The following is a 144,179-nucleotide window of genomic DNA, read 5'->3' on the forward strand; positions in this document are numbered from 1 at the left end:
TTGCATTTTGTTCTTACTTGGAGGCTGGTACCTGAAAATGTGCAGCTGTCATCCCAGAGTCAGGAGTGAGACAGGATTTTGAACATTGGAGTTGATTTCATGGGTGCTAGAAACGGCACGTTATGTCACAAAAGCATACACACAGCGTAAAATAAAGAGTAAAAACTTACAACACTGCTCATTTGAATACTGGTGGGTTTGCATGCATCATTCATTGTAGATGCTTTGACTTTTTACATGGTTTTTATTGCACAAATTATGCCAGTAAATATTAAAAATAAAACTTTGAAAAAAAAAATCATTGCGAGTAAAAATGTTAAACATGGAGACACAGCTAAAGAGTGAACAAGGGTGATATTCACATATAGTGAAGTGGAAGGGGCAACATACACACAGTGAGGGGGAGGAGAGGAGACTCATGTTCACAAGCAGCCTTACATTTTGCCATTGCTGCTTCTGCCTTCTGGGATTGTATGTCGGGGTTCAAAATTGCAAGATACATTGGATAGCTCAAAAATGGTGGGCTCCCACGTGGTGGTGTTCTTGCTGCCCCTTGCTGGGCAGTTGGAGCTATAGCAGGAATATCTGCTGGTGTTCTCAGTACTCTATACTCCAGGAGCTGCAGAGTATAGCTGGGTCTTGGCTGAACGTACTGCATTGTCTGCTGGCATATTAGCAGCATGTTCCGCCTGTTCATTGCCTCCAGGAGATGCTTCTGCATGTCTCTGTCTTCCTCTAAAGTGCCTTTGGTCATGCAATGCTGTCTTGGGCCAGTTCAGTGTTGTCTCTAGATAGCAGCCTTTCTTCTCTCAGATATCCAAAATACTCTCCTGTTCTCAGTAGTTTTTCCTTGATTCTGTGAGGAGGGCTCCAATTATCTCTTCTTTGGACCTCTGATTCTTCCACCTCAGGTTGGCCTGCTGCTCAGCCGTTGATAAAGATCCTGTCCTTGGGGTCTCACCACTGCAGGTATCGTGGCTAGGGAAGTAGAGGGGAAAAAAACAAAGCAGTTATTGCTTGTACTGATTCCACAGAAGAAATTGCAGAAATTTTTGTTATCCTCTTTTTCTGAGTACCATTCAATGTAATTCATCGCAGCTGTTAGGAGACCTCAGAGATGGTAAATGGTGGTGCACAGGGGCTATATTGGGATGCTGGGATTTATATTCCCAGTTTGGGGGGTTGCAGTTTATGCTATGCCTTGAAGGATATGGGTGGAGGATGTTCCTAGTTTGGGGCGGGGGAGAGGAAGATTGTAAAGCAATCTCCTCTAGGCTGCCCTGATCCTCGATGATATTATACCAAGAGAGGTGACTAGGAGGCAGAGAAGGTGCTTTTTCAAAAAGGCAAAGTGCAGACCAATCAGATATGCTGTGATAGTATTTACTAAGATGGTCCCCTCCCCGTCAAAAGTGCTGCAGGAGTGGAAGGGAGTCACAAGCTATGCCTGGGCAAAGATTATGCTACCATGCTGCTAAACATCTGTTCTAAAATTGAGCAATTTCTCACTTGTAGATTCTGCTTCATCACCCCTGCAGAAATTGTAGAGAAAAACAGATCAGGTTCTGCACTGATTGTCTGAAACTTTAATGGATTCCAGTCTGGTTCTATGAAATATGTAAGGCTGTGAATCATACTGCACCTTTGTTTGCTTGATTGCAACAATGATGAACATCAGCCAATTGCCTTAACTGTATTACTATACTATCCCTAACATAGTCTTTTCATGAATGAATCCCTATTTGAAATGCTGTTACAGGTACATACACTTCATCTGGGACCACTGGCCATATCATCGGTATAGGCAAGCAATGCCCATGCATGTAAACTGTGAAAACTAACCAACTCCCCCACTTCCCCCTTGTAACAACTGTTTCAATAAACTTTTGAATTTCACACAACTACATAGTTTCATTATTTTAATCTGCTGTGCAAGGGGAAGGGAGAAGCAGAGGTTGTAGCTGCACCATGAGGCCAACATTTTGAGTAGGCAAATGGTGTTGCCAGGGGGGTGGGGTGGGGAACATGGATATGCATCTTCAGTGGCATGGGTTTGTAGACAGTCAATGTTAGGGCATCAGTACAAGATAGAAGCCGATTACCTGGCCCAGCCACCATTTTGAAAATGTTCTTGAGGGAGCATAATTGGGGGAGAGAAGGAGGGAGTTGAAGAGGCTGCTTGCTCACATCCTCTCAAAACACTAATGGTCATTGGGCACCTGGATCTGAAGTTAGCACAGCTGTATAGTCTAATAAATTGTAAAGATAGAAACATACTTACATGCCAAGGTACCTTCAAAAGCATCCTCCTCCAGTCCCCTGGGCTGGATTTAGAGCTAGGAAGGCAGATGGCCACCCTCAGGGTCCCAAGTTCTTAAGAGATCTGGCTGTACAGGGAGATCTCTCCACTGTCTTCCTCCTCCTCTGAAGAGCCATGGTCAACCTCAGTGGCAAGGAATTTGGGACCTTTAATGGCGTGTCACTAAAAAATCCTGTCCAGGTCCTCCTCAAGGAGGCCACATGGGCACAACCAGACTTGTTTCTGGAATCCCTTCTGGCCAGCATCCCAGCTGTGACCTTTTTCAGTCATCAGCTTAGGGATGTTCTCAAAAAATTTCTTTTGCAGTGGTTGGTCGCAAGGACTATCTGCATTGTCACTTCTCCCCAGATGGTGAGGGGATCAAAGATCTCATCACAGCTCCGAATAGCTGCACAAGGCATAAAATCATATAAAAGTAGGACTGGGACCTTGGGAGGTCATCTAGTCCATCCCCCTGAGCTGAGACAGGACCAAGTAAATCTAGCCATCCCAGACAACTATTTGTCCAACCTTTTCTTAACCTCCAGTGGTAACCTATTCCAGCATGTTGTAAGGCTAATGGAGTAGTATCACTGGAATGACAATTTTCAGAGTAGCAGCCGTGTTAGTTTGTATCACAAAAAGAACAGGAGTACTTGTGGCACCTTAGAGACTAACAAATTTATTTGGGCATAAGCTTTCATGGGCTACAGCCCACTTCATATCTATCTATCTATCTTCTTACTATATGTTCCATTCTATGCATCCGATGAAGTGGGCTGTAGCCCACGAAAGCTTATGCTCTAATAAATTTGTTCGTCTCTAAGGTGCCACAAGTACTCCTGTTCTTTTTTGTAATGACAATATGTTCAAACCCAGGAGCAAATGGGCTGATCATAGCCCTGTGCCATTTTTGAATGGGGGAAGAGGACAGCTGGTCACCTTAACCCCAGAGCAGCATGGATAGAGTCCAGGTATGGAGACAAGTTGGTCACAGATATCCACAAAGCAGCATGGGATAGCAGTTGGAGGACTGACAAAGCAATGCATAAAAGCATTATGTGCACACAAACAGTAGTCCACACTAACTCAATTCACAGTGAACTTACTCCACTTTGAAATTGGATTAAATAATTCACAGCAAATAAGGAGTTAATGTAATTCAAGGGTTTGCTTCATCTGTATGTTGGCACTTTCAATGCACACTAGCTCAAGTTAGAACTAAACCAAACCACCCCATGTAGATAAATGCTTGAAGTGTAGTGTTTACCAGTAAAAGCACTTTAAATTTGAATACAATAAATTACTATACTACTTTGCATTTACATGGCACTTTTCATTAATAGCTGTCAAAATGCTTTACAAAAGGTAAGTACCATTGTTTTCCATTTTTACAGATGGAGACAGATGGAGAGAGGCTGAGTAGCTAACATAAGGTCACACAGTCAGCATCAGAGTTGGGAATAGAACCTAGGTCTTAACTTCCACCCTTGTGATCACGCCGTTAGGCTACAATTCATAACTGTTGCCTGAAGGCTATTATTTCCTGTCATGAGATCAGAAAGCTGTTTTCCGCCCAGGTCTACTTAAGAATGGAATCTATTTTTGCTTACATCTGAAATGCAGAGAGCAAAGCTACCTACAATACTACACAAAACTAAAACTGAAATGGCAAGGGAATTGCATCATGATGCCACATACTTAAGTATGCATATGAATGACTGATGACATCTCCCAATGAAGTTGTTGAATTAGGATCTAAAACTGAAGCTGATAAAGTAGAATCTTGTCAGGAAATTAAAGGAAGTAGAAGATCCATAGCCTAGATGCAATGTCTTTCTGTAGCCCTCATTGGGCAGAGAGAGCAAGAGGAAAGAACAAACTTCTGTGCAGTGTCTTGTCATGTTTTGGCAAATCTTATAAAAAAATCTTCATATTTACATATCTGATCATTTGACATCCTTTGGGGATGCTGTACCTGTCGTTTGATATTTTGCTAACTAGATTTAAATGTACAAAGCAATGTGACCTGTGTAATATTAATGAATTATCTCAGTTATTAAAATGAATTATGGATGTTAAACTAATGGATCTTATCATTCACAAGGAGGGTAATTGTTATGAAAGTGTGTTTCAATCCTGAAAGATAATCAATGGGCAAGGATCAACATATTTTGTATGTGGAGCTGGATTATCATTTTGCTTCTGCAGAAAGTTAAACCGCTAAGGGAAGGAATAAGGCCCAATCAGGGAACGTTGGCAGTGCAGATGCAGGCATGGATTCTACAGAAAGGGATCAACAGTAAAATTATATGGCAGGAAGAGCATAAGCTGCTGCTTGCAAAAATGGTGACAAAAAGCAGACAGCAGTAAATGACCAGGAAGGAATGTGTCAATCAGTACTGTGAGAAGTACAGCACAGATGGGTTAACAAATGCACATGCTTGTCAGAATCTGAGATGTGTCAAGAGAGTGTGTTTAAAACAACTGTAAAGGCAAGCTTAGGAGTAGTACAAGCACAATATGTCTGATGTGATGTAATGTTCTCTCTTCTCTTCAGCTAGGACCCTGAACAATGTACACATGAGTGTGAGATTGACAGTGTGTTCATTGTTAAATATGATCAATCACTGATGAAACACATTAAGGAAAACCTATGACAATTAAGAGTGACAATGACTGATGGCAACGCCAAGAGATACAAAGCTTTGTCCCTGATTTTGTATTCAGGAATTAAATGGGACGATCAAGGTCAGAGCAAATACAGAGCGAGACACAAATAAAAAACACATTACATTCTATGAATGAGAAGGACAATTTAGCTATAAAATGATGCATATCTGTATTCATGCAAAGTACTTGTTTCAAAGAGAAATAATTGTCTGAAGGAGTGTAGGGTTAAGAACATGAGCAGAACAACATGCTTTGTGTCTTCCTGTTCTGTAGGTGGTACTAATGTAAAGTTAGTGAATGAACATCAGGGAAAATTAAGTTTGGCTGAAAACCCTATGCAGTTAAACAGTTTTCTTTTCTGCACTCTTCCCCTTTGGGCTTGACTTGTTCCTCAAAGCATTCTAAACAGTTTTTTACTGTGAATTATTCCAATAACTGTAAAAGCTAGGCTTGTTGGACAGAAGACAGTAAATGCTATTATCTGAGGAGACTCAAAGCCAACCTTTTCCAGGATGCAGATGTCTGTGATATGATTACAATGATTAGTATATTTTCTCGATAGTCCCAATTCCACAGACAGATGTTTATTTATATTACAGAGGTAATTATCCCTTTTTGGGTTCAAGAGCGATACTGGACCTCCTCTAAATCTAATAAGGGTTATTGTATTCCTTCAAAGAGACAAAAGACAGTAAGAGTGAAACTGAATTCTGAATGTTTGTAAAATATTGTAAACAAGGTCTTCGTGTCTCTGAGCAAATATTTTTAGCCAATAATTTAAATTTTCAAGCCTGTGTTACATCACACATTATTAGGGCCCTATCAAATTCACATTGCATTTCGGTCAATTTCATGGTCATAGGATTTTAAAAATTGTAAATGTCTGATTTCAGCTATTTAAATATGAAAATTCAGGTGTTGTAATTTTAGGAGTCCTGGCCCAAAAAGGAGTTGTGGGAAGGGTCACAAGGTTACTGTAAGGGAGGTTGTGGTACTGCTACCCTTACTTCTGCGCTGCTGCCTTCAGAGCTGGGCAGCCAGGGAGCACTGGCTGCTAGCCGGGAGCCCAGCTCAAAGCAGAGCTGCTGCCAGCACCAGTGCAGAAGTAAGGATGGCATAGTGTGGTATTATCACCCTTACTTCACCTCTGCTGCCTTCAGAGCTGGTCTCCCCCCATGAAATCTGTATAGTATAGGATAAAAGCACCCAAAAGACAAGATTTCATGGGGGTGGGGGGAAGCGGGAGACCAGATTTCACAGTCAGAGATGTGTTTTTCATGGCTGTGCATTTGGTAGGGCCTTCAACATTATACATGCAATTTCATTTTTATAATAAAATGAAATTTTTTTTTAAATTTTAATCAGGCCTATTAGTGCTTTTCTGAGCTCTCTCTCGCTCTGCTATTCCAGCCATTTTAGTTTTCTTTGTATATGTTAATATATTCATAGCTGGTGCTTGACTGACGCAACATTTAAAATAAAGGACTGATCGTGTATATTATAAAAAACATACAAAACCATATGGTTTTGATGTTACATTCAACAGACTTGAATATAAAATTATTGATCTTAAATGTACACAGTCACACTGTAGCAAGGCAAACACTCACTGCCGCAGTGCCTCCTGCTGGTCGTCTTGGAAATTAGCTCTCCAGCATACAAAGCGCCTCCTCCTGGTCGGTATCTCTCCTCCTGCTGGCCTTATGTCCCTTCTGGACCTGGTGCCCTTTACCTTGTGGTGTTGCCCCCAGCAGTAACCCACAATCTGGGTCTCTCCTCCCTCGGGAACCCCCAACCCTCTATCCCCACGTTGCCTCAGTGGCTACTGCCAGTCATCTCTAGCCCCCACTCACTGGGGCAGACTGCAGTCTGTAAACTCCTCATCACTGGCAAGGGGAGTTTGGACCTGCTGCCTTTCCCTGCAGCCCAGTATCTCTCTTTAGGCTTTGCACAAGGCTTGCAGCCTGGGGAGTTGCCAGGCTGGAGCTCCCCAGCTCCTCTTGCCTTTCCCCAGCACTTCCCTACCTCTGGTACCCTGCTTCCAGGCAGCTAGGAGCTTCTCTTGCCACTGCTAGAGAGACTGACTTAGCTCCTGGCTCACAGCCCTTTGACTGGGCCAGCAGTGGCTGCTTCCCCAATCAGCCTAGCCTTTTCTCTCAGCAGCAGGGTAATTGCCCCACTATACACACATACAATAAGATACAGTCAAAATTGTGAAACTTGGGAGCCAAAAGTTATGTACACAATAAGTGGCTCGATTTTCCGAGGGCTTAACACCCACAACTCCAACTCTCTTCAGCTGGCACAGGGAGTCCTCAGCACCTCTGAAAACATCAAAGACCCAATGAGGCACCCAAGTTTAATACTGACTTCCATGTGCCTATATATGCATATATTTAATTACCAGCACGTACATTTATACAATCCTTGGGGCCTAATCCTGCAGCCTGTGTAAGGAATTCAGAACCAGGCACATGAGTTAGCACTTCAAGGTTCTGCCTATCTGCATTGAAACCTCTTTGCCAGAACAGTAAATAATCATTTCAAAGAAAAGAAATGGGTACTCTTTGGACATCTTACATTTGCACGAGAATGCTAGAAAACTGGCTGAGATTTTCAAAGAGCGGAGTTAGGCAACAAAATCCCACTAAATCCTAACTAAAGTTGGTTACCTAAACATCTGATGGTCGCCTATCATTGTAAGTATACGATTGTCTGGGATTCACAGTTGGTGATTTGATAATGAAGTCAATATGCAGTATTTACTATAATGGTATAGTTAAAATTTGTGAAGGGAAGAGAAAAAAGAGAAGAGAAAAATAGTATAAAACTCTTTAGTCATTTGTTCCCCTTTGGTTCACAAGACCTTATGTCAAAGAATCAAGACATTAAGATGAATGGAAAAAGTAGGATTATTTTCATAGCCAGATATGAACAAGTGGATGCTACCCATTGGTACTAGGAGTCTGAGTAGGAAAGGAAAATACTGGATCTCAGATGGGTGGATCAATTCAAATTTAGTCACTTTTTTTTAAACACATCTTTAAAGAAATTCTCTGTAAGGAGTGACAAAACTCTGTATGCTCATTATTATTATAAAAGAGAGTGGGTATTAAAATTTATGATTAAAATAAAATTGTCCCCAGGCTACAGATCTTAAATCTAATAGGTATTCATTTGTTGGGTTCTTCTTATATTAATGAATCCAGAAAGTATAGGTTAGTGTGAACTGCTAGCACCTAAATACAGAAGGAGCCTTGGCGGGTATAGAAAATAGAAATTAGAAAATATTTTTATGATGACACAGCATAGATACACTTTTGTGCACAGTTTGTTTTTCATGTTTTGCAGATTAGTGCAATTTTAAATTTAAACTGAAGTTGGAGCAATATTGAATTTAATAAAAAAAGCAGATTTCCCACTTTTCCTGTCTGCATTGTGAGATTCATAATTTATGGTTTTGACACAAGAGCACAATTAATGTGTATGACCCTATGTATTTCAAATATATCTTTATAGTAATTTGTTATGCCTTATAAAGGAAATTACTAGAAAAGTGCAACTTTAGATCTAAGTAAGATTATACATAACACTATTTTTACCAAAGATGCCTTCAAAAAAGAAAGTTAAGAAATCCTCCTTCTATATCACTGCTAGCTTGAGAGACAGGCACTTGCTAAAGAGGATCTGGAGGTTTTAGTGGATCACAAACTGAATATGAGCTAACAACATGGTACACTTGCAAAAAAGGCTGGATTATATTAACAGGAGCATCATATGTAAGATATGGAAGGTAATTGCCCCATTTTAGTGGGTGTATTTAGTCTTGAGAAGAGATGACTGGCGGCAGCAGGGAGACCGGATAATAGTCTTCAAATATGCTAATGGCTATGATAAAGAAGATGGTGATTAATTGTTCTCCATATTCACTGAAGGAAGGACAGGAAGTTATCAACTTAGTCCGCAACAAGGGAGATTTAGGTTAGATATTAGAAACACCTTTCCATCTATAAGGATATTTAAACAATATCAAAGGAGAGGAATCCCCATCACTGGAGGTTTTTAAGAACTCATTAGACAAACCCCTCTCGAGGAAGGTCTAGGTACATTTGGTCCTGCCACAGTGCGGGAAGATGGATTAAAGGACCTCCCAACGCCCCTCCCAGTCTTACATGTTGATTCTGTTAAAGGTAAAAACTGTACCTTTCACCCCCAAAGAAGCCTCAAATTGTACCTTCTTGACCAAATATCTCCTTCATATCTTTAAGTAAACTTCCTTTATAACTGCTACCAGTGAAACTCCATTTTTTTTAAAAAAAAGTCTTTCATAGCAACACCTAAACGAGAAAATTAACTTCTACAAAGTGAGTGTTAAGTTTGGCTCTTAAATAGACTCGGAACAGAGCGCAGCTGCTACACCCCAGTAACAAACTGGTTGTTTTGTTTCTTTTCATTTAGAGAACCCATCCATGAGATGGAAAGCTACTGCCACCTCATACTGCTGTTAAGGTGGATTATTCATGTCTCTCAATCAACTACCACACTCCTTTCTCCTCTGTGATGAGATTTTTTTTTCTTCCAGGTAACTTCTCCCTCTCCCCATCCATGGGCTGAATATATTAGGCCAGAAAATAGATAGAAGCCTGAGTTTTCCTACTGTATACATATTTTCTTTGTGTCTGAATAAACCGCACATTCTTCCCCATTCTTTTCCCTATGCTGGTGTCATCATGGCGTCATTGTTCTTGACATCACTCATAAATTTGAAACTCAAAACCACTTAAAAAAGAACTCATTAGCTACATGTTAGTATCAAACTCTTCTAGGGGAAAAAAAATCAACCCACACCTTAAGATGTTGCCATACCAAATTGTTAGTCCCAACTAGACTATTTATTTCAGGGAAAGTTGCACAAAATTAGGGTGACCAGATGTCCCAACATGAGGGGCTTTGTTTTATATAGGACCCTAGTGCCTTCCCATCCCAATTTTTCACACTTGCTATCTCATCATCTTACAGAGAATGACTATCTAACAAGAGGTGAAAGTTTGTCATGAAGGGAGGCATGCATATGGGGAGAAACTTCGTCCTTCACAATTAAAGCCAGAATTCTGTGAGGTCTTAAATATGGAAACAGAAGCAGCATTGTTATAACCACATGCCCATTACTGGCTGTGTATTTTCGACTGGTTATATGGATAGTTCAACAACAGAGAACAGTCAACTCAACCTTGGCAGAATTCAATGACTACGAAGGAGGAGGATGTGTTGTTCATACATACTTGTTTACCTATCACTAAGGTAATGTCATATTCCTCATTTGTGTTCTATTCTGGAACATTATTTCACAGCATCCAAAAGTATTTAGGTTCTTCATTAAAAAAACCCAAAAAGACACAGTATCTGAAGAAAGCATCCTCTCTAAATATTAGATATGACACAATAGAAAGGAAGTTATGGAGTATAGTGGGAGGAAAATTTGAAATATATCATCTAAATTTAATCTACTCACAACCATTATGAGGATTAGAGACTTTCTAGAACAAATGAAATATGTGTGTCATGCACCCATGGGTGCAACAGAGCAAAGGAGGAAAACTGCACTGAATGCAAGATTTTTACTGCATAATCAGGTGGCTGTCACCAAGGGAAAAAAATGTCTTCATAGATATAGCTGGGGGGGGGGGGGGGCAAAGCAGCTCAGAAGCTAATGCTCTGCAAATTTTATGAAACACTTTCTCCAAATCTAACTTTTCTTCAGTTTTTAATGAAAAGCCAATGTTAGCTTGGTAAGGTATAAATGCAGGACTCAAAATGCAGTAAGAACTGTGACAGGGTCAGGCTAGATGGTTATAGGAGAGTAATAGAAGGCAGATATATTAGCCCCAGGCTAAATAGGTTCCTTTTCCCTGGGTAAAGTAACAGGGAAAGTTCCAGAACAATCAGGAACCTTCTGGAGACAATTAAGACAGGCTGATTAGAACACCTGCAGCCAATCAAGAAGCTGCTAGTCTCAATTAAGGCAGGCTGATCAGGGCACCTGGGTTTTAAAAAGGAGCTCACTTCAGTTTGTGGTGTGCGTATGAGGAGCTGGGAGCAAGAGACACTAGGAGCCGAGAGTGAGAATATGCATTGTTGGAGGACTGAGGCGTACAAGCATCATCAGACACCAGGAGGAAGTTCCTATGGTGAGGATAAAGGTGGTGTTGGAAGGAGGCCATGGGGAAGTAGCCCAGGAAGTTGTAGCTGTCGCACAGCTGTTCCAGGAGGCACTCTAGACAGCTGCATTGTACAGGGCCTTGGGCTGGAACCAGAGTAGGGGGCAGGCCCGGGTTCCCCCCAAATCCTCCCAACTCCTGGTCAGACACAGGAGTCGTTGACCTGGACTGTGGGTTCAGAAAAACGGCCAAGCTGAGGGCTACCGTGAAGCTCCAAGATGAGAAAATCTGCCAATAAGCGCAAGACCCACCAAGGTAGAGCAGGAACTTTGTCACAGAACTTAAGTGACACTTTTTTAATATGACAGCTATTCAATTATTTTGAGTTTGTTTACACCTATAGTTGTGTCAAAATGTACTCAGAAGCATGTTTAAAAGGATACTCCCAAACTGAAACACTAACAGCAGTGTATGAATGGCACGGGACTTCTATTTATTTAGGGGGATTTGTGGAGAACTATGTATGGAAGCTTCCTTTCACTTCTAAATTTATCACAAAAAGAAAAGGAGTACTTGTGGCACCTTAGAGACTAACAAATTTATTTGAGCATAAGCTTTCGTGAGCTACAGCTCACTTCATCGGCATGCATCCGATGAAGTGAGCTGTAGCTCACGAAAGCTTATGCTCAAATAAATTTGTTAGTCTCTAAGGTGTCACAAGTACTCCTTTTCTTTTTGCAGATACAGACTAACACGGCTGCTACTCTGAAACCTAACTTATCACAAGCATTTTTCCCGTCTGAAGGTGCTTCTCTCTGGTGTTCACTGTATACAGCATCTATTGAGCTGCCCAGCTCATGCGTTTAAAAAATTAGCTCAGAAGTACTGGACAAGTAGGACTTCACTAAGCTTGTGTTTTGAGATAGGTTTTAAAATAATTTTGGGCTAGATTGTAACCCTTACAGTATGTGCACTCAAGCAGAGGTATAAGCCACTCTTGCGCTTGCTTCCCACAGGCCTCAGTTCAACAAGGAACTTAATGCAATACAGAACTTTCAGCATGTGGGTAATGTCAATGACTTCAGAGACTTGTTGCCTAAGTAGCTGGGGGTACAGGTGGGAAGGAGAGGGAAACAGAGAGGAAGCCACTGCTGCCAGGCAGCTACTTTGCCTCCTGCACAGGTTTGTGCTCCTTACCCCTTTCCACACATGTTGGTCAGCACAGCTGAGCCAGTGCAGAGGAAGAAAAACTGAGCCAGGAGACTGACTGGCACAGATTACTTTTCCCATGGAACAAGGGGGAAGCAGGGACCAAACTGTGGCATGACTCTCTTAATTCAGTCGCTACTGTGCTCCAGGGCTAGTACAGCTATGCAGTCCCCCTCACTTGGCAGACTATGAGATTATAATCCAGTCCCTTGTGCTTTTTTAGATAAAAGTACATTTATCATCAAGTAACACGGAATGCCTAAACTAAAACCAAAATGTGCTTTTTACTTAAGGGAATGGATTTCTTCAGTGTTTCCATATGGGGAACAACAACAACAAACAAATGAATACATTACAAAACAGCACCTTCTGCATTTGACTATATTTCCATGTTCCTTTTGGTCCCCCCAGTTCTCATTGCCTCTCATCTTTGAGAGTTTTTATTTTTATTAGCTGGCCCTCAATTTTTTATTCACTTTCACGACTGAACTGTCTCGTTCACTTTCCTCCCATTCTCACTTCTTCTGTCCCCTTTTAACTTCATTCTACTACATTCCAGCTAGTAAAAACAAAGTCCATCAAAGGCAGAAGACAGACAACGAGAACAGGAAGCAAAGAACAAAAAAAAACAAAAAAAAAACTAGTGCTTTGATGCTGAGATTAAACAGTTTCAATAATGTTAAGAAAAAAGCCTGTCAGAATTAAACCGCCATCTGAAAGAATAGATAGGGATTGTGCCATCTGTTATTCCAAATGCCTTTGTTTTCTGTAGTCCTCATTCCTGTAACTCAGTCTTCACTCCTATAAAGCATCACTAGCAATCAGTTTTTCAAGCTCCTCTCACAGACTCTATTCTGTAGATTTCAAGGCTGGACTAGGAAAGAAGGAATTCCTAATGCAGTTCACTTCCTGCAACACTCAGGAGACAAAGTCTAGATCAGCTACTCCAGGTTATCAGATCATTTCACACTTACAAGCATCAGTCCTGCACTCACTGAAGTCAGTGGAAATCTTTACACTGACTTCCATGGAACCAGGATTAGGCACATAGAATGCTGGCAGCAATGGATATAGAACAGTAGATATCATTATTTGCTATTAGGTAAGCACTTCTCTAAATCTTATGATACCTTGCAGGGATGGGTGAATCAAAAACACTTCCCAAACATTGGCCATCTCTTCAGCTAATATACATCCTATTGAGTATCTATCTCAGTCTGATGCTTTGAGGATGAATATTTACAAAGAGCAAATACAAGAGGGGTGTGAATACAGGTGACATGAATGTTTGAGAAATTGAATAGTTGTTGGTGGATTTTTAAAAACTATTCACTGAACTTTAGTTTTTATGCTGAAGAAGTCTCATCTGAGATAAATTTGCAATGAGAACCTACATACACAAAAAGTGACACCACCACTCTGGCCAGATCTATGGTAAAAGTACACTGATGCCACAACAGCTGAATACATCAGATCCCCAGGGGTGGTAAACATTGGCAGTCACTTCACTAACTTCAGTGGAAGTATGCTGATTTGCACAAGCTGAGGATCTGGCCCCTAGAGTCCATTCATTTCCTCCCCCTACCCCCCCCCCCCCCAAAAAGGAAATAACCCACTCTGTCTGGAATCCAGAGATTTCTGCCTGTTCAAGAGTAATGATTAATTAAATTTATTGCTGTTTCATCCAGCTATTGATGGGGAAAGAGCCAATTCTTTATCATTCCTGTAGACAATGGGCGAAGATCTGAATCCAGTTACACTTGGGCAGTCTCCTTGACAAAGGAGTCTGTTCCATTTTTTTTTAGTCATGACAACTTCCCCCCCTCCCACTCCGTATTTTCTTTCCTTTCACCCTCCTTCTCCCTGACACCCAGCTGTATGAAGATTAATAGGTGCAGTTGTTTACATACCTGTAACAGAGTGACCTTCAAGGTGATTATGAAATGGAGGTCAAGAGCTCTTTCATCTTCATTAGCTTTATCTTCCAGCTGATCTGTCTTTGCTACAGTTAGCTTTGTTTTAGTACAGCTGTTATAGTGTCTCTTACTTCCTTTACCTTTTAACACAGAACTGGTATTTTATATAATATATAATATAATATACAGAGTCCCTCCCTTCTCAGAGAAGAATACACCTTTTTATTTCTGACTGGGGGCACTGAATGTGCATCACTCTCTGGGGCAACTCTGCTATATGCCACAAGTAAGTTGTTAGGTCACACACTACCACATAAAACTAAAGTTTGGATCTTTTCCCCTGGAAAATGTGACATTTTAATTATAAAGGTACTGGACATGAAGGGCCAAACATGTTGTGATTTCAGGGTACTTATGCCACAGATCTGGCCAGTGTTATTGTCACACTCTGTTTATGCAAGTTCTCATCTATGTATTCTTAAAATATTAAGTTATTTGGTGTTATGAAAGGGAGATGATACAAACAGGCTATGGCGCATGAGAGCACTCACCAGTATGTACATATCTCTACACAGGTTACATAGAACACCCTGCTATATTTACATGGCCTTACAATAAGTACTTCTCCCATTAGCAAAGCTATTTTCAAGGGTAATACTTAATGAGGTCAATTAATTACTGTTGGTACAAAGGACTGCAAAATTGCATATCCTGCCCATTCAGGCTATTGAGCCACAAGGGGGAGGGTAGCTTTCATTTCTGGCCCAAGCACCATAAGAGCCTCCTCAACAGAGGCTTCCTGGGGTATAACCATGTCAGTGCATTTTCTGGTTATCCCCTCCCCACCTAGCACTACCCACTGCACTGACAGGCGGTTGGCCCCACCCGAATGAAGCAGATTGTGGGAATATCATACAGACTTTCCATCACAAGGGTTACCATTGATAAAAATCAAGCCCATTCTATTTTATTGGGGGGATGGGTGAGAGGGCAGCAACTCATGATCTGAAGAGTAATTCTCCAAAAGTGGTTGTGGACAAGTTCTCATGACCACATATCAATCCAAGAAGATTTTTCACATCTAACCATGTATTTTTATTATTTGTGTATCATCAGTGTTTACAGGGCAGTTTGACACAGCTCACATATGCAGTTTGAATTGAAAATGGATCCTTTCAATAGCAGAAAACGGTCAAATTCCAGTTCTGTGTAAAGACCCAGTCTAAGGTGGGAGTCTTGAGCAGTGTCTGCAGGTCTTGGGAACAGCAAACCAGACATTTTCAAAGAATAGGGTGATCCATGAACAAAGCAGCATGGGAGCACCTAGAAGCCTTAAGATTGGACTTTCAGATCACACCGAAAGTTTCGGTTGAGGTGGCAGTCAGCTAAACTCTCTTAAGGTGTTGTTTTTGGTTTGTTTTAACTCAGCAAATCTGATCTGGAGTCACAATGTTATATAGGAGATCAGACTATATGATACAATGGCCCCTTCTGGCCTCAAAATCCATGAGACAATAACCATGGAATCCCCTATGCCAAGTTTACAACATCACTTTTCAGAACAAAACTTTACTGTAAGCTATCAGTCTTATTGATGACTGATGTTCTAGTTCCACTTCCACCCATTCTTCGGCATCTGTCATTTCCAGTGCCTGCATGAGAGGGTGTCAGATTAGCCCAGCCTGATCCTCTTCTATTCCTGCCTTCATCCCCATGCAAATGGTTGGGAATGGGGCTACTCCCAGCCCAAAATAAGGGGAGAAGCAAGAGGGGGCCTTGTACAGCTCATTACATTGGAGCAAATACCTTATAGGGTAATAGCTTTAGGCAACTTAACACTCCTTGCAGGCTAACTAGGTTAGTGGGCGGGAGACTGCTCAGGGTCAGTTTTGTTTTCTTCTAGCACACAAGAGGGGGGGTTTTCCTTTCTACCAGAAGTTGAAGGTCTCATTCTGAAATGAGTTCGAGGAACCTGAAAATACAATATTTTATGGGAGGAAGAAAAAGGCAAGAGAAAGTACAAAAATACACTTTCATTTGTAGTTTTAGATAGGCTCCTTTTTGGAGCAGATGGAAACAACCCCACAGAAAACAGTTGTGACACAGTGTACAATTAGCTCTTGCTGAGAGCATAACAATAACTTTGCCTCTGCATTATTCCCAGGGCACAGCCAATATTGCTTATTAACAGAAGAGAGATTTGTTACTATAAGCAGCAGCATCCCCTCTTCATAAATTCACAGGTAATCTTTTGTTATGGTTGCGGCATCTATGCCTGTGCAAGCTTTATGTTGCTTATAAAAATAGTTTTTATTAGTCTATCCTCAGTGAAGGTCAAGGAAAAGATAAGATTGGAGACTGAAGTCTTTTAAAAGAAGACAGCATACATCACAAAATGTTACAATACAAATGTCCCCATCTGTGGCAGAAACCTTGACCTGGCTTTGGGGGTTTAGAAATAATTCACTATATGCTAGACTTTACCGAAGCCTTTTCTGACCCAGACAATAAAGCCATTTATTCCAGTAAATTGAGATGGTTTCCTAGTATGGACTATTTTCCACAAGAGACTACAATGCGACCAAACTTATTTTATGTAAGAATCCAGGGAAGACCCGACAGGCTGTGAAAGGTAAAGGCTTTATCCATTTCAACTTGCCTGTGCAGTTGTCTAACCACGAGCTGCCGATTACAATGGCAGGAAAAGGGAATTCTATTCAAATGCAATGATATGTGTTAATGGTCTGAAATAGGGTTTGGGGTTTTGGTTGTTTTTTTTTGAGCATTCTACAAAAAAAGGAATAAAGTGCTGTTTGTCTTTAGGAATGTTACCTAAATGTCAAATGGTCTCTAAGGAACAGTCACTTAATATACCCAGTAAATTTATCTTTGGTAGGGGTCAGGGGAGAGAGTCAGGCTCATAATTACCCCCAGTGTTAATATATGAAAAAACAGCAGAAAAGTGTTGATTGATTGCTGTGAATTTCTGGCAGCTGTAGCTTTTGAAGCATGAAATACATTAGCATGGTCTCCTAATGTCTTTGATAATTGTTCTGAGTTGATGCCTGTCTTCTGAACTAGGCCTGTTATTTATTCACAAAGAAGTTAGTGGCTGTAAAAATTAAACACGTAGTAAATAGAATAACCTCTTTCTTCAGGAAAATGACATTTCTACAAAGGACAATAGAAGAAATAACTTACACAGTTATTAATTGATACAGGTCTAATTTAATCTGCATTGTCCAAATACCTTTGCCCTTTACAGCTTATTAACTACAACAAGCTCCTGGTTGAATTTATTGCATCATTAGTCATCCAGTGTAACAGTCTTTTTGGTGTTAGAAAGTCCAACAGTGAAATATCAACACTGTTTAAAGGAATGTTTCTGTGATATGGTGTCTAGTTTTTAAGGCACAATGGATCACTTTAAGTCGTCTGGAAAGGACCTTAAAACAACAACAACAACTTCACACAGATGCTCAAATCCCACACTAACGCACGTTCCTAGCACACCTCAAACATAACTGATCAAAGGAAGATAGCAAAGTGTGTTTATTCCACGTAATAGAGGGGAGAAAAAGAATGTTAAAAAAAGATTCGTAAGACAACGCACCTGTCCAAATGATAAAGAAAGGACTCCAGCATTCAGAGCTTTATCATCTGCTACTATTTATATTGCCATTGTTCCTAGAACCATAGTCATGGAACAGGACACATTGTGCTAAGTGCTGGACAAACACATAACAAAATGGGCCCTGCCCCAAGGAGCTTACAGTCCAAGCATAAGACAAGAGGCAACAGATGGTAAGAGACAAACAGGACAAACAAACAGGGGTGTAAAAGTAAACAATGAGACAATGATAGGCAGGGGTCTTAGCGCACTTGCAGTAAAAGTCATTTTTTGTATGCATCATGGCAATGGAGTTTTGAGGAGGGATCTGAGGGATGATGAGATCTTTCTAGATATTTATGGGACAACTCTGGAGAAAGCACAAATTTTGTTTGAAGATTTAACAAGTGGGCAGTGGAGGCTGGCATCATTGTCTGATTGCAGGTGAGCAGACAGCTTGAGAGCAAGACAGCTTGGAAGTATGGAAACAGACTATGAAGGTCCTTGAAAGTGAATACAAGCAGCTTATAGCAGATGTCATAAAGAAGGGGTAGTCAGTGGAGGGATTCAAAGAGAATAAGGATGACAGGGTCAAAGCAATGGTCTAGTAAAAGGATTTTAGCAGCAGCATTTTGAATGAATGAAGGAGGCAAGATTGTATTTGTCAAGGCCAGAGAGAAGGATGTCGCAGTAAATCAAGACACAGGATGATGAGAGCTTGGATGAGAGTTTTAGTTGTGTGCATAGATAGGAAAGGACATATCTTAAAGCTGTTATGCTAAAAGAATCAGGAAGATTTAGACATAGCCTGGATGTGAGGACTTGTTATTTATTAAGAATTCTACAAAAGCACTCAAACAAAATGGAGAAGCTTGAACAGGTTTATAGGATTTCAAGAAAGGCACAGGTGGGAATAAAAAGCAAGAGCAGATACCACTGCTCCTTTTAAGGTACAAGTAATAGAAGATGGCTGAAGGGCTAATGGCAAGAAGTACATCAACAGTTGATGTAGTAACTGGCAGAATTAGCTGCAGTGACATTAACTACTCTCCCTTGATTTTGATTCAGTCTGTGCAAAGAAACCCTCCTCTTAAGAGTAATACTTAGGATACTGTAGGAGTTGATGAGCCATGCCTTTCTCCCACCATGACGTGGAATATATATAGGCGTCAAAGATATCACAGAGTATCCACTGGAGAAGTAGAAATAACAATCAGTGAATCCCCTAAATAGGCAGAAGCTATCTTCCACATGATTTCGAATTGGACTTAGCCCCTGTGTTACTGTTGGTTTGTAAGTCTAATGGTATGTCTTCACTGCACAATTGACCTGGGTTCTAACCTTCCTTCTGTCCACAAAGAACTGACCTGAGCATGAACTAGCAGGCCTGGCTGGGGCACTAGGCTAAAGGTTGAGTACTGGTTTCACTCAGGCTGGTACCCTACCCACTTTACAGTCAGTATAAATCACTCAAGTGCTTATAGTTCTCCAATGCCTTCCCACAATTCCCTCTGAGCCCAGACAGACAAGTTCTCTCACAAATCACTAGGGAAGAATCATAGACCAATGCAATTTACTGCAGCACTAACCACGATTATGAAATACTCAACAAGTTTCAAACCCAGGCCCACAGAGCTGCCAGGCATCAAACCTCTCCATACCTCCACCCAGTGGCAGCTGTAAGCTGCTCACAGTCCACTATCAATGACCTTCTGTTGACAGATAACAGGAAGTTCAGCCTCAAGGCCCCTGATTGGATCCACACCATATATAACCCAAGGGGCATTCCAAAAGGTGTCTAGGCAAGAGTGTGGATTTCTTGTAGCTGCCATAACCATTCCTGCTAATACTCCAGGCTTTGACCACTGCTTAATTTGGACATTGAGTCCAATTTCAGGAGTGGGTCAAGAGGCAAACTCTGATCCTTGGTATTGACCCCAGCCTGGAACTCGACTATGAACTTCTCTGCTACTCTCAGCTTTAGGTTTTACCCTGCTCTGAACCCGACACATGGGATGTGCCCCTAGAAGTCCTAGAAACACACACGGATGAGTGAGTGCAGCACCAGTGAGGAAAAATTGGCTTTACAGAGTCTGCTCACACCTAGGCTCAGCCAAACCCAGGTACTGATCACCCCAGTTAATGACAACAAAGATATACCTCAGTAGAGGATGCATTGCTGATACAGGGACATGTAACAGGCAGTTTTGAAATAATGATGCAGATGTTCCTGCAACCACACTGGAAAGTAAAACTTTGAGACGTAGTAGGCCTTTTCTAATAGTTGTCTAATAATTTAAAATTAAGGATTGTTAAGGGACAATGCCAGGGGAAGTAACCTTAATGGCTCTAGCCCATGCTTCTCGGGGGGATCACTGAAACCAATTAACAGGGTAGATCAGACTGAGGACTGCTCTGCTTTGGGAACTTACAGTAGCATAGCTAAGTCTTTCAGCAGTGTGAAAAATCCACACCCCTGAAAGACAGATATACGGACCTAACTCCCACCATATAGACAGTGCAAGGAAGAATTCTTTTGTCAACTTAGCTACCATCTCTTGGCGGAGTGAATTACCTATGCCAATGGGAGAACTCCTCCATCAGCATAGGTAGTGTCCACTAAAGCCCTACAGCAGTGCAGCTACACTGCTGTAGCATTTTATGGGTAGCCATAACCTGAGAGAACCAGATTGAGAGTTACACAGCCACAGCTGGAATCTAGGCTGTGCTAGGAGAATGTAAATTGGGGCAGTTGCGTTCCTATAATTTAAGGCAAAATTATAGCTTAGCTTGTAGTCAAACATAAGAAATATGGGCATAGGTGGTTTTAAAAATCCTTTTTTCCCCTCCAGTGCTTTGTTCCAACTACTAAATAACACACATTGTTTTAAGCAAACTATTGGTCAATATCTCACAGGTTGCATGTTCCTAAGGGTAGGAAATGCAAGTGCCCCAAACTCATTTGGATCTGGAGAATGATAAACTATTGGTATACAGGACAGCGTTCCTGGGTCTCAATCTATAAGTGGAAGAATCATGCGAGAGCTAACAGCAAGAAGCTGAACTCCTAAAGGGGTGTACTTGGAGAAATCAGAAAGACCACAAAGTTAGATGCAAGTTATCTATGATTTGGCAAACAGACACTGGGCTAGATTTTGAACCCTCTACTCATACTACTTAGCAGCTACTTACGTGAGTAGTCGCCCTGAAGTCAGTGGGATTATGTCTGTCAATACCTGCTCATTAATGTAAAGAAGGGTTTAAAAAAAATCAATCCCATAGTAATTTGTCTTTGCCACAGACACCACCATCTTTCCACACTGAGAGCAAGGCCGGCATTCAGAGGCCTGCACCTGCTCCTTTTGAAGTCACAGTGGCCAAATCTTGGTCCCCACTTTGTCTATTTTTCACTGGTCCCAGTACAAAGAAGTCCCATCAAGTTGATGAATCTAGCTAAGAGTTGCCCTGGAATAATGGAGTCCTTGGGTGCTGTTGTAGCAGCTCCTGTCCCACTGTCCTTCCCAGCCCCCAGCATAGTGGGCAAGATTAGGAAAAAAGGGGCATTGTCAGAGTACCATTACATTCCAGAGATCCTCAGCTACTTGCACAGTCCTTACGGACAACTGGCATCTGGTGGGATTTAGAGCAGGCCTGGTGCTGCCTCAAGTTGCACCAGATAGAAGTAGCTTTCAGCTACCTTTACACAGAGGGCTTCTGAGCTGTGCCAGGTGCAAGAAAGTCAGCCCCAAAGATGTGGCCCATGGGAGATTTGTCATGGATTTCAGAGGAGCAGGTCAGAGCCCTAGTCTCCTGTTCTCTCACATACAGAAAAATTAAGCAATTTTCCTTAAGTGCACTTATGCAACTATCCTAAACATTAAGGTTTGTTCATTTAGTAGAAGAATAGATACTGAAAAGAAAAAAGCATCCAGTATCTTTAAGCAGGACATGGTTGGAGTTGCATGGCCGTTGCTGATGCAAAGGCAGTGAGCAAAGAGCTACAATACCTTATGATAGTGCAGCAAATGATTCTGGAGAAAAACTAAAATAACTGAAACAGACATTCAGGGAAAAATAAAAGCATGCAGAGACTCCTCTTCCCCCCACCTTGCTCCTTTTTTTTAAATTAACAGTTGGGGCTGGAGAGCTATAACATACACTGGAATTCACCCATCTCCATTAGTTCCTTTATCTTTGGGTGGGGTTGTTTTTTCTTCTTCCCTGCCCTTTTGTTCCTATTGTGCTTAAGTTTACCCTTTAACTTACTTTCTTATCTATGATTGTTTATTTTTTATAAAATTAATATTATGGGGCAAAATATCAAATGGATTTAATCAACCGTTACACTTTATCTGCTGCATGTCACAGGTTTGACAGTTGCAAGAAATATCAAGACTAACACTGGTTAAAAAAAAAATCTACTTAAGACTTTATTATGTAAAATATAAACAAAGCTTTTCCAGATAAAGGATCCAATAGTTCAAAGCCAAATGGGATTTTGTACGAGCAAGTACAGCATCAGCCTAATAGTATTATTTAAGAATATTTTCCTTAATCCAGAAATCTCTTATTCAATAAGATACAGAAAAGCATAAAAGAGTGTACAATGAAATTTAACAGATATGTTTAGTACCAGGGGCTTGATTCTGATCACATTTACTCTGGTTTAACATCAGTGTAACTCCATTGACTTCAGTGGATTTACTCTGGAGTGCAAGCATGATCAGAATCAGGCCCTGTGGCAATCTTAGAACAAGTGTGCAATAAAACTCTACCAAAGACACTGTACTGCAATTTACATCACTAACTGAAAACTAATTACAACTCTCAGTTCCTAACAGCCTAACAGGCTTTTCCCAAATCACTTTAAAATGACAAAATAAACAAAACCAAAACACTGGTCTTCTCCTGCCTTTATCTGCATTTAATAGCATTACACAGAGATTCAGTAAAATATATTTACAAGTGTTGTGACCAGTTATAAAATGTTGACAGTACAGAGTGTTTATGTACTGTAGTGTAGTAAAATTGTCCCCCTGTTAACTCTAAATCAGTCTCCAAATAGGTATTGGTGCTTTTTCAGCTATAGTGGAGCTCTAAAGAAAATGTCATCCGATGTCTGTAGCAGCATTTCTGCAATGATGAATGTCATGGCTGAATTGACATTCTATTAAAGGTATAAATTTACCCGATTTGGTATAACTGAATTCTTGAGACAGATCATATTTTTCTAAGATAGTCTTTTTGGTTTTTTTAAATGAACAAATCAAGAATTGTAAACTTCAGTTTGATTAATATACAGCGTCATCTACACACAGCAGCCATATCAACTCATGCTCTTATCTCATCAGATCTCATAAAATAAAGCAGTGCCATGACTTGTTAGTATGTGGTAGAGAGACCTAGAAATACCTGCCTGCTGCAGGATTTAGCCTTGTTGATTTAGATGTATTCCTCTGAGTCAGTATTAAACCAATGCCACAGTAGGTTGCGTGGGATCACAATACTGTGAGAGATGCCATCTTTTGGATGAAGAATTGACCACTTGTGTTGTTGAAAAATCCCACAATGATTTTAGCAGGAGAGGCATTATCTAGAACTGTGAGATACACAAGAGTTCAGGTTTGCAAGGGTTCATGCACATCTACTTTTTCCAGTTTTGATTCATGGGTATGTGTCTTTCCTTTGCTCGCTTTGAACAAATAAAAGATTTCAAAGTAAGAAACAAAACCATCAAGTTTCACTTAGGCTTGGTCTACACTACAAAGTCTTGCTGGCAGAGTTATGTTGGCTAGTTGTATGAAAAAACTACACCCCCTAGCGGACACAGCTATGCTTGCAAAAACCCTGGATAGATGTGATTATACCAACAGAAAGGAGGTTTTCCTCCTTTCCACCCCCTGCTGCTGGTGATGGCTTATCTTAAGTGATCACTCTCCTTACAGTGTGTATGATAAACCCATTGTTTCATGTTCTCTGTGTGTGTGTATATAAATCTCTCCTCTGTTTTTTCCACCAAATGCATCCGATGAAGTGAGCTGTAGCTCACGAAAGCTTATGCTCTAATAAATTTGTTAGTCTCTAAGGTGCCACCGGTACTCCTTTTCTTTTTGCGAATACAGACTAACACGGCTGCTACTCTGATACCAACAGAATAGTGGGTTTTTTCCTCCCAGCATAACAGAGTCAGTCACTGGGGGAAGTGGTGTAGCGATGCCAGAACTCCTTTTGCTGACATAAGCTGTGTCTCCATTAGGGGGCTTTGCTGCCACTATATCCGCAGAGATTACTAATGGGCTGTGCTTTAACTACCTCATGTAGACCTTGCTGGAGCACTCTAAAATGTACCCAATGTTTCCTGTGGACTACATTAATGTAAATTAGGCATCTTTTAGAGTGCAAAACACACCCCTCTATGGCACTTTGAAACTAAGAGCTTGTCTGCACAGCACCAGCACACTGCAGTCATGATCTTAAAAGTCCATAAATGAGCACAGGTTCACGAACCTTACCACAGCTTTTGGCTAGCCAGGGTTAAAGTCTGCCTAGCTCTAGATTTTATCCATGTTTTCTGGTCATATTTCAATCTAGTAATTATATTCCACCTACTTAAATATGCTCTACAATGGCAATTAAACCAAATATTCCTTCCATTCTGCCTTGAACTGCTCTTTAGTGTTGTATGCGGTTTGATATCCACCACATTCCTTCTCAGCGAGGCAGAATTTAAGTAATGGGTTAAGCAAACCTGTACTATACATAACTACAGTGGAACCTCATTCAGTTACAAATACCATGGGAATGGAGGTTGTTTGTAACTGAACAAAATGTCATGGTTGTTCTTTCAAAAGGTTACAACTGAACATTGACTTAATACAGCTTTGAAACTTTACTATGCAGAAGGAGAAAAAAAAGCTTCTTTTAACCATCTTGGTTTAAAGCGCAAAAACAATTTCCTTACTTTTTAAAAAAGAAGAATTGACCTTTCCCTTTATTTTTTTAGTAGTTTAGGTTTAACAGTGCTGTATGCGTTTTGAATTTTTTCGTCTCTGCTACTACCTGAGAGTACTTCCAGTTCCACATGAGGTGTGTGGTTGACTGATCAGTTTGTAACTCTGATGTTACAGTGTATAGGCCCTGATCCTACAATCCCATTAGAGAAGGCTAACTGCTGTACCAAGCCCCATTAACTTTTATGGACTCCAGTGGTGCAAGGTCTTGCCTGCACAGTCTCAATCAGTCACATAGTTTGTAAAATATGCGGAGCTCTTGGGTCTTTATAAATATTGCTCATGAACAAATTAATTAGTTTTCACAGGAACAAATCTCCTCCAAATCGCTTGCAACAATTTGGTTATGGGACTCATGGTTCCTGAAACTTCGGACAAATGCTTCATTTCCTTATTGCTGTGACCTATACAGACAAAGTCCACATTTAAGTCTTATGAAATCTGTTTAATAGCATATGTATACTCTACCTTGTAGAAGCAATGAGATACTCTACTACATCTCAACTAATGCGAGAGCATTACTGATAAGAGGGAGGCTCATCAGAAAAGAAATTTGATGATCAAATGAAATTTTTTATATTATGTATTACATTGAACAAACAAGTATGGGGCTACTTTTAGATGAGCATACAAAGAATTACCTCCAAAGTTAAGGCTTGTACTTGTGATATTATTTTAGTCAACAGAAATTATTCATTGCCCATTTAGAATTTAAGAAATTAGTCCTTTCGATGCTTTAATACTTTTCTCTGTTAGTTTCCAGTCTTAGCAGTCTCCTCCTCTCTTTTTAATGAGAAAACAATATCTTTCCACTTTCTCCACTAAATACTTCAAGTCCCTAAGGTTAGAGTTGATTTTAAGCCATATATTCTCATTGTTGTATACAGTGTGTTGTAACCACATCAGTTCCAATTTATTTGAGCATAAGCTTTCGTGAGTACAGCTCACTTCATTGGATGCATCCGATGAAGTGAGCTGTAGCTCACGAAAGCTTATGCTCAAATAAATGTTAGCCTCTAAGGTGCCACAAGTACTCCTTTTCTTTGTGCTCTAATAAGCTTACTTTTCTGTAAGGTTCATAGGTTTCAGTAATGGAAAAAGTGTTACTGTGTGTTAATGGTACCAGCTGCCAACAATCTTTCATTTAAAGTGATGGTTAAGAATTTCAAAAGTAAAAGCTTCTTTTCCCAGAGATCTGCCATTGATCTTTGGGTCACCAGTTCATACCTGGTCCAGGCTAATAGGTGGCCAAAAGTTACTACCTCCATCAGTAGTGAGGAATGCATGCAGACAAGCATCTACCCCAACAGAATCACCCACCCAACTGGCACTGATTAAAACCCATGTTAACAAGTCACAGCAGATAGATTAGAGGCCCAATTTCTTTTTTTGCTCTTGTGGGTAATTATTCCACATCGGAGTTGAGGTGAATTGGCAAGAGAGTATAGAGAAGCCCATGTTGCTATGTTGTACCTGTTCTGTGGGTAAACAGATTACTCTCTCTTCCAAACCTTTTAAATCAGTCACTTTTCAAAAGTACTAAAAGTCATTACAAGTGTAAAATACGATACTATATTTTATTTATGGTATGCATCATCTACTCATACTAGGGCTGTCAAGCAATTAAAAAAAATTAATCATGATTAATCATACTGTTAAAGAATAGAATACCATCTATTTAAATATTTTTGGATGTTTTCTACATTTTCAAATATATTGATTTCAGTTACCACACAGAATACAAAGTATACAATGTTCCCTTATTATTTTTGATTAAATATTTGCACAGTAAAAGAAATAGTATTTTTCAATTCACTTAATACAAATAATGTAGTGCAATCTCTTTATCATGAAAGTTGAACTTACAGATGTAGAATTATGTACAAAAATATAACTGCACTCAAATAAAACATTGTAAAAACTTTAGAGCCTACAAGTCCACTCAGTCATACTTCTTGGTCAGCCAATCACTCAGGCAAACAAGGTTGGTTACAATTTGCAGGAGATAAAGCTGCCCAATTCTTGTTTACAATGTCACCTAAAAGTGACAACAGGTGTTTGCATGGCACTATTGTAGCTGTCATTGAAAGATATTTATGTGCCAGATATGCTAAACATTCGTATGCCCCTTCACGCTTCAGCCACTGTTTCAGAGGGCATGCTTCTATGCTGCTGAGGCTTGTTAAAAAAGTAATGCATTAATTAAATTTGTGACTGAATTCCTTGGGGGAGAATTGTATGTCTCCTGCTATGTTTTACCCACATTCTGCTATATATATCATGTAATAGCAATCTCGGATGATGACCCAGCATATGTTGTTCGTTTTAAGAATACTTTAACTGCAGATTTGACAAAACGCAAAGAAGGCACTAATCATAGAATCATAGAATCATAGAATATCAGGGTTGGAAGGGACCCCAGAAGGTCATCTAGTCCAACCCCCTGCTCAAAGCAGGACCAAGTCCCAGTTAAATCATCCCAGCTAGGGCTTTGTCAAGCCTGACCTTAAAAACCTCTAAGGAAGGAGATTCTACCACCTCCCTAGGTAACGCATTCCAGTGTTTCACCACCCTCTTAGTGAAAAAGTTTTTCCTAATATCCAATCTAAACCTCCCCCATTGCAACTTGAGACCATTACTCCTCGTTCTGTCATCTGCTATGTGAGATTTCTAAAGGTAACTACAGCACTTGACTCAAGATTTAGGAATCTACAGTGCCTTCCAAAATCCGAAAGGGATGAAGTGTGGAGCATGTTTTCAGAAGTCTTAAAAGAGCAACACACTGATGCGGAAATTACAGTACTGAACCACCAAAAAAGAAAATCAACCTTGTGCTGGTGGCATCTGACTCAGATGATGAAAATGAATGTGTGTTGGTCTACACTGCTTTGGATCATTATTGATCAGAACCCATCATCGGCATGGATGAATTAACAAAAAAAAACCCTACATTTGTAAGATGCACTTTCACGATAAAGAGATGAGATACGCTACAGTACTTGTATAAGGTGAATTGAAAAATACTATTTCTTTATCATTTTTACAATGGAAATATTTGTAATAAAAATATAAAGTGATCACTGTACACTTTGTATTCTGTGTTGCAATTGAAATCAATATTTGAAAATGTAGAAAAACATCCAAAAATATAATACATTTCAATTGGTATTCTACTGTTTAACAGTGTGATTAAAAGTGAGTTAATCCTGCGAGTTAACTGCGATCAACTGCCCTGTCATACACGTGACCAAATTGTAATACAGCAAAAAGCTATGTTTATAATTTTTTTTGCATTTGCTAAAATCTCACTGTGCCACAAACAGAAGAGAATCAACCTCATCTGTAGGGCTGGCTCAACAAAATATGGCTATGGTGGGTTGGGTGGATCTCTCTGACCAGAAATTCCATCCTGGGCATGAAAAGTCTTCCCAACAGAAGTTTATATTAAACTTGGTTTCTGCAAAAAGTTTCAGTTTCAACATATTGGCATTTTCCCAACTAAAAAGTTTTGTTGAAAAATTCCTAGCCAGCTCTACTTATTTGCACTTGAAGTGTGAAATACTTCCTAAAACAGATGGGATTGCTAATGAAAGCCAAGAATGCTAACACTGGAAGCCCAAAAGCAAGATTACAACAGATAACAGGGTAAAATGATACATGTGGAATCTCATTCTCATCCTGCGTGAGCCAGTTTTACATTGACGTTTGACTTCAGTAGACTTACTCCTGATTTATATTGATGTGACAGAAGAATTAGACCCATAGACTCTAGCCCACTAGGAGCTTCTGACTGTTCAAACAAAGGGCTTACCTCTGTCTCCATTTAAGTCTACGGAAATTTTGCCATCAACTTTAATGGGCTCTAAAAATCTTAGACCAAATCTGATTCTAACAGGCAGATAGTTTGTGTAGGCAGCAGGCAGGCAATTCTATCCTTCCTCAAGTTCCATCATAATCACAGCCACAATAGAAAATAGCTGCAGGCTGTCTTTTGGCCAACAGAGTATACAGTGCACTATGGTCTGGCATAGATGAAAGAATTCACAGGCCATTCTGGAGTCTATTCTGATTTCTACTTCAGCACAAGAACAATAATATCCTGAGATGCCAAAATGATAAAAACCTTCCTTGACTACTTGTGTCTCTTAATTATCTCACATCAGCCCATGGTCAGTCTATATAGCTGTCTCTAGGGATAAGAGCCCCAACACGCCCTCCCGCCTATATGAATGTAAAAATATAAGGGCAATGGGGGAAGATTATGCAGCGCTATTAGCTTCATCCAGGAATATGTATATGGAAAACAATTTCATTATCTCATGGGTCCTTTTATAGGGATTTGTCAACACCAAACATGAATGCAAAAAATGCATTAGTACAGCCACTGGCAACCATCTTAAACCTTCTTTCTGCAGAACTGTGAGCTCTTTTTCATTAGCTTCTTACCCCTACAGGTTTGTCAGTAACATCTTATCAGGCACAGATTTAATGGTAACAGTAATTAGGAATTTGCTTCCCTAAGACCACCACCTAACTATGATTAAAGGACATTTAAAATTGATATCTTAAAGGATACAGTCTCTTCTTGCATCACAAGAAGCAGCAGCAAGACCGTATTCTGAGCTGAGGACAGACTTCATTAAGTAAGGAAAAATTACGTGCGTGCTATTTCAGTAAAATCATTTACTTTATGAAACACACAGGGTAATAAAATACAAAATCTTTAACAGTATAAATGAAAAAGCTTTTTCTTAATTTTTGAGAATACAAATAAACTACTGTCAAAGAACTAAGTAGAAATGTTTGAATTGCTTTTATTTCTTTTTACCCCTCAGGAGCATTTTCACTTTTTATTTCCAGCAAAGCAAGATTCATATGGCCTTTAGCAGAGTACAGTGAGGCCAGCAGCTCCTGCCACATCACTGAAAATAAGGCCAGCTGACATCACCAATGACTTTCAAGCCATTAAAATAAAATGTCTCCATTAAATATTAATGTCAATACACAAAGTGGCATTAAAATGGAAAAGGTTATGTTGCAATCCAATTTTGGAATTTTCAATTGATTTTAAAACATTTTAAACTGTTAGGGTCCTGTCCTCCTACCCCTTACCCCCCACACGTATTGAAAAACACAGTAGTTAAAACATTTTGTCAAATGCAGGAAGAGACTGCAGACAAAAATAAAAGTACCAAAAATCAGTGGCATCTCTTTGGTTTACTTGCAAGACAGCATGGGTGAATAGATGTGCCACAGGCATGCTAGAGAGACTTACATTTAATGTAAAAAGGATAAATCATGATTCAAACAAGCCTGCAGTTCTATAAATAGAGTGATCTGTAGGAGGGGACTGTTTAGTGACTAGCATTTTTATGTGTAACCCATAAAGCTAACTAGCAAGCTTTACTTCTACATTTTATTAATTAACTGACATCTATTATCTGAATGTACATACTGGTGTATAACCCATTAGTACTTCCTCCTGGGACGTGCTAACTGAATGTGTAACATTATTTTGCCCTTAGTATGAATGCAGACAGTCATGTTGTTTATATCTAAGCAGATATAACCACAAGCAGATTTTTTTAAAAAATACATAACTGTCCTTGGACATAAGTTTGTGAGGACTGGGGATATTTTATGTAAAGCTAGTTGAAAAAGCTGACAAAACTTTTCCTGATGAAAAATGTCATTTGTTTAGATGAAGAGTTTCATGGAAGCATACAAGTTTCAACAAAAATTCCATCCGGAAATTCTCTCAGATCCAGGAGAAAATTTCTGGTCAAAATAAGAGACACACCAAGACCCATCCCAGAATAGCCAATAGCCCAGTGATCAGGACACTTGCGTCAGATGTGGAAACCCAGGTTCAAGTTCCTGCTTTACCCAATTCCCCTCTTTACCCATAAGATACCTACAGGAAAAAGCAGGTTCAATCTCTCTCCTGTGGGCCTCAGGAGAGCAAGAAGGTACAGAAGAGTTCTGGGTGGCCATTCTATCACCCCAGGTATTCTAGGGCAGTGCTACGCAAAGGGTGGTCCGTGGACTGGTGCCGGTCTGTGAGCCATCAGCTGCTGGTCTGCGCACACATTGGGAAAAAAAGTTGCCAGTCCCTCACATCAGATAGCTTGAGAAGTACTGCTCTAGGGTATGCAAGGATTGTCAGCACTTTAAAGCAAGAACAAACATTTTATGTATCTGACAGTGCCTAGCACAGCTGAGTCTTGGTCTGTGACTGGGGTCCCATGATGCATCCACAATACAATACTAAGAGTAATTTTATTGCTCATTATTGTTTGTGTCCTGCAAGTGGCTCCAGGCATACAGTTCTTTACATGAAGCTCTTAACACAAGCGCTATGGTCTCCCTTAATCCTCCAATAGTCTGGAAACCATACAAGGCAGTAGGAGCAGAAGACATCCCCTCTGTACTCCAACTCTAGAACTGTTGCTCAGGAACTAAGAAGAGGTAGACTGAACCCACACTCTCTAGAAAACTACGAATATCTATGGATGGTGGCCATCTCTTTCCCCTCCCCTTCAAAGGACTGGAAGAGCCACTACCTCTTCAAGATCTGACATCAACTTGAATACCTTGAGAAAGGCTGCAGGACCCTTTCCCAATATTAGGGTAGGCCCAGTCCTGTAAGACATGTAATGGTAAAAAGGAGTCCCAGTTTTGAGGTGTACTGAGCAAACAGAGTGGGAGCTAAGAGGTTCTACACCCCCTTCACGTGAATTAGCATCAGTTAGTCTGGTGCCCTGACCTGTGAACTTGTACATAGCTCTATTCAGGTGCAACTGAAATCCACATTAAGACTTTGGAAAGACAATGATCCTCTGACTAAGGAGAAATGGTTTGGACTCCTGTCCTACATGGCTTTCTATGAGAACATTTAATTTAGACTTAGGAATTTCCGTAGAGAATTCTTATGAGGACATTTGGGCGCTTTTTATAGATTATAGACCAAATTGAGACATTATGTATAAAGCCGGTGCTGCTCTTTTGAAAAGCTTCTAATTTATTACCAACTTGTACTTAGGCATGTTTGGATTAAGCCTGTCTTATTGTAGGATTTTATTTGGACTTTCCATTGTTTGTGAGGGAGTAACTTCTCCTAAATAAATAAATATCTAGCATCTAAAAAAGGAGTGGGGAGGTAAAGGTTTAGGTGGAGATTTTCATTTTAGTTTGAATGTGGTTTGTTATTTTTTGGACTGTTTTAAGATAATAGTTAAAAATGAATAATAAAATTAGGTAGGCAAATGTTTGTTTATATTGAAAACAAAATTATGCAGGCGAAAAGAGTTCTTGGATTTTTGGCCCCTGTTTTAAAACATACACTGAAATATCTTTAACATTACCACCAGACAAAGCAATTGCATTACCAAGCTTTATCATAAGTACTGAAGACTGAGAAATCTCTTCCTCTCTCATTTTAATTTGGATGAGCTTCATCTCTCACATTGTGGGTCCTTCATTTTTGAAGTGTACTCAAATTATGGACTGTGGTGCAGCTCAGATCTTCAGCTCTCACTGCACCTGTAACCTTTACAGTCAAAAGGTTAGACTGAAGGCTCAATCTTCACTATAGTAATTGCAAATCAGAGTAGTAAGATCAAGGCATAGAGTTCTACAAATAATTCACAACGCGCAAATTGTGATGTGCTCTATTTGGTTACTGTACTGAAAAAAACCACCTGGTAATTAATGCAAAGTTAATTAATGCAATAGCTGTTAAATAACCCCCTGCCCTCCATGGGACTGGGTCTTCAAAGGACTCAAGGGCTTTCCACTGGAGACAGGGGTCCTTTCATGCTGGTTCAGGGGATCTGCCTGCTCAGTCACATCCCACCTCAGTCACTAATATGACTGAAGCAATCTTGACTGTATGCCCTGAGGCCATGGTCACATCTCCTTAAACCCTTTCAGCTGCCCTTGCTTCTCCTTGGTTTCACCTATTTCACCAAAAAACTCAGAAATTGCAGCATCCTATTTCCCACACCCTGAACCGCTGCCTACCCTCAGATGGCTGCCCCTCTTGAGATCACTCCATGACCACAAATTACTGCTGGATTTCTTGACCCAGGTGCCTTCAAGTTATTTTCCCCTACTCTTCTAGGCCTAGAACAACCTCTAATTAGTCTTTATTAAATGCCTTGGATGCAAACTGTCATCTGATTAGCTTAAATGACTATCAACCTTTGTAATTATCCCCAAATAGGTACCTACATTGGGAACAGAAAGTTTTTTCAGTAACCAAATCATGAGAAATATAGGGAGGGTGGGATTTTCAGAGGGTCTAAGCAAATTAGTGGGCCCCAGCTGCCACGGATGATGCATGGCAGTTAGAAATCAAAATTCACGAGCATTAAGTGAAAATATTTTGCAAACCTAAAGAAGAATATGCCACTAGCCTTGTTTATGTCTACCTATTGCCTCCTTCTTTCAGAGTTCAGGGTGTTGATCCTAGGACTTTCATTACTAATGACAATACATATGTGAAATGCTAGAGAAACTAACGCTGTCTCTGAAGATTGCTTTGCTTTACCAGAAAATAAAAGTGTATTTTCTTCATTAGTTTGCTGTATATCTGTACTTCACTTTCCCCATCTGTGAAATGGGGGAAATGATATTGAGTTTAGGGCTCCGTGTCTGTCACAGAAGTCACGGATTCTGTGACTTTCCACGCCCTCCATGACTTCTGCAGTGGCCGGTGTGGCTGATCCCAGGGTCACCCAAGCTGCTGGCCTCAGGCACAGCCAACCACACCAGTGCTGCTGGAGCGGCCCAGGGGGAAAGCCTGGAGACCCTGCCTGAGGCACCACGGTGCAGCTGGCACCGGGGACCGTCTGAGCGGCAGTCCCGGGGCGGCAGGAGCAGCTGCTGCTCTGTGGCCCCCGCAGTTGATGCTGCTGGCCCCCCAGCCCCTCCCTCACATTGCCACTGCCCCCACCCAAAACCCCAACCAAGATTTAGTCAGGGTATATAGTACAAGTCATGGACAGCCACAGGCTGTGAATTTTTGTTTATGACCCGTGACCTGTTCATGATTTTTACAAAAAATATCTGACTAAATCGTAGCCTTATCTAGGAGAAGATTGAAAGGAATATGGTATGAAGATCAAAAGACAGACATAGGTAATAAGGTACGAAAGAGAGCAGTGACACGTCTCCTACATTCAAAGAAGGATGTTGAAATAATATTTAATGGTGCGTTTTACTTCCTTTTACCTAATTACAAGTTGGCAGCAAGCTCCAGCCACAAATCCCATTCAACAGCAAACATGGTACACTCAGGCAGTGTCCCTTGTAAGGCCAAAAGTTTTGGGGGCTCTGGGGCAAAATCTGAAATTCAGAACCCCACCACAAGTGCAAAAACACTGAAGAAAGGCTCATAGATAAGCCTGCCCTGCATTCACCCACAGCAGCAGCTCCTGATCCATACGGCTGGGCCTGGCTACCTGCTTGTGGCATTGCCACCTGGCACATAGGGTCACAGTGCCATTTGGAGGGGCAGCCAGTCCAAAATTGTGTGTCACTGCAACTTTGTGTGCCGATCACACCAACACTCTGTTTGGGGACCCTCACATACATGGGGCCAAGGAAAGTCTGCCCCCTTTTCCCTCTCTCCTCTGGGCGGCCCTGAATGCTTATATTTATGCAAGTCATATCAGAGAGCACTGTGAGGAGATAATTGATTAAACATAAGTCATTAGCTTGACTGTATTATAAGCAGGGCTGGTAGCACTGCCTGTTAAGAAAGACTTCCCATGCTAAGATGCTGTTTTCAGTTGATTATAACTTTGCTGAATTTTAACCGTTGGGCTGAAATTCTAGGTATCTGCCTTAAGCCGAACATTTTTGGAATATTGATCACTCACAGTTACAACCAAAGTCAACAGGTGCTGTGTTTTGATCCAAAAGTGCTACATAATGCTAAAAACTCTGAAAATAATCAGGTCCTGGCCCTTTCAAACTGGGCATTCAAAATTAATGGATACGTTTGATCTTAATCTCTCTGGCCCAGATTTTTAAAGGTATTTAGGCATTGCTGCATCTAACTGATTTAAGAACCTAAATCTCATTTTCAAAAGCAATTTAATCAGTCAGGAGCCATAATCTCACTGACAGTCTGAGGTTAGAGACTCTTGTGAAAAACTGGATTTAAAGGAACTTGACTAGCACCACATAGTAACTTTGTGGCTGCGGCAGACATTCCCCAGGACAACATTCAACTGCCTTAGCTGCGAGACCCTTCTTTGTCTTCCTGGAGTCCGCTGCCTCATTCAGTGCACAACTTCTGCAACTAATGGAGCAAGCATCCTGCAGACAATAGTCTTTTTTACTACACATCCCTGATTCATTCCCAGAGCAGATCCATCCTATGCATGGACTGAAGCAGGGTTACTGTGAAAAAAATTAAAAAAATAAGCGATCATGTAATTAAAATCTGCATCATAATGCATATGGAAGGGGTGAGGAGATGAATTAAGATTGCACAGGCAACTTTAATTCTAGGCTTTCCTAACTTTGAATGCTTGACTTTGTAACTTTAATGTTCTTTTAACATACAAACTATGTAACATATATATTTTGCGATACTGTGAAATGCTTAGATCTGTGTGTTTTCCTGCTGTACCAGAGCATATCCATCCTCTCCTTCTACCTTTTGGTATTTCTCAAATTCAGGTTGTTGGACTTTTTTTTTTTTTAAAAAAAACCCTACTCTTTCAAAATATAGCTCTTGAAGAACAATAGTGCCTAGTTTAGTTTCTTGCTTCAGGGAAGATACTTTTCTAGCATTCATACTAAAAGATCCTTTTAATAGTACCGATAGTAGAATGAGAGACTTGTCGCATTTCTACATGTAAAAGTGTATCTAGTTGTAGGTATGTATTCTTCAACACCAGCAATAGTGCTCATTAGAACTTATTCTTAGTTTCTTCAGGTTTCTCAGAACATCTGCTTCTTGTGGTGACTGTTTTCATACTTATATAAACCAGACTTCTTTAGTGATACTCCTTTAGTTGAACCAACAACGAGACGAGTTTTTATAGCTTTGAGAAACAAAATTTGACTGCAACAAAATTCCATAGTGCCTTTTTTCAGATATATTGTTTTAAATGTCTGAAAGACATTGCACTTGATTGGGTTCTTTTAATCCCATATTTACAGTAATTGGCCTATTTCTAAAACAGCTCAAAAAGGCTTCATAGCTACTTGTATTTTTTCCATCTTTATAACATCCCATAATCCTATCATACTGCAATTCAGAGCTATAGGTCAGAAGTTGAACACAATGTGCAAAGCAGAAGGGTACAGGAATTACAATGTAGAATTATTGAAAAATTTATGGAAGTTTTTTATGCTTGATGATGAGTCCATTCAAAAAGCAGCTAGTAGCACCATGACAATGCATTTATATTTTAAAACTTTAAAATGTTAGTGATGTGGCATTAAAAGAACTTTGCATAAACCATACAGCCAAGTTCAGAAAAACAGGTTTCCACAGAATCCATATAAAGGGAATTAGCAGGAGACAACCTATGCAATTTCCCTCGGATGTTATGATTCTGCAGATTAGCAAATCCACCAGACTTTCAGGGACTTAAGACTGGAATGTAGATTCTAAATTCTCAGTTACATTATGTTGATCCTATTGCTTGACTGAAACACCTTATGATGTTTCTGGTGTACATGCAGTGGCGGATTAGACACTGGACCAATGGGACCCATCCCCAGGGGCCCTGGCCAATTGGGGGGCCCGAGCAAAATGGGCACTCCTGTGCCTCCACCTGGCCCAATCCCCCGGTGCCCCTGCTGGGCAGCAGGGTCAGGGCACATGCTGGGCCACAGGGACCACAGGTGGGGCAAGCCGCCCTGTAGCCCAACCCCACTCCCTGGCAGGAGCGCCGGGCGGTGGGGCGACTGCAGGCGGAAGGCTTGGGGAGGCCCCCTCTTCCCCACACTTGCTCTGGCCCAAGGTCCCACAAAACCGTAATCCACCTCTCTGTACATGCTTCCAGAAACTACATCAATGTCTTGTTTCTGAAAGCAGATCTTCACACAAGATCTTCCTCTGCCCACACGTACCTACTGACCTCTGCTTAGACTTAAGAATTCACCCACATGGATTAGCTTGCAGGAATGGGGCCTTAATGTTATTTTTTTTTCCCCCATGAGTATTTGAACTTATGAGTCTAAAATTCAATCAATGCAAACACTTAACTGGTAGAGCTCAATTGCTCAAAGGGTCACAGAAAGAATACTAAAGGTGCAAACTCCACTGAGGCAAATTCATTAAAAATGTAAACAAACAGTACAAGTATTTTTCTGTGAGTTTGCTTAGTGTGATGTGAGACACTGGCTATAATGGACGACTGGTGTCAGAGACTGAAAAGAGTCTGCTTCCTGTTTTTAACTACCTTAGCAATCAAAATAAATTAAATGGTGAATAATTAAAAAGTCTATTTAATTATTCACCATTACCATTTTCTTTCTGGTCGTTAAACCAGCATTATTGCACTTTGAAAATTAGTCTACTGTGAACTTCCACATAGACATGGTCACTAATGAGGTCACAATTTAGCAATATGCTGCCACTAGCAGAGAATTAAGACCAGTTTAAAAATTTATTTCAAACTACACCTCCCAGGGTTTTTACGATAAGAAATGTAAGTTACACTTTGAACATTTTGGGTCCAATTCCGTGAGGTCCTCTGAAATGAACTGGAGATGAAGATGCACAAAACCTTGCCGATTTGGGCCTTCAGTTCAGATTGCTAAACTGAGCAAAACAAGCAGTGGTTTCATCTAAGTGATATTTTGATATAAATCTGCTTTTAAGTAGGCCAGTGCAATAACCATAATAGTCAACATCCCCTCCATTCTGCAGCCCTGTTCTCTGTCAATCAGTGCAGTAAGCACTCATTTATCCTGGTAGGTAAATATGCTGTGCCAGAAAGCTAGGTTTGCACAACAGAGAAATCTGGGGTGAAATCCTGGTCCTATTGAAGTCAATGGCAAAACTCCCATTGACATCAGTAAAAGAGGATTTCTTAATATTTACATCCCTCTCTCAGGCCTTGGTTCAGCAAAGGCTGTGCATAGTACCCATGGGATTCAGTGCGATTTAAGCACATGCCTAACAATGCTTTACTGAATCAGGAGCTCAGAAAGCCTATACGATATATTAAACATAATTAACAACCAACTTTTACCAAAAGCTACCATACCATGGGCATGAGATACTGCTGTGTGTTCTTACGCTACGAATAGAAACGTAATTTGTGGTAACTGACGAATGGAGTGTTTTTAAATGTTGACGCTCAACCGCTGCTTCTCCTAATAGTCCCAGTCCCAATAGTCCTTCTGGCTTTGTGTCTGGGGTCTTCTGGCTGCTTCTCCCATCTGCTCCCTCTACCCTGCATTCCAGCCCAGGGACCCTGGTGGTAAGTGCTCAAAGTCTGACTGATTAGATCACCTGCTACTTCCTACAATGCATCCATCTTCTCCTCCCAGGGCTCATTCTCATCAGGAATCTTCCCTGAGGCCCAGCCCTAGTCTCAGTCTTCAAGGTAACAAGACAATGAATTAAATTTAACAGAAATAAAGAGAAGCTCCAGCTTCTTGGTCCTACACAGAGATCCTCCAGCTGCCTATCTGATTCCTTTGTATTCATGGGCAACTCCAGGTAATGGGTTCTCTGCCACACTCCTCTCTAGGAGCTGAGAAGGAGAGAGGTCTGTCCACCTCCTGTCTGGGGCTTTTTAAACTGAGCTTCTCCCTTTTAAAGGCTCCTCTTCCAAGATTGGCATGGTCTGCAGGTGCAGCAGGCAGGATTGCCTGAGCCCACAGCTGCTGCTCTTGTCTCCTGGTGTGGCATGTGTACACTCCCACAGTGCCTTTTCTCTAAAATTCAACAAGAGATATCATTTCCCCCCACGAAAAAGATTAATTGTACAATAGAAAAAAAACTAACCTGGGAAACCCTGAAGGCAATATTACAGGACTAAAGATGTGAGCTATGGTAAATGATTAATACTTATTCATTTGCTCTGGGATTATGCCACTCATATTATCGGCTCATTTTTATCATAAGATTGTAATGCTAAACCAAGCACCACATTTTTAGAAAAAGAGAACCCAAATGACCCACTTGAGAAATGACAACTTTTACACCTGATTAAATGTCAAAGAACTAGATCTTTTAATGAAAGCCACACAAGCTAATTAAATGTATTGGGTTTCTTGACAGAAAGAATCAGAATATCCATTATGCAATCCTTCTATGTGGCTTTTGCCGATAGCTACTTATAAAAAGAGTTCATGGTGGTAAGAGATTAAATCAGCCAGCCTAGTGTTAGAAACACTTACTAGCCTCTCAAAGGGCACTCGAGTCCATTTAAATACCCCCTGCAATGCTCACTTCCTTTACTAATGATAAATGCTCAGTCTTCTCCCATGTCATGCCACTTCACTACCCTCATTAACTTTCATCCTCTTTATGGTTCTGATTTCAGAGTAGCAGCTGGGTTAGTCTGTATCTGGAAAAAAAGAAAAAAAAAAGGAGTACTTGTGGCACCTTAGAGACTAACAAATTTATTTGAGCATCTGATGAAGTGAGTTGTAGCTCACAAAAGCTTATGCTCAAATAAATTTGTTAGTCTCTAAGGTGACACAAGTACTCCTTTTCTTTTTCTGGTTTTGAGTATCTCAGAAGTGACTTGTAGAAGAATGCCTTTGAAAAGGATAAAGCCTTTCATTCAAATCTGTAATATTGAAATCCATTGCATAGTGTGTCCTAATGCCCCATGCATAACTTGCAACACCATCAGCTGGAGCTCTGAATGTAGAATGCACATGCATTAGAACATGTATGAGAGAAATTAACTACAGACTGAAGGGATATTTGCTCTGGAAGTAGAACTGGAATTTGTAGTGGACATATAAATATATCAAGTATTGCATTTCCAAGGCACTCATACCATCTGGGTGTTTTCATGGACACAGGATTGTTATCCCATGACTCTCAGTGACACTTCTTCCTGCTTGTAAAGAGTCTACCTATGCTAGGTGGCATATGCTCACATAAGTAGTCCCATTAAACTCAAAAGACAAGACTTCTTCCAGACTAAGTAGTCGGAGTGACCACAGGTGGTACAATAAGGCTGTTAGATGTCTTCTTCCTTTTTTTTGTTTATTCTCTCATCTCTCTAACAGAAGACATTGAATGTCACATTTCATATGTGTTCAAAGGCTATTCCTTGGTCTCTATACTGTATTAGCATTAGTATACTACTGTATACTACAGTATTATGTAATAATGACTAAGACATAATTTAGTGCTATGTCATCATTTATCTTACGAAGAGAACTCTCAATTGCCAATTACAATCCAGTTTACAACATCCACATGAGACATGCTTGGGATTATACAATAGCATCAAAACACTTAACTACACTATATACACACACACACACACACACACACACACAACCACAGTGAAATGTCATCATTTCTTGGGTGGAGAACAGAACAAAATTGATATGATACACCACAAGCAGCATTGGTAGATCATTGATACTGGAACATGCCTTGATATCTTTAGTGTCCACAAACAGTAGTTGGAGACTCATGTAGAATTGGTCAAAAAATTTCCTGAATTTTGAGTTTGATAAAATTTTTAGTTAAAATTGTGATTTTTCAGGTTCTTTGCATTTTTCAGTTGAAGTATTTTGATGGTCAACATTTTAAAAAGTACAAATTTAAAAAACCCAGGAATTAAACCCTACCATATCTGACATCTCTTGATACTGGAATATATTATGTGCACTGAAGATGTAGGCAAGGAAGCATCATACCATATCTGAATATTTCCCCACCCACTTGTCTTGAAAAGGAGGAAAATCTTGAAAACAAGTAGGTGGGAGAGGGAGCATGCCAGTATTATTTCTTCTGTCACATATTGAGATTCCATGCAACCCCACCCTCAGGTCATAAAATTTCACTCTGCTTCTTTTTTCTCTTTTACAGGCCAAAGTTGTCATTCAGAAGAGTCTAGTTTAGAGAAATATTTTCCAAAAATTGCAGCTGGAATTAAGGGAGCATACAGCAGGATGCTCATCTTGGGCCAGCCAGCGTAGAGGTCAGTCATGAGAGGAGTCAGAATGAAAGTGGCCAATAGGGCTGGGATAGGCTAACAATGGATCCTGGTGTCCTAGCATGATCATTCTGCCTAGTCCTCTGCCTCATAGAATCCAGGTCCTTTCATCAACCCTGCATTGGGGAAGTTCAGATATTTCTGCTCTGCACCCATCATGTTGCCCAGGGATATTAGCTTTTCAAGTCGCTTGACTTGCTGGTTATATGATTTGTACTGCTACATGCTGAAGATATTCTTGTATTGTATTTTTGAGTTATGACAAGGCCACCAAGAGTATATGGATGGGGATTCATATTTAGCATTTGTGTAAGTCTAAATGATCTAGTAAGCCAAAGATGTAAATCAGACTCACTGATTTTGCATGTAGCTGATGAAATAATAATATTTTTTGACTGTTCAAATGGTATTAAATATCAAGGCAAAATGTATAGCAGTTTACATTCTCTAACATTTGGATACAGAAAACGGCATTGGCCCACTTTCCAATTCGGACCGGCTCTTGGTTTTTTGCCACCCCAAAGCTCCGACAGCGCAACTGCCCAAGCAAATAAATAAAATAAAAAAAAAAAAAAAGTAGCCAACTTGTGCCGCCCCATGTGCCTGCTTTGCTGGTGCCTAGAGCTGGTCCTGATCCAAATGACAGAAATATGATGTCCAGTTGAAAACCTTAGTTTTCAGATAAAACAACAACTCTATGGCCTGAACATTTTCAGATCTTACACCAAGCCAAATGGATTCTTTAAAGCACAGAGTCCACAATTCACTAAGCAGGACTGGTAGGAAGAGGAAATTGCAGGCCAAGGACACAGCATGTTAATAATACATCGTCCTTGGCACATTAAATCCGATGAGGTACAGTGAAAACTGGTTTTATGAAAACACCTTTTACTAGTATTCAGGACAGAAGATTTACATTTATATGCATCATAATAAAATGTTTGTCTACTTCTATGTGACAGACTAACTAAAGTCAAATTGTTAAGTTACAAACTCTAGAAATAAACCATGCTTTAAGTCATATGGAAAAATCATAAAAGTATCTAAAAGTATTTCATCAAAAGAATCTGATATGGATGTTCATATGTATTCCACTAATTTATTAGACTGTAATTAGGTTTTTCACAAAGAACTTACAATATCTGTTAAACATAAGCATGCAAGTGTTTGTGTGTCTAATGTGCAAATAATTAGCCTTTAAACCTGGTACAAGATTATTAAAATAACTGTCACTTGTGTTAATATTTAGAAGAATTTGAGGATAACATTGCTTGACACTAAAGTTATTGCAGCTCAGATGTTATGGAGAAACTTGTGCTGAAGTTCAAAGAAGAACAATAAAGCAGTGATAATTCAGTTTACAAAAGATTAAAAAAGCAAAGAGGAAGCTGTTTGGGGCTTGATCCAAAGCTCGCTAAGGTCAATACAAATGTATTAATTATAAACATTTTCTCTTTACAGCTCTCCAATTCCCCAGTGACTATCACTCACTAATTGTTTCATAATTTGAAGCTTGCTAACTTTATCGGGAGAATTTACACTTGGCAGTGATTCTTTGGCTTACCTTGGTTTTCTGTTTATGACGTCAGCCCAATGACAGGCAGAGGATAACCAACCTCAAAGAAACAAAGCATGGAAAAAATCTCATTTTTACTGGATGTGTTTTAAGGTATATCAAAAGTACATGTTTACAATATGCACTGTAGGAAAATAAAAAAAAAATCATACCTGTATTAAAATGTATAATATATATTATATCTACATACACAGAATGGTATCTTGGCATTAAAACATCACTTACAATACATAAGTAGGTTACAGAGTAGCAGCCGTGTTAGTCTGTATCCATAAAAAGAAAAGGAGTACTTGTGGCACTTTAGAGACTAACAAATTTATTAGAGCATAAGATTTCGTGAGCTACAGCTCACTTCATCGGATGCATTTGGTGGAAAAAATAGAGGGGAGATTTATATACACACACACAGAGAACATGAAACCATGGGTTTATCATACACACTGTAAGGAGAGTGATCACTTAAAATAAGCCATCACCAGCAGCGGGGCGGGGAGGGGGAGAGGGGTAGGGGAAGGAGGAAAACCTTTCATGGTGACAAGCAAGGTAGGCTAATTCCAGCAGTTAACAAGAATATCTGAGGAACAGTGGGGGGTGGGGTGGGGGGAGAAATAACATGGGGAAGTAGTTTTACTTTGTGTAATGACTCATCCATTCCCAGTCTCTATTCAAGCCTAAGTTAATTGTATCCAGTTTGCAAATTAATTCCAATTCAGCAGTCTCTCGTTGGAGTCTGTTTTTGAAGCTTTTTTGTTGAAGGATAGCTACTCTTAGGTCTGTAATCGAGTGACCAGAGAGATTGAAGTGTTCTAATAAATGCTCTAATAAATTTGTTAGTCTCTAAGGTGCCACAAGTACTCCTTTTCTTTTTGCGAATACAGACTAACACGGCTGCTACTCTGAAACCTATTTCCAATAGCATTCTGCAGTTTCTAACATATCTGATGCTACATTAGAAAAAAGTAGTAAACCTAGACAGAAAAGACTTATCTGCAACTGTAATAAATAATCTGAATCTGCCTCTCGGTGAGCCACTCTGACCCAATATCGTTCGCTACCATCCTGTGGAATTATTAGGAAACAGCTTGCCAGCCCAAACTCAGTAGTCAGCCAGACTGAACATATGCAGGCAGGCAGGCAGGCAGGCGCACGCACGCACACACACAGCATAGTAGCGAGTCTGACTTACGTTTAAGACAGCCCAGGCACATACCAGAACTATCCTGGCTTAACAATGCCACACATTTATGCATTTAGGGGTTGATCCTGCAAGGTGCTGAGCAATCTGGTTCCTATCCAGCAAAACTTAACTTTAAACACCTGCACAGCTGCATTCCAGTCAATAGAATGAATTGTGCTTATAGTTAAGCCTGTGCTTAAGTATCTTGCTGGGGAGGTGAGAGTGCTCAACACTTCGCAAGATCTAACTCAAAGAATAAAATATTTTTTTGTACAGAGAGGTTTATTTCATATTATGTATCTTCTCTTCATGTACAGTGAACTGAGACATTGGCAGACACAAATGATTAATCTTCCAATGTGTTTCACTTGGATATGCATTATTTTCTAAAAAAAAACCAACAAAAAATAAAAACCATGTATTCACTTCCATTCTATTTCCTTGCAACATATTTGTTCCAAAGAAATAAGGAACTAGGCAATCTTCCAGAAGACCAAATAGCTAAATGCATGCCCTGAGGAGCAGTGTGTTTATCTGGGGGGAGAGGAGGTCTTGAATGGAATGAAAGTTAAGTGAAAATAGTGTATGTGTAGAAGAGGAAGAGGGACCATAATTTTTAAAGACAGTTTGAAAATGTAAGCCAATATTAAATGACCCTCTCTATTTCAAGGCCAGACTGAATGCAAAAAGAAGTACCTACCTTCCATCTAGTGCCTGACATGCTGTAAAACAAAAGTTTTATTCTACTGCAGTGAGAGAATTATGTGCACTAAGAAACTAAGGAAATATATTCTAACTAAAAGCATATTTACGATATATTTTCAAAGCAATGTCCAATAATATATTTCCTTTTATATGTCTCTGTATATCATTGTGATGTATTTATGGGAGTTTTGAAATATGTTCCCAGAACTAGCTTTCAAGTTCCTGTTTTAAAATGCATCATATTTGACTAATGTTTTGCAGGTATGTTTCACCTAGGAACGCTCCCTTCTGCTCTCTCAACCAGCTTAACAGCAGCTCCTTTCCTGAATCTATTTCCCATTTCACCTCCATCCCTTTCTTCTTCCTCACATCTGGCAACATATGCCCCAGATTAACCCACATCTACAAACACAGGCACTTCCCACCTACCTCTATGTTCTGTCTTCCTCTGCCTCATAGCATAGCCTCATTATTTGCCTTGTCCCTTCCCTCCTCACTGCAGTTCACAACTTCTGTCTCCCACTCACTACGCTTCCTCAGTATCCGAGGCCCAGCTTTCCCCTGCTGACTCAGCCTCTCTGGCTGTCCCCATCCTCTGTCATAACCCTTGCCCAGAAAGCCACATTGCTGATACTGGACTACTTCTTTTCCTCTTGTCATTTCCAATATCTTCCTTATTCCCCAGTAAACTCTTAAAGCTCCAGCTCCTGGAGTCAGATGATTCTGTGAGAATATAAGCTTTCATTCCGGGAAAAATAAAGGGAGGTTTCTAGCCCTCCTAATTTGTGGAAGCAAGCTTAAAAATGTGACTACTAAAGGCTAAGGCAAATAAGCAGAACCCAACACTGATTTTTAAAACTTCATGCTTTTAGAGGCTCTGATTAGTGATTGCTTGGTGCAGAGTGCATTGAAAGCTTGGGGATGGCAATTCCGAGTTCCATCAATCATCCTCTATTTCCTTTAAAAAGAAAAATGAGGACTTGTGGCACCTTAGAGACCAAGAAATTTATTTGAACATAAGCTTTCGGGAGCTACAGCTCACTTCATCGGATGCATTCAGTGGAAAATACAGTGGGGAGATTTTATGCATGGAGAACATGAAACAATGCGTGTTACCATACACACTGTAACGAGAGCGACCACTTAAGGTGAGCTATTACCAGCAGGAGAGGGGGGTGGGAACCTTTTGTAGTGATAATCAAGGTGGGCCGTTTCCAGCAGTTGAGAAGAATGTCTGAGGAACAGTGGGGGGGGAGGGGGGAAATAATTTTACTTTGTGTAATGGCCTATCCACTGCCAGTCTTTATTCAAGCCTGAGTTAATTGTTTCCAGTTTGCAAATTAATTCCAATTCAGCACTCTCTCCTTGGAGTCTGTTTTTGAAGGTTTTTTGTTGAAGAATAGCCACTTTTAGGTCTGTAATCAAGTGACCGCAGAGATTGAAGTATTCTCCAACTGGTTTTTGAATGTTATAATTCTTGACGTCTGATTTGTGTCCATTTATTTTTACGTAGAGACTGTCCAGTTTGACCAATGTACATGGCAGAGGGGCATTGCTAGCACATGATGGCATATATCACATTGGTAGATGTGCAAGTGAATGAGCCTCTGATAGTGTGGCTGATGTGATTAGGCCCTATGATGGTGTCCCCTGAATAGACATGTGGGCACAGTTGGCAACGGGCTTTGTTGCAAGGATAGGTTCCTGGGTTAGTGGTTCTGTTGTGTGGTTGCTGGTGAGTATTTGCTTCAGGTTGGGGGGCTGTCTGTTAGTCTCTAAGGTGCCACAAGTCCTCCTTTTCTTTTTGTGGATACAGACTAAACATGGCCACTACTCTGAAACCTTTATTTCCTTTAACACTGATCATTCACTCACCCTTAGGGTATTCATGGCATCAGATTTCTTGCAAAGTACCCAAGTGGCATACATCAAGTAATTGTTAAATTACCTTGTCTAGCATTCTGGAATCCCTGTGGTGTTCCCATTAGAATGTGCTGTAGGTCTGCACTGCCTCTGCACCTAACATAAGTAGCCTTGTAGAGCACTTCACCTTTCAGCTTTCTCTTCAATACCCCTGGCTTGCAGGAAAATCTGGAAGCATTGCAATCAGCTCCTCCACTTTTCTGTCAGCTCCCCTCTTAGATTGAGGGATTTAGGGGGATTCATTTGATTTGTTTTTGCCAATTATTAAGTTGTGTGCTACACAGTGTGATAAAGGTGCGACTCACAGGATATGAGACTGCGGTTTAATTATTGGTCCCAGTCACAAAGTTATGGGTCAGGTTTATAAAAAGCTCAATATCAGACCTGGTCAAAGTTTTCCATATTATGATCTTGGACAAAAACTGCCAAAAAATAAATCTGATTAAAAAACAAAAAACCCAACAATTTTAGGTTTTTCAACCAACTATAAAGATGGTCAAATTTTCAGCCAATGATTGATGGCATTTTGAAGACAGGTAACGTTTTTGAAAATTCCAGGGTTTTTTGGTTCTCTTTTATTGTGTTCCATTTTGTTTAAACCAGTTCTCCATACTCCTGCCACATGCCATGAGTCAGTATCAACTGATTCCAGTGGCTGTTGCTACAAGAACCATGAGAATTTCTCTTTAGGTCATATGTGACTGACCGTAAGTGCCCTTCAGTGCCAAAGGACCTACAGTTCTATAGACTCCGATCAAGTATGACATGCTTACTACAACAAATACATTACCGACATTGTATTTATCTGTAAAGAGTGTCATGTGAAGTATCAAAGGAAAGCTGGTGAGACACCAGTCAGTAGTATCATTGTGGTATACATAGGGATGGTGTGCAAAGAGTGACGTGTGTGCCAGAACTATATTCCTAAAATATGTTTTAGGTTAATCATCTCGTTTGTCCTACACAAACCATGTTCATTTACCTATCTGTCCAAAGCCAGAGACACTAAAAATTACATTTGCATCCGAGTCAACAGGAAAAGCAAACTGGGAGAAGGATGAAGATGACAGCATGGCATCCGCATGCTGGGACACAGGCAGGGGAAGTGAACTTCTGGAGATACACTTCAAAAGAATACATGGGAAAGATTTATTGGCTTATAAGAAAGGGAGAGAACCATGAAGTTATCTGTCACTGAGGAAACAAAGACCAGTGCTCTTTGCATCTAGGTGGATCCTCAACCATGTGGGTTGGTGATGCAGAAAACTAAGTCAGAAAACTGCTTTAGACAAAGTGTGAAGCCTGCTAAGGTTATATGCAGACTCTTAGGGTATGTCTACACAGCAAAGACAAACCCACAGCTGGCCAGGGCCAGCTGATTCAGGTTCACAGGGCTCAGACTGAGGGGCTGTTTCATTGCTGTGCAGTCTTGCGGTCGCAGCTCTGCAAGGAGGGAGTGTCCCACAGCTCAGATTCCAGTCCGATCCCAAAAGTCTGCAAATTAAAGACTAGCACTAATCACCAGCATTAGTGTCCTGATCTCCACTCCAGAAATGTAGATTAGCACTATTGCTCACTATATATTCCCTCCTTTCCAATATTTCATTAGTTCTCGAACCCATTTAGAAAACTCAGGGGTCAGTGCCTTTGCCAATAAGTTTTTACAGTACTTTACTCTCCTTTCCTTATTTCCAAATGAGATACACATTTCTCTCACTCTACAACATACTTGTCCCATATTGACAGTCATCTCGTTACATACATCACTTCATCTTGTAAGGAGAGAGGCAATGAAGATAGCAGCTTCCTTCTGCAGCGGATGTTTCAGTAAATGGCTTTCCTGCTACAACTCCTCATTTGAGACTTTCCTGAACCTTAACAGAGTAACTAAAGCACAGAAGATTTGATTTACTTTTTTCTGAATACTGTGAAGAAAGCCAGTAATGAACAAGTCCTAACACTAATCAATGCAGAGTTGAATTATATACTTGGTCATTTGAATATTCCCAGATAAACATATCAGAGAAAGAAACTGCTAATGGCTTTCTTCAATCATTTGTTTCTCTTCTCTCTCTCTTACTGCATAGTTATTTTTAATCAATCACAACAAGCACAAGATAAAGTTCAAGGAAAGATGTTCAGAACTACTGTTGGCAAGATTCTTCTCTCAGTTATGTGTGTGTAATCCCACTGAAGTCTGTTCCAACAGTCTCTCACTAAATAATAAAAGGACAATATAAATCCATGGTGTAACAGCACTGACTTCAAAGGATTTAGACACTTTTATTTCCCAAAAACCCAGAGGTAATGAGTCACAGGGATTTGCTTCATTGTAATACGAAGATGGCCCATCTGTGATCTGGATCTATGTTTTTCTGTGCGGTTTTGAAGGTTCAAACCCAATAAAGATCAAGCCCCGTCAACTGCTTTTACCAATTTAATTTACGTACCACTAACTTGGCATTCTGAGAACATTTGGTGAGAAAGATGTCAATTTCATGGTGCAGTCACAAAATGCACATGATGATTTACAAAACACAGATCCCTGAAACTGTACTTCCAGCAATGCTCAGACTTTGGGACTCCATCCCTCTTGTATTCAGGCTGCTCTTGAGTAATTCAGCTATTAGCTGCACCTGCAGGCAAGCCTTTCACCTCAGCTCTATTTTTAGCTCATAGCATGCTATTTATAGCTTGCAACAGCAGCCTTTTTTAAATTTTTATATTGTGAATCTGGGACATGAAGAATATATTATATAGTCGAACAGTCCACTCCACAATCAGTTGAAGACAATAGATGATGATATTTTGGACAACACAACCTTTATTCTGGCTGTAAAATAAGATAAGAAATTTATTAGATGGCTGAGTGGTGTTGTAAAAAGCAAGCAACTGAGATTCAGTAACCGCCTCTTAGGTAGTAACTGAAATATCTGAGACAGATTCACTCCACTGGTACATCAGCAGACTATCCTTCTGGAACAGAAGCTCAATGAAATGAGATAAGCAATCTCTCCTCTACCAGGGGCCCGAAGGCAACCTATGCACCCAAAAGGTAGGCAGGTACAATCCAAGACAGGACAGAACTGGACATTTGTAATTATCTGACAAATGTTTTTTCATTGTAATATGCCAATTTGCTGAAACAAACTTTTTGGGGGAACAGGTCAACTTTTATTGAAGTCATTGGGAATATATCTCAGATCCATGATGGAATTTCTGGTCCAAATCAGAAAGATGGACAGGCAATCTAGTGTTTAGGGCATTCATCTGGAATGTCAGAGTCAGTCTCTCACTCTCTTTCTCTAGCTCTCCAGCTGGAATGGTTCTGCTTTGCATAAGTAATTAAGTATTCATTAGGGCAGGTAGAGACTGACTCAATAGCCCTGTGGTTCTGGGATTCACCTAGGATATGGGAGACTTAAGTTCCAGTCTTTACTCCAATTAATAATTACTAATGCAAAGTAGAGGCTGAGAGAGCCCCAGCTCACAATAGCCTGGTGGTTAAAGGAGTCATCTAGGATAGGCAGATCTGGGTTCAAGTCAGGAAGATTGCTTCAAATCAGGAAGAGCAAGGAGCTGAAATTCTCCCATCTCTTATGTGTGTGACCTACCCACCTAGCTATTCTCAAGGTGGTTATCTTTTTTTGGCCAAAATCAAAACTTTGAAGGGTCTTAGTTGTGTCCAGATGCAGAACAAGAAAATGGTGAAATCTAATAAAAATTCACAAGTTGGCAAACCCCTTTCTTGCCCAACTCTATATGGAACCAAGCAGGCCTGAAGATCCACTGTCTCAGTGCTTCTCCCACTCATTTTCCACAGGCAGGACTTCTCTCAAGGACAAATTTTATTTCAAAGCTGCCCCACTCCAGTAGACATCCAGAAGGCCCCACTTATGCAGAGTTACCCCATAGGCACACTTGTAGGCCACATCTGGCAGCCTGTATGAATGTTACACTTGCCTAAGTACAAATAATTTTTGCACCTTTTGTCACTTGTAATTTATGCACATTTTTGTGACTGAATCAGTTGATGGAATGCTAGTATTTTCAGAAAACTGCGAATGACCCTCTCTCTCTCTCTCTCTTCACCCCCCAGGCAGATTTCCATTATATCACATATACCAGAGAACAACTAAATAGTTTCCTGACAGAACATAAGAATGGCCATACTGGGTCAGACCAAAGGTCTGTCCAGCCCAGAATCCTGTCTGCCAACAGTGACCAATACCAGGTGCCCCAGTGGGAGTGAACCTAACAGGTAATGATCAAGTGATCTCTCTCCTGCCATCCATCTCCACCCTCTGACAAACAGAGGCTAGGGACACCATTCCTTACCCATCCTGGCGAATAGCCATTAATGGACTTAACCTCCATGAATTTATCCAGTTCTCTTTTAAACTCTGTTATAGTCCTAGCCTTCACAACTTCCTCAGGTAAGGAGTTCCACAGGTTGACTGTGCGCTGAGTGAAGAACTTCCTTTTATTTGTTTTAAACCTGCTGCCCATTAATTTCATTTGGTGTCCCCTAGTTCTTATATTATGGGAACAAGTAAATAACTTTTCCTTATTCACTTTCTCCACACCACTCATGATTTTATATACCTCTATCATATCCCCCCTTAGTCTCCTCTTTTCCAAGCTGAAAAGTCCTAGCCTCTTTAATCTCTCTTCATATGGGACCCATTCTAAACCCCTAATCATTTTAGTTGCCCCTTTTCTGAACCTTTTCTAATGCCAGTATATCTTTTTTGAGATGAGGGGACCACATCTGTACGCAGTATTCAAGATGTGGATGTACCATGGATTTATACAAGGGCAATAAGATTCTCAGTCTGATTCTCTATCCTTTTTTAAATGATTCCTAACATCCCATTTGCTTTTTTGACTGCTGCTGCACACTGCGTGGATGTTTTCAGAGAACTATTCACGATGACGCCAATATCTTTTTCCTCATTAGTTGTAGCTAAATTAGCCCTCATCATATTGTATGTATAATTGGGGTTATTTTTTCCCCAATGTGCATTATTTTACATTTATCTGCATTACATTTCATTTGCCATTTTGTTGCCCAATCACTTAGTTTTGTGAGATCTTTTTGAAGTTCTTCATCGTCTGCTTTGGACTTAAGTATCTTGAGCAGTTTAGTATCATCTGCAAACTTTGTCACCTCACTGTTTACCCCTTTCTCCACATCAATTATGAATAAGTTGAATAGGATTGGTCCTAGGACTGACCCTTGGGGAACATCACTAGTTACCCCTCTCCATTCTGAAAATTGACCATTTATTCCTACCCTTTGTTCCCTGTCTTTTAACCAGTTCTCAATCCATGAAAGGATCTTCCCTCTTATCCCATGACAACTTAATTTACGTAAGAGCCTTTGGTGAGGGACCTCGTCAAAGGCTTTCTGGAAATCTAAGTACACTATAACCACTGGATCTCCCTTGTCCACATGTTTGTTGAACCCCTCAGAGAACTCTAGTAGATTAGTAAGACATGATCTCCCTTTCCAGAAACCATGTTGACTTTTGCGCAACAATTTATGTTCTTCTATGTGTCTGACAATTTTATTCTTTACTATTGTTTCAACTAATTTGCCCAGTACTGACGTTAGACTTACCAGTCTGTAATTGCCAGGATCATCTCTAGAGCTCTTCTTAAATATTGGTTTTACATTAGCTATCTTCCAGTTATTGGGTACAGTAGCTGATTTAAAGGACAGATTACAAACCAAAGTTAATAGTTCTGCAATTTCACATTTGAGTTCTTTCAGAACTCTTGGGTGAATGGCATCTGGTCCTGGTGACTTGTTACTGTTAACTTTCTCAATTAATTCCAAAACCTCCTCTAGTGACACTTCAATTTGTGACAATCCCTTAGATTTGTCACCTACAAAAGACAGCTCAGGTTTGGGAATCTCCCTAACATCCTCAGCCATGAAGATTGAAGCAAAGAATTCATTTAGTTTCTCTGCGATGACTTTATCGTCTTTAAATGCTCCTTTTCTATCTTGATCGCCCGGGGCCCAACTGTTTGTTTAGCAGGCTTCCTGCTTCTGATGTACTTAAACATTTTGTTATTACCTTTTGAGTTTTTGGCTAGCTGTTCTTCAAACTCTGTTTGGGCTTTTCTTATTACATTTTTACATTTAGTTTGGCAGTGTTTATGCTCCTTTCTATTTACCTCACTAGGATTTGACTTCCTCTTTTTAAAAGATGTCTTTTTATCTCACACTGCTTCTTTTACCTGGTTGTTAAGCCACAGTAGCTCTTTTTTAGTTCTTTTACTGTGTTTTTTAATTTGGGGGTATATATTTAAGTTGAGCCTCTATTATGGTGTCTTTGAAAAGTGTCATGCATCTTGCAGGGATTTCACTCTAGTCACTGTACCTTTTAATTTGTTTAACTGACTTCCTCATTTTGCATAATTCCCCTTTCTGAGATTAAATGCCACAGTGTTGGGCTCATGAGGTGGTCTTCTCATCACAGAAATTAAGATTTTAGTCCCGCTCTCTCCTGGACCAAAAACACTTTTGTTAAATCATTGAGAGTCAAATTAGGCTGCTTGTTAGAGAAGCCTGATCATTCATTAGCCATTTAGACTCCTGCAAGGAACTAAATACTTCACCATTTGGCTGCTTGGATATTAACAGCTATTGCCTTTTGTTTATATGTAAATACCTAGAATTTGTATTAAAAACCTGTTACAAAGAACAATATATCAAACTATAATTTTGTTTTTGCACAATTTTTCATGAAACTCAAAGTATTCTTGTTAGGCATATTTATAGGGAAAAAAAACCCTAGTCTGTCCCATCACCCCTGCCACCAACAGCAGCATCCCAGCCATCATCCTTGTAGAAGAAAAATAATGCACACCTTTGCCCATCATCAAGATGCAGTAGTTTTTCCTTGAAGCAGCTGTAGATGTGCATTCTCCTGACTCAGAAAACCTTGCAGGACCTGTGGGCAACACATACTGCCATACTTGCTGTGCCACCATTGAAGAGGATGCAGGGCATTCCCTCTGTCACATTACAATCGTAGAGTCATAGAAAAACCCACCTTCTTCTACCACAGAAGAAGCAACAGATGATCTGTCTCTCACCACCACACTGGGGAAGTTTAAGCAGAAATTCTTCAGGGAGACAGTTTATGAGATTGGAGGTAGGACAGGAGCAGAGGGAATCAGTGCACTTGATGTTGCCTAGGGTAACATTTGAGCTGTAGCCAAAGATAAAAGGTATCAGATATATTTTGGATATAGATATGAAATTTACCATTAATTAATGTTGTAACCCAGGCCTACGGGCCTCAGGCCTGTAAAATATTTATCTTAGCCAAATTAGGGCTTAGGAATGTGAGCTATATTATACAGGTAAGTTACATTGATCACAAGCTTGCTGAGTTTGTATGCATGTTTGTGATATGCTGATGTTTTGAAAATAACTGCCGAGTTTAGATAACGGTGCCTACAGGAGATCAGTAGGCACTATTATCCATGACGACCAGCAATAGGTGGGGTGAAATGTTAGAGGCTTCTTTAAAGTAGCCACTTGTAACTATGGTGATAAGGTGACAAAAATATGAATGAGTATAAGGGGAACTAAACAGGTTAGCCTCTGGAGAATGGGGCATTAAAGTGGTGGGGTATGGAAGTTCAAATAAAGAAAAGGCATGAAATGAACTCCAGTGGACATCAGTAGAACACATTATAAAAGCTATATCTCCGCCTGCATACCTTGGGAGGGGGAAGACACCAGGATGACAAGTGGTGGTGGTGGATGATGAGGATTAACTTCAGGTTATTGCACAAGGCGTAGTGTGAGTAATGCAAATAGCATGTATTCTGTATTAGTCTCGCTCTCCTTTACCGGACTGCAGTGTGTGTTCGGTTGGCAAATAAGACTAATTATTAGAGAAAGAGAACAATGTAGTCTATGGTACACTATGAGGTCTCCCTTCTATTTGTAACCTCTCTATTGTAGTGGATCTTGGGGACTGAACTCTGATTAAAGTAGGTGTAAACGTTCAACTTGTGGTGGGCAATTAGTTAAAGTATGGATAAGGCTACAAAACTATAACTCAGCCTTTAAACTGTGCCTCAGTTTCGTGGAGATAACAATGCTTACCTACTTCACCAGTTTGCTGTAAAACTTGGATCATTAAAGTCCACTCTCTACTTGTCTCTCAGATACTATTTTAAACAAACAGCTCACACATCATCTCACTCCACCCCTTCCGTGTCCATCCAGTTCCGTTGTACAGGTACTGGGGGGGAATAAAACTATGGCCTGGCCCTCCAAGGCCTGTTTCCTACTTCACCTTCTAGAGGATGCAAGGGGAGAACAGAGATTCTGCTCTGGAGAGCCCCCATGCAGAGGCATAAGGCGAGCTGAGGCAGGTAACTCCAAGTCCAACATGTTGGGACATCACAATCTGTCCTTAGTGATTTCAACAACAAAACACAGCCAGCCTGGGACAGAGCCAGTAAGAGACCCCTGACAGTTTGACTCTCCATTCTATGATATATATGGTGTCAGGGCCTTGTCATACCTCTACTATATCATTCAATGGAGAAATTTTGTAACAAAGTAACTGACCAGTCTCATAAATGAACAAAAAAAAAAATCATTCAGTTCATGTCAATATCCCAGCTGGCACATACTGCCTTGTGGAGATGCTGGAAGGAGTGCTCAGTCAGTAAAGCCTGAAGGGCATTTATGGGGAGAAAAGGGGCAGTCAGCAACCTGTCACAGATCATAGACAGGTGCCCATGTGGCATGGCTGGAGTCAGGAAGATGCAGGTGTCCAGTTTGACAATTCCTTTGAAACCCCAACAGAAGGGTTAATTAAACAAGAATGGTGTCTTTTAGAAGTTGGCCCAGTACAAGCAACTAAGAGTGCACACAGCAATAATAAAGTCCAGCAATCCCAACCCCTTCCCTATTTTCAGCCTACCACCTTTAAGTTTTCAGAGGCAACTGTATGTATGTGAACAGAAATGCATGGATGCAAAGCCACAGCAGAGGCATTGACTTCTATAACTTAATGCTAATATTCTCCTAAAAGGATACAACGAAAATACATCCTGTGGCACAAAATAGACTCTTCACACCCTCCTGGCCTCCACTGCCCATTATTGCACAGATGTTTTCCAGGCACGTACATGTGAGTTGTGCTTAATGGCATTGAGCCAGCCCTGCCACAGTAATTAACTCACCAGTGGCATTCTCAGCTGATGCTCACATGCATATTTTCTAAATGCTTTTTTCTTTATCCAATATTTCCCACTATAATTACACACAGGGAGAGAATAATAATGCTGTGTGTGACGAATGTGTCTCTATTCATCTAAAACTATTAAGACATAATAAAAGTCAAGATGGAGTAGTGTTGATGCTGAAGGTCTTTTTGCCCTTACAGAAACAATTGTTGAAGGCTTCTAGATTAGAAAAATATGTTTTCTGTATGCCTGGTCTTGGGAGTTTCAAGGACTTCTACAGCTCATTTGCTGCAGAGGTCAAATCCAGTTCATGAAAACTCTCAAACTTAGCTTTAGCTCCTGCAGACTATGAAAGAATAATCCCCTCTTTGCCTATCCATAGAAGATGCCACACACCTGGGGTGCAGCATAATGAAAAGGGATATAACAAGGACAGAGTGAACGAGAGCCATTTCCAATGTGTCAATGACAAAGTCAATTTGAAAATATCCCCACATCATCATACAGGCAGATCTGCCCTCATGTTTTGCGGACAGTCATTTCCAGGCTCTGAACCCCATAGGGAACATATTCCAAAGCTATTGCATCAGTATTCTTTCCTCCTCCATGAGGATGCTACAGAAGGCCATGCATCTATGAAAAGGACACAGGGGTTTCCTGGAAGCTTGCAGCACTTCGGGAAACTTTTATTGACAAAGTATTAATTGCAGTCTCCTCCCCCATGCATCCCTAGTACTTCTCAGTGGCCAACACTAAGGGTGGACCATGAAGGGGCTTAGGCATTGTGACAATCAGTGTTGCAACAACTAACTTTAAGGTGCCTAGAAAAGTGACATGAACAACAGTGATCCACAAAGCCTGCGTGAGGAGCCTATACAATAAATGGAGACAGATAGGTGTCTTACACTGACAGCCAGAAAGCCAGCATGCTAAATGGGGAGCTTCTTAAGCTAAACAATGGAAGATGCTAACCCCCATCCCCTCTCAAAGATAGGCACTAAGCCCAGGTTGCATAGAGATGGCTAGCTTTGCTAGTGATCCACAAAGGTACTCAGCTGCCTAAGCTGCATGTGAACCCCCCACTCCCCAAAAACCAGCCTGAAGAGGAAGAGGAGCACCCCAATAACCTTTAGTCTAGTGGATAGACTACTGAGGGAGACCCCCAGTTCAAATCTCCCCTGCTCCAGGAGGCAGGCACCTGGCTGCCTAGAAGGAGGCTTCAGTACACATGCCCAGAGGAAAACAAACTTATGCACTGGGGTGTGGATCTCAGTGGTGCCTAAAAAAGGAACTTGGGCAACTAAATATCTTTGTGGCTTTAACTCTATGTGAAGGAGCAATCTACTGCAGAAGCTGCGAAAGCCCAAAAATGAAGGGCTAGCAAAACAGCTAATCCAAAAGAAGCATCTTCACTGTATTAAAGCCTTCCTTTGATACCTTTAATGAGGGAAAGGCTCAGAAGGATATAAATGCAGAGCTGGGTTTCTCTCTCTTATCATTTATATTATAAAGCCTTAAACCAGCCCTGAACTCCAGTCCATACAAGTGCAGGGACCCACCGGCACAGACTTCATTACAGGATAAAGGGATGAAGAGATCTAGGCACACTTACCTCAGGGAAGCTTTTTTTTTTTTTTTTTTTTTAAAGATACTGTACTAGGTTTCCTCTAGATCAGCCTACAGCTGTTTTGTTGATGGGACTCTATGTATATAGATCATGTGAGACACCAGAAGAAAGTAGCAGATTTATAGCCTCACACAGCACCACATAGTGGAAAAACATAGCACTGCAGCTTCACATTAAGGTGATTGGGGAAACTGCCAAAATGTTAATTAATGTACCCAATTTTAATCTTCTTGATTGCTATCTGTGTTTTCATGGATGACTGCTGTTTGTGGTCTCCAATTAAAAATAACCACCTATGCAGTTAAAACGATGAAAACCATGAAAAAAAAAAGATGGATGAGTCTGATTGGATGAAGGTAAAGGGAGGAGGTGCCAATGAACCTACAACACTGGCATCTAGCGAGTAACTCAGGCAAGAGCCCAATGCCTCCAGGAGCTCAAGAGAGTATGTGTGCCAGCCTAACATCATCTCTGAGGGTAAGATTTACCTGCATTTAGTTACCTACTGTATTAGGCTTAGACTTGCATGTTTTTGTTTTATTTTGCTTGGCAATTTACTTTGTTCTATCTGTTAGTACTTGGAACCACTTAAATCTTACTTTTTATATTTAATAGAGCACCATTTCCAGCATGCAGGCTACCTCCTCTCTCAGTTCTGCTGCCCAAAAGGCGAGGTGTGAAGCCATGTCCTCAGGGATTCCCTCACATTTTGTGGTGGCTATATATTACTCTAGGCATTAACCTTGCTGTGTCCTTTTGCTAGCCGAGTACAAGAACTACCACTGTGCAAGGGGGGGAAGATTCCTTGAGCGCTCTCACTACTGGACAATATATGTGCTTAGCAGGACACACGTTGGGTCAAATGATTCCCTTCACATTCCACTCTCGCCTCCTATTTGAGCCAACAATGAGGTCACCATGTTGACTTTGTGACATTAAGATTTTGCTGCAAGAATTTACAGAAGGTGGATTTGAAGTGGAAACCTATTGTTTTAATATCACCACAAAAATCTCAGAGGCACACCAGGAAAATACTGCACATGCACCATATTTTTGGTGGTTTTGTTCCTGGGTAAAGGGTCCTTTCAAGTGTATTTTATCCCAGAAAGAAGAAGTTGTCCCTGAGCAATTTCATACCACATTTGTTTATTAAAATCACTTCTTCTGAGTGGGACACTGCAATTTCTAAACTTCTGAAAAAATCAAAGGAATGATGTATGAATCCATTTCAGTTGTATTTGAAAGAGTATGATCTTCCAGGCATTATTAACGAGGGGCACCTTTAAATCTCTTTCTACATCTATTTGGTCTTACTTAGTCCTTTGTTAGTCAAAAGAGTATAGACTTCAACTGGAGTCTTGCCTGATTAAAGATGGAGATCTCAGTCCAATCCCCACTGAAGTTGGGATTTGGACTAAGCACATTAGTAGCATTACACCATAACTGCAAGTTAAAAAAAATGAAGAATTTGTAATGCACTCAGGTGACAAGAAATTGAACCTGAGAGTGTCTAGGGATGTTGAATGCATACATACAGGCATTTTTTTAAAATCTGTACATATACTGGATTTAGTCATACAACTCCTATTAAAGCTAATGGGAGTTTTCCTGGGTGCACCACTCACCGCTTGTCTGGCACCTCCTCCTGGTCACTCCGGGGATTAGCTCTCCAGGTAAACATGCCTTCCCATGATCACATGCTATCATAGATCTTCAGCTCCTCTTTTGTCCAGGAACCAGTGTCTTCTTCATGACCCAGCTCTCCAGCTAGGTCAATCAGCATTTTCCCCCTTCCAGGATACAAGTCCTTCAAATTCTCCACAACTCCCACAATGACCCAGGCATTCTTCTAATTCCCTGCACAGTTGGTCTATATACTATTCCCTCAGTGGCAGACAGGCAACCCAGGCCCACCCATTACTCTAAGTTCCAATCCGAGGATCCTGCACCCAGCAGTTCTGGGCTTTCCTCTCTCAGCCATCGCTATTCCTTCCCTGGACTGCTTTCTACAACTCCTGGTTCCCTTCCTTGCTCTGGGTATACCCGCTCCAAACCCTGCTCCCAGGGAGCAACTGCCTTTTCCCAGCAGCAGTCATTGGTTGGTTGCCAGCTTCCTAGCTTTATAGGTTCCACCTGTTCCTGCACAGCTAAGCCTGCTTGCAATCAGTTCCTGCTCCCTGGCTCTCCCTCCAGGTGCAGCCTGTGGAGTTAATAGGCCTACCTGGCCATCTTAACCCCATCACAGGGAGTTGCATGAATAAATATTTACAAGTGTAGCTAGAAACATATCTCAGGTAGTTCTCCCAACTTGAATCCCTCACCAGATCAAAAGTTGATGCAAGCACCAATATAAAGTTTCAACTGAAGAGAAGTGAAAAAGTTGTTTCAAGGAAGATCACGCTTTCTCTGTGGAAAGCAAATAAATTGTCTGACCAAAATTCCCTTATCTATCCCTTGACTACAAATGCCAAAAGACACTTTGCCACCTAAGAAACAATCTTGGTTCACTGAATTCAGGTTGCAAGTAGTAGAAATATTTGAATCTTCTAATTTAAGGCAGAATACTACATTTCAATAATTTATCAAAATCAAAGATAAGTCATTTGTCCATAAAGTATAGGTTTGGGGTTTTTTTTAACAAACCAAAACAAAATCTCTTCTAAAGGGACTATTATTTTCACTGCCTTCTTAATGAATCACCATGTGTGTGTTTTTTTCCTCACTGAAAAATAAGTTTTCACTAATGCAACATAAATTGGCAATCCAAACTGTACAGTCTTATCTGAAAGAACATGAGAATGTTGTTGTTTTTTCCCTTGGAGAGTTGAAGTTTCCAGTTTTAACCCTGGCTATTTTGAATCTCACATACTTCAATTTTATTCAAGTAAACAAACTTGGAATCCTTATTTATTTTACTGTTCAAAGAAGTGTTACTGCATTTACAATCAGTCTTAGAAGCACCTTAAGCTCTCACTGGACTTCTATTTGAATACATCAGCAGCATTTTTAAGGAGTAAAAGAGACAAAAACAATCATTATAATAATATTGACTCCAAAAAGAAAGGGATCCCGAATATTTAATTCCTAGTCTTCAAAGCAGATTCAAAGTTACGTATAAAGCAAGTCTATGATTTCTTAAAGCTATTCACAGTCTGGTGAAACTCCCTCTAAATTGTAATTTAGAATGAAAATAATTCCCAGGATACCTTTATTAAAATAAATTCACCTCATTTTAATTTACCTCCCAGAATAATGGAATATTTCATATTTACTATGCACATCCACGAGATACCACAATTTCCCACTAACATGCCTCTCTCATTGTCTAAAGCAGGTATTTAAATGCATCAAAAGGTTGTTGTCAAGGCATGAAAACCTGTTTGACCAGGTTCAATCAATGTAAGGAGATAAATCACAAATCTTCCCAGTAAGATCTTCATTAAAATCTTTAATCAGCACTGTGGCGAGCTATAAGATTATACAAACTACAATAATCTGGCTCTAGTCTTTGAAATATAAAGGGGATATTTGCACATTTAGTAGTTTGCTTCCAGATAAAGCTTAGTTGAATATCAGCACTTCTAGGGCAGTAAGTGAAGGTATTATTTTGTAGTGTTCTGCTCTATGTACTATCAAGCAAAATGCTTTTCTATTTTTAGCTTTCATACAGTCTCATTAGTTTATTATGAAGACACATGGACTACAGATTAATGAGCTTCTCTTTGCCACTGATAACTCAAAACATAACGGGCCTGATTCTCATTTAAACCTCTCTCCTACAAAACCCCAGCAGTGTAAAAGTTCCTTAATATCAGTAGACATGTAATTTATGTCTACTTTAAGGTCACTTTACACTCCCAGAATGGTTTAAAGAAGCTTAGTGTAAATGAAAATCAGGCCTGAGGTTTTATCAGAAAATTTTAACCTGAACATGACAAACTTGTTCTTAGATTGGTAGTTTTCAGAAACTACCCTTTTTTGGGGCCCCAGTTGACTTGGATTCAGATCATTAGAAAACAATAGCTTATTTTCCTGCCATAACAATAAAAGCCAAAAGTATAGCTAATTCAAATTCCATTTTGAGATCCTGTTTCAATGCTACATGATGGGCCTGATCCTGCAAGGAGTGGAGATCCCTCAAATACTATTAGCAGATCTCAAGATGAAATGTGAATTAAAGGTTTCAGAGTAGCAGCCGTGTTAGTCTGTATTCACAAAAAGAAAAGGAGTACTTGTGGCACCTTAGAGACTAACAAATTTATTAGAGCATAAGCTTTTATTAGAGCATAAGCTTTCGTGAGCTACAGCTACAAAGTGAGCTGTAGCTCACGAAAGCTTATGCTCTAATAAATTTGTTAGTCTCTAAGGTGCCACAAGTACTCCTTTTCTTTTTGTGAATTAAAGGTCAGTGATAGATAAGAGCAGTCAGCACCTTGCAAGATGTGGATTGAGTCCTAATTCTACTTTAGGGTCAACTTTAGAGCAATTGTACATTAAGTGAGTTAGCATTCATTTGTTATCACACTCCCAGCAGGTATCTTGAAGTTTATATGGCTCATTCTATTGAGTTTTGTTAAGATTCCCATACCTCCTGTGAGCTTATTGAGATGTTCAGATATAAATTTAATATTTAACTTAATTTACCAGAAGTCATTATTTGTCCCCGACCTCTCTGGACAGAATAAAAGTGCATAATAATGATGCCATCCTCTTTTAACACAAAATATACAGGACCAAATCCTGCTCCAGCAAATGAAGTCAGTGGGACAACCTTTCATAAGTCAGGCGGCCAGAGTTGGATTGTATCTATGGTACTAGAACCAAATACTGTAAACTATATTTTTCATGTATAGCTCTATAAACTCTCTTACACTTTCCTGTGTTTGTGTGTAATATCAGAAAGATAGTTTTAATTCAGTAATATCACTATTTTAATTATAATTAATCAATTAAGCTTTAGTTGAAATTGAAAGCAAATATCTATTGACTACATCTGGAGTGGGGCCATTACTAATATATTGAAAATGGACTATAGAGACTTTTTTTCTACAAATCTTGTGTTCAGATCCTACCCAAGTATGTAGGGATTGAAAGTTATAACCTTCTGATGTTGTTTAATGGTGTGCAAAATATGAGTTAGTAGTCTAGTTCCATGTCTTAGTGGGCAAAATCACACCACACAATCATAACTACCTTTTTTGCATTCTCTGTAAAGAGGTCAAAGAATGAATACATATAGAGACTGAACTCTGCTCTTGTCCCCAGAAATGACTGTTCTGAATCAGAAATGAGGCACACTGGCAGGATATGGAGAAGCTTGTACTGGTAGTGCTCTCATCTCTTGTCTATGAGTAAGTAGAGCACTTCATTCAGGAAGGATGTCAATCAGCAATTTTCACAACCACAGCAATCAGTTCAATACATGCATGTATATCAGGGATTGGATACCTTTGGCATGCAGCCCATCAGGGAAATCCGTTGGTGGGCCGGGACGGTTTGTTTACCTGCAGCATCCGCAGGTTCAGCCACTTGCAGCTCCCACTGGCCGCGGTTTGCCATTCCAGGCCAGTGGGGGGCTGCGAGAAGCGGCGTGGGCCGAGGGATCTGCTGGTCGCCACTTCCCGCAGCTCCCATTGGCCTGGAACGGCAAACTGTGGCCAGTGGGAGCTGCGAGTGGCCGAACCTACAACGCTGCAGGTAAACAAACTGCCAGTGGATTTCCCTGACGGGCCACGTGCCAAAGGTTGCCGATCCCTGATATATATAAATGACATCCTTGAACAGCCCAATTCCTGCCTACTTGATTTATAAAATAGGTATTTGGGAAGAGGACAATCTGAGAAATTGATCTTTTTATAACTAAAAATTGGCTTTTCTTCCATGTTCAGAGTGACAGTCATAGTTGGCCATACTTCAGGAAGTCTACCACCCAGCAACTTGTCCTGTGCTTGAGCTTATGAGAGATTTGTAAACAATTTAAAAAATAACAATGGCCCAAATGGTCATAAATGAGGGGTTACATTTAGGTATCTAAATCCATATTTAAGCTTCTAGAGCAGTGGTTCTCAACCTTTTGGGGCTCAGGATCAATTTGTAAATGTTTATGGCCTGTCGTGACCCAGTAAATAGTTTGTGGGTGAAGGCCCTGGGATGGTTTTGGTCAGATCCTGCCCCCGGGGGGGGGGTGGGTCCTGCCTGGCACTCACCCAAGGGTGGCATCTCCTGTAGCTCCTATCCTGTGGGGTTGCCTGGGCTTCAGCAACGGAACCTCTGGGGTTGCAGCACTGTTCGGATTTGTCCCCGCCCCCCTGACTGGACCAAATTTGTGTGAGTAGAGTTGTGACCTGTCTCATGGGGTGCAAGGCCAAATTTGAGTGAGTGGCACATCTCGACTCCCATCATCATGACAGCTGAGACAAACCTGAGTGGTGCTGGGACCCCAGGGTTTGCAGTGCCTGGAGCAGGGAGGTAAGCCCAGCCAGCCCCTGTGACAGGAGTCACAGGAGCTGCCACACGATCTTTTGAAACATTCTGGTGACCCAATTTTAGGTCCAGACTCACAGGCTGAGAAACCCTGATCTAGAGAACTGGCTTGGTTTTAAGAGGCTTTATCTGTTGTGCTTTATGGTATTTTTCAGTGAGCACACATTTCCATATGGTTCACTATTTTACATTAAGCATTGCTTTCTCTTAGTGTAACAGTGAATGGAGGTACCTTCTGCAGCACTGCAGCTTCAGTTTCTGTTAGAGAAAATAATCGTTGATTACAAGTCAACACTATATTTTAACAAAATGTCAGAAATTCAAAACTAGAAGAAAATGAGTTCTTCTGAATCACATATATAGCAAAAGACCAGCTCCACATATGGAAATTATCAAAAGGTCAGACATAAAAAGCATCAGTTCATAAATACTAATTAGTGCCTTGCCAATGATTGCATGATAACATTTACTGATGTATAATTGAATACCAGAGATTTAAAAAATAGAGAATGTGGATAGATTTAATAATTCATTCCTCCCACGCTAATCAGGGTTTCTGTCTATTTCATCTAACACAATCAAAATTAGGTATGTATTCTTCCTTTCTCTTCTTCCTTTGTGAGTAACAAGCCATGATTATGTTTCTTTAATACTCCCATATTAAAAGCTAAGGTGGGGATGGGGGGAACACACTCACTGTAATGAATGTAGCAAAAACGTTTGAAACCATATTAAAATTAAAATTGTTTCTGTTTATATATTTTTGCTTCACTATTTTGTATCACTGAGGTTCTTTGTTTTAGAACACAATATGAGCTCCAAAATATCCTATTCAAGTCTACATTTTTTCAAAATGATACGCTTGGTATTCAGTCCATTTTTATTTTGGTACTTTTGTATTTCTTTATTTTAAGAGGCATCATTTGCTACCACTTAAGCAGCATCATAGGTGAGGGTATTACATCTCAGTTTTTGTAGTTTTCTAATAAGTGTAAGAATTATAAAGAATTGAGTCAATACAGTCAGTTAGTTGTGCAGTTTATAAGTCATGCCAAGTCGTAACTGTGTGGGCTGAAGGACCCAGACCTGGAGGCAGATACAGTGAGCCCATTAGTCTTTTTACTGCGGAAAAAGGATATGAGGAGAATGACGTGCATTGAAAAGGAGGCTAGGCATGTGGGTCACTATGCCCCTGAAAAGCATGGCTGTAGATAGTGCAGCAAGGAATCTGAGGGGCCCACAGAAGAACTGCAGGATGGCCTTGTGGGGCAGATTTTTCAAAGGGCTTAATACCCAGCAATTCCCAATAAATCTGCCTGAGCGTTTCTGAAAACTTGGCTTTTTTATTTATATGAAGAAATAGGAGTTTAACATTTGAAAAGCTGGCCTCAATTGTGAGTTCTGAGACCTCCCCAAACATTCTGGCCATAATAGCAAAGAGACCATACTCTCTGACTTTTATGTAACCAGTTAACAACTAAGCAGCACAACTTACATTTCAGATTCTGAATTTTGAGTTGCAAGGCATAGAACAAATAAAATGGACAAAAATGTTGTTGAATAATTTTAAATAATGAATAACATTTATATATCTACATTGCAAGTGATAGTGAATTTGCATTTTGTGAACAGAAAAGAATAAAAACTTGATTCAACAAATTTTGTTTTCAACAATTACTCCCTCAGCTATCCTCTCCACATTCATGATCTCTATCACAACAGTCTGACACCAGAACTGGGACACTAGGGATGTCTAATAACCTTGTCAGACATGTAGCAAAAGTAGTAAGCCAGTATATCAGGTACACCAGCAACCTGTGACTGGACTATCATAGAGGCATGTCTGTCTTGTACTAAGGCCTGGATCTTGCAAACCTCTATGCATGTGCTTAACTTTAAGCATGTAAATAGTCCTCTTGACTTCACTGGGACTACTCACATGCTTAAAGTTAACCACATGCATAAGGGTTTGCAGGATCAGGGCCTTTGTTTGCTTTAGTAAATGACTGAGCATGGTGCCTATATAAAGTAATAAAACAATAATTAGTGACAAGCATTGTCTGCAACTGCTGAGATGCTACTTGTTCCAGAATTGCTCCAGGGTCCATCCCCTATCATCTGCAATCATTTGTACTGTCAGCACACTGTGCAATGCAATGCTGATGCATTGTGCTAGCCACACTACTGTTCTATGCAGGGCTGGCTCTGGGCACCAGCAAAACAAGCAGGTGCTTGGGGCGGCACATTTCTAGGGGCGGCATTCTGGCACCGGCCATGCCGCCCCTAGAAATGTGCCCTGCCGCCCCAGCTCACCTCCACTCTGCCTCCGCCTGCTCCCCTAAGCGCGCCACCACTTCTCCCGCCTTCCTCCCAAACTTGCTGTGCATGAAACAACTGTTTCGCGCGGCAAGCCTGGGAGGGAGGGAGGAGAAGCCGAGCGGCGGCGCGTTCGGGGGAGGCAGCGGTGGTGGAGCAGAGGTGAGCTGGAGCAGGGAGCAGTTCCTCTACCACCACCACCCCATTACTTCCTGCGCTTTCACCCCCACCCTCGCTTACCTCCGCTCTGCCTGCTCCCCTGAACGCGCTGCCTCTCCCTCACCTGAGAGGGACAGGGGAGAAGCGGAGTGGTGGCATGTTCAGGGGAGCAGGTGGAGTGGAGGTGAGCTAGGGTGGGGGGTTGCATGGGGGGGAGCCGCAGGAAGCAATGTGGGGGGTGAGAAATGCGGCACGCCCGGGGGGGGGGGAAGCGGGGCCGGGGATTTGGGGAAAGGGTTGGGAAGGGGCGGAGTTGGGATGGAGCCGTGGTACGGAGCCATGGGCGGGGTGGGGTACGAAAAAAAAAGTGAGGGCGGCCAAAAATTTTTTTGCTTGGGGTGGCAAAAATCCTAGAGCCGGCCCTGGTTCTATGGAAAGTAGGCCCACTGTTTATGCTTAGGGTTATGGTTGTTGCATAATACACAAAGTCCTAAACGCCCAGGTGACACTGAGATCAGTTGAATCTTGACAGCTTAACCATTGTGTGATGCTGGCAGGCCAGATGCTAGCTCTTGCCAAGGCTGTAGGCATTAGCTAAAAACTGACAGACTCATAGCTGGAGACCCGATCAGTTCACTTAATATATAAGTGTTGCTCAAAATGGGTATTAATCTTATACGAATGTAGTTAGTCTTTAGACTCGATCGAAAGCTTGTAAGTTGCTGCATGTGTTAGCTTCACTTGTAAAGTCTATATTCCATGCTATAAGACAATATGTACGTTTTGCTTTATAACTCTAAAAATATTAGAGTTGCGGGAGAATCGTCCCGCCCATCCAAGAGGACTATCAAAATTTAAGTGGGCCATTATAAGACACAAACTTTAATTGGCCCATCCACTCATGGAGAAGTACATGCAGAAGGCCTTGTCACATTGCTTTGAATGCTGGAAGAGGGAAATAAAAATAGTTGATGTGAAGGTTTTTGCTGTTTGAACTCTCACAGGGCCAGAGAGACCAAACTAAAGCCAGACGTGCCCGGGGTTTCCTCCTGGGTCTGCCCTGAAAGATACTTTGAATTGACAGATCACTACAACTCTGTCACTCTTAGGGTTTAGATGGTAAGTCATTTGTGTGTATATGTTTCCTTGCTTTAACTTGTAAATAACTCTATTTCTTGTTCCTCGTTAATAAACCTTTAGATTGGCTATGGCATTGTCTTTGGAGTAAGATCTAGGGTACCAATTGATCTGGGATAAGTAATTGATCTCCTGGGACTGGAAGCAACCTGAATATGGTGCGATTTTTGGTGTAAGTGGACATTTATCACTATGTCCAGTTTGCTTGGGTGACAGAATAGACTAGAGAGTCTAAGGGGACTGTCTGTGACTCCATGGTAAGAGTGGTATAGTGATCCAGGAGTTCACATTTCTTACTGGCTTGGTGAAATATATTTATAGAATATACCACCAGTTTGGGGTATCTGCCCTGCTTTTGACAGTCTGCTCGAAGGAAGGCACTCACAATCATGAGCCAGTCCGGACAGCATGCCACATTATATTTCAGGGATTTAGAGGGGGCCTATATTTTATATAATAAATGGGAAACAGTTTTATAAACACTCATGAAAACTGATTTTTATACCCAAAAAAGAGCCATGATTTGGCAAAAACAAAACAAAAAATGAAAATTAAAGGGGAAAAATATATCAGCACACAAAACCAAATCTCCTAGTATTATTATTTTTGGCAGTCTGTATCATTTATAATAATTTCTATACCAAATGAAGTGGAATAAATATGTCTAATAAATCCAGAGTGAATTTCACTTTAAATAGTTTTCAGAGTAGCAGCCGTGTTAAATAGTGTCAATAAAATAGTTAAAAAAGTGTAGATAAAATCCTATCGAACGAGAAACAATATGTACATCCTAGCCAAATGTTCTGGAATTAAACTATTTCTCTCCCAGGAAGCCAACCTGTGTATGACATGTGAGAAGCAGCCTTGGTGACATAGTCATCTCTGTGGGCCTCCAGCAAGATACTGCAATCTCTACTGGCTCATATCTCTTGTGTCACAAGTGAGCTTTATGTGGGTTAATTCAGTAAAGGGACTTCAGAGCCCACTGGCAAAAAGCACAAAGCAAAAACAACCCTTCAAAATCACTACTTACTGTTTTTATAACTATGCGTGGTCTAATAAAGGATACATTGGCTATAGGGGAGGCAAACTCAGATACTAACACTTCACAACACTCTTTCTCCCAAACAGAATAGCAACACTTGTACCAATAAGCACCGCCACATCAAAAGAATTTTCAAACGACACCACTGCCCCCTTCAATTTACCTTCCATGGCCTTGCTCCAATTAATTCCGTTAAAACTAAACTCAAAAGAGTTGTGAGTCTAATACAAGTGGTTCACAGTATTTGTAAATTAATCAGAACTGTACAAGTAGAAAGCACTGTAAGGAATTTTATCAAATGTGTCTCTTTTTCTTTAGTTGAAATACCAAAAGCTAGTAATACAGATTTGTAAATTTTCTAATCTACTAGTAAAAGCATCATACCTGGCACTGGAAAATACTTTATAATACCCTAAAAGTTGGCTGTCTTTTATTCTATCATTACAATGATTCTGCTTCTCTGTTCCAAGAGGGTACCATCTTTTGAGCAATTCATCTTTTACCTTGCACCTCACCCTGATGATGTATTAATATAATACATCATCAGTGAGAGCTGTCACTGCAATGATGTATTAGTATAACACATCTCCATTTTGCCCTCCAAAGAGACACTATTCCCCAGATTAAATTTTATTATCTTGTGAAGGAGGAGCCTAGAAGGGAACTGAAGGATGGGAAGGAATGTACCCTAGACACCAAATGCCACCACATCTAAATATTTTGAGTTAGTCATAGTTTGCTCTCAGCCCTATGTATGGAGTGGTGCCTAGTTGGGCTTCCCCAGGAGAATCCCTGACCAGCAATTGTCACACATGGCCCCTTAGATCCTGGGTGGAAATTAAGGGTACATCTGGGAAGGTGCAATTTAATTTTACTAGCTGGTGACCAGGGGGAGAGAGGTAAGCAAGGCTGCCTGTTCCCTCCTGCATTTCCTCACCCACTTACTTGTAGGGGGCAGTACCAGATACCATGTAACCAGTAATGGTCTGCACCAGACTCAAGATTCAGGGAGCTCTTGCATGTCTGAACACAGGCGTGGAGGACTCTGCTTCCTTTTACTCTCCTGCAAATAAGACAAAGTCACATCCTAATCCTTAAGAATGCATATCACCATCTTAAGGTTAATTGTCCCAACAAATGTATTGCCGTTTATCTAATGGCCCCCATTCTCGGAGCACCTCACAATCATCAATTTACGTAACGTCATAGCCCTGCTGCACATTAGGGCAGTACTGTTATCCCCATTTTACAGCTGGGGCACTGAGGCACAGCCACACTTGCTTCAGGTCGCTCGGTGGCAGAGCAAGGAATTGAGCTTCAGTCTTCCAAGTTGCCAGCTAGTGCCCTAACTGTTAGACCATCCTTTGTACTATGCACTTGAAAAAATATGGGTAGATACCAGGCTCAGAACCTGTGAAAGGAATAAAGGGGAGGGCAGAAATAGTAACAATGTGATGGACCAAAGCTATGGAAAGATACAAATATTTTCAGGGCAAAATTTCTTGATTAAAGTTAAAAGCAGGCGATTAGCAAAACTGTTCCATCTGGTTGACTTTATATCACCTGGGACTGTCAGAAGGAGCAAACAAGCACAACACCAAGAGTATTTCTTAAAAATCTTTTTCTACCATGATGTTCAGAGTTGAGGTCTTTTGTAGGGCTTAGAAGCAGAAAAACACCTCATCCTGCCCAGCAGACTTCAGCATTTCAGAGGCAAAGATGTTAAGGAGAAACAGAGAAAAAATTGCGATGGGCCAAAGATTCAGCTCTTGGTTCTGTTAATCTGACCAATTTAATTCATCACTGCAATTGCTCTGATTTGCACTAGTGTAATTCAGAAGAATCTAGCCATTTGTTTTGCAATGGACTCCTATGAACAGGTTTTTCAATTGTATTAATAGAGCTCCTCAGCATCCGAAAAAGAAAAAAATCAGCATTAAGGGAAAAAATTGCTTTGCTTTGCTCAGTTCTTCATGCCTTCAAACATGATTTAGTAATAGGTTTCCCCATATTGCTGATAAAAGGCTCCAAAGTCAGCTGTGCTGAGATACTCCACACTGATTTTAAGCAAGCTATGTTTTGGGTTTTGTTTTCCTTTTTTTTTCTTTAAATATAGAATTGTTTGGCTTGTACAACATTTTCTTAGTATAATAGCACATCACGCAAGTGCCACACATTGCCTCTGGGCAACATCATTCAAGAAAATCAACTTCTGTAATAGATGCTAATCTAAAATATCTATCCATGATACTTATACAGCCCCTGTTACTGTAGTATCTGTGTCTCTCACAATCTTTTATGCATTTATTTTCACAACACCCCTGTGAGGTAGGGAAGTGCTATTATCCCCATTTTACAGATGAAGAATTGAGGCACAGAGAGGGTAAAACCCAGATCCACAGGGACTTAGGCATTGCCTCTGGACTATAAAGTGATTCTTACTCTTTCTCTGAGCCATTTAATATTTAATTATTCAGTTATTTAATTAAAGTGGAACAGCTTCAATAAGAGAGATTCAGAGAGCCCCATACAACAGAATATCCCCTAGTCCAGTGATTAGGGCACCCCAGTTCAAATTGGTGTCTCCTCAACAGGAAGAGGGGAGAATTGAACCAGGGCCTCCCACGTCCTGAAATACCCTAACCACTTGGCTAAAGGTTATGAGGGAGACTGTTACTGCTTCCTCACTGTTTTATGCCTACAGTTTAGGCAACCATTAAGCAAGGAATTGTGGATCACAGTAAGATCATAAGAACGGCCATACTGGTCAGACCAAAGGTCCATTTAGCCCAGTATCCAGTCTTCCGACAGTGGCCAATGCCAGGTGCCCCAGAGGGAATGAACAGAACAGGTAATCCTCAATGATCCATTCCCTGTCACTCATTCCCAGCTTCTGGCAAACAGAGGCTAGGGACACCATCCCTGCCCATCCTGGCTAATAGCCATTGATGGACCTTCTCTCCATGAATTTATCTAGTTCTTTTTGGAACCTTGTTATAGTCTTGGGCTTCACAACATTCTCTATCAACGAGTTCCACAGGGTGACTGTGCGTTGTCTGAAGAAATACTTCCTTGTGTTTATTTTAAACCCTCCTGCCTAATAATTTCATTTGGTGACCCCTAGTTCTTGTGTTATGAGAAGGAGTAAACAGCACTTCCTTATTTATTTTCTCTACACTAGTCATGATTTTATAGACCAGGGATTGGCAATCTTGGGCACATGGCCCGTCAGCGAAATCCACTGGTGGGCAGGGACTGTTTGTTTACCTGCGGCATCCACAGGCTCGGCTGATTGCAGCTCCCGCTGGCCGCGGTTTGCTGTTTCAGGCCAATGGGGGCTGCGCGAAGCAGTGCAAGCCAAGGGATGTGTTGGCCGCCACTTTCCGCAGCCTCCACTGGCCTGAAACGGCAAACTGCAGCCAGCGGGAGCTGGGATCGGCTGAATCTGCAGATACTGTAGGTAAACAAACCGGCCTGGCCTGCCAGCAGATTTCCCTGAAGGGTTGCCTGCCAAAAGTTGCCGATCCCTGTTATAGACCTCAATCATATCCCCCGCTTAGTCGTATCTTTTCCAAGCTGAAAAGTCCCAGTTTTATTAATCTCTCCTCATACAGAAGCCATTCCATATGCCTAATCAATTTTGTTTCCCTTTTCTGATCCCTTTCCAATTCCAATATATCTTTTTCTGAGATGGAGCAACCACATCTGCACTCAGTATTCAAGATGTGGGCGTGCCATGGATTTATATAGAGGCAATATGATGTTTTCTGTCTTATTATCTATCCCTTTCTTAATGATTCCCAACATTCTGTTTGCCTTTTTGACTGCCGCTGCACATTGAGCGGATGTTTTCAGAGACCTATCCACAGTGACTCCAAGATCTCTTTCTTGAGTGGTAACAGCTAATTTAGACCCCATCATTGTATATGTATAGTTGGGATTATGTTTTCCAATGTGCATTACTTTGCATTTATCAACATTAAATTTCATCTGCCATTCAATTAAATTTCATCTGCCATTCAACTAAATTTCATGAGACATTCATTGCATTTCATCCCATAAAACTGGGATTTAGACACTTAAAATTGGAGTTTAGGAGCCTAAATCCCTGTGTTGATCTGGCACTAAAAGACTTGACCAAGGTCACACAAGAAGTCTGCAGTAGGAACTCTGGTCTTCTGAGTTTAGACAACTGAGATCTATAGATGAAAATTGCTATACAAGAGCTAAATATTATTATTTACATTAGGGCCACTTTACACCACTCTTTTTGTGGATTCTGACTAACCCGGCTGCTACTCTGAAAATGCTCAAATAAATTTGTTAGTCTCTAAGGTGCCACAAGTCCTCCTTTTCTTTTTGCGGATACAGACTAACATGGCTGCTACTCTGAAACCTTAGAGTCGGAGTTAATTACAATTTATACTCATGAGGCACCATTGCACTGCCAGATGTATATAAAAATAGCCTTACGCTAGATAAGAATCAAGTTCTTGGTGAGTTTACATGTCAAATAAGTAACGATTTTGGTCACCCACAGTTTTTCATGATATCCTTGGACATGACTGCTGATCTTGTTGTCATGTTTATCTTGCATAGCAATATTAAGGTTGAGATTTTTGGTGGGATTAATGCACCCAACTCCCTGAGGCTCCTTAGATAATCCCAACCAAAGTAGCCACTCAATGCAACATAATACTTTTCAGCTAGTTAATTGCCTATCTTCTCCAGGACAGCTACCCTATTAATACTGTAGTGCAGACTAGCTGGCCTTAGCTAATGTAGAGAAGAAATTATGTGCTCTTTTTTTATAAGTGATTAAATTCTTTCCCCACACAGGAATCTTATTACTGAACCATTATTTTCATAAAATAGTTTAGGAGACTTCACAACCATCTGTCCAAAATTGCTTTGGATCTTTCCCCGTTTAATTGGAGAATGTGCGGAAAATGCCAGAAGTAGAGAAATCTGACAGACCAAAAACGGATCACAGCTCCATCATTGATCCCCAAACCTTTATTAAACTAGCAAAAGAAAGAGAAATGCAAGCTAACTCCCAGACCACCTGCATCAGATTCACTAATACACACACATGCCTATTATTACAAACAGGGTTGGCAGGAGGAGAGGGAAGAGTTGCAGGGGTACTGAACTAGTCTCCACCAAGCAAGTGAAAAGAAAACAGGAAAACAGAATCACTAATGATACTTCAATCTTCCATGAAAAACACATGACACTGGATTTTTTGGAAATCAGGCAGGGTGTTTGGAATTATTGCCAGCAGATTTAAACCTATAAAGCATTCTCCTGAAAAAGTAAAACCCTGTTTTTCATTTTTTAATAAGAGGACTTTTTTATCTTACCAATTTTAGACAAGGCAGCTAAAATAAAGTTAGAGAATGATATGTTGATATCTATTCCATAATAAAAGCAATTAAGATTTACAAAATAGCAAAACTCCTGGAGCAGATGGTCGCTGTTTCAGTTTTATTGAAGCTTCTGTAATTTCTACAAATAGGCAAGCTACTCGTCTCAGAAACTCGATCAAAAGGCAAAAATAAAACCTACAGATTAAAGTCTAACATCTTTGCCTTGTTTGAACAGTTATAAACGGAGGTCTGGCCCCTCTGACCCCTCATCACTTTTACAAACAGAGGTCTAGGTCCTCTGTTGTTGTTTATCAAATTCCAATAGCATGCTTGCTACATTACATACAAGTAAGAGCCCAAGGGTCATAGTCCCTGCCCTAAAGATCTTACAAACTTGTTCATTTACAGACAAAACAGATCAGACAAAACAAGTAAATGATGTGCCATCGGGAGTCAGAGGTGACATTAGAACCTAGCAATGGGCTTGCTGCTGGACTATTGCCATTTCATGGGGTCTATGGCACCACCAGCTACCCCTCTTAGACCTCACCCACCTAATCTGGCTAATAGCTATGAAACTATAAATTACGGAGACCTTTCTTCTTTATCCTCATCCTAGATACCCTCACAAGGAGTGGTGTAAGCAAGAAAGACCATGTGAGGAATGTGTATGTTAGAGACATGCTCAAAGTAACAGCCATAAACAACAAAATGAGGGGGTGCAGGCTCAGGTGGTATAGCCATATAAAGCAAAGTCATGACAACTATGTGGGTAAGAGAATCCAGCAGATCAAAACTTAAGGAAAAAGATAGAGGCCAACCCAAGAAGCAGCGGGATGTCACAGAAGAAGGCATGTTAGCATGTGGGATAATAGAGGATATGGCATCCACCGGAGCTCTTTGGAGGGAGAAGACTCTAAGAGCAGACCTCTTTGATGGAATTAATGCAAGGAAATAGCAGCACACAGAGTATGTCTATACAGCCTGTTGACGCAACTTTGCATTGACAGACTTGGGCAAGCAGAGCTTGCGCTAATGCTCAAAAAAAAATAGCTGTGCAGACAGCGCTTTGAAGTTGTGCTTCAGGCTGCAGCTTGGGCTCTGAAGCCCACCCCTTCCCCCCAAGCTTCAGAGCCTGAGCTGCAACTTCAATGTGCTGTCTACACAGCTGTTTATAGAGCACTACAGTGAGTCCCTCTAGCCCAAGTCTGTTGACCCAGGCTGGGAGGCTCATTGCCATGCACTGTGAATACATACCCTTAGAGGGCTGAAATGAAATCATAACTACACTGTGCTAGGCGCTGTGCAAACAAATAGCAAGAAAACTCTGACTCAAAGAGCTTACAGTCTAAAAAACCAAGACAGGATAAAGGGTTATAGGGAAACCTGAGTATGAGGCCAGACTCAGCAAAGTACACACTTAATTCCATGCTAATTTATCAAAGTACCTAAATTCCATAGAAGTTAATGGGACTTAAACACATATTTAAGTAATTTGTTGAATAAGGATGGACTTAAAATAGAGCCAACAGAGATGTGAAGTAACTTGTCCATGGTCTCACAGCTGCTCAGTGGAAGAGCTGGAAGTAAAACCCAAGTTTCTAGAATCACAGGCCAGTGACCTATCTACAGGATCTAGTGTTAACACACTCCAAAGTCCATTTCCATCACAAAATTGTACCTTTCTCTTCACCAGACAGGGATGCAAACACCAATTTAAGTACCATCACTACTGCCTACTAGTCCCAGTTTTCCTTTTCCAGAAGATCCATTTGTCTGTGCTTCCAGATGCCTGTGTTTCCCTGTGAACACGAGTGGTTTTCTATTAGTAAGGAATGCATGAGGAATTTGTTGCAAGCATTTAGAATGGCTTCTAATGTAGATAATAAGCTATGCTCTCAATCTAAAATATTTTGAAATATTTTGTATTTAATATTTGCAGTTATAGAATTTTAAGGGAGGTATTTTCCCTCCTGCACTGATCCCTTTTAAATGGCCACAGCATTATGAAGGAACCATAAATATTCTGATGTGACTGGGAGAGAATTCCCACCGCACAAGAACTAAGTAAAATAGCCTCTGCCGGCTCTGGTCTAGAGGGTTGTACTATGTACGGCTGGGAGCTGGAGAAGAAAATGACATAGCAGAAGCTGCTAGAACAGTTCCGTACAGTCTTGTTGTCCATAGGTTGCTGTTACCTAAGTTAGAATGGGGGTAGTTTCATACTCCACAGGTGCCCAGAATAGAGAAGGCACAAAATGTGACTAAAAAGCATCTCAGCCCCTCTTCTCTTGGACTGTGAGTTGTTTGTTGTGTGTTGTGCTTCTGGGAGCCCCTACAACCCCCACCCCAAACATAGTTCAATATTTTTAAAAAATCAGAAATAAATATTTGTTCTTTGTTACCAATTTTTCATATTTAACAATATATCAAACTGAAAACATGCAAGTCGATGCTCTAATAATAAAGGTGCATGATACTGAAGATACACACCCCATAATGCAAAACTCCAGTCAAAATATGCTTTTTTATTGCAAGATATAGTACTGAACAAGTTTTCGCAATCTATTTCAATTTTGTTGTGTTTTGGTTTTTTGTCTATGTGTAAAGTGATCCCAGTGAATGTGGAAATCATGTAGGCAACAGAGCCAAGTAAATGGGAGGGTAAATGCTGCTGACAATTAGATGAAGTGTTTTCAAACTGCATAAGATGAGGGGGCATATTTAATATTGCAGCTGCTTTGTGACAGTCCCAATTTACACATCAAAAAAGTGGTGTCTACTGTGAGATTTTGTCACTTTATGACTTTGCTATTACATTAACTAGCAATTACTATACAATGCAATGCTTGCTGACTACAGCTATAAAAGCCAAGTCCTGCCATCCAAACTTCCTAAGCCTGTTATTTCAGTGTCTTCCATGCTTTGGAGGAAGAGCTGAGTAAGACTAAATTGCTGAAATTAGAGACAACTAAAAATACCTGCTAGCAATGTTATTTTCTACACTTCATTAAAGGGAGGAAGGTCGGGCTAGGAAAGGAAAGATAGTTTTGTAAGTCAGGGGAGCTGGATTCTCTTCCTACTTCGACCATCAACTGTCTGTAAAAACTGCTGAAAGCTGAAATCCGGCATACAACAACTTCAGCCGACATTGGGAGAGTGCATTAGCTTCAGGCAAGCACACTGTATCCTTGATCTGTACTCTCTGGAGTGCAGGAGGAAACATAACCACTGCTCAACCCTTGGAGAGTGTGCACCGTCCCCCCATCTCTGCACCCAACCTGCACCACACTCATTATGGGGTTAGCAGTGGTAGGGCTCTTAAAGAGTCCATCTGATTTAAAAATGGCTGGCCCCTGTGCAGAGGGATGCAAAGGAATGTGAAGGAAAGGAGAGGTTTCTGAATCCTCTCCTTCCCTTGCTCCCAGGGGCTAGGGAACAATCTCTCTCTCTGTACTTTTATATTTCTATATAATGATAATTCTACCTCAAAGGAGCAGTGTGAGGCTTTACTTATCAGTGGTCATTCAGGGCTTCAGTACCATTGGATGGTAGAAGCTGTGGCAATGCAATGTGTTATAGTTTGATATTAATGTTCAGCAAAGGGCCATAAGGATGAAATTTTGTTTTATGGCTTGTTGCAGTGGTTTCTGTGAACAGTAGGGGCCAGACCGTATCAATGAAGCATAGCCTTTGACAGGAGTGGTGTGGAGCCACCTCACCCAGGGGAAGCTTTGAAGGATATTGAGACTCCTTGTTCTCCTAGGATGTGCAGCTGCTAAACCTCCCCTTAGCAGAGTGTAGCATACACTCTCCTCTCCCACTCAGTTCAGAGCAGGCAGCAGAGCCGGGGCCCTATCTTCTCCACATCTCTTTCAGGAAGGGGAAAGCCCTGAGTAACCTGTATTCAGGGGAGTAAAGGCCAAGTCCTGTGCAGGGGATGCAAAAGTGAAGGGGCTCTATGCACCCTGCCTCCCCTAACAAATCCATGCATGCCAAGTCACAGTCTGGCTCAAAATGTAATAGTGTCTTTGCCAGTTCCAGGAACCAAATCCAAAGCAAATGTTTAAGAACAGTCTTTCATCTGTCCTCTGTTTGCACTCAGCCCCTCTGTTTGTTATGGAATACATGCACAGCCAGAAGTCTTTTGTCATGAAATCAAATATGGCGGGTTGCGATTTTTTTTTAACAACACTAAAAATAGTTATTAAAATACAAAAAGGATTATTAGAAATGGCATAATAACTCTGTTCAGACATTAATTGAATTGCTATAGTCTGAAGTCTCCCCAGGGCTTCCTGATGCTAAACTGTCACAGAGACGAAGTGTGATGCAGGAGCGTTCATTCTTTTTTGCATTGCATCTGTCGAGCCAGACTTTGGATTTTGGCAGCCCATCTTTGATTAGCATGAAGATGGAAATTATCCATATCCATGTACCCATAGCGATCCAGACTGATGAAGTTACACTAACTCAAGAGAGCCATCTCTCAGAACACACCTCTAGGAGGGCTTTGATGATTGTAATCAACTGTGCCCATATGTTTCTAATCATAGGCTCATTGGGTTGATCTATATAGGAACTAGACACCTGGAGCAACTAGACTGGTGGTTGTAGGGCTTGGGCTGCAGAGCGGGTTCATTGCTGTGAAAAATTCCAGGCTCAGGCTGGAGCCTGGGATCTAGGACCCCATGAGGGTCCCAGAGCTCAGGCTGCAGCCTGAGCCCAGAAGTCTGCATAACAATGAAACAGTCCTGAAACCTGAGCCCTGTGACCCCAAGTTGGCTGGCACAGTGTGTAGACTTACCTATTGTGGATAGACTCATAAGGTCAGACTTTAAGGTCAGAAGGGACCATTATGATTGTCTAGTCTGACCTCCTGCACAACGCAGGCCATAGAATCTCACCCACCCACTCCTGTAACAAACTCCTGGAAAGGAAATTCCTTTCCGACCCCAAATATGGCAATCAGCTAAACCCTGAGCATGTGGGCAAGATTCAGCCAGACAACCAGGAAAGAATTCTCTGTAGTAACTCAGATCCCACCCTATCTAGCGTCCCATCACAGGCCATCGGGCATATTTACCACTAATAGTCAAAGATCAATTAATTGCCAAAATTAGGCTATCCCCTCCTACTATCCCCTCCATAAACTTATCAAGCTTAATCTTGAAGACAGATATGTCTTTTGCCTCCACTGCTTCCCTTGGAAGGCTATTCCAGAACTTCACTCCTCTGATGGTTAGAAACCTTTGTCTAATTTCAAGACTTAACTTCCTGATGGCCAGTTTATATCCATTTGTTCTTGTGTCCACATTGGTACTGAGCTTAAATAATTCCTCTCCCTCCCTGGTATTTATCCCTCTGATATATCTGTAGAGAGCAATCATATCTCCCCTCAGCCTTCTTTTTGTTAGGCTAAGCAGGCCAAGCTCTTTGAGTCTTGTTTTATGAGACATTTTTCATTCCTCTGATCATCCTAGTAGCCCTTCTCTGTACCTGTTCCAGTTTGAATTCATCCTTCTCAAACATGGGAGACTAGAACTGCAGACAATATTCCAGATGAGGTCTCACCAGTGCTGTGTATAACGGTACTAACACCTCCTTATCTCTACTGGAAGTACCTCACCTGATGTATCCCAAGGCCTCATTAGCTTTTTTCACAGCCATATCACATTGGCAGCTCATAGTCATCCTGTGGTCAACCAATACTCTGAGGTCCTTCTCCTCCTCTGTTACTTCCAAGTGATGTGTCCCCAGTTTATAACAAAAATTCTTGTTATTAATCTGTAAATGCATGACCTTACACTTCTCACTATTAAATTTCATCCTATTACTATTACTCCAGTTTACAAGGTCAGCCAGATTTTCCTGTATGATATCCCGGTATTGGCAATACCTCCGAGCTTCGTGTCATCTACAAACTTTATTAGCACATTCCCACTTTTTGTTCCAAGGTCAGTAATAAAAAAAGATTAAATAAGATTGGTCTCAAAAATGATCCCTGAGGAACTCCACTAGTAACCTCCTGCCAGCCTGACAGTTCACCTTTCAGTATGACCCGTTGTAGTCTCCCCTTTAACCAGTTCCTTTCAATTTTCATATTGATCCCCACCTTTTCCAATTTAGCTAATAATTCCCCATGTGGAACCATATCAAATGTCTTACTGAAATCGAGGTAAATTAGATCCACTGTGTTTTCTTTGTCTAAAAAATCTGTTACCTTCTCAAAGAAGGAGATCAGGTAGGTTTGGCATGATCTACCTTTCGTAAAACCATGTTGTATTTTGTCCCAATTACCATTGACCTCAATGTCCTTAACTACTTTCTCGTTCAAATTTTTTTCCAAGACCTTGCATACTACAGATGTCAAACTAACAGGCCTTTAGTTACCCAGATCACTTTTTTTCCCCCTTTCTTAAAAATAGGAACTATGTTAGCAATTTTCCAGTCATACAGTACAACCCCTGAGTTTACAGATTCATTAAAAATTCTTGCTAATGGGCTTTCAATTTCATGTGCCAGTTCCTTTAAGATTCTTGGGTGAAGATTATCTGGGCCCCTCCCCCGACTTAGTCCCATTAAGCTGTTCGAGTTAGACTTCTACCTCGGATGTGGTAATATCTACCTCCATATCCTCATTCCCATTTGTCATCCTACCATTATCCCTAAGCTCCTCATTAAAGACTTAGGCAAAGTATTTGTTTAGATAGTGGGCCATGCCTAAATTATCCTTGGGCCATGCCTCCACTCCATCCTCAGTGCTTAGCAGTCCCACTTCTTCTTTCTTTGTTTTCTTCTTATTTTTATGGCTATAGAACCTTTTACTATTGGTTTTAATTCCCTTTGCAAGGTCCAAATCTACATGGCTTTTGGCCTTCCTCACTTTATCCCTACATGTTCTGACCTTGATAATGTAGCTTTCCTTGCTGATCCCTCCCATGTTCCACTCCCTGTATGCTTTCTGCTTTTTCTTAATCACCTCTCTAAGATGCTTGCTTATCCAGCTTGGTCAACAACTCCTGTCTATGAGGTTTTTTTCCCTTTCTTGGGATGCAGGCTTCGGACAGTTTCTGCAACCTTGACTTGAAGTAATTCCAGGCCTCCTCCGCCTTTAGATCCACAAGTTCTTCAGTCCAATCCACTTCCCTAACTAATTTCCTTCATTTTTTAAAGTTAGCCCTTTTGAAATAAAAAACCCTAGTCAAAGATCTATTTTTGTTTATCCTTCCATTTAGTTTGAACTGAATTAGCTCATGATTGCTCCAACCAAGGTTGTCCCCTACAACCATTTTTTCTATGAGGTCCTCACTACTCACCAAAACCAAATCTAAAATGGCATCCCCTCTTGTTGGTTCAGCAACTATTTGGTGAAGGAATCCATCAGCTATCACAACCAGGAAAATCTGAGCCCTATTACTATTACTAACACTTGTCTTCCAGTCTATATCTTGGAAGTTAAAGTCTCCCAAGATCACAAAATTCCCATTAGTATTTACTTCACTGAAAACATTAAAGAGGTCTCTATCCTTATCCAAATTGGATCCCGGCGGTCTATAGCACACTCCAAGCACTATCCCGGGGGGGGCTCTAGTAGCTTTCTTCTCCAATGTGATTTTTGCCCAGACAGACTCTGTCTTATCCATTCCATCACTTCTGATTTCTTTACAGTCTACCTCATCATTGATAGACAATGCTTCTCCACCACCTTTGCCTTTATTTCTGTCTTTCCTAAACAGCACATACCCTTCAATACCTGTAGTCCAGTCATGACTACTATTCCACCATGTTTCTGTTATCCCTATAATATCTGGTTTCACTTCATGCACCAATAGCTCTAGTTCCTCCATTTTGTTACCTAGGCTCCTCGCCTTGGTGTACAAACATCTTAATTTTTGCTGTTTGGCTTCGCTCACATTCTTTACCTGATTAGGCACAGATATTCAACCTCCAGTATCACCTATTAGACTGGTATCTACACTACTCTTCCTCCTTATGTCCATTCTCCTACCCACAGCTGTATCCTTTCTTACTTGGTTTTCTTCCCTCTCAATGTTAAAATCCAGCATGGAGATTACCTGGACATCTCCCAACCATCTCCCCCAAATTCCTAGTTTAAAGCTCTCTTAATCAGTTGTGCCAGCCTCCATCCTAGAAGTCTATTTCCCTCCCTACTCAGGTGAAGTCCATTCTGAGAGAACAGTCCTCTGTCCATGAATGCTTCCCAGTGGCCATACATCCCAAAGCCCTCCTTATAGCACCACTGCCTGAGCCATCTGTTGAGCATCACAATCTTGTAACACCTTTGTTGCCCTTCTCTAGGAAAAGGCAGAATCCTGCTGAAGATCACCTGAGCCTCGATTTCCTTAAGTGTCATCCCCAGTCTCGCATAGTCTTCCTTGATATATTCCAGCAAGAATCTAGCCATATCATTTGTTCCCACATGAAGGACAATCAGTGGATTCTTTCCTGCTCCCTTTAGGATCCTCTTCAGCCTCAGGTCCACATCCCGTATCTCAGCACCCGGCAGACAGTACACTCTTCTGTTCTCTGGATCAGCCCTGGTTACAGGCCTGTCTATTCTTCTCAGTAAGGAGTACCCAATCACATAGAACTGCCTTTTCTTGGTGATGGTGCGATTCTCCGGTCTATCGCCTGTTCTCTCTGGCTGCAAGTCCTCTCGATTCCTATTGTCCCTTGCAATCCTCTGCAACCCATCCCATATCTTCCTGGGCCTCATATTTGGTATTGTTATCTCCATTGACTCTTCCCCTCTTCCCTTAGGACTAGCTGCTCTTCTCTTCTTCCTTGCCCTCTCACCTTCAGTGACCACCTGCTGTGCCCCTTCTTCATTTTCCAACTCCACAAACCTGTTCCTGAGCTCTATTTCTCCTTCACTAACCCATCTTTTCCTCTGCCTGGTTCTCTTAGTCACATGCTTCCACTGTCCACTTTCCTCACCCAGCAGTCTCCCCTCAGAGTTCTTTGGTCCTGTTTCCATCTGCAAGTCTGAGCTTTTCCCTTCAGCCTCCTCATGTCTTTGCTCCATCATCTGCTCGAACCCCCTTCTAAACTCAACCAGAGTTTCCACCTGCATCTCCAATCCTCGGATCTTTTCTTCCATCAGCTCTATCAGGCAGCACTTCATGCCAAGAAAACTCTTTTCAGGTACCCCTCCAGGATCATGTACATGCCACAGCTTCCACATCCTGTCATCCTCATTGGGTCCTCCACTACTTGGGTCTGTATCTGTCATAGCCTTCTTACCTGAGTCCTGTTAGTCTGGGAAACACAAACCAAATCAAAACACCACCACCCACAGCAAAACCACCCCCCAATGAGCACCAAAACACTGCCTGAACACCACACACTCCCTTTGCTAGCCTGTCTGATCCTCTGCCTAGCTCTTATTCTTCCCCCCAAACTCCCCTTGCAAACTCCCACTCAAACTCCTCTGTTTACAGCTCTGTTTGCTGGCTCCTGTACCACTGAGGCTGTCTATGCTGCTGTCTGATAGGGTACAGCTGATCAGTTTTTTCTAGTTTTATTTTCAGTTATGTCCTTCACAATCAACTATCACCCAATAATATTTGCCTGTAGCCCAAAGTAATACACCCTAACACAGAAGCCAATTACAGTTGTTCTGATTGGACTGGTTGCCTTCTGCTCTTCTCTAAGGTGCAGCTCTGTATCTTCAGCACAGCTGGATTCTCTCTTATAGGGTTTAGATTGTTTCCTTATGCCAAGATCAGCTATTGGGTTTTCCCCATTAAATGCCTCCAGACAACACTTATTTACATACCTTAGACAGATCCTCACTTGTTGTCAAGTAGAGTTCAATTGAAATTCACTTTAATGAAGCCGTATCAATTTTCTTTAATCAACAGACTTAAACCAATTTCTAACAGCTGAGGAACTGTTGCAGAATTCAGCCTAGTTTAAAAAACACCTACTGCAAGAAAATGTGACACATTGTCAAACATGAGTGTCTGTGATCTCCATGTTCCTTTCCTCCAGTTTTCAGATATTTTTTATCTTGGTATTCTAGTATCACCTGGTGAGAAGGCATGTGGTACCATACACTGTTCCCTCTAATTTTTGATAGGACATGTGCACAAAAAATTTCTTCTGTGCAAATTTCTTCGCCGTATGCCCAGGGTTTAGGATCTGTGTGCATGCACACACGAACACAGCTTAGAGGTAACAGTAGGTAGCAATACTTCAGTACCTTTACAGAAATGTCCACCACAAGTAGTGGTATTAGGAGTAGTTGTACAGGCTATTCATACACACCCAAGGTTCATCTTTCATATGCAGTTTTGAAAGGTTGACCTTGAATTTTTAGTGAACACATTTTCCAGGCTATTTGGTGGGATAAGGGAGATTTACAATATGTTGACATCAGGGAAGACAGCAGTGGAAGAGTTGATGGCAAAGGAGATCATATAAAGAAAACAGACTGGAAGAATATTTACTGGAGATTCTTGACATGACTTGATTTACTGAAGTATTTTATTTTTACTGTATTTATTTAAAATTAAAATAATAAATATGCTTATCCAAGGTTCTGAAAGCTTTCACCTAAATATACAATAAATAGCAATAAATACCTGCAACAAATAACTTGCAATGCAGTTAGTGAGTTATTAAAATACCTGTTCCAAGTCCAAACAGAAAATAAACTCTTTCCATCTGCATTAACTGGTGTTACTGGAGAGGAAGACATCCAGGTTCTCCTCTTAGGGCACGGCCACATTTGGAAGTGGAGGTGTCATTCCCATTTTGAAGAGCTACACATGTGCTAGCTCTGATTGAGCTAGCATGCTAAAAATAGAGAGTAGCTGCTGCAGCGCAAGCAAAAGGAGGGGCTAGCTGCCCCAAGTACCATCCCACCCATGATGCTAGATACATCCTGGAGGCAACCAGCCCCTCCCATTGCTCATGTTGCTGCAGCTATACTCTATTTTTAGGTTTCAGAGTAGCAGCCGTGTTAGTCTGTATCCACAAAAAGAAAAGGAGGACTTGTGGCACCTTAGAGACTAACAAATTTATTTGAGCATAAGCTTTCCTGAGCTACAGCTCACTTCATCGGATGCATGTACTATTTTTAGTGTGCTAGCGCTACCAAAGCTAGCATGCATACGTCTCCTCGAGCTGCGAGTTACATCTCCAGCTCGAAGTTCAGACCTACCCTTAGAGGTAGTAAAGCTCATCATTATCATTAAGGGCCCCATCCACTTCAGTCAGTGGAAAGATTGTCACTGACTTAAATGGGCATTGACTCAGGCCCAGAGCTATTTTACAGCTGCAGCTGCCTACTTATTGTTGTGTCCTTGCTGCCCACAATCACCTGCACTGTGCTTTTCATTATTTTTCCATAGAAGACTCCTTCACCTCCCTTTTGCTTTTTCAGGCCACCTCCTGTGTTAAATTTCTTTTATTTCTCCTTTTGACTGCCTGGCATTCATAACTTGGGGCAAAGGTGAGTCCTGTGAGTAGGCATAAATGTGGACAGCCAAAAGATCATACATGTGCAATATACTTTTTTTCCCCACAAGAGTAGGGTTTCAAACAAAAAACATCTAAACAGCTATCAATCCTGAGCTTGCTAGCTCATGGGGACTATAACAAATATAAGGAGAGCTCTGGGCCCATTTGAGTCAGGCAAAATAACTCTCACTCTGAAATCTTATTTATTTTTGTGTGAATCCTCTTGATTTCTGGCCAAACAAGCTTTTTACATTTGGTGTAAGAGGAGCTTCTTCTATGGACTTACTTGCATATAAGGTTTAGTATTTTATTTTCAGAGGAATATCTAGAGATATTTCTACACCTTTTCGCCCTAACACTCAATAACTTCCCAGGCTGTGTATATATATATATATATATATATATATATATATATATATATATATATATATACACACACACACATATTCCTCCCCTCTTTCTATTTTTCTCTGGTGTATCTTGACTTCAGTTAAGTATATTACAACACATTATTACTTCAATTTATAGCTTCAACACAGGCTTTTTCAAGTGAAAGAATTCAATCTCTCCCTAAAACCAGAGCTAATTAGATCTCCCCCACCTCCCGCCCAGGAAAAGTATTTTAATTTAAAAAAATGAGGTTTTGTCAAAAACAAATTTTTCCCCCAAAAATTACTTAGACAATATTTTTTAAAAATCCATTTGAAATGAAAAATTTGGGGGAAAATTTATTTTTTTTTGTTTGTTATTTTCAAGTTTGGTGGTTATTGTTGTTTTTAAACGTTATCCTCACCTCCTTCCATTTGCTACTAGAAAAGAGTGAAGACGAAGGTGTGGAGTGAAGGCGAATAGAGAAGTGAGAGAAAGTAACATGTTAACTTTTTAAAGTTAGCTCTCTGGCTCACTTTTAAACTTCTTCCTTTTTTTAGTAGTAGAATATAATTAGAAAATAATGTAAAGTAATGTTGACTTCTTTTTCCACAGATCAAAAATTTTAAATAAGAGAAAGTGGGGGGTCTTTCTCGACTGTCTTACTTTGCTTTACCCCACTATCCACTCCCATTTTCCAGTGGGATAAACACACACACACACACACACACACACACACACACACAAAGTGGGATTTTCCCCAAAAACAAAATGAATTGGGGAGGAGAGATGGGAGAGAAGTGATCAAAAATGAATATTTTGCAAAATATTTTAAATTAAAATTTTTTTTTTGTTTGGTGTTTTTTTGCCAAAAGAAAAACAGGCCAGTTTTGACTAGTTCTACTCAAAACCAGACTCTCCTCTGATACCTACCAGAAATCAACCGGCCCACCAATCAGTCAAGACTAGCTGGAATCATTTACTTACAAATGATTCTTGAGAAACCATAGTCCTTCAATAGCTGTGTAACTCTGTGATCCTGCCTTTCCTTACTGCCTTTCTCCTTCCGCCTTTCCTTTCTTTTCTTTGATACACTCACTTCTGGTTAATCTCAAATTAAATTGTAAACTTCTCATGACAGTGACTGCCTCTCATTCTGAGTTTCAGAGTAGCAGCCGTGTTAGTCTGTATTCGCAAAAAGAAAAGGAGTACTTGTGGCACCTTAGAGACTAACAAATTTATTTGAGCATAAGCTTTCGTGAGCTACAGCTCACTTCATCGGATGCATTCAGTGGAAAATACAGTGGGGAGATTTATATACATACACAGAGAACATGAAACAATGGATTTTATCATACACACTGTAAGGGGAGTGATCACTTAAGATGAGCTATTACCAGCGGGTGGGGGGGATGGGAGGAAGAAAAACACCTACAAGATCTCTATCAAGCATTCTTACAACTACAGTATCCACCTACTGAAGTGAAGAAACAGCTTGACAGAGCCAGAAGAGTACCCAGAAGTCACCTACTACAGGACAGGCCCAACAAAGGAAACAACAGAACGCCACTAGCCATCACCTTCAGCCCCCAACTAAAACCTCTCCAACGCATCATCAAGGATCTACAACCTATCCTGAAGGATGACCCATCACTCTCACAGATCTTGGGAGACAGGCCAGTCCTTGCTTACAGACAGCCCCCCAGTCTGAAGAAATACTCACCAGCAACCACACACCATATAACAGAACCACTAACCCAGAAACCTATCCTTGCAACAAAGCCCGTTGCCAACTCTATCCACATATCTATTCAGGGGACACCATCATAGGGCCTAATCTCATCAGCCACACTATCAGAGGCTCGTTCACCTGCACATCTACCAATGTGATATATGCCATCATGTGCCAGCAATGCCCCTCTGCCATGTACATTGATGAAACTGGACAGTTTCTACGTAAAAGAATAAATGGACACAAATCAGACGTCAAGAATTATAATATTCAAAAACCAGTCAGAGAACACTTCAATCTCTCTGGTCACTCGATTACAGACCTAAGAGTGGCTATTCTTCAACAAAAAAACTTCAAAAACAGACTCCAAGGAGAGACTGCTGAATTGAATTAATTTGCAAACTGGATACAATTAACTTAGGCTTGAATAGAGACTGGGAATGGATAGGTCATTACACAAAGTAAAACTATTTCCCCATGTTATTTCCCCCACCCCCCTCCACCCCCCACTGTTCCTCAGACGTTCTTGTCAACTGCTGAAAATGGCCCACCTTGATTATCACCACTAAAGGTTTTCTTCCTCCCTGCCATCACCCCCCCCCACTGATAATAGCTCATCTTAAGTGATCACTCTCCTTACAGTGTGTATGATAAAACCCATTGTTTCATGTTCTCTGTGTGTGTATATAAATCTCCCCACTGTATTTTCCACTGAATGCATCCGATGAAGTGAGCTGTAGCTCACGAAAGCTTATGCTCAAATAATTTTGTTAGTCTCTAAGGTGCCACAAGTACTCCTTTTCATTCTGAGTTTGTACAGCATCTACCATAATGGGATGCCAATCTAACAACAACAAGACGACATTTCCTAATAGCTCTATAGCATTTAAATTGAAAAAAAAAACCAACCTATTTCTTTAAAAAATGAAGCACTAAGATCACATAAGGAATGTTTTTTTCTCAATCACACAACACCACTGGACTAAAACCAAAGTCCCATATATTTTTCTGAATCAAGATCCATTCAGCACTCTGAAATGGAGGCAACTGATATAGGAGCTGACCATGCCGCTTTTTGCCAACTGATTGCTGCCCCTACATAGAAAGAATACTTATATGGATTGTAAGTGCTGAGTGACACAACATGGCCAGAACTGAAGCAAGGTTCTTGCCCTTTGAGAATAACATAGGTTCAGTTATGCCCTTGGTTACTCCAACGTCATGCAAAGCAGAATGTGGTCTATATTATACAGAACTGTTGCTCAAACAGCTAAACAAGGGTCCAGTTGTAAGAGTAGTTACACACACACAAGTAGCCCTGTTAAGTTCAACAGGTCCACTCAAAGGAATAAAATGTTTGCAGGGTTTTGGCCTGAGTCATCAGGATACCTCAGTGCACTGTTGTGTTGATTTTACTGCACTTGTGAGACTCCTGTTTAATTCTCAGGTCTGTCGGTCAGTTACAACTCCTACAATAAAAAAATCAGCAAAGGAATTATTAAATCTTACAGAGAATCTCTTTCTGAAATGTCAGTTCCAGAGCACTAGAGAGTAGAAGAATGGGAAAATCTTTTAATCCTAAACCCGAGAAAAACATAATTTGAAGAACTGCATTAACAAGTGTGTATAAAATATGACCATACAGTACCTGAGAGCCTTGATCATGAACAGTCAAGATTTAAAAAGTCAATTTTCTATCCTTATTCTCTACATAAACACATTTTAAAAGGCTGTATATTCTCGTAATAATACTCTTTTATTACACTGTAATTCAGTTATGCATTAATAAGTGAAGAGGTGGTTTTCTGGGGGGTGTTGGTTTTTAGTATTTTTAAATAATTGATTTTTCAATTACATTGAATGTCATTTTTATGATTTATTAAGCATTCTTACTGCTGTTACATTAAATAAAGTACAGGAGAAATTAACAATTATGAGATAATACTAGCAGAGCCTATCAGTGTTGTCCAACCAAACTAATTTTCTTACAATAAATAATTAAAATAGCAACTTGGTGGCTGCTGAAATACCATTTTAAATAAACACACTGTACTTTTGCTAAATAATTTCATTCCTAATATTAACAACAAGAGAACAGGAAGAAAAGAATGTAATTATTTTTCTTGTTGATGTAAAAAGACACAAAATAAAATACTATTGTAAATTTGAAATATCAGCAAGTTATTTTACACAAAGTCTGGTGCCTGCTTAAGGCTGATAGGTATGTATTGTAAGTTACAAGGAAATTCATGCAGTGAATCTCCCTTATGTAATTTACATAAAATAAATATTCATCAACATGGCTTTTTCATCATCCATTATTATATTCTGTTCAGAGACTTATAATGTGCCCATCATTGTGGTTCCTGTTTCCCCAACCAACTCTTCATCTGATCCAACTTTCTTAGTTCTCCTATAATTATTCCTTTTCCCATGTTAACTTTTCCTGGAAAAGCCCCTCTTCCTTTTCCTTCCAAACGTGCACCATGACCATACTAAGGGCTTACCATCTTGCAAGGATAAATTTCTCTTGAACAATTTGTATTGATATTGGCATATGTAGCCCCGAAACTGTGATGTACTATTCTCTGGATAATGCATCTTTCAATTTCTAAGACTACTGTTTCTGCAGAGAGACAAAGAACATTTGCCATCATGATACAATCATCTTAGGTCACTCATAAAACCACCATTACCACACTGCAAGTAACATGGCATTGTGATGAAATGATGCCACTTTTTGCTTGTCCTTCAAAAACCATTGAAAACATCTCAAAGCTAGAAAATATTTTTACCTCAAACAGGGCTTCACCATAAATCTATGCCAAGGTTCTACCCATTCACCCCTCTCCGCCATCTACTCCTTCATCAGTAACAGGAATAGTCTGAAAAACTCTGATTGTCCTAAAAAGGAAGATAAGTTCCTTTATCATATTGAACAACAGAACTTGCCCTTTGAATAATTACTGTTATAAGAACTTCCTGGCTCTCAATTAAAAAATAACTCTCTGAATAGAAGAGATGATTTCAGCAGCAGATGAACAACACTGATAAAAATACAAAAGGAGTACTTGTGGCACCTTAGAGACTATGCATCCGATGAAGTGAGCTATACCTCACGAAAGCTTATGCTCAAATAAATTTGTTAGTCTCTAAGGTGCCACAAGTACTCCTTTTCTTTTTGCGAATACAGACTAACACAGCGGCTACTCTGAAACCTGATAAAAATAGACTGTCTCATATGTTTTCTTTATAAAGAAATGTGCAAGTTGTTTTTTCTGTAGAAGTGACATTATCACTCTTTAACTCTACTTTTTGATGGGAAATTTTGTACTTTAGAAAACAGAGGGATTCCTCCTGCAATTTCCTATAGCCTCGGGTGATGCCTCTCAAATGATTCATCTTGAAAGCCCAGCATCAAGGTATTTGGAACTAGATTTCAACTTTTGACACAGCCTGACTAAAAACCATCAGTCAAATATTGATTTGAGTTAGTTAACATGTGTGATCCCACAAACTTACATTTGGCTGTGCATTCAAAGCCTTTCAAGATGAGTCATTTGAGTGGCACTTTGTCACAAGGCTCCCTCTGAGAATCACAATTTATTATTCTACTTTTAAAAAATATTTTGTAAAGTGACTATCTTCTTGAAGGATGTAAGATGTGTTTGCTTGAAATGGACAAACTCAGGGTTTTCATTCACCAGTCAGTCCAGACATTCACTGGAGCCTGAGAATGTAGCTAAAGTTGAACTATGCTAATGCTGCTGAGGCAAAGAAGTGAAGCACCTTTAGACTCTCGCTGACTTCACTTGGAATTATGGATGCTCAGCACCTCAAAAGATCGGGCTAAAATGGAAGAATTTGGCTCCTACTTTTGAGGTGACTCCACTTCTCATTGCCCAACCAGTGAAGTGCTGAGCACCCCTAATTCCATTTTAAATCATTGACAGATGACACTCAGCACCTGACAGAAGTGCTCAGTACCTTGCATTATTGGTACATGCTAGGATAATAAACAACCATTCAGTAGAGCAGTGTTTCTGTCATTGATATTAAGAGCCCTCTTCTAATTTCCATAGATTTTATTACAGCCATCCCGTCCAAACATTCAAAGTGCTAAGACCACACATGCAGGAAATAGATTTCTGTAGAGATAATTCAATACAAATATTTTATTGGAAGAGGTTAAACTGCCTAAATTAGATTTCAAAAGGAAAGAGATGGCTTTGAGCCAGGGTTATTAAATAGGGTAACCAATAAAAACAGCACTAAAAGGCAAATGAGAAATCCTTAGCTGTACATTCCTGCTGTAAATAGGAATATTGTATAGGGTTTGGTTGCAACTCTTTGGAAACAAAGAAATATCCTATGAATAATTCATTACAGGATTTTTGCATGTTTCCCTTGTTTTATTGTTTTATTGTTTTATTAATTTATCCTGATAAGATGCATGTAAGTGGACGTTTGAAAATGAGACCCTGGACCCAGATCCTGAACTGGGTTTAGGCATCTAATTCCTGTTGATTTCACCCAGCTCTTTTTTAACCCAAACGGACATACAACCTATTTATATTAAGGGCTTCATATCTGGCAAAGATAAATTGCTCTTGGACACATTCAATGAAAGACAGGTACCTAAATACCTTTGGGAGTTTTGTCTAGGCTACTAAATCACAGAGGCACCTTTGAAGATTTTAACCTGAATCTGGATTTAGGTGATCAACCCTAGGCACCTACATTTGACAACATTAGCCTTAACGCTTAGTGAATCATTTGCAGTCTCCATGTATTTCAGATATTGCCAAAGACAAGAACAGCACCTTTAAAGTATTTTTGATTAATGTAATATAAATCCCAATAAGACACTATAATAAAGGGGAATAATGATCCAGATTCTGAGCTGTGATCAAGGAGCACTGATTACAGTTCAGGAATGTGGTTATGCTGACGGCCTTAAGTAATATTTGTGCTCTTCTAATTCCTGTCTATGAGTTGAGCCAATCCCTTGAAAAATTTAGAGCAGCCATCAGATAGCTCCAACTTAATGCCAGCTGGCAAAGGCCCCAAGAGGCTGTTGGAGGCCTGGGATGACCAAGTCACACAGAAGCATTGGCTATGTCCCCTTTCTTCAGACATACCACTATGCCAGTAATACACCATAAGAACCACTATAAATCACTACACCATTTGAGGATTACCCAGTGTTAGGGAAAACCCACCAGCAACTGAATTTAGGGTAACTTTGAACTAGCAAAGCATCTTAAAGCAACCCAAATGCACAGAAGGATGAGGCCTCATCTGTTTATCATGGACTACATCATGTGGAATCACTTCTGTTTGATGCATAAAGTCCTCTGCTAACCACCTCAAATTCACGAATAGAATAGCCACGCAAAAATGAGCCAAAACTTCAGAGTATACAAAATATATAAATTCCAAGAACTGTGGAATTGAACTAGGTGGAAGAAAGGAAACATCCATAAGCACATTTGAAACTCATAAGTGGAAATGTTTTATTCCTCAAACATAACTCTGAGTTGCTTGTCACCACTTGCTAGACTGGGGAGACATTCAGGACAGAAATTAATTCCCCAACCCATTTTAAAAATCTCTGTCCTGCTGTGACATTCTATTTGGATTCTTACACTATGGCCATCATAATCTGAAATGCACACTCATTTACTAAATACACTGATTAATGTATTATTATGTGGCTTCACTGGTACTATTATTCCCATGCAAAACATGCAGTTAGTAGCTACCATGTGACCAAGTAGGTCTGTGAAGTCAAAAAAGTGATGTACCCTGGAATGTGCTTAGCAAACCAGGAAGTAGCATCTGATTTCAGACATGAGAGGAGATATATATTTCAATAGAATAAAAGGATTATTTAAAACTTATTTCAGTTTTGAAAGCCAAGACTTCCTGCTGTGAGCTGGTCTCAGCAGAACAGAGTCAGATTTCATGATGTTACACTACATAAAGTGACATGACACCACTTCAAAACCAGCACGTTTCCTAGAAATGTCAGCACAGCACCAGCATTTCAAGTTAACAGCATTTCAGGGCCCCCCAAATTTATTTTGGAATTCCACGAATAACTTGCATGAAAATAGATAGCCCTGAAAATATCAGGACAATGCTGTAAGACAAGAGCTGATAAATAGTTGACACCAGAAGATATTTCTGACCACCACACAATTTTCATTTTAGCTCAGCAGATCACCATTGGAGAGGAACTGCAAACAATTATTTAAAAATTGGGTGTACAGATTTTTTTAAAGAACCCTACAAGCTTTCTTTACCTGTTTTAAACAGACAAGAAAATAAAGTGGGCACAACCCAGTTTTTGTTTTCTGCTACAGGTTAACCTTAAAGTTATAAAGTGTCCATTAGCAATAATAGCAGCTGGTTTTAGAATGTCCATGGCTGAGTTCACAATTGAGGCACTGCTGTCATTTGTAAATGGCCCAGGCTGCACTGTCAGTATAAGAGTCCCTAGAGTGAATTCCATTCTTGGATTCATTCTGGGGATCTTCTAATACAAAGGCTCTCAAACTCCATTGCACTGTGACTCAAAGCCTGAGCCTGTCTGAGTCCTGCTGCCCTGTGGGGGGGGGGAGGGCAAAGCCTGACCCCACCATCCTGGGTCAGGGGCTCAAAGCTGAAGCCTAAGGGTTTCAGCCCCAGGCAGGGGGCCTGTAACCTGAGTCACACCGCCCCGGGCTGAAGCCAGCCCTGGCCACCCCATTAAAACAGGGTCCCGACCCACAGTTTGAGAACTGCTACTCTACAATGTATCGTATGTCTTATTTAAGGAATTAGCTTATCTGTTAAAACTAAAAGCAGACTTTGCAATATCTACTATATACAAGGTATTCAGATACTATAGTTTGGCCCAAGGAGGAACACAGAATCCAACGTCCTATTGTTTCATACCCTGAAGAGAGAGAGACAGTATAAAAGGCCCTGATAAGTATGTTAAAAACAAAGCAAAGAATTTAAGACATTTGAAAGAATTAATGGTGCATATATAATTTCTTTCAAGAAGAAAGGACAATAAGTTAAGGAGGACAATAAGAACTGTGATTAGAGAAATGTTATTTTATAAAGTTCCTTGCCATCTTTTCTTTGGCTGAATAAACCCAATCTCAACACTCGGAATGAGAGACTGTTCTGCACCTTTGAGTGGCACAGCATTGAACTCGCTGCGGGAGGGACAATATAGTAGCTTAAAGCCATCCTTGTGCCTTCTCAATTCTAGATTTCTCCACAGTTCCTGGTGCAAGACAGACAGCACCGAGGGCCTGTCTAAGTTAAGGCAGTCTGTCCCTGGCTCCGTATGGGCCACAGTGCTGTTCACAATCTCTGTAGTGCTAAAGCCAAGCCCCGAACATGCCCCTTCTACTCCCAGCCCTGCCTCTGGCATGTCCCCTATACCAGGGCTGGCACGGGGGTCCTTGGAAGACAGCCTGCAGCTGCCTTCTTCAGTCCCTGCACTAGAACAATCCTCTCCGAGCCAGATCCAGTGATATTAAAGGCCCTTTATTGTCACTCTGGCCCTTTACCTAACATAAAGAGGATAGAGCAAAGATGAGGATCTCATCCTTCATATACAACTAAAGTCTGTAGGCCTACTTATGGCCTCACTTACATGAGTGTATGTTAGAAGTAGCTCTGCTGCAATCAAATGATTTACACTGGTTTAAATAAAATCAGAAGGAAGCCTCCTATTGCTTATAAAATGTCACATTATAACAGCCTGGGGAATTTAAATTAGATTTGCGTATAAATTGAATTATGTGAAGCACAGTATTATACATTTTATTCATTTTATTGTTGGTTTATTGATTACAAACATGCCCCACTTAAAATCCTTCTGATGAGAGTTTTTCTCCCTGGAATTTACATTAATTATCAGATAGATTACTTGATAAAATATTATACATTTTAACAAAACTGTGAACCTTAATTTAAAATTTTTAAAAATTCTTATGCAAATATATTTTTGTATGCTGATTGGATATTCACTTTACATCATAAAATATACTCTGATGGACTAATATCTTAAAAATATCATGAGGGCACTTTTGTGTTGTATTCCATCAAGACTCAGTTATTACAGATAGCATTTTCACATTTTCTCAGGACATTACTCTTGACAATTTCAAATCTCTACCATTGAAAAGGAGTCTCTAGAGAGATAGGTTAAAACTGTAACAACTGTAAGCACCCCTGGATTCACACTCTACACACTGTTGTAATAATCTTTGTACAAAATATGCCTTGTGAGATATCATTTGAAAACTAGTAACTTGATGGTCAATAATATCTTGGTGAAATGTATGTTGCAAAATTATGTGTCAAGTTATGAATTCCTGGTACATGATGCTGTTAGCGCATGTTCGAACCCACACAGCCCGGACTAGGCAAAAGCTGTTAACAGGCCTATCCTGAACAAAGGAATGTGTGTTTACCTAAACTTATGTACAAGCAGTAAGCAAGGTCCTTGAGACAGCAAGAGGGAAAAATGGCAGGAGACAAGCATACACAGGGAAGAAGAAAGAATGTGGAGCCACCTTCACCACCAGACTCCATGTCACCTTCTTTACTGTTTGAATAAACTGAGGATTACCCCTCAACGCAAAGAAGAATCCATTTCATAGGGTGACTGGACCATAAAAGTGAGGGGCAAAACCGCCCCCCGGCATTGCTCTCTCTCTTTCATCTAAGATGGCAAAGGAACCAGCCCTTTGACTTTGGGGGGGAGACCCTGACCTAAGAATTTGGTCAGCCATGATGCTTGGAACCTATGGTAAGGATTTCACGCACAGCCTCTGGCATGTAAGCTGCTTGGATTGTGCAACTGAATGACACTAGCCAATATCTCCAACCCTAGGAACCTCTGTCTTGCAGTGTCCAATTATACCCGCTGGATGCTGCAAGCTTATATGAGTTCATCGATTTAACAAAGAAATTGATATGCATCAGGCTTGTTATCTGAAGGGGAGTCTCTGACATACTTCAAACCAAACACACTGCTTCAGGTAGAAGAATAAACAAACAAATTTATTAACTACAAAAGATAGATTTTAAGTGATTATAAGTCAAAGCATAACAAGTTGGATTTGGTCAAATGGAATAAAAGCAAAACGCATTCTCAGCTGATCTTAACACTTTCAGTGCCCTTACAAACTTAGATGCTTCTCACCCCAGGCTGGCTGGTTGCCCTTCAGCCAGGATCTCCCCTTTGATCAGTGCTTCAGTTGCTTGGTGGTGATGTCTGTAGATGGAGGTGGAAGAGAGAGGAAGTGCATGGCAAACATCTCCTCCTTTTATCATATTGTTTCTTCCCTTTTGACTTTTCCTATCCACTTCAGGGTCAGGTGAGCCTTACCTCATCGAAGTCTCTGACCAAAGGGGGGGGTGACTCACTCAAGAGTCCAACAGCTGCCTAGGCGAGTATCCTTTGTTCCTCTGAGGCTAGGCTAGGTTTGCCCCATCCATGACCTGATGAGGTGTGGACTGCCCCATTGTTCCTGGAGAGTTTTGCCTGAGCTTGTTTTAAGCCATGAGACACGTTTTCAACTTCATAACTGTATACATGAAATTACAACCTATAACATTACTATAAAAACAATGCTCAGTGCATCAACCCGACATGACAAACTTTGTACTGGATACCACACAATCATATTATAAAGATGAACATGGGGTGCAGGGTGTTCCCCCAAGATACAGAGTGTCACAAATACCTGATAGTTGAATTCAGTTAAACCCTATATTCTTTTGTTAATAAACTTATTTTATTCTTTAATCTGAACCAATCCAATGCTGTGTTTAAACTGAATTGTTTGGTAACTGTAGTTAAAATAGCCAACTGTTGAATATTGACTCCTTATAGGGCGATGGACCTCTAATATCTGAACTGCCCAGGAGAGGCTGGACAGTGCAGAATACATGTTTCAGGGAAAATTTGGGACTGGGAGTGTGTTGGATTCACCCTGCAAGTAGTAACCGAGGCTGGTGGAAGCCAGAGTGTGGCAGGTGTGTTGCTGACAGGCTGCTGGGGTCAGAGCTGAGGCTATACACAGACACTCAGGGTGTGACTTGCATGCTGTTAGCCCAGTGGTGGGGAACCTGAAGTCCACAGCCACACATTGCCCATCAGGGTAATCTGCTGGTAGGCCTGGAGACAGTGTTTACAGTGATTGTCTGAAGGCACGGTCGCCTGCAGCTCCCAGTGGCTGCGGTTCGCCATTCCTGGCCAATGGGAGCTGTGGGAGGCCATGCCTGCAGACAGTCAATGTAAACACTGTCTCGCAGCCCACCAGCAGATTACCCTGATGGGCCATGTACGGCCTGAGGGCCGAAGGTTGTCCACCAGTTTGTTAGGCTGTTTGTGAGCAGCCTTGATTGGGGGCTGCAACAGCAAATCATTGTGTGTGACTCAGGGTTATGGGGTAGGTCGTCACATGACATCTCACTGGTCTGGACTGCACCCCATAATGTGCCACTGAGAAGGAGTCTCTAGAGATATAGGTTAAAACTATAACAAAAAAGTGTCATGACCATTGGAAAGTAACAATGAATAAAATTTACATCCACCTTAAACTCATTATCCAGTTAACGTTACATCCTGCTGCAGAAATAGGACTTGCAAACATGATCTAAGCTCAGACATTCTTGGCTAATGTGTCCTTCTCCAGTAATTGGATTTGGAAGACCCATAATGGTTTAAATTTATTTGTATGTTTTTTTTTGTTTAAATCTACATATTTAAAGTGTGGATTTGAGTAAAACTTGACCCATCTATTAAAATTCCTCATTGTGAAGGTCCAGTAGTCACTTAGTGTAGGTAAATGCAGTGATGTATTTCTTCTGTCACATTCTATAGAAGAACTGTTGGACTAGAGTTAAGAATTCTTTGTTCACAGAAAAGCTCTGGCATTTAGTTGCAGACTTCTTGATGTCATATTACAGAATTCCTTTGAGAAGCAAAATATGAGTACACAGGTAAATCATCCCCACCCAGAGAGATTATTTTTAGTTCCCCACTATAGCCACCATCATGTTACTGTGCCCTGGAGCTAACTTTGCCATTCCTGAGATGTCAGCTTTTGCAAATTTGGGGGTTCTTCCATTATTTTCTACCTATAATTCAAGGGTCATTTCATGAAAATGGTCTATGTTCAGGATTGGAGAAAGTTTTTTTATAATTGGAGTATCCCTATATTCACATTCTAGCAAGGGATACCTAAATTATATTAATGGTAATAACTTTTTGATTCTGACAGTTTTGTGAATCTTCTCCCGACTAATAATCTTTTGGAGGTTTTTCAGGAGGTATCTCTTGTTATGGTACAACAGTTTTCTGTTCAAAGTTCAAATGGGAGTGACTTTAAGATATTTTTCCCCTCAGATACAAGACCAAAGTTAATAGGATGAATAATATAAGCTTATACACATCTGCTTGAGGTTTCCTACCTGGCTGGCATTAATCAGTTTAGAACAGGCCAGCATTCTTTCAATGTTTTTGATCATACAAAAAATGTAACATCAAAAGATGCCTTAAAGGTTACATTGTAATTACCTTAGACCGTTTCCCAGAAGATGATTTTATGTATAATTCATGTGCGATTTATGCAAAAGTTCTGCAACTGAAATGTGTGTGTGTGTGTGTGTATCACCACAATTAGAGAAAATAATGTTACCACTCCATTGAACATTTGATAAATGTTAGAAAAATAAAACACAATTATAAAAGGATTGTCTAATTAAAAAGGAAAAAATATCTTCTCTAGCACTTCAGAGTGTGACAACATTGTACTTTACTATCTTTGGGGCCAGACTTTCAACAATATGCAGTGCACACACAAGAGCCAGATTTTCAAAAGCGCTCACCTCACACTTAGGCACCTACATGAAGTGGCCAGACTTTCAGAAGTGCTCAGCACCCAAAGGCTTCTGTTAACCATGGTCACTGCTCAGTGCTATGAACTTTTGAGAACCTGGTCCCTTCATCTGGTACTTTGGTGAGAATTGTTGGATTCTGGACTTTTGAAAATCTGACCCATAAAATGCATTCAAATGGACCAAAGTAGGTACCTGATACAATCTCTGTTGAAGTAAATTTGAGTTTTTCCTACTGTCTTCCCTGGACTTTAAATCAGGCCCCTAAGTTTGGAGTATCTCATGCATTTTATGGTTCTAGTTGAGCAAACTTTGTGTACTTCTAATCAATATCATCTGGTTGCTAAAACAGTTTCCTGGTCCACAGGCAGTTAGTTACCAGGCAAAATATGATATGGCCCTTAGAGGCTACCTTTTCCCTTTTCCTTCTGTCATGTGATTTTTCATAATTTACAGGCAAGTCTTGTAGCCATATAGTTTTCACTATCTTTGCTGAACTATTGAATTATCTTTGCTGATTTCTTCAGACTAAAAGAATGCCACTTCAAGTAGCAATTATTTTAAACAGTGTCTAATCTAAGTGACCGAGAAAGCATATTGAAATACAGTAATTTTTAAATGAATAACTATTTGCATTATATGAATAAATATGATAAACTTGCAGTCTGACAAAGAGCTAAACAGAATATAGCAAAAATAGAGGAAAGAGGCGGTCTAGAGGAATACTGCAAAATATTTCCCAGAAATATTTGTTCACATTGACAAGTAAATTGACTTCAGTTGTGTGTTTGGATACTTTGGGTTTTCATGCTGTGAGAAAATCCTACTGTATGATCTTATTGGAAGGAATATTTGTGGAACCATTAGTTTAAGCAAATATTGGAGGCTATATGGATTTGCACACAAAATTTTCACACTTGAAAACTGATTCTAAAAGTCACACTACCACACTATCAGGCCATAGAAGAATATCATGTGACGTATGAGTACAGCCAAATAACCAATACAGTTCTAATTTAAAAGCAAACACTTGCAATGAGATGTTCATACATAACTCACAAGCCAAGAATTGCTTTGAGAAGTAAATTGCCCAATAATTAAAAAAAATTCAACAAAAATATATTTTATTCAGAGACAATGCGTGAACACAAAAAAGGCCAATATGGTTGAATGTATTTACTTCAAATGATCCAACCTGCATTTGTCAAGCATATTGTTCAGTATAGTGACAGACTCATTCAACCAGTGTTTTCAATGCCATTATAACCTAAACTATTGCAGTATGGCTCTGTGTCCTCCTTTAAAGGCAAAACCATGTTTAGGAGGTTTATGAGTCTGATACTGGCTTCAAGTTAAAGGACCCGATCCTAAAATATACCCACAAGAGTGAGACAAAGAACCACACTGTGTTGTGTGTGTTACACCATTGTTTCTGCAAGCACCATATTCAGATGTGATCATTCCAGGATTTAAAAGTAAATTGTGATAACCCGCTTAAATGATGAAAGTCTACCCATTTCATCCAAAAGGTGGGAGGGCATAAGCAACCTCTTACATGACAATACAAAACTCTCTGATCCTGTATCCCAAACCTCTCTGTAAAAATAAGCTCGGGAGCTGCCAGCGAGTTTTCTGAAGAAAGTACACAGTATCAGGTACAAAATCTCTCTTGATTCCCTGTTATCATTCGCTATGCCATATCTCATAGTATAGACTTCATACAGTAAACAAATAGTCTAAATGTGCAACATGGTTACTTTAAAGGTGTTCTGACCTACCTAGTCATGATGCCTACAAAACACTTGATGACAGCTGAGCAGCTTGTTTACTGTAACCACAGCTTATACACTAATCATAACTGTCTCACTGTTATCTTGAGCTACCCTACCTATTTGCTGTATCCACCTGTCATCTCATGTCTTATACTTATCTTGTAAAGTCTTTGGGTAGGGACCATCTTTTGTTCATGTGTGTGCATATCACCTAGCAAAATGAAGCCCTGATCCTTGATAGGAGCCTCTAGGCACTACCACAATACAAATATTTAATAATTAATTTAATTATTATTTAATTTAATACCTATTTCCAGTCGATCCGGCAGGCAGTTATGAAGATAGCACTATCTCGGAGAAGACATGATGATTATACGTGAACTAGACCAAAGCATTGAATTGGGGAAAAAACACCATCTCTGCCACACTTTACAGAGTAGCAGCCGTGTTAGTCTGTATTCGCAAAAAAGAAAAGGAGTACTTGTGGCACCTTAGAGACTAACAAATTTATTTGAGCATAAGCTTTCGTGAGCTACAGCTCACTTCACCAGATGCATTTGGTGGAAAATACAGAGGGGAGATTTATATACACACACAGAGAACATGAAACAATGGATTTTATCATACACACTGTAAGGAGAGTGATCACTTAAGATGAGCCATCACTAGCAGCAGGGGGGGGGAAAGGAGGAAAACCTTTCATGGTGACAAGCAAGGTAGGCTATTTCCAGCAGTTAACGAGAAGAATTGAGGAACAGTGGGGGGGGAGAAATAACATGGGGAAATAGTTTTACTTTGTGTAATGACTCATCCATTCCCAGTCTCTATTCAAGCCTAAGTTAATTGTATCCAGTTTGCAAATTTAATTCCAATTCAGCAGTCTCTCATTGGAGTCTCCAAGGAGAGACTGCTGAATTGGAATTAATTTGCAAACTGGATACAGTTAATTTAGGCTTGAATAGAGACTGGGAATGGATGAGTCATTACACAAAGTAAAACTTTCCCCATGTTATTTCTCCCCCCCCCCCACCCCACTGTTCCTCAATTGTTCTCGTTAACTGCTGGAAATAGCCTACCTTGCTTGTCACCATGAAAGGTTTTCCTCCTTCCCCCCCCTGCTGCTGGTGATGGCTCATCTTAAGTGATCACTCTCCTTACAGCGTGTATGATAAAATCCATTGTTTCATGTTCTCTGTGTGTGTATATAAATCTCCCCTCTGTATTTTCCACCAAATGCATCCGATGAAGTGAGCTGTAGCTCACAAAAGCTTATGCTCAAATAAATTTGTTAGTCTCTAAGGTGCCACAAGTACTTCTTTTCTTTTTGCCACACTTTAGTTTTTCATAGGATGGTTTAAGGTCTTGTCAGCCTTTGGTTTATTGTCTACCACTAGCTTCAGAATTATGAGCAGTAGTTGACAAACTAATGGTTATTCTATGTACAATGCTCTAATCTAATTTTAAGAGCACAGTTGCTTTTTAGGTCCTTTTCCCCCTCACAATGGTCTTTTGATTGTATTATCTCCTCCAAAGATAAGAATTAGCGAATGGCCTAAACCAAACCTTAGATCCAGATGCCATTAAATTTTGGGGCGTTCCAAATTTTGCAGCTCAATTCCATTTCCAGTAATGTTATCCATACTTATTAGATGTTAATAGCAGGGTAAAGATCTCCAACACCAACAAGCAAGCTGCTAACTATAGGGGAATACTAGCAAGTGTAAGAAAATTGAGTACATCCATAATCAGCTTTCCCTAAATAGCTAAACCTTCTTTTTTTTTGGTTCATGATAGCAAAGCTCATCTAGATGCAAATGCTTCTCCAGAGGACCAGTGTCATTATCTTTATGATTATCTTTGTAATTAATGCATTACTAATATGCTACTAAACACAGAAAAGGTTCTCAACAAAATAATGAAAGCAATATCATGATCATAAGACTAATAATAATGGAAATAATATACAAGCTGATCATTTCCTTAATGTGCACTGCTGAACCTGACAGACAAATCTTAAACTAGAATCACATCAATACCCCATTTCAGTTAGGGATTGACCTACAGTACAATGCATTCTAATCAGTCAATCCCATTTCTTCCTGGAATGTTATAGCTATAATACATCAGATTTTGTCAAAGTTCTCTAACTTACAGTTTTGATATAAGGTCATTGCTCTCAGGAAACAAGGGTTGAACTACATACTTCAAAATGCATTTATTGAATAGTTTCTGTCTCAGCTTGGTGCAAATGCAATGACTGACCTACATTGCTTATGTAATGACACTGTCAAAAATGAAAGGAGTATTCTCTTCACAGGGATAACTGTATTGCCAAATCATGAAAGAAAAAGACAATGCTAACAGCCAAGGCTTGTGTTAATGAAAGAAGTACAGAATGCATTCTAATAAAAACAGAGACTGGAGCAGGCATTCAGAATTGGTATTGAGAGCCAGAGAACATTTATAATAAGTTAGTCAAATAAGAGAATTGAATTATGAGGGAGACATGTCAATGTAAAGATCAGTCTGAGAATCGAAGTCCTTAGCCTCTATATACTAGGAAATTACATTGTTTAAGTTGTATTGATTCTATAGGTTTTTATTCTCAAGTTGGCAGATGCTAATAGAGTTGGATGAATGCTGCAAAAATAATTCTGTGATTATTCAGTTTTTAACTGAACGTTCTTCTACCATGTTTCTTTCCATTTTACTATCTGTACTATAAGTGATTTCATGCTCCTCCACTGAGGAAACAGAATCAATATCATGTGACTTATCTGGCCAATCTAAGAATTTCGGTTAAAGTTTTCTAAAGCACCAAAGTGATTTAGGAGCCTAACCCTCATTTTCAAAAGTGATTTAGACACTTAGGCCAAGATCCTCAAAAGAAATATAAGGACGTAACTCCCATTGGGAATTAAGCACCTAAACACCATCGAGGATCTCAGCCTTTGGAACCCAAGTCTCATTGAGTCAATGGAATGACTTAGGAACCTAAGTCCTAAGTTCCTCAGTCACTTTTGAAAATAAAACTTAAGCTATTAAGTTACTTAGACCTTGCAATGCTAAATAGAACACTACCTAAATACCTTTAAAAATCTAGGCCTAAATCACTCTGAAAATTTCACCCATTAGCTTGAAGTTAGAATAGATGCACAATCCATAGCATAAAACATATTTGTTAAATCAGTGCAAAACATATGTACATTTGAGGAAGAAACAATGTACTCACTAATAGTCTGCAAGCAGAAAAAAAGGCTAAATTAATTGTATACATTGTTGAATTACTGATCCTTTCATAAAGAAGTATGACTGAATAATAAATCAGATTGAGGAAAAGAAGTCAAAGTAAAGACAGAAAGGTGAGACACTTTTGCTCCTTAGAAGTACAGAGAGAGACATTAGCAAGGTCATTTTCAATAATGTTCACTACTACGGTGGGATTTTCACTCTGCATTTAGTGCTGGCCTAACTCTGCTCCCATTGAAGCTAACATGAAAATTTCTATTAACTTCAGTGGGAACAGTACCGCAAACACTTTTGAAAATTCCACCATTAAAGTATAGAAGATAAACCTCTCTCACCTGTAACTTAATTCCCCCCTCTTCTCTTTGGATACCTACAGATAAGTGAGCTGTAGCTCACGAAAGCTTGTGCTCAAATAAATTTGTTAGTCTCTAAGGTGCCACAAGTACTCTTTTTCTTTTTGCTTTTATTTCGGAGAAGATTCCTTTCCATACAGTTCAATCTTATAGTTCAAAGCAGTTGAGATCAAAGTTCTAAGCAGGATTTTGTAAATCGCTGTTTTCTTGTTGTATCAGACCTTTATTATCATCAGAATAGAGGAGTACTTGTCATGGGTGACTTTTATGCTTCAGGTTTTGCCACAGCTTGCTTTTCTTTCTCTCTCTCTCTCTCTCCCCCTTTTTTTAAAAGAAAGAACACTGACTGTCATATGGGAGACAGACCCTGTCATAATTCTGACATTCTTTGCAAATCTCTAATGCAGAACTACAGTAAGAGGTGTAAATTATCTGCATGGAGCCATGCATGTAATATTAATGTGCTCCTTGGTGAAGTGTGTTTGAGATGCTTTCACGTAATGTTCTAAATTCTGTCATATCACTGTATGCCTTAGCCCTAAGTATTAGAGTCTGGAAAAGCTAAGTCAGTCAGATACAGTTCACACGAGGCCTTTATCCCAACTTTCTTTATCCTCATCAGTATTTCTCAAATGGCTTTGCAATGGGAAAACTACTTATTCTTAGTCTCCAAGCCTGCTCCCATTGCAATTACTTTGGGAGGTGAGGGGAAGAGGGGATGTTGACTTCAGTGAGACCAAGATCAGGCCTTCATTGTCTAAAGAATCATAGGTCATTGTAGAATTATCATAATAGATGTTTAGACAATGAGAGCCCTGTACAGTGAGCATTCCTCTAAGGTAAGTGAGTCCCTCCTTGCATAGAGAATTAACTCTGTCTTTAAGTGATGTTTAATAAAGAATAGGTTGCTGTTTGCACTATGTGCCTATGCATGGAAATAAAGGTCTCCACTTACTCACCCATGTGGGCTACCCACCAGATAGGGCACACGTAGAAGAGGAAATGCAGCCCTGCAAGGCCACTACTCTCCCTCCCATGCTGTTGGGTGAAGTTAGAACTCCACTCCCATCCGTTGATGTGCCAGCCAGTGGAGCTGAGCCAGGGCAAAGGAAGACCTTCAGTGCTGCTGGTATAGAATGGCAGCATATTACTTTAACCCTGGAGTAAAGGGAGTGTAACGGTGCACCCCATAAGGCTTTATGGAAATATGCTTATGAATACATATATGACATAACTGGAATATGTGTTATGGTACATATGCCATGTAACATATCTCTGTAAAGTTTATGATCTACTGAATCTATTCATCCTATTTGTATGCATGTATCATTTTTGTATTTGAAGTTATGAATATTGGCTGTGTACTTGCTTGACTTTTAAGTAGCCTTAGTAAAGCATTTGGTCAGCTTCTTGAGAAAGGAATGTGTAAATTAAGTGCCCAATCAAGAAGCACTTAACGAACAATAGATCTTGGAAGGCTCTAATCCACATAAGAAGTCTTCCTGGAGACATTCAAGATAGCATGTGGGCAATGGCTGCTGCCCGTAAAAACCGAGTCATGCATGGACATATGTCTTGCCCATGTGACTCCAAAACTCCATTTTGTAGCTGGATTCTACACAGGGGGAGGGAGGGGTGTTCACCCACAAGAGAAAGTCTATTTAAACCCCTGGGAGACTCCTCCATTTTGTCTTCAGCTGGCTCAAGAGATAGCCTCTTCACCCCCAAGGATACCTGAAAGAAACTGGAACAAAGGACAGTAACTACAGGGGGTGTGAGTGATTGCTGGATCCAGACTAGAGGAAGACTAGTCTGTAAAAGGAAGCTTACTGGAATTCCTCTGAGGGTGAGGTTTTTATCTGTATTCAGTTTTCTTACTGTATTAGACATAGACTTGCGTGTTCTATTTTATTTTGCTTGGTAATTCACTGTGTTCAGTCTGCTATTACTTGGAACCACTTAAATCCTACTTTCTGTATGTAAAAAAATCACTTTTTACTTATTAATTAACCCAGAATATGTATTAATACCTGGGGGGTGGGGAACAGCTATGCATATCTCTCTATCAGTGTTATAGAGGGAGAACAATTTATGAGTTTACCCTGTATAAGGCTTGGGCCCCATTGGGAGTTGAATATCTGAGTGTTAAAGACAGGAGCACTTCTTAAGCTGCTTTCAATTAAGCCTATAGCTGTTAGGGGATGTGGTTCAGACCTGGCTCCTAGTTTGCAGCAGGTTAGCGGGTCTAGGTCAAACCAGATAGGGCACTGAAGTCCCAAGCTGGGAGGGCAGGGAAAGCAAGGGCAGACGTAGTCTTGGCATATCAGTTGTCAACCCCAAGGGGGTTTCTGTGATCCAACCCATCACAGGGAGACTCAGCCATAATTCCCTCACTGGGCCGCTCCTGGTGCAGCACAGCTACATGCTGAACCTCACCATCGGCTGAATAAACACTCAAGCTTGAAAACTGCCCCAAAGCCATTGAGACTGCACAACTCCAGCTGTATGCTGGTTTAACTCCACTGAAGCCAATAGAGCTACACTGGAGTAACACTGTACACTGGAATAAAATGGGGGATAAGGTCCATTCTCTTTAGCCTAATTTCTGACAACACAGAATTTTACATTAGTAAAAACTGTCCCCAATCCAAAAAATAAATCCAGACATATGTAAAGTACTTTATTTCTCATCCATGTCATGTTTGCATGGATTCTAGACCAGACAATGCCTGACCATTCCTATGTCTCTGAGTTAAATTGAGCTTCTGCATATTGAATTGCTTGATGCATGTGATGCTTCATATCTTTTTCCATCTTCTGGGATGGAGGTAGTTATTAACTTTTAGTACTGATCTGTTCAAAGGGAAAGAATTCTAGTATTTTATACAGCCACAATACTCTTCTACTCAACAAATTAAAAATAATTCTTCACACACTGAACTAGGGAACCTTTTGCTTCCACTGATGTGAATATAGTCACCCTCTGGAAAAAGAAAAGTACTTGTGGCACCTTAGAGACTAACAAATTTATTTGAGCATAAGCTTTCATGAGCTATGAAATCTTATACTCAAATAAATTTGTTAGTCTCTAAGGTGCCACAAGTACTCCTTTTCTTTTTGCGAATACAGACTAACATGGCTGCTACTCTGAAACCTCTGGAAAAAGTTTGCCTTTTATTATACACTGTCATACTGGAATCTCAGAGATTTAGTAAATGGTCTGATAATCAATATCTTATGATATCCTAAGCTGGTCTGATCCAACAGTTCACTGAAGTCAGTGGAAAGATTCCTATGGACTTCAAAGGGCTTTAGACCAGGCCTTATATCCTTGGCATTTGGATAATATTTTAATAATAAGATAACTTAACAACTATATATTTTTAATAAGGAAACCAAAATTTGCATTACAGAGATATCCAGCTCTGAAGCTGCACATCTCAGTGCAAGAATCAGATTGTACACAAAGGTTACATGGGATGACGCTGAACTTTGCCTGCTGATGCTATCTAAAGCAGGGTCAGAACAAAAGGTGATGTGGGGTGAATCCTGGTTTGAGTAAGCACCAAGTTGGAAGAGATGAAACACTGCATTTGTCAGGAAAGTGGAAGGAGAGGCTCTCTCTCTCTTCACCTGAGAATTCTAGACTTTGTCCCACCATAGAAGAAAGAACAGAAGGTAAGTTACAATTCAACTGTACTTGTCTGAATATTTTTATATATATATTGAAAGTTATCCTAAAACTATAGCTCCAGTGCTTTTCACATTGACTTTAGTGGTTATAAATATCTTCTAGCCTAAGTTACCTAACAATACATCCTACCTATTATTATTTAGTGTTTATATTAAGGTAGCACCTAAAACCAAGATATGTTCCCTGTCCCAAAGAGTTTGCAATCTAAAAAGATTTAATTAAAAAAAAAAAAAGAGAGAGTGCAAGAGAGAATATGATGGTAGAAAAGGTCATAATACATAAAGTGGTTATGATGATGGTGCATGTCTTGTTAATACCATGTCTATTTACCTATTACATTTAAAAATCTATGTTAAAAGAATGCTAAAATTACGGTATCAATCATTCAAAATGTTAGGAAATGTCAGATTTAAAGCTGCCCACACAACCTTCATTCAGCCCTCTTGCGCATATGCATTATAATACAGTCTTTAACTACATTATCATATACTATTCTTTTCACAGGATCCCTGACTCATTCAGCACACAGAATGGATGATGCTCAGGGAATCAGCCATTGAAGGGGACTGTTGTTTGTTGGACCCCTACCTCATTTGTTGCAGAAGCTGGAAGGTGTGTAATGACTGAGGCAGGAGACTGTGAGGAGGGAAAGGATTATTAAAGCAGCTGCACCACCCTGTAGAATTGGATTCTATTCCTGGCTTTGCCACAGAATATCGGCTGGTGAATGAGTTTGGGCAGCTGAAGGCCTGCAGTGGTAGAAACAGGGCAGGATGAGGAGGGCATCAGCCACCAACAGCAACAGAATAAGTGAGAAAAATCCTGAGACCAAGTTTGAAAGCTCAGTAAGTCAGAAGTGAGGACATCATGCAAGATCCTCCCAACTGCTGATCGCTCCAGTGAGTGGAAAAGGGGAAGTTGCTGGTTGGCTGTAGCTGGTGCTTGTGGCTTTGGGGAAGGAGTACTGACAATCAGAGATTCCTTAATCTGCCTCCGTGAGATGCTCCTGGTGTTGTGGAAGGAGGAGGAAAGTATCTTGAGGTTTGGTGCCCTGATAGCCCCCATTCATTGTACCTGGTGGGACCTGAGAGGCTAAAAGCTCGATATCAGCGATACTGAGACTTCAGTGGTTCAGGAGCCAAATTAGCAATCAACATTACCCAAAAAGAAAAGGAGTACTTGTGGCACCTTAGAGACTAACAAATTTAGTCTCTAAGGTGCCACAAGTACTCCTTTTCTTTTTGCGAATACAGACTAACACGGCTGCTACTCTGAAACATTACCCAAAAGAGTCACAGTAGTGTGCATTTATTGCTTCATTTACTAATTTATATATTATTCTTCTAGCAAAATGACTGACCAAAAAATACACAATTGGTTAACAACATAGTAAAATCATCCTGACTGGTTAATAACTTAAATCACACAGTGTTTTAATATCATGTATGGCAAGGAGACACCTTAAAGAACCACTTGCAGCTTCCGAGCCTCAGTCTGAGTATCACTGTTCTACATGTTGCTATTAGCAGCAAAATGGCAGACCCAATGGTTTTTTAAAAAAAAACAACAACTTTAGTTGCTAATAACTCCATCCAGGGATTCCCCTACACTGAGGCAATTCTCCCCACATCACTGGGGTAGCTGTCCTGACCTCTTTGCACCACTTGAATGGTAGAAAGGGGCTGGGAGAGAAGCCAGGATCTTGCCTACGGTTTGTCAATCACCTTTCCTCCCATTTATGAATGCACTACCTACCTTCCCATTCACAGATGCCTGACACCCATATAGCAAATGGAAAAGTAATATTACAAAAGCATTGAACCTATTTTTGCTGTCTTTTGTGCAATGTGTGTTTTATCCCTTGTGATAAGAGGTGATCATGCTGTCCCCTTTGGTTCTTCATTTCTTCTCCCTCTTTCTCTCTCTCAGCTGGAAACAACGAAGTGAACCAGCAGGTCATGACAAGTAAATTCTTCGCAAACTACCAGCAAGTGTCCACCACCCAAGGGGTCATGGACTAATTTGGGGAATCTCTGCCCTACCAGAATATTTTAATTTTAAAAAGCAAGAAGATTCTCCATTGAACCTAGGACTTACTGAAATCAGTGCTTTTCTAGTGATGATTGAGTTACAAGTTACCTCCTTTCCCCCCCTGCTGCTGGTGATGGCTTATCTTAAGTGATCACTCTCCTTACAGTGTGTATGATAAACCCATGGTTTCATGTTCTCTGTGTGTGTATATCAATCTCCCCTCTGTTTTTTCCACCAAATGCATCTGATGAAGTGAGCTGTAGCTCATGAAAGCTTATGCTCTAATAAATTTGTTAGTCTCTAAGGTGCCACTAGTACTCCTTTTCTTTTTGCGAATACAGACTAACATGGCTGCTACTCTGAAAAAAGTTACAACCTTGTTTCACAACTTCTTTGAGCACCAGATGTCTGTCAGCACTGATTTTTCAAGCCCTTTGCAGCCAACAATGCAAGTTTTAGAGCACATTTTAATATATCAACAAATATAAATACATAGTATTGCCTGAATGAACATAATCTATTGCACAAAATTACTGGAAATGTGGAGATCCTAGAGTGCTGCAAACACAAATATTTAGTAGCCAGCTTTTACCATTTAACCTATACTAGTGGCAGCTTCTCAGGGCAACACAAATCTGATTGAGATGTAACACCTTCAATTATTTCAAACATTTGTTTCATTTGGAGCTGATAGTAAGACATGTGTAATCTATATGAAAAAAATTGTTCACCATATCATGTTTAAACTTTTTATTCATTATTTCACCCCACCCTACATTTCCAAAGCAGGTTGTATAACTGGCCATTGTCAACACCTCCCCCCTCATTCTTTGCATTTGTGTGGCAGTGGATGAGTGCAACACCTGAACACACAAGTTGGTATAGAAAATTGAATCTGTTTCATTGGGAGACTAAGACTACCTCCAGGTACACACTTCATCCTCTAGACCAAACTCCTCAATCCCCACTCCAAGATAAATCAGAGCTTGATTCTGCCTCTCTTTCTCATATCAAGTAGTCCTTTACACTGGGACAAGTCCCATTGGGCCAGATTCTCGCACCCTTAATCACAATGACTTGTGCTGTCAGTTTGACATGTCACTCACCTCACAGTTTTCATTTCCACATCTGTTAACAAGGCACAGAGCTGGTTGAAAGTTTACAGATGAGAATGCTTATTCAATGAAAGCTAAATATTTATCAGAGATTGTTCAATGTAGACAAAATTGCAATGGAACGTGGGCAAATTTCAATACCTGTGTGGTTTCCTGCCTGTTTATATGCCTGGCTCCTCGGCAGTTCTTGGTAGCTTACCTGGTAGGCTAATGAGGAGCAGACAGTCGGGAAACCCTGGGATCCCCAATTCCCAGGGGCTTCTAAACTCCTAAGCTGCTCAGTTCTTCCACAGCTTGACTGGCAGGCTGCTGCAGAGTGAGGCAAGACTCACCAGCCAGACACCTGGGAAAGAATTCTTTGTAGTAACTGACAGCTCCTCCTCACCATCTAGTGACCCATCATCAGTCATTGGAAATATCTGCTGCTAACAGATCAGATCAGCCATATACCATTGTAGGTAGTCTCATTATATCACCCCTTCCACAAATTTATCAAGTTCAGTCTTGAAGCCAGTTAGGTTTTTTGCCCCCAGTTCTGCCCTTGAAAGGCTGTTCCAGAACTTCACTCCTCTAATGGAGCATTTAATTTCAAGCCTAAACTTGTTGATGACCAGTTTATATCCATCTGTTCTAGTGTTCACATTGATGCTTAACTTAAATAACTCCTCTCCCTCCCTGGTATCTATCCCTCTGATGTATTTATAGAGAACTCTCATATCTCCCCTCAGCCTTCTTTTGGTTAGGCTAAACAATCCAAGTTCTGAATCTTCCCTCAGAAGGTAGGTTTTCCATTCCTCAGATCATCCAAGTAGCCTTTTCTCCACAGGTATGTTGGGTGAAGCCATGACCAGTATCCTCCAGAGCTCCCACAGTCAGCATCCAGAGGACAATCCACATTCTCCACCTCAGAATTGATTCAGATCCTCCTTTTGCCTCCTGTGTGTGTTACAAAGGAGCGCTCAATGTGATTCAGATTTAGGTATGCAGAAGGGGCACACTCAGAGTTACCTGCTAACAGGCTTAAGAGTGATTAATACTGAGTATAATCAGTGTGTTTGGGGCTGAAAAAGATCTATCCTCCGCATCTTAAACAGAAAGGAACTAAATACTATAATACAATAAACATGCCCTGAATTATAGGCATTAGTGATGATACTAATTAGCTACAAATGAAAACTGAAGACAGCATTGTTCCAATCCATTTAACTAACTAGATCAAGGTATCATTAACTTATAAAATAGCAATGAGATAGTGCGCAGCTTATTAAACTTTGAGGTCATGTAAGGGGCACATTTGTCCCTGTCTGTACATAATAAAAGCACTTAATTGCTAGGCAAAGCTATACTTAGAAGTAATTAAATAAAAGTGACATAAAATTATGTCTTAAAAATACTTTCATTTTATCAATTTGTTTACAAAAAAGTTGATCCATACTTGCAGCCTTGAAACTGCAGCATAAGATATTTAAATGATAATAAGTATCTCACTCTTGCATAGTGCTTTTGATCAGCAGATGTCAATGTGCTTTACAAAGGACGTCACTTTGTAACCTAACCCTAACCCTAAACCCTAACCCTAACCCTAAACATTATCCCCTATCCAATAGATAGGGAAACTGAGGTGCAGAGAGGAAAAGGAACTTGCCCAAATAGTCAAAGAAACACCGGGCCTAATTCAGAGTCAGTGGCTAACTAAAGTCAATCCAGATTTTCCATGGATTTCAGTGAGCTTTGGATCAGAAACTAAAATACTCTGCAGGACTCCCAGATTCTGAAGTCTCTAATGGTTAAAGGAGGCATTGCGGGACACCAATCTGAAGGCTTTGTCTAAGTCAGTGGTCCCCAAACTCTGACCCCCCTCCCAGGATCAATGGTTAGGAGCCAGGGCTGGGTGTGGGGCCACAGTTGGGGCCTGGAGCAGACCTGAGATCGAGAGTGGAGCCGGCACTGCAGATGGAGTCATGGCTGCGAACAGGACTGTGGTTGCACCCATGATTGGGTCCAGGAGCCGGGTCTGCAGCCAGAAGCAGGCCCAGGGTTGGGTCTGGGAGCCGGGAGCCACAGCCAAGACTGGAACTGCAGCTGGGGCCGTGGTTGTGAGTGGAGCCGTGCCCGGGAGCAGGCCTGGGAGCCGGTGGCCAGAGTAGAGCTGGGGGCCAAGGGGAGAGGGTGGTACTTCCTCCCTGCCCCCCATGGGGGCTGGCCCGTGGCCTGCTGCCCTCCTCATGTTCCTCTGTGTCCCCCCTAGGGAGGCACACCCTACAGTTTGGGGACCACTGCGCTAAGGGGAAGAGTGATGCACCTTATATAAAAAAGCTACAGGCTATTACCCAAACAAGTGTTTACCCAAGACTAGAAAAAGAATGTGTCATTATTCCATAAGAGTTTTAGGGGGTGCTCACCTCCCATTGACTTGTTATAGAAATGGAGCCCTGTGCCTTGGAATCCCCCCAAGATTTTACAAAATCATTTATACAATATTTAGATTCCAATGACACCTTTGCAGAGCTTAAAAATCTATCACACTTCTCCTTTTCCACCACAACTTGCTAAGATTTTACAGTAGTAATGGGCAATAATAATGAAAGTACTTTAACATTGATATTAAAATTACTGAGGTAGTTATTACATTTTGGGTAAAACTTTCAAAAACATCTAAGTCCCATTTTTAAAAGTGAATTTGATTTAGGAGCCTTTGATTTAGGAGCTTTGGAGCCTTTACTATGTAGGTGCTTTTGAAAATGTATCCTTCATCTTTAAAGAGCTAAATACTGGAAAATGCATTGCAAGGCTAGATCATTTTCCTTCCATTTTAACCGGATTTTTAAAAAATCCAAAGTGAATACATTCACTCAAAACAATTTGAATGTGAATATATAACCACAAATTTTCAGGATGAAAAAAGTAAAATTTTTTATAAATTTCTTTTGATAAAAGGATGACTGGGGACTGTCTTAGCTGGTAGCTGCATTTCCCAGGATTGATTTGACATTATTCATGAAAATGCTGTCTTGGGAAGGAAGTGCTCAGTGAATTACATGATTCCAGACAATTATGCATTGTAAAGTAATTCCTGGAAGTTGAATCCTTAAGGGCTGCATTACTTTTAGAATTGATGTAAAAAATGTGGTACAGTCCCAGGGCAAGTAAATGCTGGGCTATATTTCAATTTCACATAATAAAAATCCTGTTGAGCAGCTGGAAAATTCATTTTTATTCATTGTAATCTGACAAAATATGCTGTGATATTTGATCAAATTGTAATTGCAAAGGTGAAAAAAAATATGAGCATCTTGTCATTTATTGTGATGTTGTGTGGGCAGTTCATTATGCATCGGGAGCTGGATTCTATCACTGTTGTTCTCAATGACTAATACTTTATTCAGAGCCAGATTGTGAAACCATTACTCAAACCATGTAGTACCTGTTCCATAAATTTTCAGTGGGACAACTTGAGAGGTAAGGTCCATAAGGGTACCAGAACCTAGCTATACATATTTTTTAGTTTGCATCCTTTTGTAACTGTACATTTATTGTAACAGTGTCTAGAGTTAAAGATAACTGCTAAAGAAACTGATATAAATACTTATTTGGGCAGGACTGTGGGGAGGCAGATTGTGTAATGGAAGTGGAATACAGCCACATTTTCAAAGTGGCTGGTGGCTAGTCACCTTTCAGCAATTCAAAGTGAATAAGGAAAAAATGAGGCATCTAACAATAGCCACTTTTCAAATACAATAGTCATCCACCCCTTCCATTGTCTCTTCCTTGTAAGGAGAACATGGTAATTAAAAGGTTGAGACTTGACCATATCAAATAATTTGAAATTTGATTTCCATATCTAAAAATGTCTCAAGTTTTTATTTCAACTGAGGAGCAATCCAATTTGGGTGTTGTGCCTTCCAAAGTGTCCAACTTGCTTCTTGTTATAAACGAGGGAGAGAGCGCGAGCATGTGCTAGTGTCCCTCCCCGAAGTACTGAGTAAAGTGTAAGGAAGCAATTATGAGTCATACTGGCATCAAACTGGAACAACAATGCAGTGGATAATCAGGCCGTCTTTATACACCTTAATTACTCTAAATAAGGTATATTGCACAAATATTATGGTAGATAACCGAAAAAGAGAGACATAACACGTCAAGTGTGAACACTTTACCTGAACAGCAGATCTGGAAATGTGCCATTAATCCCTTTCATAGCTTCAGGCCACCATTTTCAAACATGTGTGCCTAAACTTAGGCATCTGTTTCTACATATAGGCAACTACATAGTGGTCTGAACTCAATGGGAGCTGCAGATGCTAAGCACTTGTAAAGATCAGGCCCAAAATATAGGCACCTACATTTAAAAACTTTATCCATTGTCTCTGTATTACAGAAACAACATCACCGCTGATTTATTTATTTTTAACTTGTCTCTCTTAAATACAGTAAATAGCAATGGCAGACAGAAACAAACAAACAACCCCCCACCCTCAACATAGCTAGGCCATCTTTTCAGATATAAGAGTAACTACAGCCAACTAATAACAAATGCCATCTTATAACAATTTAGTTGTTCATACACTTTATGTTTGCAGTGTCTTTGTGGCCATGTGATCCCAGGATATGAGAGTAACAAGATGAGTGTCTTCCGTTGGTGGAGGGAACAATCTTTCGAGCTTCACAGAGCTCTTCCTCAAGTCTTAAGAAGGTAACCAGAGTGTCACAGCTAAAGAAAAGGTGCACAGATGCCAACTCCATGGGTACTCCAGCCCTGGAGCACCAATGGAAAAAAATTTAGCGGGTACTTAGCACCCACTGGAGCCAAGCTCCCCTCTCTCCTCAGCGCCTCTTGCCCATCCCCAGCCCTGCTGATCAACTCCTTCCCCTCCCTCCCAGCGACTCCCGGCTGTCACGATCAGCTGTTCCACTGCGTGTAGGAGGTGCTGGGAGGAGGGGGAGGAGCAGCAATGGAGCGTGCTCAGGGGAGGGGTGGAAAGAGGTAAGGCGGGGTTTTGGGGGAAGGGGTGGAGTGCTGTGGGGCTGGGGCAGAGTGGATGTGGGAAGAGGTTGGGAAGAGATGGGGCTTGGAGGAAGGGGTGGAACGGGGGCAGGGCCTGGGGGGGTGTAGAGCACTCCGGGTAGAGAGGAAGTTGGCACCTATGACAAGGTATGACATTGTTAAGCTTAAGGGGTCCACACATATTGTTGGAGACCACTTAAAATAAAGTGGGCACTTAACACCTCTGAGGTTGTAGGACAAAGGAGTGTTTGTAGGCAGAAAAGTGTGTTATTAAATAGAAATCTTTCCCAAAATCCCTCTTCTGGCTTTCAAGCCCCTGAGTGTTGGAACACTTGGGGTGCTGCAGATCAGAATTCTAGTATTCTGCCAGCACTCCACAGGAAAGATTATTCAATGCCAAGTTATGTGTAGCTCTGGTTTATTCTACCAGTTCCTTACATATACTAAAATCCCTCTCACCGTGACTCCTAAAATAAACAGAAGGAACATATCTATTGCAATTAATGATGTAGTTTATCAGATATGCAGTTTTGACCATGGTTTATTATTGGCATAACAGTTTATTGCCATCAGTTCCATTATGTTTGCTATCACCAGATAGTTACGTTGGTAAATTCCTTATTATCAAAACAATAGTTTTTGTTACAGGGAACAATTCTTGGCATAGCACATAATCTTTCTCCATTCATCTTGAGCCACTGCTGAAGGACTTTTAAAGCTCTGTTTATGACTTGCAGATTTGTACTTTTTTCCCCCTGACCAATTATTCTGTATAACAATTAAACTTATATTAACCCTCATTAGTCTTGTGTATTAACTGTTATTCGATTTGGGTATATCATAGAAGTTGGGTAATTACAGAAAAGAGATTTGACACTTACATACCAAAAGAATAGGTGCATTAGCAATACTATAGACACATTAGATTGAAAAGATTAATTAAACCAAGTAGCCCATCTGCCTACTAATTTAGGATTATTCTAAATTGTATATTAAATAAAACTTTAAGCCAGTCTATCTTTAAATGTCCAAAGCAGCAGGGCTTTCAGTCAACTCCTAACTTGCCCATGGCTAGTCTACAAAACTACATATTGCCTGCCATTGTTTTCCTTATTCTCCCTCCCTCCCACTTTTCATTTGTTACATCTATTTATTGCATCAAAGTAGATTCCAAAACTTTTTTGGATCCCTTAGTAAACCTTTCATATCCTTGGGCATGTGAGGGAGGTCAGGGCTATTCATGAGAAGTCTCTAACCTCTGCATAGGTCTGGTACCTGGTATCCCACGCATTGGTTCCCTGGCAGCATAGGTCCAATGGCACTACACCACTACCAAAGCCACTCCCTGACAACAACTGACCCGGTGCTTCCTAAGAGAGGAGGGTTACGTAGAAAGAGTAACAGTCCCATCTTGTATTTCCTTTGACTATTTTCTGTGGGATCAGAAGGGGGACATTGTGCATCCTCTACTGTCTGCTCACTTCCCATCCCATTCCAGAGCATGGATCCTGGACCACATGGGAAGTTTTCCATAGAGGCCCAAAGGTGGGAGGAGAACATTGCCAGAGAGCTGGCTGAGCATCCCCTTCTATATCACATGGAAAACCACAGTATTGCTGATGGCAAGGCTTCAAATATCATGAATCATGCCCCGCAAAACCACAAGAATGTCTTTAAAATTATGAGATTTATTGTAAAATAATTAATATTAGCGTGTTGTCATTAGCTTTCTTAGCCTTTAGAGGTCATATTTTCAGGTTTTCCTCCACAATCATGAGGGGCTAGAAACTTATTTTTTATTTTAAATAAAATCTGAGATTCTCTAGGAGAAGAATGCATCCGATGAAGTGAGCTGTAGCGCACGAAAGCTTATGCTCAAATAAATTTGTTAGTCTCTCAGGTGCCACAAGTACTTCTTTTCTTTTTCTAGGAGAAGAAAAACACCAAATATTGTAAGGTGTAAAATATAGTCATGAGAATTGGTAACATTGTTCACAAACCCTTTGCTTAATTAGAAGCCTGGCCTTCCACTTGTATTTTGAATGATTCTTTATGAGTGAAATTCACGCCTCTGCAAAGGACCAAGACAAAGCCTGTGCATCACTTGAGCCTGAAGACTTTAAACAGGACTTCAGTGGAGCATAGATCTTGCGCTGGCTCTCTACACAGGGGTGAATTTCACTCTATCTATGGGGCCACACCAAATTCACGGTTCATTTTGATCAATTTCAGAGACATAGGATTTTTAAAAATATAAATCTCACAGTTTTAGATATTTAAATCTGAAATTTCACAGTGTTGTAACATGGGGTCCTGACCCAAAAGAGGGCTGTGGGGGCGGTCACAAGGTTACTGTAAGGGGGTGTCACAGTATTATCACCGTTACTTCTGTGCTGCTGCTAGTGGCAGTGCTGCCTTCAGAGCTGGGCTTCCTGCAGATGGGGAGGTTCCCAGAGATGAGTCTGACCCAGCAGCAGCAGTGGCCCCTGCAGGAAAAGAGGAAGCCCATCCCTCCCGCAGCCAGCCGGGACTAGCATCTGGAGACCAGCGCATGGCAAGAGCCTCCAGCCCTGCCCCTCCCCTACACTAGCCAGATTTCATGGGAGACATTAGATTTCATGATCCGTGACATGTTTTTCATGTCTGTGAATTTGATAAGGCCCTTCCTATCTATGAACATCTCACCTGCATGACTGAATTGTGTTTGTGCAAATGTACATGGAAAGAACTTTAAGTCCCACTGACAAGATTTTAACTGAAAAAATATAATTAATTTTATGATGAAACAAAGTTTATGTGGGGAAGAAGTACTTTAGAAAGAGTAGGGTCATTCAGTGCAGAGTAACCAATATCATATGATAAGGCTGACTGCCACAAAGATCAAAGAGCAAATTTGAATACCTAATACTAGACTAATAGGGTTTGCTGACAATCCAAAATCCACATTTGTTGGGAATAAAACTTTCAATCTACAGTTAGGAATAATGAACAAATTAATAAAACTTGATATTTGGACAATTTGCAAACAGACCCAAAGAGCTAAATTCATTGAATAAACTGCTGGCAATGAAGAGGTTGACCAACTCTAACTGTAATCTTGCTATCAGTATATTGTGTTACTGTTTACTCAGAATGAAAAAGCTCTGTTAGCTAGCACAAATAAACATGATGCTATTGAGACCCTGGCAAAGCCTAAGCAACTTAGTGAATTAGTTTACGTGGGCTATATGCACAAGAAATCTAGGAACATTGCCACCACTTGGTTACATTCAGCAAAAAACAGTTATTATGAAGCTTTTATTTGAATTAGCAAAGTGTCATAACAAAAATTATTTAGACATCACTCTGGATAGAACTGCTCAGTTTTAAACAGGATGATTTAATGTTTTTAATGCTACTCCCTAGTTTTTCATTAATATACTTCTTGAATAAATACTTTAGGATATTAATGATTCAGTTCCTACAAATGAAGAAGAGATGGATGTTTAATACATTTTTATTGTCTATATTGGTTTAAATGGTTATGGTTTCCATTATGGACCTTTATTCCAAAACCACAACTGCTTCATGTTACAATAATTGTTTTCTTGAGGAAGAGACTGACTTGTTCTTAGGAATATATAGACAATTTCAGCTGTCACTTTGCTGTTAAAAGCACCTTTTACAGAACAGTGACATTAGTGCCAAATCAAAAATCAATATTGTTATTTTAAAAAGTGGAAGGCTAGCTATTTTGCTTTGTTATCTGACAAAAGGGCGTACTACAGCAGCTTCCCAGTAAAGGACTGAGGTTTCAGCATTTGAAATCCATTGAGTCTCATTTAACAATGAGGGAAAATTATATTTATATCTGAAGAGTGACTAAAGCAAGGTTTATGTCAGAGTGAAAAATGTAAGGTAATGATGGGCCTAAACAAAATATGTCCCTGAAAACTCTAAAAGTATGTGCATCCTTTGGGATGCATGGATCCAGATTGTGGTTCAGCCTCATATTTAGTTTAAGCAGTGTTAATCGGGATTCTCAAGCAACCTAAAATGTGATTAAAATGCAGGTCTCTTTCTGAAAAGCCACTCGGTTCCATGTATCCTTCCATTTTCCTTTCCATTGCTTCTACAGTAAACATGCTGACTTTACAAGCAAAGAGATGTTTCCTAGCTGACAGCCTGGGGAAGCTCAGCCTGAGAGCAGAAAATCAAGCTAGATTCTTTTTCTCATGCATCATGCTCTGAAATCTCTCTTCTACCCATCCTGAGACTGTGAGCTGTACAGAGCAGGAACCATCTTGCTTGAGTGTTTGAAAAGCATCTAGTACACAGTGGGCACTACCATAAATAAATAAATCACCACTAATAATGAAAGTTGTGAAGGCCATAAGAAATACTCAATTTTATGTTTGGAATATGTTATCTTTAAATAAAGCTATCAAGGACACCACTGTGAAAAAGAAAGCCATCCCGAAATATAGCTTTCCGGATGCATGCAAGGTACACCAATACCTTGAATAGTGTTTGCAGTTGGGGTCACCCCATCTCAAAAAAGATATATTAGAATTATAACAAGTACAGAGAAGGACAACAAAAATTATTGTGTGTATGGAACAGCTTCCGTATGAGGAGAAATTAAGAAGACTGGGGCTGTTCAGTTTGGAAAAGAGACAGCTGAGAGGGGACATGAAAGGGGTCTATAAAATCATGAATGATGTGGAGAAAGTGAATAAGGAAGTGTTATTTACCTATTCACATAACACAAGAACGAGGGGTCACCCAGTGAAATTATAGGTGGCAGCAGATTTAAAATAAACATAAGGAAGTACTGTAACACAATGTACAGTCAACTTGTGGAACTCAATGCTAGGGGATGTTGTGAAGGCCAAAAGTACAACTGGATTCAAAAAAGAAGACTACATGGAGGATAGCTCCATCAATGGCTATTAGCCAAGGTCATCAGCATGGGCAGTGCATGAAGTGCATTCTCGAGGCTAGCCCCTGGCCCTGCCCCTTCTGCTTGAGGCTCTATCACCCTCCCCCGCCAGAGTCCTGAGCCCCCCAACACAGCCAGAGGAGCCCCGCCCCAGCCACCCCAAATCCCAGCCCGCTGGGCAGGTGCCCCCAGCCCTGGAGTGCTGGGTGGGCACCCCCAGCACCGGGCAGACTAAACATCAGCCCCAACCTCCACAAATCCTGGGCCTCCAGCCAGCCCTAACCCCAGCCTCAGCTCCAGCCCACTCAGGGAACAGGAGAGCAGAAAACAGGAGGAGGCTTTGGGGCGGAGAGTGGGTGGGGCTACGCCTGACTGTTTGGGGAGGTTTAGCCTCCCCTGGCCTGTGATACCCCTACCCCACATGGTGATCAGGGATGCAACCCCATGCCCTGGGTGTCCTTAAACCTCTGACTGCTAGAAGCTGGGACTGGATGACAAGGATCACTCAATTGAATGATGGATCACTCAATAAATTACCCTGTTGTGTTCACTGCCTCTGAAAGTGTCTGGCACTGGCCAGTGTTGGAAGACAGGCTACTGAGCTATATGGGCCATTGGTCTCGCCCATTATGGCCATTCTTATGCTCTTAAGGTACAGTGTAACATATATAACACACAAGGACTGAGAAGCCACTGGAATTTAAGCTCTAAACCATAACAAGTCTCAAGGGCCAGCACTACTGTATATTCCTTTCTGAACAACACTGCATCAGGAGCATAGTTCCCAAAGTCCTTCTGCTGTAGGAAGAATGGAAGGCAGGAACCCAATACATTTCCATTTTTCCAATGAATAACTGCAGCCCTGTAAAGAATTTTTGGCTTCAAAACTGTTTTGTGTTAGATTAATCAATCTGAGCTCACATAACATTCAAAGTGATTGGATGGTATGTGCATATAAAATGCACATGTAAAATTCAGCTAATTTGTGAAAATGGAAGAAATCCAGAATTGGCAGCAGAAAGTCCTATAACCACCACCTCCTCCCCCAAATGGGAATCTGATTTGGAGTCATTTAGGAAGGAAATTGTGCTCTGAAATAATTAATCTGCCCCTTGAACTTCCAGCCATCTCCAGAGAGTATATAAAGCCTAAAGAAAAGTATAATGGAAATTAAAAATCTTTATTTCATGTCAGCATTTAGAAAAATACTGCTATTTGACAGGGCCTAGTGTTCTGGGTGGCTAGCACCTTAGATCCTGCCCATAAACACTGAAAAACTCTTCCTGCACCTGCCCCACAGCCATTCTCCACACACATATACACATCATGGCAAGACTACTACCCATGCTACCACTGGCTAAAATTGTCTGATTGCCTCTTGTGATTCAGAGGAGGCGAATCAGAGAACAGAAGTTTGGAGTTAATGCTAATTCTGGTAGAATGGACCCTCTAAAAATTGTCTCCTGGAGAGGAGATGATCCACTGTCTGTGGAGCTGAAGGGAACATGTTGCTTAGCATTCCTTCCCAACAACACTGCACACTGCTTTTGTGTAGATCAGGGTTGGTGCAGATATTCTGCAAAACGTGTAAAGAGTTACACAGAGAAAAAGAGCAACCTGTTTAGTTATTTTCCTCCACTCTGTGGGCCACTTCTCAGTCCTTGTGTGTTATATATGTTACACTGTACCTTAAGAGCATAAGAATGGCCATAATGGGTGAGACCAATGGCCCATGTAGCTTAGTAGCCTGTCTTCCAACACTGGAAGCTTTAATCACTTCTATAGCAACTTGCATGGAACTTTGAGGGCGGGGCACAGGTTGCAGGAGGGAAAAGAGGAGATACCAATCGGTATCCACATGGCTAGAATGCTAGCGAAGTTGCAACTCTTCTGTAAATAGTTCTCTGAATAAAGACAGTTTAGTTTTAGAAACATGTTATTACCCAGCACACTGTATATGAAACAATTTCTGCACAGCACAGGTTTCAGAGTAGCAGCCGTGTTAGTCTGTATTCGCAAAAAGAAAAGGAGTACTTGTGGCACCTTAGAGACTAACAAATTTATTAGAGCATAAGCTTTCGTGAGCTACAGCTCACTTCATCGGATGCATTTGGTGGAAAAAACAGAGGAGAGATTTATATACACACACACAGAGAACATGAAAAAATGGGTTTATCATACACACTGTAAGGAGAGTGATCACTTAAGATAAGCCATCACCAGCAGCAGGGGGGGAAAGGAGGAAAACCTTTCATGGTGACAAGCAAGGTAGGCTAATTCCAGCAGTTAACAAGAATATCAGAGGAACAGTGGGGGGTGGGGTGGGAGGGAGAGAGAAATACCATGGGGAAATAGTTTTACTTTGTGTAATGACTCATCCATTCCCAGTCTCTATTCAAGCCTAAGTTAATTGTATCCAGTTTGCAAATTAATTCCAATTCAGCAGTCTCTCGTTGGAGTCTGTTTTTGAAGCTTTTTTGTTGAAGGATAGCCACTCTCAGGTCTGTAATCGAGTGACCAGAGAGATTGAAGTGTTCTCCCACTGGTTTTTGAATGTTATAATTCTTGACGTCTGATTTGTGTCCATTCATTCTTTTACGTAGAGACTGTCCAGTTTGGCCAATGTACATGGCAGAGGGGCATTGCTGGCACATGATGGCATATATCACATTGGTAGATGCGCAGGTGAACGAGCCTCTGATAGTGTGGCTGATGTGATTAGGCCCTATGATGGTATCCCCTGAATAGATATGTGGACAGAGTTGGCAACGGGCTTTGTTGCAAGGATAGGTTCCTGGGTTAGTGGTTCTGTTGTGTGGTGTGTGGTTGCTGGTGAGTATTTGCTTCAGATTGGGGGGCTGTCTGTAAGCAAGGACTGGTCTGTCTCCCAAGATCTGTGAGAGTGATGGGTCGTCCTTCAGGATAGGTTGTAGATCCTTGATGATGCGTTGGAGAGGTTTTAGTTGGGGCTGAAGGTGATGGCTAGTGGCGTTCTTTTGTTTTCTTTGTTGGGCCTGTCCTGTAGTAGGTGACTTCTGGGTACTCTTCTGGCTCTGTCAATCTGTTTCTTCACTTCAGCAGGTGGGTATTGTAGTTGTAGGAATGCATGATAGAGATCTTGTAGGTGTTTGTCTCTGTCTGAGGGGTTGGAGCAAATGCGGTTATATCGTAGCGCTTGGCTGTAGACAATGGATTGAGTGGTATGATCTGGATGAAAGCTAGAGGCATGTAGGTAGGAGTAGCGGTCAGTAGGTTTCCGATATAGGGTGGTGTTTATGTGACCATCGCTTATTAGCACCGTAGTGTCCAGGAAGTGGATCTCTTGTGTGGACTGGTCCAGGCTGAGGTTGATGGTGAGATGGAAATTGTTGAAATCATGGTGGAATTCCTCAAGAGCTTCCTTTCCATGGGTCCAGACGATGAAGATGTCATCAATGTAGCGCAAGTAGAGTAGGGGCATTAGGGGACGAGAGCTGAGGAAGCGTTGTTCTAAGTCAGCCATAAAAATGTTGGCATACTGTGGGGCCATGCGGGTACCCATCGCAGTGCCGCTGATTTGAAGGTATACATTGTCACCAAATGTGAAATAGTTATGGGTGAGGACAAAGTCACAAAGTTCAGCCACCAGGTTAGCCGTGACAGTATCAGGGATACTGGTCCTGACTGCTTGTAGTCCATCTTTGTGTGGAATATTGGTGTAGAGGGCTTCTACATCCATAGTGGCTAGGATCGTGTTTTTAGGAAGATCACCAATGTACTGTAGTTTCCTCAGGAAGTCAGTGGTGTCTCGAAGATAGCTGGGAGTGCTGGTAACGAAGGGCCTGAGGAGGGAGTCTACATAGCCAGACAATCCTGCTGTCAGGGTGCCAATGCCTGAGATGATGGGGCGTCCAGGATTTCCAGGTTTATGGATCTTGGGTAGCAGATAGACTACCCCAGGTCGGGGCTCCAGGGGTGTGACTGTGCGGATTTGTTCTTGTGCTTTTTCAGGGAGTTTCTTGAGCAAATGCTGTAGTTTCTTTTGGTAACTCTCAGTGGGATCAGAGGGTAATGGCTTGTAGAAAGTGGTGTTGGAGAGCTGCCTAGTAGCCTCTTGTTCATACTCCGACCTATTCATGATGACGACAGCACCTCCTTTGTCAGCCTTTTTGATTATGATGTGAGAGTTGTTTCTGAGGCTGTGGATGGCACTGTGTTCTGCATGGCTGAGGTTATGGGGTAAGCGATGCTGCTTTTGCACAATTTCAGCTCGTGCACGTCGGCGGAAGCACTCTATGTAGAAATCCAGGCTGCTGTTTCGACCTTCAGGAGGTGAAGCTGCACAGCCCAGTGCAGCTGAAACAATTTTTGCACAGCATATTTGATACTGATGGAACATTTTACCAAGAAGCAATTTTAAGTATTTTCCATTTCCTATCTTCACCAGTGTGATTTTGTTACCCTATGCAGTTCTTTAAATTTTCAGAAACATCTAGATCATGAAAAATATTGTATATGACATTTCAAATAATTTCAAACAAATTGCTCCAGTTTTTGGAACATTTGCAAACTCAAAAACAGGCAAATGCAATTTAAAACACAGCTCTTGTTATGGATATTTTACCCAGCTATAGTAAGAAATGTGCCAGGATAAGATGCCTTTGCTCCTCACTGAAGTGATGCTGCATCTAGGGTGGAACACAGTTGTTATTCAATAACATTGCAAACATCTTAGGAAAGGAATTGAAAAAGAAGATCATGACAAATCGGAAGGGCAGGCTGGACTTAAATGCCTAAGGGAGAGTTTGGCCAGGACATTGGGCTTCGCATCCTCACTCTTACAAAAACACTACAGCATCTCTAGCACCAGTAAGGGCATTGTTCATTACTCACTGACGAAAACACTGATCCTTCTACACACAGCCAGCACAAAGCCTGTGTAACACTTAAGTCCTACTAAAGCCCAATTTTAAGACTTAAGTGGTGCACAGGCCTAGGGATGTCCCTTTGTATGTGTGAACCCCTAAAGCACTACTCTGATGCAAGTAATCATCTGTCTTCCCAGCTTGGGAAATTGATTAGCTCTCATTACCATCCCAATGATGCAACTTGAAATCACATAGAGACCATGCCTGACAATCTAGATCCATCAGTGGATATGTGTATTCCAGCATCCCTTCACGTTTGTTAATAGACATGAAACCCTTGGACTCTCTTTGAGAATGCCAGTTGTGGTGGCAACTTCCAAGGATTGTGGCTACTTTTCTAACTAAGAATTCTACAAAGACCACCTGCATCTTGGACTTTCTCAGCTACCTCAGAACTGGGGTCATACCAACAAACATTTTAAACAATTTTCCTTTATCTCTCACCCAACGCCATTGTAGCACTCCCTGCAAATATGTGACTTCCCTTTTATTCCTGCAGCTGGTGAGGGAAAGGATTGACTTCAAAGGTCTCTGCCTGCCTGCTCCAGACAAAAACAAATTCCCCAGTGATTTAGATTGGCATGGGAAAGGAAGGAAGACATCACTATGAGCCTAGATGATTGGCTTGAATCTTAGCAGATGGTCAAAAGAGTATCAGTCTCTGTCAAGAGCAGGGAATCACAGAGGGTCAGTGCTATATCATACTTACTGCCCTCAGCAGGTTAAACTAAAGTCATCCCAGCTAAAAGCAAGATGTGGCCAGAAGAGGTCAATGCTTCACTCATGTATATGCTCAGGTATTGCGAGCTTTTATATAATTTTTGAATGATGTATACACTCTGTTTCTTGTGTTGCTTGGAATGATACTCGAGTTCATGGTGACTTATGCAGAGTCAGAGCAAAAGCTACTGTGTATCAGAAGAAGGGATGGAACATGCATTAATAAATGGGTCCTACTTTACTTAGAAATTGCTCGATTCGTATTCCAGATGCTCTAAGAGATATTCCATAGGCATGCTATTTTAAATTATATTATTTAAATGATCATTTAATGGTTGAGTATGGAGGATTCTACCCTCCTTGTAAGGGCCCTTCTCTTTGAAGTCCTTGCTAGTATTAAAGGAGCCATTCAAAATTAACATATCAAACTGAGCTGGTATAGGCAGTTATGTCATAGCAGCATTTTTGTTGGCATGATGTACTGACCCATACTAACAACTTTATGGTTAAAGCAGCTAGAATGCAACTTCCTCTTCTCTGCCAAGAGAATAGGTTGCATCGTACCTGCCGCATCTCCTCCAGGCCATAGAGAGAGTTAGTCCTTCCAATCAGATATTAGAAATCATAAACGAAAATAGCACAGGGGCCACGCATGAGACAAGAAGCCTGAGAATTGACAAAAATCATGGGTGTGAAACAGCAGCGTGGAGAATGGAGAGAGGTAGATGTCCCCTCTTCCATCACCCACTAGAAGAGACGAACAGCAGCCACTCAAATGCCCACCACTTTACCTTCACATTTTATTAGCAATAAGTGATGCAACAAGATGGAAGAATCGTAAGAAAGATCTTTACTGGGCATAGAGGCCTGAAAGGCCTGTGTTTGGTAGTATCTTAACTTGCATTCTGAGTCCCCAGTGTCACATCAAATTAGCTCCTTCCTGAATCCTGCCCCCCATTCTTCAGTTCCACTCATCATCAAATGGGTTTCTAGTGGGGTCCTACAGGGATCAGGTCTTGGCTCTATGCTATTTAACGTTTTTATTAATGACCTGAAAGGAAACAAAATAATCTCTGATAAAGTTTGCAGATGACAAAAACTGGGGGAATGGTAAATAATGAGGAGGACAGGTCACTGATTCAAAGGGATCTGGATCACTTGGTAAGCAGGTACAAGCAAATGCACATTTTAATATGGCTATGTGTAAATGTAGGCACCTTGAAACAAAGAATGTAGGCCATACCTACAGGATAGGGGATTCTATCCTGGGAAGCAGTGAGTCTGAAAAGGATTAGGGAGTCACGGACAATCAGCTGAACATGAGCTTCCAGTGAAATGTTGTGACCAAAAGAGCTAATGAAATCCTTGAATGCATAAACAGGGGAATCTCAAGTAGGAAGAGAGAAGATATTTTACCTCTGTATTTGACACCAGTGCAATCACTGCTGGAATACTGTGTCCAGTTCTGATGTTCACAATTCAGGAAGGATGTTGATAAATTGGAGAGGGTTCAGAGAAGAGCCATGAGAATGATTAGAAAACATGCCTTATTCTGATAAGCTAAATTGATTGAGCTCCTTGAGTCTAACACAGAAAAAGTTATGGAGTGACTTGATTACAGTCTGCAAGTACCTACATGGGGAACAAATATTTAATAATGGGCTCTTCAATCTTGCACATAAAGGTCTAACATTATCCAATGGCTGGAAGTGGAAGCTAGACAAATTCAGACTGGAAATAAGGTGTACATTTTTAATAGTGAGAGTAATTAACCATTGGAACAACTCACCAAGGGTTAGTTCCTCCATCACTGACCATTTTAAAATCAAGATAGGATGTTTTTGTAAAACGTATGCTCTAGGAATTATTTTGGGGAAGTTCTATGGCCTGTGTTACATGGGAAGTCAAACTAGATGATCACAGTGATCCCCTTCTAGTCTTGGCATCTATGAATCTATAGTGTGTACACAGTTTCCAGACTCCTGGAAGAGTAGAAAAAGAAGTATATGGAAAGGACAATGGCATAAGGAAAGAAAAACAAAATTATTAGACACAAGGAAATATAAAGTAGTTCAGAATGGAAGAGAAAGACAGATTAAGGAAATGGAATCAGCAGGAAAAGAACAAACATATTTAAGGTAAGAATTTACTCAAGTTTCTATGTGTGTGGAAACTATGGGGAGGGGCTAATTGTGCTTCTGTAAGAGCACTGAGGAAGGAAAAGGAGTTCATGCCAATATTTTTCTCATCATTTCAAGCACTGGTTACAGAAGTGAATGTATAAGATGTTAATAAAGAAACTCTATTTGGGACATCGTTCTGGACAAGACAAAGGATCAGAATTAAGTTACCTCAATAATCCTGAATCCTAATATTCATAAGTCTGCTTAATATTAATAGTCAATAGTCACATTACTCAAATCTGTTGATTGAGCCTAGGCAGTACCCATAGAATTAAATGCCCATCATTTGCCTGGAAAATGATGCTAAAAGATGCACAGATTTTAAATCAAGCAGGATTACTTGAATAACTGAGTGATACCATAACAGACTGCAATCATCTAAAGGTTCTGTTATGGATTTAATATCAATGAGGACATGGACCTGACTAGTAGAAATAGGGTAAATTATGCTGAAAAGACTGAATGGACTGGAAATTTGGAATGGACTTTGAAATGGTTGCTTCACTGATTATGTATATGGACAATTACTAAGAATCCTAGAGAGGCTTTAAAACATTAGAAAAAAAATCCAAATTGGCTTTAAATCCATTGTGAAAACAAGGATGCCAAGTTCTCTGTTTTACAAGAATTCCTGACACTAGTTTAGTGCCATTTTTTTTTTATTTAGAAAGCACTCGGGATTTTAATTGGCTTGATTATAAACAATCAGTGAAGACAATGCCATTGATCAGGGGTCAGCAACCTATGGCACGCCTGCCAAAGATGGCACATGAGCCAATTTTTAATGGCACGCTGCTGCCTGCCAGGTCCCGGTAGCGGGCCCCGTTCAGCCCGCTACCGAACCCAGGCCAGCAGCGGGCTGAGCGGGGCCGGCAGCCGGGACTCGGGCAGGCAGCAGCGTGCCATTAAAAATCCTGCCAGTCCCGGCCCGCTCTTCTCCCCCCGCCCGCACGGGGGCAGGGTGAAGAAGCTTGGTCCAGTCGGCTGCTGCTGCTGGGCAGGCAAGCTCCCCCTCCTGCATCTCTTCCCCCAGCATGCTGGGTTCCTGCCCCTCCTCCTCTCTCTCTCTACCGCCAATCAGCTGATAGCCCTTGCGAGGGTGGGGGAGAAGCGGAGCCGCAGCGTGCTCCCTGCTCCAGGGAGGAGGCGGAGAAGAGGTAGGGATAGGGCCTTGGGGAGGGGGGTGGAATCAGGGCATATCCCCTCCAGCCCCCTGCCATGAGCCACTCTGGGCAGGGGGCTGGGAGTACCCCCAGGACCCTAGCCCACACCCCCAGCCCTCTACCCTGATCTCTGACCACTGCACCCCCCTCACACACCCTCAGCCCTCTGCCCTGACTCTTGCACCCCCCACACATACCCAGGCCCCCCACACTCCATGCCGTGATTCTGGCACCCCCCACGCACCCCCAGCCCTCTGCCCAATCTCTGTATCCTCCATCACCCCAGCCCTGACTCCCGCACCCTCCTCACACACCCCCAGCCCCCTGCCCTGATCCCTGCACCCCCCCACACAGCCCTCTGCCCTGACTCCTGCACCCTCCCACACACACACCCAGCCCTCTGCCCTCACCCCTGCACTCCCCCACACACACCCAGCCCTCTGCCCTGACTCCTGTACCCCCCCACACACACCCAGCCCTCTGCCCTGAGTCCTGTACCCCCCCACACACACTCAGCCCTCTGCCCTGACTCCTGTACCCCCACACACACACCCAGCCCTCTGCCCTGAGTCCTGTACCCCCCCACACACACTCAGCCCTCTGCCCTGACTCCTGCACTCTCCCCCATACACACCCAGCCCTCTGCCCTCACCCCTGTATCCTCCCCCACACACACCCAGCCCTCTGGCCTCACCCCTGTATCCCCGCACATACACCCCCAGCCCTCTACCCTGACCCCTGTACCCTCCCACACACCCCAGCCTCCTGCCCTGACCCTGCACCCCCACGACCCCAGCCTCCTGCCCTGACCCCTGCATCCCCCACGACCCCAGCCCTGACTTCTGCACCCTCCTCACATACCCCCAGCCCCCTGCCCTGACTCCTGTACCTCCACACATACCCAACCCCCCGCATCAAATGGGAGCTCCTGCCACCCCCCACCCCACATTCCCATCTGCACCCTTGCACCAAATGGGAGATGCCCAGGTAAGCACTCCATACCCAATCTCCTGCCCCAACCCTAAGCCCCCTCCCTCATTCTAGCTCCTGGCCAGACCTTACACCCCACCCCCCAGCCTGCTCCTTCACCCCCAGCCCTGTGCTCAGTGCACTCCCACCCTCAGCTCAGTGCAGAGAGAGAGAAGAAGAGAATGGGCTAGAACCAGGGAGAAGGTAGGTACCCACTCTATGGGGCAGAGCCAGGACCCCCGACTGGCAGTGGGCTGAGTGGGGCTGGCAGCCAGGACCCTGGCTGGCAGGAGCCGGCGGACGGAACCCAGTGGGCTGAATGGCATTGGGCTGAGCCACTCAGCCTGCTGCCGGTCTGGGGTTCTGACTGCCAGCCCCTTGCCAGCCGGGGTCCTGGCCACAGGCCTCACTCAGCCTGCAGCCAGCCTAGGTGAACGGAACCCCAGGCTGGATGCTGGCTGAGCGGGCCGGCGATGTAAGATCAGCTTTTTAATTTAATTTTAAATGAAGCTTCTTAAACATTTTGAAAACCTTGTTTACTTTACATATGACAATAGTTTAGTTCTATAATATATAGACTTATAGAGAGAGACCTTCTAAAAAATGTTAAAATGTATTACTGGCACGCAAAACCTTAAATTAAAGTAAATAAATGAAGACTCGGCACACCACTTCTGAAAGGTTGCCAACCCCTGCCATAAATTATGATGGACAATTCTAATTAGTTATGCCAGAGGGCAGTGAAAAGTATAAAGAGTTTCAGTGGGAGTTTAAATCTAGACTAGGGAGCATGGGCCAGATTTGTAAAGTCATTTAGGTGCCTAAAGATGCAAATAGTTGCCTAACTCCCATTCAAGGTACTTTTAAAAATTCCATTAGGCACCTATCTGCATCTTCCGATCCCTAAATTCCTTTACAAATCTGGCTCCAAGTGAAAAATAATCTGCTAGCTGTTCAGTACACTAAGCCCTGGGGCGGGGGAGAGGGAGGGTATCGATCTAAATTACGCAACTTCACCTACATGAATAAAGTAGCTGAAGTCAATGTACTTAGATCTGCTTACCATGGTGTCTTCACCATGGTGAGTCGACTGCTGCCGCTCTCCCATTGACTCTGGCTGCAGCTCTTGCAGAGCTGGACTACAGGAGTCAACGGGAGAGCGCTCGAGGGTCGATTTATCGCATCTAGACTAGACGCAATAAATCGATCCTTGCTGGATCAATCACTGCCCGCTGATCCGGCGGGTAGTGAAGATATACCCTAAGCAAATGAGGGACAAGTGAACAGCCTTAAGTGAAAAGAGCTGGCATTCTCAGTTTAATTATTTGCAGTATGTGTCCATGCACCACAAAAGCCATAATATCTCAATTTGCAACCTTTCCCCTGAGACCAAGAATCAAAAAAGCACAGAGAAGAGGCTGAAATATTCCTTCTCTCATAGATGCAATCTCTCCATAACAGGGTCGAAGATGTTTGCATTGGCACTTGTGCTGTGTATCTATGCTGGGGGATAAGTAGAATATTTGACTTTACAGAGCTATCAGTCAGATCCTTCCTTCCCTCAAAAACATTACATTCATTTTCAGACAGCCACTGAAAACATTTGATATGTTAAGTGTTGTGAAGAGAAGGAGCATTACAGAAATTGTTAAATAGGCAAAGGTTGTTTCTTGCCTTGTTGAGGTTAATGGAGAGATTCCTCACAATCCCTGGTGGAGAGGTCGTGGCAAAGAGTACAGAATACAGTTAAGAAGCAGTTATGATTATCTTGATGTAGCAATATTATCTGTATTCACATTTTTTCAAATCAACCTACTAATACAAACTTAATAAGTCAGGGTGAGAGCGGAAGTTGTAATGAATAATTAATATATTTCATAATAATACTAATTAAACAGTATAAATATCTAAAAAGGATTTATTTGTATTTAGCTTTTATAGTAAACTTTTACTTCATTTAATGTAAATATGGATATATTTACAATTGTACATTATATAAATATGTAACAATTATTATTAGCATGTATCAATTACCCAACTTTAAAATGTCCTTTGTGATAAGTATTATCAGGTTTCATTAATGGTAAAACTAAAATGTAAAAAATGGAAAGTGTAGTGTATACTAATTAGAGATAGTAAAGTAATGGGAAAAATGTGAATAATTATTCAACATTCAACCTTGTTGCATAAATTGAAGGGCTTTAAAAAAATTCTTTTTAATTGGTTGCTTTCAGTTTATTTGTTTTAATGTCTACACAAAAGGAAATTGCATTCCCACACATCCTGTGAAAAAAATTAAGAAACTTAATTAAGGTCAACTGAAATGTTTAGAGAATTTCAGAATGTTTTGTTTCCATTTCAGCCATTTTTAATTTTTAGCAGTGTTTTAACTCTAATTGATTTTATGCTTTGAAATGTAAGCTAACCAGAAAAGCGGATTTTTTCATTTCAAAAACATCTAAAGACAATTTTAAAGTTTTTATTCAAAAACCTTTTGGCGCTGAGAAATTAATCAAAACTGACCCTTTCCTGCAAAATGTTACACAACCAACAAATTGGCAAAATTCCCAACCGGCTCTACTTCTGTCACTCTACTAATTAGATGAATCTTGTGTATATTTGAAAGATTTAAAGATAATAGAAACATTAGGCTCCTATTTCATTCTGAACAAAATCTGTATTGTAAAGTTTTTAAAAGGAAGTGATGGGAATCTCTAAGTTCATGAGCAATCGTAGTGCAAGCTTCCACTCCACCATCTTCTAGAAGGGCAGGAGAATGGGTGGAATCATTGGTGGTTATAGAAAGATATGGTTATTAGGTTAAATCAACTGTGATTGTATGCTGAAGAGAGGGGAATGGAGTTGTGAACAGTGAACTTGGTTTGCTATGAGGTAGAAACATCTGGCAGGTGGGTGGGAAATGTGATAATGGGGTTCTAAAGTTGGTTCGCACCTCAGATTTTGCATTCTTCAGGGTTGATTGGGGCACTAAGGCAAAACTACCACCTGGACGTCCTACTGCTAATATAAAGGATTGCAACTGTGGAGAAGAAGATCAGCTAAGAGGGGCTACAGACTGGAGGGAAAGAAGGATTTCATTTTGCCCTTTGTCTTCATTTTTCCACCAGATTTAGGGGAACAGCACCATGGGAAAGGAAAGTTCTTCTGGAGAGAGACATGTCCCTCAGATACCTCCCACCATTTGTGCCAATGGTTTTAACTGATGAAGTTTTGGGGGCATTTACTACACTTTGGAGAGGCGGGTGGAAGGGTATGGCAAAGCAGCTCAAAACATATTGCATGGAGAAATTTCTAACAACATTCCCTCCATATTAACAACAAAGATATGTTAAAGCATCACTTCTTGAATCTGTAGTGCTAGTTGCAGCAATACAAAGTCACGTGTTCAAAGAGCAGAACAAAGTTTTATCCATGTGAGTCACATGCAGCTGAAAGTCAAATGGCCCAAGCAATGTTTCTTTCAAAGATTTCATAAAAAAAGGTGATTAAGTTTGTTTGAGGATTTAGTGCATCAGCCAGACATTTTAAAAAAATGACATTCCTAGACCTATACAGGATTAATTGTCCCTGGTCTACACAGAGGGGTGGGGGTGAGCAGAAGGGGTCTTCTTAAACTTTGGTCTTCTTGATCAAAACCAATTCTTGTGCTCCTTCTGTGAGCTTATGGGATCAAAAATTGTGCCCAAAAGGGGTTAGGAGGGGAGTGAAGCCTCAGGGATGTGTCCCTGTCCCATGGAGCTAGCCAACTGCAGACAGGGGAGTATACTGTACCGTGAAATCCCTCCCCAAGCTCTTCCTGGAATGGTGCAGCCATGCACCAACCTTACTGTAGCACAGTGAATAAATGCCACAATCTGCCCAAGGGCTTCCAGTAATGCCTGAGACAAAAGATTAGCTTCTTATAACAGCTTAGTATGAGATTTTTATCCGCTCTCCGATTGCTGCAGTGTGATGCATTTCATGTTGTATCAGCAAAACCAGTGATGGCAGAGCACAGGAGTCCCACGCTTTCACATCACTGTCACATCCTAGACCAGCCATACTCCCAACCAGAGTCATAAGGGGGAAAGAGAGAGAAAGGAGGGGGCATGGTGGAGCTCAGCTCTGCATGTCCAATCCTGCTCTAACTCATGCCATGGCTAAGTAACACTGAATTGGGTAGCCACAACCAACTCCCTTCAACCACTCATCTTCACTAAAGCTGAGCCACTTTTGGATATACTGAAGAATCAGACTCATTATGGTCTAATCAACAGTTCATAATATAAAAGTTGGGGTGTGGTTTTTCATTTCCTAATACTCAGAGTGTAAAACACAGAATCCAGTGTAGGGAACAATCCTGTGCCTGAGGGCAGGACACCCTCACAGATCTTTAATAAGTGGAAATCTAGACTGAGCTGTAATATACAGTATTGATTCTGGAGAGCAAGAGTCAGAATCCAGTAAAGTTCTAGACACTGGGAGCTGCAGAATGGACTCTCTGAGACAGAATAAACTATGAGAGGGAAGCTTCTCTTTGACATCTATGATTAATAACCAGGATTTTTTTTAATTAGCAATATCCTTACTGTATTTCTGCACTCTCCATTAATTAGCAGTGTTATTAGTGGAGAGGCAATTGCTGTTTTATATTAAGATCCCAGTGGCTATCTTTTAACACTGGCACATGCAGAAAAACACAAGTACACATGAAAAGTAATAGTTTCACACTGAAAGCAGGTAACTAGATGAACAAGAGTCACCCGATTTGTGCATTTACACATGAAGAGACAGTGGAAGAATTTTAAGGCCCTTACAAAATGTGGCCCTTAGTAATATTTTAGCAAATGAAGATTTTTTACTCCAGCCTGAAAAGTTATATTAAATTAAAATTGGATGCCTCTGAATTACTTTATTTCTAATGTTGCCTGGTTATCATAACCAGTATGCAAAACTTCCAGGGACAGATAGATAGGAAGTTGGGTCTTCATTTCTGTACTGCACTGTAGCTAAATAGAGAAAACGTCAAGGATCAGATTCTCTGTTGCCCTGCACCTTGTGCATTAATGGGAAATATTGGGTAAAAACAATTTTTTTTCTGATTGGGTAGCACTTTATACTCACTTTACACTGGTGTAAATGACTACACAGTTTAGGGAAATGGAAAATTAGGTCTATAAATAGTTACATGTATTTGCTTATTTATTTCCACACATAATTAAATATCTATCTTTTGCTTTTGGCACTTTTTCAAACTAAAATGTGCAAAATGAACACTTGCCCCCCAAACAAAGTAAGTTCCACACTTTATTTTGGATTCTGGTTATGCTAGAAAATTGTTAATCCTTCTATCCAGTGGGTCTTTGATCTATAGACAATTATAGACCAGGTTAAAGCCTATGGGTGTGCTAAGCACCCTTCTTTAGGCTAAATGGAGGAGCAATTAAACCTCTATGTAGTGATAGCTGGAAACATTAGGAAGCTACTAACCAAACTAACCAAGACGCTGTTGATTATGGCAAAGCCTAAGCAGGGCTAAACTGTGCCATCTGTGGTGTTCCTGACTACAAATTCAGTATGACAAACTGCATGTGGTGAGTAAAAGGCAAAAAAGCCAGGCAGGAGAGAGCAAGCAGAAAGCCAGAGAAGCAGATGAGAGGAAGCAGAGACATAGAACTCCTTGGGCACAGAACTCACAGGAGAGGCAGAGTAGGGGATTTTAGAAAAAGGGAACAGTCTGCTGTTTGAGTTCAGGGGAACAGATCAGCTGTGTGTATGTTCTTTGTAAACAAACAGGATTGCACCAAAAAATATACCTGACTCATATCATCAATTGCTCCTCCTAATAGGAACAACCTTGAAAACCCCACATATTGGCTAACCACTCAGGCTACAGGGGCAACAACAATATACAATGACTGCAAAGTCAACATCCCACCCCATAACTTTTTCCAAAATATTTACAGAACTCATCAAATGGGATCTTTAAATATATTTTTTCTTATATAAAAGGAGACAGTTCATATCTCCAGACTTGATAGGAGTTGTGCATGTATGTACAGGAGATACTATAACTTTTCTGCATACAAAGTTGCAATCCTGGGATCCCTTTTTACAGCTAAGTGAGAGGAAACCTTGCCACAGATACAGTGGACATCCCTCTCCATGGAAAGGGAAGATACATATGACGAGAATCTCCTCTGAATGTGGGGTAGCTTAGAGTATGATCAACCCTGTAGTTAGGGCAGGTACAGTAGGTTGTTAGAAACCCATTCTAACAGTTGTCCAAAATTATTCCCATTCCTGGAGACATCTAGCAAATGCCCAACTGTACATCACAAATCTGTTTGGCTATGTTTTTCCACAGTCCAGTGGCTAGAAGCTGAAGATAGACAAGTCCAGACTAAAATAGGGTTCGATTTACAAAAAATGAGGGTGATTAACCACTGGAATAACTTATCTAGGGATGTGGTGGATTCACTTTTAGTATTTACATCAATATTGATGTCTTTCTAAAAGATATGCTGTAGCTCTAACAGAAGTTATAGGTTTGATATAAGAATGACTTGAGTGAATGGCCTGCAAATATAGGAGATAAGATTAGATGATCATAAACAGTCCTTTGTTGTTTTAAAAACCTATGGAGCTATGAATCAAAGCTGCTTAATGAAATTAGGTTCTCCTGAATTCTAATAGGAGCTGGGTGCCTAAGTCTACTGAAAAAAGAAAAGGAGGGCTTGTGGCACCTTAGAGACTAACAAATTTATTTGAGCATAAGCTTTTGTGAGCTACAGCTCACTTCATCGGAATGCATCCGATGAAGTGAGCTGTAGCTCACAAAAACTTATGCTCAAATAAATTTGTTAGTCTCTAAGGTGCCACAAAGTCCTCCTTTTCTTTTTGTGAATACAGACTAACATGGCTGCTACTCTGAAATAAGTCTACTGAGCAGCTCTGAAAATCCCAGCCTTTATTTATCACTATTTCTAAAGGCTTCAGAGCCTCATATTTTTTTTCCAGTAACAGAATGCTGCAGGTAAAGCTCTGTAGTGGATATTCTTGAATATTTGGTATCAGTGTAAAATCCTTAAATGTTTCTTAAGTAATGTGCCTGAAATGGTGCAGTAATAATAAATGTTTAGATGTTTGTTGTCTCTTGCAGGACCTTTGCGAGAATAAGAATGAGAAATTATTGGTCATTATTATATTATCCTGGGGGGGGGAGGGGGAAATCAGCATAAAAGAAAATAAAGGAATGCTTGACACCATACTTTATAAACAACAAACCACATTTAACATGTTTATCGAGATCAGAAACCAAATAGGCAATCTCTTTATTTATATTGTAGTAACCCAATAATGAATTGAAATGTCTATTTTTGAATATAGAGGATTAAAGAGTGAACAAAGTAGCTGCAGAGTTTTCTGATATTCACAACTGGATTATGCCCCAGTTGGCATGAGTCTGCTTTGAGGAAGGCACAATCCACCCGAGAGATTCTAGGAATGCACAGGGGAGCATAGGTGTTTTAACATGCATCCATGCATGTTCCCATCCCCTCTCCCCAGTGTTCAGCCCAGTTGGCTTTGAAAAAAAGAATAAAATGCACAAACATGAGGACGGTTTAAAAGCAATGAATTTAGATTCACCTTAAATTCATAATGAAAACCATAAATGAAATGTTATGTTCTATTGCCCTTTAAGGTCTACCAGAGCATAAAATCAATGGCAGCAGTCAGCCAAGATATAGCAAAGTATTCTTTCAAACTCATTGTTTCTGTCATTAACTGTCTGCCTCAAATATTTATAATTTCATGGAGTTTACGTTTTCAGAGATTTCCTATTATGGTAAAGCTTGCACTATTGTTAAAAAAAAAGGAGGACTTGTGGCACCTTTGAGACTAACAAATTTATTTGAGCATAAGCTTTCGTGAGCTACAGCTCACTTCATCGGATGCATTCAGTGGCAAATACAGTGGGGAGATTTATATACACAGAGAACATGAAACAATGGGTGTTACCATACACACTGTAACCAGAGTGATCACTTAAGGTGAGCTATTACCAGCAGAAGAGCAGGGGGGGGAGGGAAAAAACCTTTTGTAGTGATAATCAAGGTGGGCCATTTCCAGCAGTTGACAAGAAAGTCTGAGGAACAGCGGGGTGGGGGGATAAACATGGGGAAATAGTTTTACTTTGTGTAATGACCCATCCACTCCCAGTCTCTATTCAAGCCTAAGTTAATTGTATCCAGTTTGCAAATTAATTCCAATTCAGCAGTCTCTCATTGGAGTCAGTTTTTGAAGGTTTTTTGTTGAAATATTGCCACTTTTAGGTCTGTAATAGAGTGACCAGAGAGATTGAAGTGTTCTCTAACTGTTTTTTGAATGTTATAATTCTTGACGTCTGATTTCCTCCTGGTAATAGCTCACCTTAAGTGATCACTCTGGTTAAAGTGTGTATGGTAATACCCATTGTTTCATGTTCTCTGTGTATATAAATCTCCCCCCTGTATTTGCCACTGAATGCATCCGATGAAGTGAGCTGTAGCTCACGAAAGCTTATGCTCAAATAAATTTGTTAGTCTCAAAGGTGCCACAAGTCCTCCTTTTCTTTTTGTGAATACAGACTAACACGGCTGCTACTCTCAAACCTGACTATTGTTAAAATGACACTGTCAAGGCTGGCAGACCTAAAATTAGATTTACGAGTCATGTTTTGAACTATGGGTGCACACATGTACATCACGCTTTAGCTCTGCTCTGCCAGTCTGCTGCTTTCAATCAAGTAGAGTAATGAAATATATGAGAATTCCACTCTTTGAAGCACTTCAGAGGGTAGCATTGTCTTCAATTTCAATATCCTGCCTGCTCAAAGCAAGAGAGTGGATGGATACAGTGAAGTGCGATGTACGTACTTGCGTCTTCGTTCACAGGGAAGTGTAGTGTACTGATTTGTCCTGTTGTGGTGGTTTGTTTTGGGGGAGGGAGGAAGTAAGAGGGAAAGGTGTAGGGGCACTTAGTAGAATGATGCAAGTTAATTTTTATTTTAATTGTGTTACAGAGCTCAAGTAGGGATGAAAGATTTTTTTATAAGTAAGAGAACAAAAAAAATTAAAATAAAAGCACAGCAATTTTTGCCAGCTCTTGACAGTATTTCTTTATGTAAAACGTTCAGATTGTAAGCTAATAGCACTCTCACTGAGTGCTAAGTGCATTTTTTCCTATAAAAGGACATCATTAAAAACTTTCTTCTTACACTATTTTGTAGCTAATGTAGGACTCTGTCACTTATGATGACAGGCTTACATACTGAGTGCTATCAGCTTGTAGCTACAGTAGCCGCGATCAACATTTTCAACTGTTCAGACAACACCACAGTGTCTCTCAATCTAAACTAAAATTCAAAATCTAAGAGCATTGTAACACTTAGGGCTTGTCCTTATGTACAGCACTACAGTGGTGCAGCAGGGCCACTGTAGCACTCTCTGGAAGACGCTCCTATGCTGACAGGAGAGCTTCTCTTGTCAGCATTGTTAACCTATGTCCCTGAGAGGTGTTAGCTATGTTGGTGGGAGAAGGTCATCCACCAACACAGCTCTGTCTACACAGGGGGTTAGGTCGATATAACTACATCACTCAGGGCTGTGGATTTTTCAAACCCCAGAGTGACATGATTATACAGATATAGGTCTGTAGTGTACACCTCCTCTTAAATGACTTATTTGTTTTGATTTGGGCTCAATCACTGAACATCCATTAGAGAAAATTAAGACTTAAAAAGTAGATTCAAAATCCAGTCCAAATACTCAACTGACCCCTTGAATTCTTTTATTGATACTTTTTGATACTGACCCCTTGAATGCTTTTATTTGCCCAGATCATCCCCACCTTCAGACCCTATGGATGATGCTCCAGGATCATATATTTGGTGAGCCTATATAAGTAATCAATTTGAATACTGCCAAGGATATCACTAATCTATACAAATTGATTCCTCTTTCCAAATAAGAAAATGGGCAAATGAAAGAAAGCGACATATGTTGCAAGTCTGATTCACCGCATGAAGTAACAACTTTATTTACATAAAAACAACATTAAAATCTTGTTAATTAGCACTAATGATCAGGATACCCACTGTGAATTACAGAATTTTGAGCATAAGTAAACAAATACAATAGAACAAGTATGATGCATTACAAGATGTATTTTGCTCATTTGACAGGTATAGTTTAGTTTTCATTATATTCCATAGCATAACTGTAAATGTTCTGAAGCATATAATATAAGAGTGATATGTCCTAGCAATGGAACTACAAAATTCTCTATTCTATAGGATTCTACTTGTAAATCTTTGCTATCAAATGAGCTAAGAACACAGGGTTTTTGTTTGCAAGTTATGGGGTGTTCAAATTGCTGTAATGCATATCAGCATGAATCTACTAAGTGTGGATTTTGTTAGTTTTGAAACTCAATGCATCCGATGAAGTGAGCTGTAGCTCACGAAAGCTTATGCTCTAATAAATTTGTTAGTCTCTAAGGTGCCACAAGTACTCCTTTTCTTTTTGTGAATACAGACTAACACGGCTGCTACTCTGAAACCTGTCAATGTCACTTGTGGACTTCAGGAACACTTTAAAAGCCGTCAGTTTGATAGAGTTGCAAATAGAACTGAGGGCAGGTGGGATGAGCATATGCTGCTATATTTATTATTTAGTGGCCAGTAAGTTTAATTTTTTTACTGCATTATGCTGCTGGGTGATACTTTGAAATTGTGAATTTAACTACTATCAGGGAAGTTAGAGCTTGTGTCTGGGCATTCTTTTAAATCTAAATAAAATTGTAAATATTGCACATCATGGCTGCAACTTAGAAAAGGACTTAAGCCCATATCTTACTGGAAGCACCTGAGTTGTCCCAGGAAATTCAAGGTGGCTACTCTGGTGTTTAGTTAAGCACATACTTAAGTATCGTGCTGAATTAGAGCTTTTAATTAAGTAGAGGAACCAGTCTGGGTAAAAATACAAAGGCCTAAATTCTACCCTGACTTCAGGGGTAATTACGCACATTTATTGAAGAGAACTGGTTTTGGCCCTGAGATGTACAACAGTTGTGTGTACAAGTTTATGAAGCCCTGTTGGCAGTAGTAAGGACTGACAACCACCATGAAGTCTGTCTTTTTTTTAAAAAAAACACAGTATCATTTGAATGTTTCTAGCCCAATTCTCCTCTCCCTGACAGTGCTGTAAAATGAAACACAAAAGACGTTAAAGGCCTGATCATCTTCGCCTCTGATGCTGATTTTAGACTGCCGTAACTCCATTGAAGTTAGTAAGTAAATTGGCAGGGTTACAGCAGTGACAGTGGAAAGACAATCAGACCCTTAATCTCTTTCCATGTTTCACAGTACTTAATAGAAGAAATAATATACATCCTCAGCCCCCTCTCTTATTTTGACATTCGGAAGAACCACCATGATTTTCCATGTGCTTTACTGACAACAGCCATCACCTTAACAACACTTCCTGGGTGCCCTCTGCCTATAATGAGTACCATAGGTGAGGTTCTTTTTATATCCTACCAGAGGACAGAAATTCATTTTCCTGTTGTCAAGAACAGTGAATGCCTCAAGCAATGAGCAAAATCTATCACTACAGATTGTTAGAAAAGTTAATTTAATTGATTTTTACTCAGTGGAAATTGCTGCTAAAAACCCCTACTTCTCAGGTTACATCCAGCTTTAGTAAGGTGACTTATTTCTCTAAGTCAATTAATAAATCCTCATGTCCCTGGAAAGCCTATGGTTGCATCAGTTCTTCAGGGTTTCTCTCTCTGATAGGCTGTTTTAATCTCTGACATCCCTGTGTTTATCTCACATTCTCAGATGTCCATCTATTCTATTCTGCAGTCACTTTTAAGCATCAGCTGTAAGCTACATTAGCCAGATATTTTCATATGTGCAGTGATAGTTTGTTGGCTGTAGGATAGTGCTGCCAGTAACACTGACCTCCAACACTGGCCATAGAAGTATATGTTGCCCCTTCAGAAGATGGCCATGTCTTGCCATGACATGTGCTGCCCTGGAGCCCCAAGAAGAAAACTGCCAAGTCTGTCAGAATTTTTCCTATGGTTCTCATAGCAAAGTGGTAACATTTTGACTCACGTACAGTATGGTTGTATCATAAAGGCACATCCAAGCCTTAAAAAGTTTGTTTTACTACAACAGCTAGTGTACATGGGAATTAGACCCTCAGGACAACTTCCTGGCAGTAGGAAGGAACCTTAGAATATTAGGCTCTTTATTAAAAACAAGTTTATAGATTTTTATAAGATTTTATTCAAAATATATTCCTCTCAGTCTGGGAAATGATGTGACAAGTTTCATCTGAGGAGGCTATTTTCCAAGTAATACATATGCAATTCCCCCCCCACACACACCCCACCTATGTAGTTTGATCCAACTTGATTTATTTTTTTATATAGCATTCTGCTTATAATGGAAACACTGGCAGTCCTGCTGTGATAAACCTAAATGTCACTGCTGTAATAAATTGATTCAAAATTAACTTATAAGTTAACCTGCAACTCAAACATTGCCTGCTCTGCTGAAGGGGAAAAAAGGAAAAGCAGATTTTGATGGAATCAATTTTTATGGTAGGAAGTCGGGGATAAAAGGATTAATGCAGTTCCATTCTTCAGCTGTGCAGTGAGTGAAAAAGAAAAGCTGTTGTCTGCAAGGAGTCCAAGGACGTATGGTGGGCCATAGGCAATTGTTCTGGAAAATGAGCATTTTATTCCTGCACC

At 40.6% G+C, this 144,179-nt stretch overlaps 1 long non-coding RNA gene across 1 annotated transcript; it reads right to left on the minus strand.

Moving 5' to 3' along the window:
- Positions 1–268: 268 nt before the first annotated feature.
- LOC122455871 lies at positions 269–59,351 on the minus strand. Its single transcript, XR_006274374.1, has 3 exons — positions 58,903–59,351; positions 42,606–42,657; positions 269–978 (listed from the first exon to the last, which is right to left on the minus strand). It is a non-coding gene; the product is annotated as an uncharacterized LOC122455871 (long non-coding RNA).
- Between the last annotated feature and the right edge of the window lie 84,828 nt (positions 59,352–144,179).

This window comes from Dermochelys coriacea, chromosome 9 (assembly GCF_009764565.3).
Source record: "Dermochelys coriacea isolate rDerCor1 chromosome 9, rDerCor1.pri.v4, whole genome shotgun sequence".
NCBI lineage: Eukaryota > Metazoa > Chordata > Testudines > Dermochelyidae > Dermochelys > Dermochelys coriacea.